We start from the raw sequence: 144,179 nt of genomic DNA, 5'->3' as shown, positions 1-144,179 counted from the left end.
CACACAAAGGATTTGCTATTCTTAATGTGAATCATTATTTTGAAGCCCTGAAATGTTTGAAAATTTTTAAATATGGGATTTATACGTTCTAGTTTGCAACTTCAAAGAAAAAGTTAATTGAGGCAATGTCATCTTCTCAAATTCCAGGGAGTAATTTAAAATAAACTGAAGGTTTTGATTTTTAAAAATCCCATAGAATAATCAGGGCTGATATGGTTGACATAGAAACTGCAACACTGATGTGGAGTATTGTCAATATAATTTTTTTATGTCATTGGCTTAAAGGCCCTCCTGTGGGTGACAAGGAAAGTGATACTAAATCTGGAAGGAAATTGGTCTGGTTTATGCTATAGTGAAATTATTATAAACAAGCCCCCATTATAATTTGAAAGGCAAATAATGTTGACCTAGAAGAAGAGGTTGAAAAACAGAATGTTATTAGTGTGTGCAAAGCATCACTGGGTGGATTTTACCAGATCTTAAAAGAAACAGATGACTTCAAAAAGAACCAAACATTTCCAAGTAGAAAATAAAAACAAAAAAAGAGGAAAATTTAGAAACCTGAAGAGTTGGAAAATCCAACTATACCTCAACACCAAATATCAAACTATAAAATGGAAAAATTTATAATTATCCACTTAGAAGTAGGGCCCAAAACAATGTTTGCACTTTTACTCATTGTAAAAACACTGTGAATAGCTAAGAGGGTGCATGGGAAATCTTTTCATTTAGACACAAGAGAGAAAAGCTATTACCTCTTGCATGAAAGCGTAACACAACAAAGTAACTGCAATTACTGTGAGAGTGGGAGAGTGAGGGTTCAAGGAATGGTGAAAGGAGAGAATACAAGCAAATATAGCAAATTTAAGAAGAATATCCATAAAAGAACAGAGTGTAGACACATGTTGCCGACTGGAATCAAATAGATAAGGAGCCAACTACATGTTTTAGAGAGTCACTCTTCCTAAAGAAGCACCAGCCTAAACTGAAAAATTGTGACTTTGGGGGCAATAAAACAATGATCAGGTCCTCAAACTTCTATAGGTAGAAAAAAAGTTCAGTTCTCATGGAGGATGTAGTCCACAATACTCAGTTCAAGTACAGAAATGGAGCATAATAAGAAAGGAAAATCTTCCTAGAAAAATGAGCTAGGACAGACCCTTCCCAGGGGCAGAGCTGAGCCTCATATGATATCACGTATATGTAGAATCTAAAAATAAAAAGACAAATGCACTTATTTGCAAAACAGAAACAGACTCACAGACATAGAAAATAAACTTATGGTTACCAGGGGGTGGGAAAGGATAAACTAGGAGTTTGAGATTTATAGATACTGACCAATGCATATAAAATAGACAAACAAGTTTATACCTTATAGCTCAGAGACCTACATTCAATATCTTGTAACAGCTTATGGTAAAAAAGAATACAAAAATGAATACATGTGTATTCATATATGACTGAAGCATTGTATTGTACACCAGAAACTGACACATTGTAAACTGACTATACCTTAATAAATAAATAAATAAATATATAAATAAAGCATTTCTCTCCCAGGTGGGAGGCCCTCACCAATGTCTGCTAAGCAGGACATCAGAATTGATATTACTATTATGTGACTCCCATTCTTCTCCTTTCTCTGTGCGTGCGATTATTGCTATTATTCTTACCCCATGTACCCATTGTAAATTGAGTGTGGTAAACAGATAACTTGTATTTTTGTTCATAATTCTCAAGAAGATCCTCAAAGGGAACTATCCAGAGGTTACCATCCATCATCTCTGATAAAAGGGATATTAACAGATTCTGACTTTTGAGCTTGATGCTATGGTAAACTGGGACTCCAAGACTGTTTTCCTTGGACAAAGCTGAGAGGGATTTCTCTTTGGAAATGAGGGTAAACTGAATATTTGGTAAATAGAAGAAGGAACTCTGGTAGTTATTAATACTACTCACAAATACTCTACCTTCCTCTTCTAAATACAGCAGGATCGGAATTACAACTGGTTAAGATTAACCTTTTACTGAGATGAATCAATTTCCATTAATGTGTACCTGGTTTCAGGATTTAAAAAAAAATGCTCATATGTAATAATGTCTTCACTAATAACGCTTCCCTCCCTGAGTCATCTTTTCGCTCTCCTTTAAATGGTGAGATATTCAGGATTCATCTGTAGCTCTAATTTCATACTACCTGCTCCCTAAGTGACCTTTTCTAATTTTATGGCTTCAGCTATCAACTGTACTTTGGATGAATATTAAATTCCAGTCTAGATTTCTCTGCTGAATTTTAAACTCAAGCATCCAATACCTAATAGACATTTCACACCTGTTATTGCCCCAAATTGAATTGATTATTTTAATCACTGCAAATATGGCTGTCTACCCAAATTTGCCCTTTCATTGATAGTCACCGAAGGTCAAAAAGCCACAGAATTCTAGATTTATTTTTCCTCTATATCTAATTGCTCACCAAGTCATACTCATGTTAACTAAGTGTCTCTAGACTGCCTCCAGTTTTCTCTGATCCCACTGGTACTTACTTCAACATCTCATGGCTGTGTCACCCACTGTAGTCTCTGACCAAAAGAACTCAAAGTATAATTTTAGACAGAAAAGGAACATCAGTGATTATAACAAAGTATAATAAATTCTGTAAGAGACATTTGCAGGAAGTAATATTGAGGAAAGACACCTGAAAGCAATCTCATTTTGGGAGAGCAGGAAACACTTCTAATAGTATCATATTATTTCCATTAATTTCTCTGATGTTTATGGTGTGAATTCTCTATGACAGGACACTCTTTTCCTTTGTATCAGGTAACTCCACTGTGCACTGGAATGTAGCCATGGACAAGAGCAGACAGCATCCCTCTTGAATTCACTGAAGAAAAATGTGGGAAATAATGGTGTAGGGGTCAATGTTATAAAAAGCATCATTCTCTAGAAGTATAATAAGACTGAATTACAAGACAATTATTGAAAACAATGCAGCATTAATTTGGAAATGTCAATGTCGGACTAGATTAAGACCTCGTATACCTTATGATACTCTCAGAAAAATAACCACCTTCTGGAGAAGGCATTGTATGGCTCGGTAACTAAATCTAGTCCTGTGTTCCCACCCTCGGAGGCAAATAAATCTTCTTAGTTCAGTTTAAGCCAGGAGTGACTTTACCTTTAGGTAACATTTTAATACCTTTAGTCAAAATGAAAATTAAAAAGTGAGATTATCCTAAAAAAATCAACTGGAATAGAAGTGAGATTTATGCTTTTCCAAGAACAAAATGGGCCTCATTAGGAGGGTTCTGAATATAAAAATAAGTAGAAAATGGTGACTATGGAAATCAAGAGAATGGAGCAATGAAATATAACATTTTATCTGTTGGATATTTTTATAGATAAAGTAATTCTTTTATTTTTATTTTTTACATTTTCCAAATTTTCCAAATGTATATACATTCTTTTATAATCAAAAATAATAAAAATACTAATAAATGTGCCAAGTACCCACTTGTGGACTTTCTGGGAAAACATGTATTGGATAAAAAAATAAATTATTTCTTATCATATTTGATATACATTAAGAAACAAATAGTTACATTATAGGAAAATATGTGTACTCATGGCCTCCAATTTTCTCTGAATTATGAGTTATTAACTGGAATAATGCCACTGGTTGTTCAATTGTTCAAGTATGGTAAGCTATTTATCATGTTTCACTGTATTTTGTTAAATTTGGAGAATTGTAACAATCAGTAGAGAAACTTGAAAAGAGAAAACAAACCAAAGAAATGCTAATACTGAATCCACATTATCTTAAAAAACATCAAGAATCCAAGAACACACTTCAAGTCTCTCTTTGTAAGTAAAATAAATAAAAAGTCTGTAATTATTTTTAAATATAATGAGTTTATACAGACACTCTTAAGTAAATAACCAACATTGATTGCCAGTTATTTTCCTTGAACAGATACTAATAAAAAACTATAAAAGTTTAAATATATAGACATTTTTAAGTCATTCATATTGTTTGTGATAATGAAACCAAGCCACTTGACTTGGCTGATTATTTGATATTTAAAATTTAACTGTATTCCACAGAGAAACGTGCAGATGGATATTCATAGCAACTTATAATTGCCAAAAGTTGAAAGCAACAAAGATGTCCTTCAATAGGTGAAAGGACAAATAAATTGTGATACATCCAAACAATGGAATATTATCTAGTACTAAAGAACAATGAGCTATCAAGCCATGAAAAGGCATGGAAGAAACTTAAATACGTATTTCTAAGTAAAAGAGGTCAATCTGCAAAGGCCACATACTCTATGACTACAACTATATGATATTCTGGAAAAGACAAAACTATGGAGTCAGTAAAAAGATCAGTGGTTGCCAGGGGTTGGGGAGGGAAGGAGGAATAGGTTTACAGATGATTTTTTTAGGGTGAAAATATTCCATATGTCATCATAATTATAGTGTCAATTTGTCAAAACCCATAGGTTGTACCATACTAAAAGTGAAATGTAATTTGAACTACAGACTTTGAGTGATTATGATATGTCAATGTAACCATTAACCAACAATATCACCAGCTGTAACAAAGGTTCCACTCTGAGGGAAGGCTATGCATGTAGCAGGGGGAGAAAGTATATGGGGTATCTCTGTACCTCACCTTCAGTTTTGCTGTGAATCTAAAACTGTTCTTAAAATGTTTGAATTAAAAAACATTTACCTGAACGAAGCACCAGTATTTTTGTCTGAAATACTTTTAATACATGTTCATGTTAATATAGGCATACCTCAGATACATTGTAGGTTTAGTTCTAGACCACCCAAATAAAGCCAATATCACAATAAAGAGATTTCCACAGATGTTTTGGTTTCCAGTGCTCATAAAAGTTAAGTTTACACTATACTGTAGTCTGTTATGTGTGCAATAATATTTCTAAAAATGTCCAAAACTTAATTTAAAAATACTTGATTGATAAAAAAAAAGGCTAACCATTATCTGAGCCTTCAGCAAGTTATAATATTTTTGCGATAGTAACATCAAAGATTACTGACCACAGATCCCTGTAACAAATAAAATAGTAATGAAAAAGTTTGGAATATTGTGAGAATTAACAAAATGTGACACAGAGACACAAAGTGAGCAAATGCTGTTGGAAAAATGGTGCCCGCAGACTTACTTATCACAGGGTTGCCACAAACCTTCAGTTTGTAAAACACATAATATCTTCATAGCACAATAAAGCAAAGGGCAATAAAATGAGGTATGTCTGCAGTAAGAATAAAATGCTCAAAAGTCTCTTAAGTCTTTAGATTTTTTTTTAAAATATTATATCTTTCTTATTTCACCTCAAGGATGAATAAAATTTGAGTCACTTCGTATAGAAGATGATTTAATATCCTAGATCTGAAAAAAAATAGGAAAATAAAACTTGAAGTGTATCTTAACCATACATGTAATGTTCGCATGAATATGAGACAATGGTGAGTTTTAAGCCATGGATTTCTCCTTGAAAGTACTGCATATATTCTGTGCATCTAAGAGAACAAAGCAAGATTCAGTAGAGTTACAGATATCAAATTCAGCATTATGTTTAAGAATGATCATTTTTGGCCCTAGGCTTGGGAAACTAGACAAAGTCTCCAAGGAACAAACTTTATTCAGCATGTGGCAAGCAGGGAGGGAATCTTTATATAACTATCTCTGTGTTTGCACACACTATGTTGTGCAGATCTCTTTCTAACAATGCGCCCCAAGATGGAAAATCAAGCAAAGAACCCCCGCCACACACACAAACATATAAAACAAAAATAAGAGGGAAAAGGGTCAAAGGATAGCAAATAATGGAATCCCTCATAATATGATAGTTCTTTATAGCCTTTGTTTTCACTTAGACCCTGGTGTCTTTTTAGTTTTCCAGATAACAAAATGAGTCCTTTAAATTCTTCTTTTGTAAAGTATAAATGTTCTGTTTCCATTGCTTCCTTTTGCCTCCGTCTCATGAGACAAACAGAAAGAGGGAAATATGAGTTTATCATCTTTGACTCTTTACTCGTTTCAAAAAGAATGTACACACACACAAAAATAATGGAAGGTAAAAATTCTTCTTATCCATCATAGCATTAAATAATGATCTCTCATTAACTTATTCCAAATATAATGTTTAATTTTATTTCATATATTTATGTAACTAATTTGTACATTTATGTTTTATATGTGATGTATATTTTTAAATAGTATAAGGGTTGGTAATAACTACCCATAGATGGAAGACTGATCACATAGGGAAGTGTGAAACCAGTATTCCTATAAGTGCACACACATACACAGAAAAGCAACTATTGGTTTATTTGAAGCTTCAGCAATGAATAGAGTAGCTGTCATTATTTATGCCTCTGCCTCCCTACCTGTATCAGGTTGATCAAAAGGGAACAGTTAGGATTTCCCTAATCTGTTGCCATGGTGTAATATCCTGGTTATTAAAGGTGAAAAATTCAGTAGTCAACATTTTGTTTCTGATTTCGTTTTTACCCTTTGTTTTTTATTTCATTGATCAGTTCTTTGACTCCGTGATTTAATCAAGTGAAAATGTAAGTCATTGCTCATATAGCTAGGATCTTAACCAAGGAAATTGGGAAACTTGTTTAAAATGCCAACAAATATTTTTAGCTGATTTTCATTGAGCTGGTAACATGAGTTGCTATGTCATTGTAACCCTTATTTTGTTGGTGGTGTTTCTTCACTTATTCCTGCAGGACCCTAAATTTCTGTCAAATCCCACACGTGATTTGTGGGATTCAACAGAGGCTTAAGTTTGCTTGTAAGGAAGTATATTTACTTCTTACCTGTTGACATAGTGCTCTCTCTGATTAAGACAGGTGCATCCTCATGGTTCTGGTTTTGTTTAGTAATTGTGGTGAAGAGGGTGAAACATTTTCTTTTCTTATGTTGTCTTCAGTTAAAGGATCATTAAAGCTATACTACCTTCTTCTCTACCATCTTAGAATTGCAATGACATCTGCTTTCTCCAATCTTGCTAATGCTCCAACTGTGGGCTGAGACAGATCTGAGTGCTAGTATACTATGTTGTATTTAGAATCACCCCCTTTTAATGAGAGTATTTCTGTTATTCTGCTAGCTTTTCTACCTTACCTCTTTCTCTTAGGAAGATTTTTCTTCTAGGAAGAGAAATGCAAAAGAATTTCTGGTTGGCTTACTCCATAAATTTTCAAGACATGAGTAGGCACTTTGGATTTGCTCTGGTGGACAAGGCTGGGATTCTCTACTACACACAGCTGAGGTGTTAGATTTCTTAAATAAAGATGATGATCATTCTTTCAAATAAATATATGACAACTTATCCCTCTTCACATATATATTTTTTCCACTGGGAAATCCAATTTCCCTCCTGGGTATAACCAGAAGTGACTGGCTTTGTCTTTTTATGTTCGCCTGTACTTAGTCTCTATATATTATCTCATGTATATTTAATTTATTTTCTCTGGTAGCATATATATAATTTATAACCATTATGAATATAATCCTAGAAAATAAAAAAAGAATTGGGGGGTATAGCTCAGTGGTAGAGTATGTCCTTAGCAAGAACAAGGTACTGGGTTCAATCCCCAGTACTGCCATTAATAAATAAACAAACCTAGTTGCCTCCCCCCCCAAATAAAAGAAAATTTAAAAAAGAATGACTAAATACCTTTTTTAATGAATTTAAATGTCACATAATAGCTCAATTTACATATAGATAATATGTTAATAACAAGTACACATATAATTAAAATATGACAATATTATTCCTTGGGATTTAAACTTCAATATATAAACATCTCTCATGATATGATTAAGTTTTACCAACAGTATGTCAGTAAATGTTTAATAATTAATTATTTTCAGGGGAAAAAAAAGCCCTATTTATAATATTTGCCAATTTCCAGGGTGTAAGTACTCCCACAAGGACTGATCTTAAGCTCCCAGAATTACGTAGTTGGGAGGAAACGTAGAAAATCAGCTCTCTCCCAGTAGCTCGTACAAGCCGTGCAAACACTATTGTTTGTTTTTTATATATCTTTCAATAAGTACTTGTAACGTTTCCTTTTCTAAGCTAATATATTTTTAATTTTGAAGTAAAATTCAGTATATTTTAAGTGCTAGTGTTACATAATAGCCTTAAAATGTCAATCACTAGGAGCCTGCAGCTGCAGATAATAAGAATTCTGTATCCTGGACATCAAAGATAAATATTTCTTTAAGTATAATAAGCAAAAATAATGGGAAAACCTCCATGAGAGCCATAATGCATATTAGAATGGAAACACATAGGTGGGGGTATTTCTTAGGAAAATTTCCTTAACATATTCAAGAACGGCCTACATAAAAATTACCTAGCTTAGAAAAGAATGCAATATTGAACTCAGTTCACTTTATGGGAGAAAAAAAATTACTCGAGATTGACTAACAACTTTAAAACTTCGTTGTTCATGAAATCCTGGCTTTGACTTTTGCAAAATATATGTATTTCAGTTTTATAATTCAAGTGCAATCTCTCAAATATTGCTATCAGAAACTCTCTAACACACGGGATAAAACAATACACTAGAAACCTTTAACTGGATAGCCTCTCACAATGTCTATTGTATTTGTAAGATGTAATTACATAGGATCAAAGAAAAACACCCCCAAAATAATGCTGGTTCATGATAATATCATAGCTTCTCAGATTTAGGCAAGGTCTTAAATCCAATGTATTAATCTATTTATTCTGTATTTAAATAAACTGAACAAAAACATTTCTAGTTTAGCACACCTTTGTTGACTGGAGACCTGCTCTATGTTTGGACAGTTCTGAATGTCATAAATGTCTCCACATATTGTCTTCATTTTTGTTATTAGATTTATTCAATCGAACAACATAAAACAATGTTAGTCTAAGTCCTTCAAATACTGACAACAGCTTAATATCAGTCTTCCCTCATCTATCTAAACCCACTTTCTTCAGTCATTAGTCACAAAATAGCATGTTGTATTATTTTAATACCCTGACTACTCTCATCTGAGTGCTTTCTAATTGTTGATATTGTTTTTAACGGTTTGTTTCTAGAATGGAAAATAATTTTCCAGATGTAGTTCTGCCCCTGGAGATAAGAACTTTTATTTATTATAGACAAACTTCTAGCAATTCTACTTAGAAACACTAATAATCTGCTAGGTGTATTTCAAGCCCTCATCAAGCAAATACACCCCCCATACACAAACACACACATACAGAAATTTATATTCACATTTTTTCTAAGACAGTATACAAACCACACTCTCTTTTCTCTTGCTATTGGGACTTTGTAATAATGAAAATGTCCATGTAATCAAACCAAGGGGATAGTGGAAGCTAGGTACAGCAAAATAGAGTGCTCTTGGAAGGAGAGTATAGTGCCGTGGTAGAATGTGTGCTTTGCATGCATGAGGTCCTGGGTTCAATTCCCAGTACCTCCATTAAGATAAATAAATAAATAAATCTGATTACACTCGCCCCCCCAAAAAAGAAAAGCGCATTCTTTCCCCTAAATGTCTTTGTTTTTTCAGTAATACTCTCTCAAATATGAATCTTCCCAGATCCCTCCCAAAGGAGGCCAAACACATTTTAAATAATTATAGCTACACTGCAAGAAAGTGAACCAATGTGTGGCTTCACCCCCTCTATTCTAGCTGGCAGTTATATCACTTGCTGCTTAGTTAGATCTATGAAACTATTTTTGAATGTCTGTCTACAATTTAGCAGAGATTGTTAAACAGACCTACATAAAATTCTGATTATCAGCGTCACAGAATACAAATATCATATTTCAAAAGGTCAGAACAAGGCCATCCTCCTCTTCCCCCCACCATTTTTTTTTTCCCTTTAGCTCTGCTCCTGAGAGGTCAGGTACATGATGTGTGATCAAAAGGGCAAGGTTCTGCTTCTCTCTCTTTCCAGCAGTTCTCCCTTGGAATTATTTCCTCTACTCTGCTATTATACTCTTGCTTTATGTATTTGTCTATTTTCTTTTCTATTTAGTTAAGAATATCTACTTTATCCATATCTATCTACAACCCTATTCAAATCAGACAGGATACCATAAAATTCCCCTTATGTGTGGGTGTTAGCATGTATAAGGAGAAATGGCTGACAAGGGTCTCCTTAATAAGGTTATGAGGGAGATAATTCAAGAAGTTTTGAAGATATTGACTGGAAAATTCCTACATTATTTTTTCTACATGAGATTTCCTGTTTAATATCGGGAAAATTTTAAGTGTGAATTTTCTGTTAGCTTAATTAAATACATGTGTGAAACCAAAATTGCAAGGGTTGCTAATTGTTGCTAAAAGACCTGGAATTTCCAATACAAATTCCAATGGGCTATTATATTATGAATCCAGGATTTCCTGACTATAAAGTGACCATACGTCATTGACCATTGCTTGTCCCTAAACGAAAGAGGTCACTGTTGAAAACTTTATCTTCCACATATTTTGGAAATATTTGCCTGCTCTTCCTGCCAGTTTTCAGCCAAAACCTCACTAAAATATTTCTATGCAATGTACCCAATAAATTAAATCATGCAAGAGGTGACAGAAGTGTTATTTCATACGTTGAAATACAAGATGAGAGTAAAGATGTAAAGATCAGGGTATATTTTTATAAGTGTTTCTGACACACTTAACGGTGCCAATTTTTTTTTTTTAGATTTAAAAAAATTTAATTCTGGATTTTTGTCCCTCTTATTCTATTGCTCTACTGCAGTCCTAATCAGCTAGTTCTCTGCGCTGACCCTGAATAGACATTCTTTGAAAACTGGCAGGTTTAAGGAGAGAGTCAAAACCTAGAATTTCAAAAAGACTTCAGAGAAATAGTATGCATCTAATCAGTGTTGAATCACATGCCTACATTTCTCCTGCCCCTTTACATCAGTATATATTTGACTTTTGATGCACTCTTTTCTTCTGTCTTCTCTACTTCCTCTTCACAGCTATCTGCCATATTGATTATAAGTGTAAGTTTCGGTCCACTTCTTTTCTACATCCTGGTGTTGACATTCCTCACTGTGACCCATGCTGAGTCTCCTACTGTGTGTATCTTCTGAGATAGGACCCTTTTCTCTCATATGTATACAACCCAGTCATCTGTTCTGATTCAAGTCAAAGGGACAATTGGGAATGACTATAGAAGGGAGGGGGAAAAGCACATCAGTGTCCTGCTTATGGTTGTGATAACACTCATGATATTTACCTTGCTAATGTTTTGACTTTGAGCTGTTTCAACATCTTTCCAAAAATTTTAGGATGCATTAAAAGCAAAAGGAGGAAGTGACATGATTAGGATGAATCTTACATGCCACCATCCCTAATTCAACTGTGAGTAATTTCATATGTAAAAACTCAACAGTAGTCATTGAAAGAATACTTAGAATTTCAGTTCAGCATTTTACTGTGTATTGATGTTTTGGGACTTTATCCATAGTTTAAAATATCTGAGTCTAAAACAGCCTTTGGCCAAAAAAAAATTAAGTGTGGAAAAACTGCACTTGTAAAAATGAGTGAATATTCTTCCTTTTTTTATTTGCAGGGGAGCCCTTGTGAAAATGTGTACTAGAGATTTACCCTCTTACATTTTTTTCCAACATGGTCTTTTAGCCATGATCTTTTATTGTGTATAACGGTAATTTTTACTAAGGTAATTCAACTGTTAGAATGTGCAATCTGGGGGCTTGCTTTTCTTTTGACAGTTTAAACAACTCCATGTAAGCAATGGAATTACCTTTACCAGCTTTTCACTAGTTTGAAACCTAAAAAAAAAAAAAAAAAAAAAAAAAAAGATTTTAAGCCATAACAGTAAAACGTGGTAAAGAAACCAATGCAGAAAGCCGAATGAGGTTTAACGTGTGCCAAAATAGAATATTCTTTGAGCCAGTGCAACTCAAACAGATCATAATAACCTGTTGGGGTTAGAAACGTTCATGCCAAAAACGGATGATTTCCCTAGAGCCAATCAAAATGATGGAAACATTGGTGCAAAATCACAGCTGAGCAGGTTTAGTCCTCTCTTCACTAGCTACAGATGGCATGTAATTTAGGGATGCCCATTTGGTGAAATTTACCAGTTCCTCTAGAGATCACACATATGGGTTTGCATTTAAAAAGCAATTGCACCACGAATAGCTTTTTAAACAACAGATGTAAGTATTGACAGTAAAAGGATGTCCAAAAAGCAAAGTATGTCCACATAAGAGAAAAAAGAGCTTATGCTATACTTTATAGCACTATAAGTGGCCTTTTAACTTAAAAAAAGAAAGAAAATAATTATGCAATCAATGCAAACAATGTTTGCCAATGCATGAATTAGATATGAGATTCTGTCTTCATACTATGTTACTTTCCGGTGTTTCACTCCTTTTTTCCACCTTTGTACATTACAACCACACTCTTAAACCCCCAAAGAACACAGAAGTACCTTAAGGAAATTTCAGATCTGTGAGTCAATCCGAACTCTGCGTCTCACAGCACTGTTTTGTGTTTGTAGTTGTTATTTGTTTATTTACAGGAAGTTCATAATGGATCTGTGAATACTCCATCATTTAAAAATTGAATGCACTTGGGTAAGCATACACAAATTGTCTTTGCAGATGTGTACACCAGTCAGTAAAGAATGTTATAAGTTGTGAGATTTCCGATTGCCGTCCTTTATTGCTTCCTTTAAAGAAGGAAATTAATTGTGTGAAATTGCCTTGCTTGTAAAGTGATACCAGATTGCAATGGCAGCATTGACCTAATCTAGCAGTAAAACAGGCAATCACATCCTCAGTGAACACTCATAGAAATATTTGATTTCAGGAGTGTGCCGGACCAAAGTTTCCCTGGAGAAAGACACATACAATTTCTATTCTTGTCTTCAAAGGCAGTTCTGTTGCGGATTTCTCCTGTAGAGTGTAAGCTCTCTTTTGTTTTTCCTGAAGGATAAGGCTTTGTACCTCATGGTACAATCCCATATGGAAGGAAACTATAATTAGAAGGTTAGGTTTGGACATCAGGCTTTTGACACTAATTGTTTCTTGATTGAATCAAATACAGTGTTACTTTTCTTTCATTCTCTGATGCAATGATGCACTGGAATACCAATAGCTATGCAAATGATGACATTAACCAGAAGATTCCATTTTTCTGGCTGCTATGACTAGCACCAGGTGAAAAATAGTGGGAGATTGGATTGCTTTTGTTTAGAGGTGCAAAGATGGGCAATTGATACTATCCCAGAAAGCAAAGGAAAATGAAATTGCTTGTACAAAGGGATGAACAGATTCAGGTTAGTACTCAAATATTTATGATACCATTAAATGAATGTAGTGAGGATGCAGAATATGGAATGCCCATAAAGTACATATTTCAATAAGAGAACCGTTGTTACCAGGCATCTTCTTCCATATTCAGCTTTATTTTCATACTGGATATTTACAAAGAAACTACAGCATTGCCCAAGCTGTATTAAACTCGTGTATTAAATTAATTCAAGTGTTTCCTTATTTCACGTAATAGACGATATTAGAAGTATAAATGCTTGTATATTTTACATATATAACCATAAATGCAGTTTATTATTGTATTCTCAGAGTATGCTAACTGCCACTGTGCAGTTAGGTGAAGAGCTCTGATTTTAGAAATTTACAACTTGAGAAAACATAGGAATCAAATAAGGCTTTTGCAAAATTATCCAGTGTTTTCATTAGATATGGAATAATTCATGGGTAATTTCCTGCCTACAGGGATGTGCATTAAAGCCAGATTTGAAGTAAGAGAGTGTCTACAGAGAGGAAGACACACTGAAAATTCTAGGCATAAGGAAACCTCCAAAGGTAAAACCTGGAAACAAGCTGCATGAGTAAGTGGGGAGGAGCATGGCAGTGGGAGTAGCGCTAATAAAGTTGGTCCATTGGGCACCATATGCTGCCAGGGAATTGGCAGAGGATTTGTAGACCTGACTTTTCCTGGACTTCTGATTACCCTGGGCTCTCTCCATTGCCTAGAAGCAGACTGTCAAAGTCAATATTTTTGGACTTTAGCCTTTAAAAGTGGCATTTCAGGTGTAGGAACAGGCTAGGAAATAAGCAGAACAAATATTAGCTACCAATCCCCTTTTCGCTACTCCCCTCCCACATACACACATATAAGACATCCCTAGGCCACATGAAAATCATTTTAAATAGAGATAGAATTAAGGAGAAAAGTAAAACAATGTAGGTAGGTCCTGTGGAGTGTCCCCGAGAAGAGATCACGTGTCCACCCACCATGAAGAAGGGGCAAACTTGGCACAGAGACTAGAGTATAAGAGAAGGCAGGTGTAGGGCAACCTGGTGGACTCTCTCTGCTCCTTGATGGGGAGCAAGAAGAGCCCTCTCTTTTATGCCTGAATGTGGCCTGAACTAGCTGACTGTGTTCTTTCAGCCGAGATGAGGAAAGTATGGGTTGTTCAGACAATCTGCACTCCCCACCCTCTCCCTGCCCCCACGACCCCTGATCACATAAATATCCCAGCACCTGGATGACTTTCTAGGGAGAAATTTGGAAGATACAGAGCTGTCATGGGTCAAATTTATCCTGAGACAACTGGTGAAGCTCTCAAGCAATTGAATTTATCCTGAATTGATAACATTAAGTTTTCCATTACCAGGTAAAATGGCTCATTACAAAAATTTACTTCAGTTAGAGAAACAAAGAGTTAGATTTCTGCACATCTGAGTGCATAAATGAAGAATTCATACTTGCCATGTAAATTCATCAATAAATAAGTATTTGGGGAAAATAACTGTAATTTCTAATTAAGATTTTCCTGTGAAGATAGAATTAGTGTATTTAAGACCATTAATGAACAATCCATGACGGTATATACATAGGTATAAAAGGGTGTGCTGGTCTACTAGTTGGGTGGCCATTTGGAAAAAAGGAGATTAGTGAAGATTGGAGAGGCCACAAATGGCTTCCTGGAAGCTCTGTAAAGGTGGCTTTACCCTGAGAGGAAGGACATTTGAGGATGGAAGAAAGACAGCAAAAGAAGGGCAGACAGACTACACTGTCACTACCATGAGAAAAAGGCCTCGTCTTCTACTAATACTCAGCCTGACATATGGTGGGCACTCAATAAATATTGAATTACTGGTTTAGTATGAGCATTATAAAATCCAAATAGAATGAGATTAGCCCAAGGTTTCCCCGTGTCTGGAGTGCTGGCATTTTGGAGCAGATGATGGCTTGCTGGGTGCAGCTGTCCTGGGCATTGTAGCATATTTAGCACCATCTCAGGCCTCTATCCCCTAGATACAAGTAGCAACTGCTCTCCCTCAAGTCATGACAAGCCAAAATGACATTGCCAAATGTCACTTGGGAGGCAAAATTGTCCCCCATTAAGAACTACTAGATTGGCCTGACTACAGCCTGACAAGGAAATGAGAAAATGAGGTCTGATAGGTGGAGTAATTGAATATATGTTATAGATACAGGTTTACATGTTTTATTGGACTGAGTCACTGCTCTGTTTCCTTAATGTAGCACCATTTGTTGAGTTCATAGTCTGTCCTGACATTGTATTAAGAGTTTATAGTAATTATTTAGCTCTGAAATAGGTATTGCTATCTTTATTTTGCAGACAATGAATTGCCAAAAGGCATGCAGTTAAGATTTGTACCTAAATCTGTCTGACTCAAAAGCCATATTCAACATCGGGCTATACTGTTCCTTTATAGTGCTGCAAGCATATGGTGCAGATTCTTAGATAATATATTTACACACATATGTAGGCATATCTATAGAGAGATAGATGAGAGATGGACAGATAGATACGTAAACATACTTGTTCATTCTTATGACATAAAACACATTGATTACTTTGCAGATGAGATTATCTGGAATGAGATGTGTGTTTCAATTATTACCTGAGCCATATTAATCTTGCTGTATTCAATTTGAGTACAGTGTTGACTAACACTTCAATTAGTTCCAGTTTGCTTGATTTCACACCCCATAAAAGTTAATGCCGGCTGCGTCAACACCGGCAAAGGGGAGATGCAGTGCTTCTTGCAAAATCTTAAGTAGTGAACACACTTTCTGTTATTGAAGATGGGTAGCTCGATAATTCTGAACTAGTCAGATTAGCTTTCTCCATCCAGGATGTAATATTAAAGGACAGAAAAATGTTAATTGAGCCTTGAAGAACCTTATTATGTTTGATATTTATCCCAGCGAAAGAAAGGATGAAATGAAGAGTCTTTCCGACCTTACTTGACAACTAATCTTAAAGTAACACAACACTCAATCTCATTTTCAAATGCAAAATGAAGACATTGTGAGAAATTTAAAAAGCCTGGAAGGGTCCTATGAACTGGGTAAGCCAGCGTTACTCCTGCAGCTGCATTAAGCAAGATGACGGCTGCCTCCAGTTATTTAAAGACATCCTTCAAGGTCCTCAGTCCTCCAAGGTCAGACAAATTTAGTCTTTTGATGTGGAATGACCACAAGACCCTATTTTTTGTGTACATGACACAATGAACATTCACATTAGAAATTATAAAAGTGATTCAGGGCATTTGCAGCTCTCCAGCTTGAGTTCAGAGGGCTCAGATATGCTATCCTTGAGTTCCTTTACTTAATTCTCAAGCTTTGTCCCTCTACAATTTTGTCCCTTCAAGCAGAGACTCTGATCAGAATCTGCCCCAAACTCCCAAAAAACTTACTGCATTTATTATTTCTCCTTGTATCTGCCTGTTAGCCTAACCTGGTTATCATGAAGCCAATTATGTACTGCCTCTCCTTCCATAGTGGTAGTAATACAGAGTGGTTAAGAGACTGACGTCCACAGTTTCACTGGGTAGATTCAACTTGTGGTTTCACCCTTACATCCTTGTGCAAGTTACAGAAACTCTGAACTCTAGTTTTATTCATTGATACAATTAAAGTAATAATAATACACAGGAATATTGCATAGAATAACTGAAAACAATGAAGCACCTATAACTGTACCTAATAAATACATAGTAAGCCTTTACTCAGCATTTGCTTTTTTATGTTATAATACTAGAGAAATAGAAGAAATAGAAATAGAAATAGAAGAAACACTAGAGAAAAGATACGTATATAGCTAAAGGGCCAGAAGGACAAAAATTTCATATTATAAGATGACTAGGCTTCAAGTATATACATCATCATGTTATTCTTTCTATTCCAACAAATATATGTGTGCAAAACCATTTTATAAACTGTAAATACTACAAAAGTTAATTCCAAAATACCAATTATTTTCAATAGCCTGGAAAGCATCAACACCCAATATTTATTTTCAAAGTACCACTTTAGTGGTATAAACATACTTCCTTCCTATTCTTCCAAATTCCTTTAAAAGATTTATTTTTTAGGGAAAGTGAATAATACGGGTATTTTGTTAAGTATTAAACTGCTTTTATTTACCAGGTTATTATCTTACTCAATTCACTGTTTTTCTTAAGTACATTTATGAAACAAAAATTACAGTTCTTTTTGTCTTTGTATGAAAGTTCTCAAAGTTACTGGTTTCTATAAAGACAAAGGAGAAGCAATTTTTTATCCATGAAATAAATACAAGAAGAGCTTTGGTAGTGTACGGGAATTTAGGTGTCAAGTTAGTAACTCCAAGTCATGACTTGCTTACATTGTTTGGCCCCCTTATTTCTCATATGCAGCTTTTTTACTGTCTGTTCTTTTTCTTCCCATTTCAAATTAAAAATTTTTGAGACACAAACATTTTTTGAAAAAGAGTATACTGAACATCTATGTGCATCAATTCAGTAATTAACATTTTCTCTTATTTCTTTAGTATCTATTAACTATCTATCTTGAATCTTTTAAAACTAAATTGCAGACATCTTAACACTTAACTCTAAATACACACAAAGTTTAGGAGGGGGGAATAGCTCAGTGGAAGAGTACCTGCCTAGCATGCACAAGGTCCTGGGTTCAATCCCCAATACTTCCACTTAAAAAATAAGTAAATAAGTAAACCTAGTTGTCTCTTTCCCTTAAGAAAAAAAAAAGCATTCTTAAATACATACCAAATCTAAAACATAATCACGTTGCATTTGATTATTGTCTCTTTGGCTTGTTTTTTACAGAACAGTCCCACTAAAAATTTTTAAGCAGAATATTGAATTTTAAACAGACCAGTTACCTTTAAATGTTCTGTATGCTGAACTTTTCTGATTGTTTCTTTAGGGCCTTACTGAATCTGCTCCTCTATCCCTGACATTTCCTGTAAAGTAAATGTTAGTTCTGAGATTTTGATTTACATTCAAATAAAACATTCTGAGTAAAAATGTATCATATATAATCTGGTTCCTTTATATCTTAGGTATCAGGAGGTACATGACCTCAGATGGTCTCACTATTACTGAGACTAAGTTCGATCACTTAGTTAAGGCTGTGACCACAAGATCTCTATTGAGAAGATTTTTTTATTCCCCTTTGCAAGCAATAAGTAATCTATGGGAGGGCATTTTTCATTATAGAAATATCCTTTAATGATTCTTGCCTGAATAATCATTCTACTGCAGATTGTAAACCATTTTTAACCAATTATATCATTTCTTCTCTATTTGTAGGTATTCTTCTGTAGATAAATGCTTTTCTATTATCCTGGGGATAAATGAAAATTACTCATTAAAGAAAAAAAGGATGCAGTGAATGCTTAATTATTTTAATATAATTACTAATTTTCATAATTTGTTATAATAGTTACACCTCAAAGGTAACCATTTTTCCTTTCTCTTTTCATCTTTACTTTTTTAAGTATCACTGTAGTCTCATGGATTTTGTTTATTCAAAATGTTATGCTAGTTACTGGAAGCCATTATTCTTCAGAGGGCCATACTGTCCTGAATTTGGCCAGTAGGAGCCACATAAGTGAGTCTAAGTGTTTTTGACACAACCTCATTTGTTTGAGTTTGACTTCCAACACAGTAAGATAATACAGTCTCACCTTTTATTTACTTCTTCCCAATCTAAAAACAGTCATTTCTTCCAGAATCTCTAATTCCTTTATTTAGTAGTGGTATTTTGAAACCAAGATCTAGGATCTAGAGGTCTCAGTGCATGCAGTATATCATTGCGTCTAGACACTTTTAATGAACAAAGCAAAGAAGTACATATATTTTTCCATATGAATTATAGACTTAATGGAGTAAATGTTAAAAATAAAATTACTGGTATTAAATTAAATTTAAATATTAACTTGGGCAGTGTTGACATTTTTATGAAGCTGAATTGTCCCATTGAAGAATATGGTATGTCTCTCATTTGTTCAAGTCTACTTTTTATTGTTTTATTATTTTTTAATTTTTTATTAAATACAGTTGCTGTATAAGTTACAGGTGGACAATACAGTGATTCACAATTTTTAAAAGTCATACTCCATTTATAGTTATTACAAAATATTGGCTATATTCCCTGTTTTGTACAATATATCCTTGTAGATTATTTTATGCCTTATAGTTTGTATCTCTCACTCCCCTACCCCAAATTGTCCCTCCTCCTTCCCTCTCCCCACTGGTAACCACTAGTTTGTTCTCTATATCTGTGAGTCTGCTTCTTTGTTATATTCACTAGTCTGTTGTATTTTTTAGATTCCATGTATAAATGATATTGTACAGTATTTGTCTTTCTCTTTCTGACTTACTTCACTTAGCATAATGCTTTCCAAGTCCATCTAGGTTGTTGCAAATGGCAAATTTTCTTTTTTTATTGTATATATACCACATCTTCTTTATCCATTTATCTGTTGATGGACACTTACGTTGCTTTCATATCTTGGCAATTAAAAATAATGCTACTTTGAATATTGAGGTTCATGTATCTTTTCAAATTACTGTCTTTGGGTTTTTGAGATATATACCAAGGAGTGGAATTGCTGGGTCATATAGTAGTTTTATTTTTAATTTTTTAAAGAAAACTCCATACTGTTTCATTTATTTATTTTTTTAGAAACCATCATATTTTTTTAAATCTGTCTCTTAAAACAAAAGAAGTAAAATCAAAAATAAACAAATGGGACCTAACTAAACTTAAAAACTTTTGCACAATAAAGGAAACTGTCAATAAAATGAAAGATAACCACTGAATGGGAGAAAATATTTGCAAATTACATAACCAATGAGGATTAATATCCAACATATATAAATAGCTCATACAACTCAACATTAAAAAACAAACATACATACAACCCAATTAAAAACTAGACAGAAGACCTGAATACACATTTTTCCAAAGAGGAAATGCAGATGGCCAACAGGGACATGAAAAGATGCTCGGCATCTCTAATCATCAGAGAAATGTAAATCAAAACCACAATGAAATAACACCTCACAACTGTCACGATGGCTATCATCAAAAAGAACACAAATAACAAATGTTGGTGAGGATGTGGGGAAAAGGGAAAACTTGTACACTGTTGGTGCAACTATAAATTGGTGCAGCTGCTGTGGAAAATAGTATGAAGATTTCTGTTCAAGTCTACTTTTATATCTGTTCCAAATTTTTCATCTTAGAGTTTTTCCCATAGAGTTTTTCTTTAAGTTTAATGCTAAGTACTTTATCCTTTTTTATTGCCTTTATAAATGAGTTCTCCCATTATATCTCCTAATTTTTTATTACATAAAAACTCATTTTAGCATCTTTATATTTACACACTTTTAAAATGATTTTATTTTGAATATTAAATGTGCTTTTATTTTTTATGTTTTTTTCCTGTTTATTATCTCTAGGTTAGGTGTTTTGTCCTCTGCAAACATAAATAATTTACCTTTTCCTTTTCAATCCTTATTTACCAAAAGGATTGTTTTCCTGATTTCATTTTACTGCACATCCAGTATAATTTTAAATATGAATGGACATACTGGAATCCTGTTTTGTTTTTGGCTTTGGTAGGAAAGCTCTCATGGTTAAACATTTTATAATATTAAGGGTCACCATCAATCATATTTGATTGACATTTTAATAATCAGGAATGGATACTACATTTTGTTGAATGTATTTTCAGTGTCTAAAAGACGATATGGTTGTTTCTCCTGTATCTATTATTACAGTAAATTATTTTAAAAGATCTACAAATATTGAAGCATCTTTGAATTTCTGAAATAAAGAACAGTTTAGTGTGACATTATTTTTATTGTATTGTTTTTCAGGATTTTCTTTAGAATTTCTTTATGTGGATATTTATGAGTAAGATTATCTATAGCCTTTTCAGGGGGACAAGTTTAGTTGCTGGTTTAAATTTGGTACTTTTCAATGCCTCAGAAAAATTTAAATAACACTGAGAAGTCTGAAGTTTTGTACAATTTAAATAGCAATGAGAAGTTTGAAGCTTTTGTACTTGCTAAATCTGCTGCTTTTTTGTTGGGGGGGAGTGTGTAGAACTTTGATAATACTGTCTACTTCTTTAATGGAAATTGATTTGTTCAAACTGCATCTATTGAGCTAAATTTAGTAAGTCAATGTGAAATTCAGAAACAACATGTTTAAACTCTTCCTACTCATCACCTAATCCTATCTCTCTCCTTATTTTTCCTGCTACAGAAAATACTCGGTCTACCCAGTTATTCAACTAAAAACCTGAAAATTAGCCTTGAATCTTTGTCCTCCATACTTTATACTTTTCTCTTTCATTCATTCAATCTATCAATCTATTGTATTTTCAAAATAGATTTCAAACCCGTCCACACTGCTCCGTCAACACCAACATTCCTCTAATCTGAGCCTTGATTATTTGTTTTTCTCTTGGATTAACTATAGTAATCTATTAAGTAATGTCCCTGTGTATATTCTCAAAGCCATACAGATCATTCACCTAATAGCATCCAAAATATTTTTATAACTTTTACTAAATTATAATTTAATAATTGTTAAGGATTTGGCCCCTGGTTACTTTTTGCTTCTTTAACTGTATCTTTTATCAATTGCCTTGTTGCTCACTAACGTTCAATCCATTGATTTATTGCCTGTTTTTTTTTTTTTTTTTTTTTTTCCTGCCAATCTTGGTCTCACTTGGAAAGAAACATTTTTGTCTTGGATTATCTTGGATTATTTTTCTTTCTTTTCCTTTTAACTATAGTACAAATGCTACCTTCTCTAAATGCTTTACTTGATCAATGTAACAATTTCACTCCCAGCATTACTCTCCATTAAAGCACCCATTTTATTATCTTCATAGCATAAATCACCATTGAAAGTCTTATCTGTTCACTTAACTATTATCTGTGCATATTAAAATGTCAGCTCCATGAAGAGAAGGTCTTGTCTCTATTGTTCACAGTTTTATCCCAAAGACCTAGATCAGTGTCTGACAATTAGTTGGCCTAAGTGAACAGACTGAATAAATGTATGATCTCCTGAATGGAGAAGTACACACAATTAGACAAGGAGTTTAAAAGCTGAAGGGAGAAAGGGCCAAAATGGAAATTTGCAAAAAAGAAAACTAGAGCACAGTAATTCCTAAAAATCTCTGCCTAAATAATATTTTAATCCTAGGCAAGTAAACACTGAGGCTATTTATGAATTATATCGTATTTTTCCCTAGGAAGTAATTTTTTTTAGTTTTAAAAAATTAAGAAAATAATACGTATTTGATTTGATTTATAGCTTTCTCTGTATCGGAGTCCAGGATGACATAAATCCTCATGGTCTTACAATCCTCAGGTAAGTAAGATGTGTTACCATTGCCTATCTACTACACATCCTGTGTCTAGTTTGGTGACCACAGAGCCACCCATGACATACTTTTCATCAAAATTCCCCTGTTGCTTTGTTTTCCTCTTGTCTTTTGTGGGTTTATATGGAGCCAGCAGAGTGGAATATTGTCTAATCAGCCTCTCCTACATTATTCATTTGCTTCCTAGTTGTTACATGTTTATTAAATTCAGTTGTTTTGAGGTTCAAGTTTATTCAGCTGATGTTTACTGAGGACCCATTATGTTCAAGGCACATTATTCTAGGTACTTGGGATAAAACAAAGAAAAAAAATGATATAAAAGAAAACAAAGCATAAATCCCCTGACCTTAAAAAAGTATGTATTCCATTAATGAGATTAGTCAACAAACATAAGTAAATCATTTATTACTTTAGGAAATTATAATTGTTAAGAGGAAAAGAAGAACAGTGTACAGGGGATATGGAATGTCGGAGGATGTAGTTGGGGGGGGTGGGTGGGATGCAATATTAAATAGAGTGATTAGAATAAGTCCCATGACAAGGTGAAAATTAGACCAAGCTTTAAATAAATGAAGGGCCTAGCCAAGCTGAGGTCCAATGTACCTGAAAACAGGGTAAGGAAATGGTAGAGTAGTGTATAAAATAGCCTTAAAGAACAAACTCATCTCATAAGCCCTTATAAGGTCTTTGTTTTGCATTTTTTCTTCTTCTCTGAATGACTTGGGCAGTCATTTGAAGATTGTGATTTCAAAGGATCACTCTGCATTTGGGTTGAGAATAATCGCCTTAAAGGGCAAAGCTAAAAGCAGGAAGACATGTGAGTAGATTATAAAGTAACTTGGGCTAGAAACAATGGTGTCTCGGACTGGGGAAGTTTAGTGGAAGCCGTAGAAAATGGAAAGTTTATGCATACTTTGAAAGAAGTACAGCAGGCTGCCTGATGGATTGAATATGGATTTGAAAGAAAAAGAAAATTAAAGGAGACTTCCATAGTTCAGGCATGAGCAACTGAAAGGATAGCGTTGACATCAATTGACATGCTGAAGGTTACAAAATGATTCTTTTGCTTTGTTTCATTTCATCTTAATTGTGAATATCAGAGTTCAGTTTTTTGCTATGTTGAGTTTGAGATATCAATTAGACATAGCAAGTGGAGCTACCAAGGAAGAAATTGGATATATGGAATTGGAATTTAGAAAGAGAGGTCTAAACTAGAGCTATAAATTTAGAAATCATTTGCACATTGATTGAAGCCATGAGACCAGAGGGATCACAAAAGAAATGCAGATGGGTAGGGAAGATAAGTGATACAAAGATTGAATTCTGGGGTGCTCCAAAATTAAGAGTTTACAAAGAAATGGGAGAGTCAGCAAACGATAATGAAGAATCAACTGCATCAGAAAGAAAAACCAAGAGAATCTTGGTATTCAAGTAAAGAAACATATCAATGAGAAAGGAGTGATCAATTTCTTAAAATGCCACTCATTTAATTGACCACTGCATTCAACAACCTAGAAGTCAGCCTTGGATTCAGCAACCTCAACAAGAGCAGCATCATGAGAATGAGAGAAGGAAACACAAGCCTAAATAGATTGGACATTAGAGAGAACAGGAGGAGAATTGGAGACAGAGTATAGAAAATTTGTTCAAGGGTTTTCATTATAAATGGGAAAATAACAAAATATGCACTAACAGGTGGGGCAGGTGGGATCAGGAGAAATGCATGTGTGTGTTTATAAATAACAATACATTTGTTTGCTAATTGCAATGCCCAACAGAAAGCCAGCTATTGATAATTCAGAAGAACAAGAATTGCCTAGAGTTCATTCCCTGAGAAGATGGAAATTGGTGCAGAAATGGAGGAACTGGATGGCTTGGGAGAAACATGGTGTCATCCACGGTGACACTGGAAGAGACAGAAGATGTGGGTGCATAGGCTACTTTCTTTTTTAATTGTTTCATTTTCTCATGAAGTTGGAAGCAGCCTTATGAGATTTGGGAATGTATGCTGATAATCAGTGAAGAATTGTTAAGGTCATTTGATTTCCTACCAGGACAATTGCCACACCAATTCATTCTATTTGTTATTCTGTCATATGTTATGTTTCTGATGGGCAGTTTTAAAAACCTTTCATTATTATCTTTGGTATGAAGTACAAACTCATAGCATTCAAGGTCTTCCAAACCTAGTACATTTTGAATATCACATTCTAGATCATTATTCCAATCATACGGATGTCCTTCTCAATATCCAAATAATGTATAAAATATCAGCTATATATGCCTTTGCGCTTAATGTTCCCTTACTCTAAAATTTTCTCCCATCTTCCTACCCATTTAATTTCATGAGGTCTAGTTTGAATAGTACAGGCATATGTTGGAGAGATTGCTGTTGGATTTCAGACCACCTCAGTAAAGTGAATATCACAATAAGCAAGTTACACAAACTTTCTGGTTTCCCAGTGCATAAAAAAGTTATGTTTATACTATACCATAGTTTATTAAGTGTGCAATAACTCATGCCTAAAAAAATATTTATACCTTAATTAAAAATATTGCTAAAAAATACTAACCATCATCTGAGCTTTAGCAAGTCTTAATATTTTTACTGCTTGAAGGCCTTCTTTGGAATATTGCAAGAATTACCAGATGTGACACTGAGACACAAAGTGAGCAAACACTATTGGAAAAATGGTGCCAATAGACTTGTCTGATGCAATATGAAAACAAACCTTCAATTTGGGAAAAAAAAAATTGCACAGTGCAATAAAGCAAAGCACAATAAAATGAGATATGCGTGTATCTTCTTCAAAGCATGAAGGTGTTCCCAGCCCTTTGGGTGGAATTCATGCAGACAAAACAACATATTGGTGAGAAAGCACGTATTTCAAAACTAGACCTTGGTTAAGACCTTGTGTGGATTAATGTGTCCAGCCTTCAGTTTTCTTATCTGTTAAAAAGGAAATAGCAATAATACCTATAAAATATTTATTTTTAAAATTAAATGGATTAAAACTTGTTAAGTTAATTGGAAAAAAGTACATGTATCTTTTCACCTTCTTTAGTACTTCCATATTAAGTTTTGTATCTAAGATCCTCTTGTATTAGTCATCTTTTTCTTTTACACAGGAACTAGCATTTTTTCCTTAAAGCCAGATAAATGTTTTACATTTTGAATTAACATGAATAATAAACGTATTTCTTAAAAATCAGCACTAACATTTAAAAAGAAGTTAATAGGAGCCAGGCGCTATGTTGTATGTGCATTATATCATAAATATTATCACTTTTATCCTCACAATAACCTAATGAAGTAAGTATAATCATACAAATGAGAAAATGCTAATCAAATAACTTATAAATTGCCCAAGTTCACCCAGATAACAAGAATTTGAAGTAGATTTGCACACAGATACCTCTGATTTCAAAGCCTGTGCTCTTAATAAGTGATCTCTAATTATACCTCTTAAATTTGAGGTAGAGACATTTTTGAATGAGAATAAAGGAAAAAAAAGTGAGCATTTTAAGACTTATTATATAATGAATTTCAAATATATTCATTCTTCTTTGCTTCTAGCCTAAGGGTTGGCCCTGGTGAAATAAATGTATATAGATATTCATGTTGTGCAATAGACATAAATAATGCAAACTCAATATTTTAAAACTCATTATATACAAGAAAAACACCATTTAGAATGTGTAGGGCAAAGAGAGAACAAGGCACCATCCAAAATTCTATCTCACAAATGAGATCTGTGGCACCCAGCCAACAATGGCAAGAGGTTGTAATTTTGATAGCATACAAATATTTGGTAGAAACCCTCACTCAACGTAACAAAATGCACTAGTTTGATATAAATATTTTTTTTCCTGAAATGTTCCCTTAGGGACGACCAAATCTGTTGTTCAAACACTGCCACCCACATCCATATGTATCCTCTTCGCTGCCAATGTTTTTTAGTTAGTTTTTGCTTTGTTTTGTTGTTTTGCTTTTAGCCACCATGTAGACCTTAAACAACCAATGGATATGCACACACATATATAGCAAGATATATGAGGCACATGTAACATAACTTAAGAAAAAGTACTTTCAATTAAAGTGTAATTGAGCAATGCTTGCCACATTCAGGACATTTGAATTTCTTGCTAGTTACCAAGGTTCATGGCAATATGAAATAAGACCTTCTAGAGGCTAGATAATTAATACAAATAACACATTTGGAAAACACACCAAATTATCACTTCCTTTTGAAGGAAATCACTTATTTTCTCAGAAAAATATATTCTTGGAATAACTCTTTCACTCTAGTTTTAGCACATTGTTTTGGCAATTTATTAAAACTTCAAGTGGGAGTCATACAGATTAATATAAATATCTTATTTTGCTTTAACACTAGGTTTCTGTTAAAACAGAGCATCTTGTTATATTCATGCATCATCATTTGGCTGTGAGGTGGCTGTAAGTCAAAAATAGTCAACACTTGTGGAACGTACAGTAACTGAGAGCACCAGTAGATTACATTTCAAGGGCTCATCAAGGTGAGAATGAGATACTTCAATGCCACTTGCTTCCTTGTTAGGAACTTTACCCAAATGGAGAAATGTAAAGATTTGTTCAGCAGGGCCTTATCTCATTGACCTTTCTTCATTTGGAAGATTATCACCTAAACATGATCTCATGTTGTAGGGGTTCCCTAGATGGCACTGATTTTTTTTTTTCATTCTATTGTGGCTAAGGGCATACAATCTTACTTCAAGTCATGAAATCAAATCCAGTTACTAAAACCGGAAAATGCGTCTTATTATGTTTCTATGGTGCAATCTGTTGCAATACACAATTAAATGCTTCCATCCTGGAGAAAAAAGAAGTATAGGAAGTAGGATAAGGAGAACAAAAATATTTGGGGCTAAAAAAAAAAATCCCATGATAAATAAAATGAGCACAATAAAATGTCCTTCCTTAATAGCTTCTCTCAGTTGGGGGCCCATATGTTCTCTATGTTATGAAGACATATCCTTGAATGTCAGAGTATTTTCTACCAGAGCTTTCAAAATATATGTTTTCATTTTTAAAATCATAAAATATTTTAGTTATTAAATTAAGACTTATCAACACAATTTATTACAGTAGGCTAAAAAGAGAAGAACAGAGACAGAATTAATGTGTAAATGAAGCATTCATTCAAAAGACCTCAGTGTATGTGTACCAATGAATGTTTTACAATAGGTCAAAAAGAGATAAGTGGTAGGAGATTTGTCATTATAAGATGCACAGGAGTTTAACAATGCCAAACTTGAAACTACCTGTAATCAGTCCCTAAACAGAACCTTTTGCCATATTCATACTTATGTTTCTAGAAGCAATTTAGTTTCAAAAAAACACAATCATTTGTCATCTTAAATTAATTGTGGTTAATTTGAGTTTTATTGGATTTATATTCCTGTTTGTATGTAATTTGTAAAATCCTTTTTTTTTCAGTTAAAAACTGTCAATGAATGAAATTCATATTTAATTTTGTATTCATTTTCATACACAATTAAGATAACAACACAAATAATTTTTAATAGCTAAGGACTGTTGGATATGTTTTCCTTTAAGGAAGTAGAGGTACTCCAAGGAAATATTGAGAATCTTCCTCTATACCATCATTGCCAAGAAATCATTCAATGGGCTGATACTTTATGACAGCAATCAATTATTTCAGTATAAAGTTTCCTATTGGTATAATTTCCTAAACAAGTCACAATCTTTTGGACATCCAGGATTTATTTGTATACACTGTTTTCATTTTCTAGAATTCCATTTCCTTTTCTGAGACAGGAGGGAAGAGGGCAGAGCACAGTCATTAAAAGAATGACATAGCCCTTGAGGACAGGACAAAAACTGGTTAGAAAAAACTAACCCAAAATGGCAAAAGATTCAACTTCCAGTAGACCTTGAGCCTCATTATATGTTCATTGTAATATATCAACATGCTAAATGACATACATACAGTTCTGAGACTGACCATAAAAGGCCAAAAAATAGGTGGAGCTCAATTCCAGAAAATCCCCCGACTTCCCCAAAATAGTTGGAATAATCCTCCCACTTGTTAGCCTATGAAATTATTCAACCATAAAAACTAACAACCCCTTACCCTGGGGCTGCCTTTCTTGCCCTCCGTCTTTGGAGTGTGTATCTCCCTGAATAAATCAGCTTTCTCTCTAATGTGACTCACTCTTGAATTTTTCCTGCAGGAAGCCAAGGACCTTCACTTGGTGGGGCACATTCCAGGGACTAGCTGGAAATCATCCTCTCATGTCCCATTTTCCTGCAACATTTCCACCAATTTCTCTGTCCCTTCATTCACTGTACTTAAACTTGACAATGACTAGGTAGTTACTTCATGTGGCAACCCTTTTGTTGAAGATATTTGAGATAATCAACTTATACCTGTCATGGACATGAAATTAATTACACTTTCCAACATGATCCTTGACTGTCCAAAACCAAACCTACCATTAAGTAAATTAGCGCTAAGCACTGACAATATTATGGTACACCACTTGCATTATTATTTAGGGTTCTTTAGAGAAACAGAACCAATAGGATTTAGATAGATAGATGATAGACAGATAGATATAGGTAGACAGACGGATTTTTAATTTTTATACCACTGCTTTGCTGATGTTCCTAACATGGGCATAGTCTACTCACTGGGAGATCCAGATTGGATGTACCATCTATACCTCAGACTGATTGTCCACATGTGGATTCATGTTTTCAAGTACCTAACTTATGAATTACATGTTAAATTTATCTATTATTTCCTGAGATCTTTGAAATAAAACAGGAATGAGAATTGATCAGGCATAGTTTACTGAGAAAAAACTAAGCCAAGATATTGAAATTAAATAAATTAAAAAAAAAAACAGCCAAAAATCTAATGCTTAATAAGAAATAGTATACGATTTTTATATATGACCCTTAGGTTGTCAAATTATTCAGGTGAGTCTATTGTGGATATTTACAAGTGTAATAACATGCAGGTCTGTTTTTGTCAGGTAAGGTGTGAAGTTCTGATTTTACTTTTGACACATCCTCTCCGCCCCTCTCCCAATGTTCAGTAACGCCTAAATGTTTTCCAATTGATGGAACTGAAAGCATTGTAAGAATTAAATACTTCTTTGAATATTGGTTTTCTTAAGCAGTCTTTTTTTTTTTTTTTTCCAAATCTTGAGGCTGGCCTTGTAGGCACATGTACATTGAGTCATTAATTTTTTTAAAGGACAATTTGACCTTAAAAGAAATTAAACGGACTACTTTCATTGAGTAGAAATATTACTAAAATATGTGCCTCTCTTAAACCTGACTTATATTTTACATTTTCAAAAAGATATTTTTATACCTGATATACTTTTGTAAAATACTATTGAAAGTGCATTGCTATATTACATTTTATATTTGGGTTAAAGAATCTTTTATTTAACATTTCATTTTTATTTAAAGTGAGTCACATATAAATTGCTCCAATATGGGCTATTTCCAAGATTTCTTCCTGTGGAACCCTAGAAGTTCAGACGTGCTAAAAATACAAGAAATTTATGATGGGAATTTTGTTCTTTCTGGATAAGATTATAAGAATAATTATACAAATGTTTTATTTTCCTATGAAAAACACAATGGAACACCTGTTAGGTTTGAGGATTTGGGGAAAATCAGAAATTAAGTTGCTTTATCTAGATTAGATATTGATTTAAAAAAATAATGCTGACTTTGCTTTTGGAAATTTAACTTAATCCTATGCCATTATTTCATATAGGCATTAAAAGCTGTTTTAATTAGCTTTGTGAGAAAAGAAAACTAAACGCTTGCAATTTTTTCCCTTGAATTCTCTCCTTTAGTATCTTTTCTCCATATTTAAAAATAATTTTATCGACTTCCAAGAAAACCCACTAAGATTTGTCCTTGGAGCTATTCTTTTTTTTTAAGAATTCAAAAATTTTAAAAAACGATTTATTTTTCTTCTTTTAAATTGTCTTTCCCCTAATTGCTTTCAGCTTCCCCCTTTTCAATTCTAAGCACGTCTTTTCAAGTTCTGCTCACAGTTGTCACCTCAGTCATTTGTGATCCCCTTGTAATTTCCAGGTGCTCAGTTTCATGGGTTGCATATGGTACACAAAGCTAAAATCACTATAATCATATGCTTAATACAGTACTTTCAATGGAACACAATTACAGATGATTTTGAGCATAATCTGAGGAAAGGTCAATTCATTTTTTAAATCAGAAATATTTCCAATGGTGGTACATATATTTCTAAAATTCCATTACAACAATATTCTTTTTTGCCTGTTGATTTGACTTTGGAAGAAAAAATCCATAGTTTGAACAACTATCTGAGTTGTTCAACAAGACTCAATTATACCATCTGCTATTGACTGATGAATTTAATAATGTAATAAAGATGCCAACCATGACAGAATTGGTTAGTTCGATATTAGGGCAAAATGCCATTTCTTCCACAAACTTGGCTAATGAAAAATATTGCCTGCAATATGATGAGATCTGTCAAGTAAATTTATGGTATGCAAAATTCATAAGCTCTGAAGTATTTTTTTGGAGTTTGGGGCAGCCTATCGTGGGCTCTCTGTGCAAGAAACAAACAAATCGAATGCAGGATGAGCTGCATTCCAAATGACTCATTAGAAATATCTCATGTTCTGTATCCATCTTTTCTCTAGAATATTCTTTTTTGGAGAGTTCTATATTTCACATTTAATTTTTATGTTCACTTGCAAGTTTCTCCTGTCCTGCAGTTCAAAAAGTCTGTTGAAGGAGAAATTAGAGGCTGTGATTCAGAATTCAGTGAGTCTAGTCCCTGCAGAAACTTGGCAGAGGATAGAGTCAGTTCTTGGGATGCCAAATTGAGTGGCCCAGGGCCAGATGCTAATTTTGAATGCATGGCACACTTCACTTTGTGTCTCGATTAAGCCATGTCGGTGAAGCCCATGCAAGCCCAGCAGCAGATTTTATGCAGCACATGTATTAGTGTTCAGTGCATCATAGATTTAATCTTGGCTGTAAACACGTAGCAGAAATCACTTATTTTACATTAATAAATTCCACTTCTTTGGAAAAACAATGAATGAGGAATTTTAATTGATCTGTTTTGTCCATCATTTCTTATTTAAAATTTAATAATATCAATCTGGTCATTTCTCAAGACGTCATATTCAAGAAGAAAGAACTCACCTTACATAAAATGTGAAAATATGATAGGAACAGCATAAGATTATTTTCTCTCTCCACTTACTTACTTCTTTAGGATACATTAGACTGGAATGTATTCATGAGTTTGGATTTGGTCATTAAGCTAATTCAGAAGTCTTCAAGAAGACTAATAAAAAAAACAAAAAATAAGGAGCAAAGAAAATGAAACGTCAGTGTGTAAGCCAGATTGAAAAGCTTTATTTGATTGTCACGATTTTCACCTGATTGGAGCCACACTGCTGTTTCATCACCTGGGCGCCTCACCAAAACGGCCTATTTCCTACATCGGAAAGCTAATGCTTTCAGTGTTTGTGAGCCTTTAGAAACATGACCTTTTCCATGGGAGTCCTTTTGGCATTGTTCTTGTTTGAAGTCATTTGTAAATGAATGAATGAATGAGTAAATAAATAAATAGAAAAATAAATACCTTTTAAAAGTAAAAAAATTAAGTTACTTAAATAGATTTTTTTTTAAATGTGGATCCCGTTACTCAGTGGAGAGGATTGATGCACTGCCTTCCTGTACTGACCTTGATCTGTGCAACTTGCTCTGTTTTCAGCCAGACTGAAAAGACGAGGATGAGTCAGATACAGCTGGCTCTGTGAGTTCCAATAAAACATAATATTCTTGTAAAACTGTCATCTGAGAGCTATAAACAGGAGTGTTCTATCTCTACTAATAATTGTTTAAAAATCAACCAATGTGTGAGAAATCCTGACCTCCTGTTCAGAGAAAAAAGTCCATTAGTTCAATGAATTGATTTTGTGCTTAATTTTTTTTTCTCTGCAGCATTTTATTTCCTTTCTGTGTTCCTTTTCAGTTTGTTTTATGACACTCTGAGTATTTAGTCACCATTGGCTACTTAACAGAGAAAGGAGAGAAAAAGGCAAGGACCGAATTAGAAACTCTTTTTGAATTGTTGGCTCTTATTCCAGCCAATCCTCTTCTGGAGTTGGAAATAATGTTGCCTTTTTTTGGAATTAAGCAGGGGAAAAAAAAAAAAGAGTTTAGTGTAAATGATATGGTTATGTTACAGCATGCTTGCATTGGCGTAAGGGAAACACAAATTGAATTTGAAGAAACTTTTGAAGCACAGTAGGAAAAAAAAATCTTGTTTTCTTCCAGCACTGGTTTGATTCTGAATGGATCCGGTCTACATGGTGGGTACCCTGGTTATATATAATGGAGATGAGATTGAGGAGGCCCGACATTTCTTAATTTAGGTATTCTACCAGCGTAATGCTAGCCACCTCCTGTTTTTATTATACCAATTTAATGCCAGCCATTTCCTGTTTTCATTAGACCATTGTGATGCCAGCCTCCTGCTGTTCTCATTAGTGCAGGACTGTGTAATGGCCGCCACCTCATGTTTTCATTATAACAGAGCTGTATGGTGCCAGCTGCCACTTGTTTAACTTTACTGAGAAGCATTTGACCATGGACTACATACTTCTACAAGCTAGTGGCAAGCAAGGTGAAGGCATCTGGGGTTCCCATAAAATCGGGGTAAGTGCTTAAATGACTTATTAGCTATTGATGTGCAAGGAATAGATGCTGGTGATGACTGGGAAACTACAATTAACTGAGTAAACCCTTGAACTGTTTTTATCTGTTTATTATTTATTATTTTTTTTATTGAGGTATAGTCAGTTTATAATGTTGTGTCATTTTCTGGTGTACAGCACAATTCTTCAGTCATACATAAATATACATATGTTCATTTTCATATTCTTTTTCACCATGAGCTACTACAAGATATTGAATATATTGAATATATAATATTCTCTGTGCTATACAGTGTAAACTTGTTAATCTATTTTATATATACCAGTCAGTATCTGCAAATCTCCAACTCCCAGTTTATCCTTTCCCACCCTCCTCTCCCCACTGACAACCACAAGTCTGTATTCTATGCCCTGAACTGTTTTGTTATTATTGTCATTTTGTTGTACTTTGTTTTTGAATACTCGGTCTGACAAAGACCTTCAACAAGAGGTCTTTGACTTTGAAGTCCTGTACTGTGGTTATGTGTGGATAGATTTACCTGACTCAGAAGAGCCCACTTGTGATAATGGATACCCTTCATTGAGAGTTTACTAGGTGTCCAAAATGCTTCTAAGCTTTTTATGTATTATCTCATCTATTACTTACAGTTACCCCAGGAGTTAGTTAAGCTTACATACATTTTACAGGTGGAGAAACAGAAGCACATGGCAGTTCCACAATGCAGGGTCTGGCAAATGTCCTCTGTAGAGGGCCAGGTAGTAAGTTTTTTTTTTTTTTTTTTTTTTTTTTACTTTGTGGGCCATAGAATTTTGTCCTAACTATTCAACTCTGCTCTTGTACTATTAAACAGCCATAGACATTATATAAATTGGTGTGGCTGGTTTCTAGTAAGTATTTGTTTACAAAATAATCTGGGGGTTGGATTTCACCCAAAGGCCATAGTTTACCCATTCGTGGTATAAGTAAGAGAGTGGTAGGTGAGAGTTACGACGTTAACTGAGGTGCTTTAGCTGCAGTTTATGACTTCTCACTATTATCTACTTCTCCTCTGCAGCTTAGTAAATGGAAATACTTCCAATTTCATTCACTTAAGAATCTTTGTTGTGCAATGATTATTGTGACCTACATTTTCTTTTCTCTAGAGAAAAATGGTATGGGATAAAATTTTCTAAAACTCCATCACTTTGTCACCCTCCAATTGCTGCATTATTAACTTTACCAAATAGGGTAATTGACAGATGTGTATAAGTTTGTTGCAATGATGAAAAGCTGGTGAGAACTGTAACCTGTCAGTGTTCGCTGGGAAACAAAGTCCCATCCATCTGTTAGGGGACTCTAAATGACTGTAATGAGTCACTTTTAAGATGGCAGCTGTCACCCTAGGATTTGAACCTTTAAACCCCCAAAGAAAATGCATGCATATATATAATGAGGCACGTGCTTCAGTGAAAAGGGAAAATACATGCCCAAGTTTCATGCTCTTGATCTCAGGAGGTCAGAAAGCAAGGCTTTGTTCCATTAGGCTGTGATCTACAGTTAGCACCCTCATCTGTCTGAGGCCAATAACAGTCAGGCAGGCAGGAGTGATGTTGAAGTTTGGTTAAGACGTGCTATGTCTAACTTGTCTTTTAAATTTCCCAAAATGAATATACCCTCACGGTGAACTTTGTATGGCTCAACGTCACCTGTGGAAATTACCTTTATTGAACTGCAAGCACTGTAAAGGCAAAGAAAAGGAGAGAAGATTGAAACAGAACGCCAGTGCACTTTGTCATGAGGAGGGAAAGCGTTTGGGTCTTTCAAGCTCTGCCCAGGCTGCTTGGTTCAGCGTTGCCATGTGGGGACGTGTGGCTGACAAGTTTCTTAAAATCACTCTTTTCTTTAACTGTTACTATTTCTCTCTTAGTTTGGGTGTTTCTTCTAAAACAGGGCAGGTGGAGTCATAACATTTGCTGTGAAACAAAATGCAAATTCTACCATGCAAATAGACCATTAGGAAGTAAATTAGCTTGAACAGTCGTGGTATTTCAGTAATTATATTGCTCTTTAATATAGAAAGATTCCAGCATAAATAAAACCCAGCAAGTTTGCACAGGTGCTGGCAGGTGACTGAGTCTCACTGGAAAGACCCCCTCCCAGGCTGGGGTTGTGATTGTCTCTTCCCCCTCTGGAGTGCTTTTCAGCATGTTCCTGGCCTGGTGGTAACACCAGTATTCACTACAGTGTCTGATAACTTTAAGTTTAATGCACTCAGTGCATATTTAGCCAAGTTCTACCAAATAAAATCTCAACTGTGGATTGGCGATGGTAACTACTATTTATATCAATTAGCCTGTCAATGTGCAGACTTTTCAACTTTGCCACTGGAGTTCCTGTCACCCTTTTAACACATTACCATTATTATTTTTAAATCAGAGTCATTTCAAGTTCAAATTCATAAAATGTGCATTGGAACCGCCCACCTGGCATCACAAATGGGTAAAACAGAGTATGTGTCAAGAGAAATAAAACTTTTAAGAACCCATTTGCACTCACCTTCCCCTCACCTCATTTCAAAAGTCAGTCTGACATTTTTTGCCATTCCTTGTATTAGTCTGAAAGAATTAAAATCAGGTAAAAAGATGCCTAGGAGATCAGTAGAGCCATTCATTCTACAGCATCCAGATGTTATTTATGGCCACCGAGTTTCTGTTTGAATGTTGCCAACGTCATGGAAGTGACAGATTCCACACACACATTAAGGACAAAGTGACTTGAGGTGGGAGGATAAGTTGATCGTATTAACTGACTTCTAGGGCAACAGTAGACCAGACCCTTGAGATGGCACCAGAGGCAGGCTCTTCCCCTAACAGCTGGCAAATTTTGTTTTACCTGCCCTTTTAGGGAATCAGCTTCTGACTGCTTCAGGAGAAGAAACAGCCATCCCAAGCAATACCTTTCTTTTTCATTCCATGGAGATTCTTCCAATATATGTGTTACCGGTACTGATTAGAGTCTGAGAAAATACTTCTAGCTGCAAGAAGACACTGGACCTGCCAAACTCCAGGGCAGAATATACCAACAGGAATTTGGAAGTAAGTCGTTATGTTAAGTGATTTAGGAGAATTTCCAGGACTCCTCTCAAAACTCAGGCGAAAAACAAGTCAATACATTTAGTATTAAATGCCCATCACCCAAAGCCCAGTGTTGCTCACTCCTCTTTTCCTAACTACATCCTTGCTATGGCAGGGTTTTTCAACCTGAACATTATCAATATTTTTGACACAATCTTTGCTGGGTGGGGGGAGTGCTGTATTGTGCATTGCAGGGTGTTTAGTAGCTACTAGATACCAGCAGCAAGCCACCTGCCCCACCTCTTGTCAACCAAAATTGCCCTTATCTCCTGCCAAATATCCCTGGAGGGGAGCAAAATTGGCCCCAGTTGGGAACCACTAATCTAAGGCCATTATGCCCTATTTCAGTGCCCAGATAATCAATAATTATAAGTGGCTCTCCAATGAGCATGGAACATTATGGAAGCACTAAGATAGTACACTGATATCAGCCTGGAGGGCCCTGGGACAGTGGGCACAGACAAAACATTTTAGAAATAGAATTATTCTGCTTAAGAGAATTCACACAGCTACCAGGAGATGCTTGGAAAATCTGGGAATGTTAATAAGCCACGTTTCCAAGGATGAAAATCTTCCATGCACTTGGTCTTCACCTTTTCCTTTGGTCTCTCTTTCTTTGCCTCCTAAAGCTTCAAACGCGATTGCAGATTTCAAAGGAAGAATTATTTCTGGGAAGTTGGAAACATACACATAAATACTCTGCTGAGGGCTCGAAGCTGAGAATCGCAAGATTCAGCAAAGTTGGCATTGCTGCTAGATGGTTGGACCCAACCCAAGAACAAGGTGCTATTAGGCAGCGTCTTATAAAGAATGGATCACCAGGCAGCAGCAAGCTGTCCTCATGTTATTTGCCTGAATTCACATTCAGCTCGGCAAGCCTTTCCCAGAGCTCTCCCAGCTACTGAGTCTAATCCAGGTGTCCTCGAGTTTCTTCTTCCTTGGAATAGATATTCGTGTGATGTTCTCATAAGTTCAGGTTCAGTACAATCCCCACCTTGACCTAACCCACCTTTCCAACCCTTTCTAACTTTCTAATCAGAAAATCTCCCGACTTTATTTAAATGTTTTTGCACACACTGCCTCTCTTTCCTTCCAGAATGCATTTCCTGTACATCTCTGCTGCCAAAATCCTGTCCCACCTTAAATGTTCGATTCAACCGCTGCCTTCTCCAAGAGGCTGTTACCAATTTCCTCCCCACATCTCATTCCTCAGCTGAAGGCACTTGCTTTCTCTCGCTCTTTTTTTTTTTTTTTTTTGGCTCACTGCAATTTGCACTTCTTTCATTGTCCCAACCTGTATTTGTGTAAATAACTTCATTTCCCAGTATATCTTAAATTCTATACAGAGACTGCATTTTGTTAATACCTGTATGCTCCACTGTAGTCAAAAACACAATACATGCTCCATAAATTAACATTGAATTGAATTGAAATGTCACATTCTCAGGAAGGAAAATCACCAGAGAAGCCACTTTTGACCCATTCATTTATTTCCTTTTCTCCTTCAGATTATGAACAGAGAGTAAATTTTCATAATTATCCAAAATGAAAGAAATGATGAAATATGTGTAAGAGTTGAATTTTAGAGGTGTTTGGGGAAGAAATGCAGATTGAGAAATCATAAGCACATCATCTCAGAAGCTGGGATCTTTTCTTATCTTCAATCCAAGCCAAACATTTCACATGATGAGCTATTAAAATGGGAATTTCTTAATATATAGGAATTAGTAATAATAGAGTAAGATGATTCAGTTTCTACCATTTTCAAACTTTCAGAGAAGTAGCTCTTGCATAAAGATTGTAACTAAGACCCTGCATCCTAACCTATTTACCACTTTGTAGACCTCTGTTATATTTTTTATGCATTTTGTCAATTTTACCACTCAGTGTAGGTTGCATCTAAAAAATAGTTTTCCTATAATTTAGCAGAAGCAGTTTGAGAATTTTCCACCTGATATAATCATTGGATGAGACATCACTACCTTCATAATAATTGATCCATAAAGATGAAGTCATATGGAAATATATATACATGAATATATTTAATGGAAAAATAAATTGATGAGAAAGGCTACAAATTATAAAATTAAGATGAGAATAAAAGACTAGTCACATGCACAACAATAGATAAATATCATAAAATGTTTAGCACTATAAAGATATATAGAAAAATCTGACTTGTAAATGGAAAGAATAAAATAAAAGTTCAAATCTCTTATGTCAAAGTAAATTATTATATTGAAGGCAGGCTTTCAACTGCAAAAGTAAGGAAGAATAGTATCAAAATATGGTTTAATGTTGCTAAAGAGGTAGTGCTGAGATATGCAACCAGTCAATAAAACACATGAATATCATATCCCATTTATTTGAATTTAAATTTCCAAAATATCAAACGGCTAATTAGTGTTAAAGGGACGTTAACATTTATTTCTGGACCTCTTGAGAATACAGTTGGTTTTCTGTAAATTGGAAAGAGAGGTATTTAAAAATGTATTAGTAAGCTAAATTCGGGTAAAATCAGAACACTTCACTTTTGATTAACCGTCCTGAAAATGACTTTGATAGCAATTGCAATCTCTCTTTTTTATCGGATCATTGAAGAAGGAAATGATATCACATTTTATCCAATGTGGATGAGGCAAGTCATAAATGAAAAATATGTGTTCTTCATCCCTTAGCCATATTGCTGCTACTCAAAACCTCTGTCTCCTTTATTTTGTGATACAGGCTTTTGAGATGATTTTACTCTCATCTCCTTTATCTGTGTATATAAAGCCATATGAATGGATGTAATATTTAAACATTCTTTCACTATTACCAGAGCTTATGTAATTATTTCTAAGAAGCCGATTAGTAACCCTATTAATTTAATATGTGTAAAATTTCATGATATAAAGGAATTAAGTAAAGCTATGTGATTTCTTCCAGGTGAGAATATACCAAATTCAGAGAAAAATGAATCTATCATATTCTTTTATAATATTTTGGAAAACACGCCATCAATATTATGAAACATTTTTAGAGACGACAGTGAAAATTTGAGGACAATCTTAAAAGAGGCTCAATTCTTGCGATGTTTCTTTTTCTTGGAGACTACAATCCCTATTCTCTGCATTTCAAATTATTTAATGTTGTTATGAACTATTAATGTAGAGACAATCTAAGTTATATGATGTGACTGTCATTTTAAAGAGGAAGGCATGTTACCAGGATAATTTAATGTTTTAGGATGATTTAAGATACTAGAGAGGCAGATATTAAATAGGGCAAGATTTCAGAATTCACAAAATGTGGAACAGAGAAAGTGGATATTGAGTTCAAGTGTGGGCTTAAGGTTTCCAAGCTAATTGCCCTTTCATAAGTTCATCTACCTCGAGCTTCAGAATCCTTAATTCTGTAATGTCCTGTAAATTTGTTAAACTCCTCTGTGAACTGGAAAATTCTCTCCAAACAGAATTTATCAATATTAATTTAGGTTCGTGTAAGCATTCTTTTAGTTGGCCTGCCTGATGATATAAGCCCTTAGAGAAATAAGCATAATTTTCACAGAAGTTGTGCTGAACACCAATATTTTAAACAAAATATAGTGATAATCTGTATACGGTGAGGAAAAAGAGGGTTCCAAACTTGTTTATGTTTGTTTTCTGACAATCTTTTAAAAATATTATGAAATAATTTGACTCAGATTGTAACTTTAGGAAACTAAATTTTTAAATATATATCACAATCAAAATTTAGTCTATTAGGATGCTATAGATCATTTATAAGTTGCTCCTTTCAAAGTGAAATGTTTCATTTGTAAGCCAAAAAACGGAAGGCCTATTTGACCTTATGAGTAATATTAGCCTGTGTGATACAAAATTTATAAAAGCACATTGAAATCTTCCCTCCCTTAATTAATGTAAGATACTCATTATCACTTAAAACAGTTTGAAAAAACTGTTATTTTTTGATAACTCTTTCTGAAATATTAAAAAGGGGGAACAATAAAAGAACATGAACCCTCTTTTATAAATACTGAACATCCCTAATGTACAATAGGTTGTTCAGTATTATTGATGTCTAACATGAACAGAAAACAATATATTTCCTTGGTGAACCATGTGCAGCCGTCTCTGAAAGCATGTAATAAAGAGGTTAAGGATGGTCCATTAACCTGATGATCTATTTCTGTGTGCTGTATTGATGCTATGGTGATGCTTAAGAATAGGTTCTCTTCCAATCCTACAAAGAATTGTTCTCTGTGTTTCTCAAATTGTATCTTTTGAGCATATCTACTTAAAAAAAACATAATTTGAGGGGCTTTACTATTTCATTGACATGGAGTAAGTCTGTGCTATAAGTTCTACTCACAAATTCCTCATTGGAGCCTGGTCAGGTAGGGTTTTTCATTTGAATGATTCCAAGCTCCCTCAAGTTGGTCAGCTGGTTCAGGTGAGTCAATTAACAGCTTGTTCAACTCTCACACTTGAAAGCAATGAATGGCATGCCAGGCATATAGTTTTGCTCTTCTTAAAGTGAAATTATTTTTATTATAAAAAGGTAATAGTAATACCAGGTTAATCACTGTGTTAGTGCCTATCACCTAGGCACAAACTACAAGTACTCTGAGGGTGAAATGTAATCGGTTTAGTTCTTTGGACCTTACAGTCCTTGTACGGCACCTGTCATCTAAGTGATGCTCAGTGAAAGAGAAACAAGTTAACAAGTAAACAAGCAAAATAATGAATAGATGGGCCAGTTAGTCTATCCTGATAAGTCTAAATCAGAAAGATCTTCTTAAATATGGAAAAGCAGTTACTCTTCTTGATATAATTTAACCTGTGAGAAGAAAAGGAAAATTAAAAGAAAACATCTACAGGGGCAAAATACTATTTTGGTTTGCAATTTAGAAGATGCCACCCATTGAGGGTGAGATGGCAGAAATACGGGATGAATGGAGTAACTGAGGGAAAAATGCAAGCAGGAAATCCAATTTATTAAGAGTAATGTGTATTAGAACTTACCTATTTGTTTTTCCCACCACACTGTGACCCAGGCACCAGCCCTTATTTACTGTTTAATCCTGGGACATAATAGCCTAGGGAACACACACAGTAGGAATTCAATAAATGTTTGTTGAATGAGTAGAAAGAGTGGCTTATATTTTTAAGATGCGACACTAAACATGTATATACTTGCAAATGCCATTTATAAATATGTGGTTTCATCAGTCATATAAGATTACGAGAGGTCTTATAAAAATGATTTTTCTAAAGCCCTTTAGGCTCTTGTACCAAATTATCATCAATTATAAATATTAAAAACCACAGGTATTGTTAGGCTATGACTCCATGGTAATTTTTTGACTATCCAAATTATCTAAGCTATCTGAAAGATGGGTAACACATTCCCATGGAGAACCTAGTGACATTATTGTTCAATACATTTTTCCCAAAGCTGATTTTACTGGCAAATAAATAACTAGCAAAAACAGTTGTGATGCTGTGGTTGCTTTCCAAAATAATTATGATCAGGGTCCCTGTGGTACGCCGTGTAGAGCACATCGCTTGTGTATTAATGAATTCAAGGGACGGCAACGCCACTATTAGTAATAGCTTTTTATTCGGAGTCCTCATTTTCCATATAGGTCACATTAAACACAGCCATTAAACAATAGCATTGAGATAAATCCATACAATGTATGCTGCTTTTTGTTGTTGTTGTCTTTGTTCACCAATTACTTGGTGCAGCTAAGAACCTTATGGAGTGATGGGGCTGATAAATGAGAATAGCCAACCTGCAAAACACTGGGGCCACGGAGAGTCAGACTTTATTCATCTCATTCAGTTACATTTCCAATCAACACATCTTGATAGCCAAAACTCTCATTTGAATGAACGCTCTGATAAATGCTGTCTGTTGTCAAAAGAATGTAATTAGACAATAATGAGTAGGCATATAGTATGCCAGACCTCAGTCTACTTGTTGACCTCAGCAACTTCTACTCCATTAGGCAATAAACAGCTTTTAACTCTGTTCTAATAAAGCACACTGCTCTATTGCTACATGACTTTTTTTTTTTTATGGTGTCATTTTTTTAAATTGAGCAGTACCTAGATCCTTTAAAGGGAAATCATGTGTTTTACAAGATCTCAGCTAATTTAGGCAAACAAAACCAGTCAATTTCCCAATCAGGGATTCAATTCATTTACGGAGTAGTGAGCCAGTCTTTGCATATTGCCTGCAGTAAAGATAAGTCTGTCAGGTTAAGACACAATATGAAAGCATTGTTTGAAATTGCATGATATGTCTCTTTAATGTTTACTTTGGTATAGGTATAACTAACACTGATTCTCACTACTTTTAACTTTGATGTAAAGATCTTTCATCATTAACATTTAATGGAAAAATAGTTTTGTTACTGATTTTTTTTTCATTCATCAATAAACAATGTTTAGAGTTCTGACTTTCTTATGAAGATTTCTATAAATTATTTTTCTGTGCTTTTAAGGACCTAAAAGACAAAGTATTATTTTTCATTTTGAATGTGTGGGATTTTTTTTTTTGAGGGGTTAGTCACTGGAGGATGTGAATTAAATAATTTTTTCACATTCTGAATGATGCTAAAACCCCTTGAAATATCACTGTTTGATCATGCATCACCCCTGAGAGCATATTGCTCCCCAAAAGGGTAATTTTGGCATCTCATGGACTTCCTTGGAAGCCAAGCACCAGAGGTCTGTGATCAAGGCAGTTGCCAGCCAGATGAATCAAAGCGAGGTTCCTTCAACTCAACTATAAAAGCTTAGAGTCCTGACTGCTAAATTACCACCAACTTGTAAATAAAAAATCACTACTAAATACAGATAATGTGTTAAACAGCTATCACTAGTAAATCACTGGTGACAGAGCCTAAAGGTAATTCCTCAAACATTGGCACAACCAATCCTTAAAATCTGATAGTGTTTTAATGTCTTCAGACACATATAATAAATTGAACAACTGGTTACTCGGCGTTAAGAACGTTTGAAAAATAAACCCTACTCTCTTTGTTGATTTCATTTACATACTGCCTTAGATTTTACTACTGGTCTATCTGTCTAGTAAGAGAGAGGCAACACTTGGTAAGACTAAATGTCAATCAGTTTTCCATCAAATTTCAGCTATCACACTAAATCAACCTGTAGTCTCCTGGCAAAAATAATAATAATAACATCATATAACAAAGACAACACATTTCAGATACATAAATTGTCCAAAATATAGAGAGTCAATTAGGTTTCTCATGTACAAGATCCCTTCTTTTCTGATTTAAACATCTACGAATAATAAAAACCGATTCAAGCTTTGGAAAGGCTGTTACTAGGAACCAAATACAGTTCTCAAGAGAATAAGGCTGATGGGAGTTGTCCACTCTTCCCTTTCAAAGCAGTTTTGCAAACGAGGTACAGTCTAAAATCTTGACGGCATTTGAGGGAAATTATTTTCAGTGGGATGTTTTGAGGTTTAAAATTACAAAACTGAATTCACCTCAATATTTGTTTTTGCTTTTGTTTTTGTTTTTAATAGAAGGGTTTTATGACATTTATGCTGTTTCTACACTGGCTCAGTGGCCAGGAATGAAGGCACAGAATTCTCCACCAGTTTGCAAATAATGCATTTTTCTGCCCCAATGCACAAACAGCCTTTATTTAAACTCAGCACCACATTTTCGAAGGTATGGGCTGGAAACTGTTTGTCATGAAGCTATAAAATGCCAAAAATTTTCAACGCTGAAGGAAAATGTCAATCAAGGCATTTTCCCATCTGCTGCTGCTTCTGCAAGTGCTAATTTGATTTTTTCCCAATTCCTGAAATTTGAGGTTTCCTAGCCTAGTATGGAAGGAAGTTTGAAACTTGCTAAATGTCACAAGAAAAGGTGCAACCAAATGCAGGAGTAGAAGGTGTATTGTTCTCAAAGGACACCAATAAAAAGAGGCAGAAGAGCATTGGAGGAAAAAAAAAAAAGGCAAACCTTTTGTTAAGACCCAGACCTCTTGAAAAACACTACACAATGCAAGTAACCAGTGCTGGTACCACACATGCATTAAAGCATTTTTTATGGTTTTGAAATATAATGGGAAACACACATCTTGAACCACTTAAGATACTTTTTGAGAACCAATCAACAGGATGATATCTACACAGGCAGAAGCTGAATGTTATTGAACAAACATGAAGAAGGTTCAAGTCTTGTTACAAATGTAATTCTTGTGATTCAGCATGACTTTAATAAAAGCTTCTACAAGAACTTGCACATAACCATGACTGACGGATGGATTTTTTGACCTTTCAGTTAGCTCCATCAGCTCACTCAAACACATTTTGAACAGATTATGTACTGCAGTACTTGGTAGACTATACATTAAACGAGAGACTTCGCTCTGAGGCACTGCTTCCAACACTCCATGGGGAAAAGGAAGCAGGAAAAAAACAAAACTCATAGAGTTCGACAGCTACCGAGGCAACACTTGCCATTTACAATATAAGCCCAAATATTTTTGCAACACAACTATATATTAATTTAATAAAATACACAATATAGCTCTTATACACTCAACAATTTGGCTCATATGCACTGAATCTGCAATAAATCAATAAAAATATGTCATTTGATGTAAACACATTGAATCTTCTTACATTTTGCACATTTAAATGGTCAGGTGATTTGTGTTATGTCTAAGACATGTTCACTTTCCTGAGCTATTTTAGTGTCCACAAATGAATGAAACATACCAATTGCGTTAATTGTCTCTGAATATCATCCCTCGATGGTCACTCTTTTTCAGAACTTTTCTAGGTCAAATTGAAAACACATCTATCACTATTTAGTCTGTTTGCTGGACACTAAAATGCTAATGAGGCATTTTAAACCTTTAAATTTTCTTCTCCTTTAATGAAGTGAATTAGTCTATGTGTGTGCAGGACAAAATGGACCATACCATTTTACATTTAACTTTTATACGACATGAGGTGTTTTTTACAAATGACCAAGTTTTAAAAAAAATTTTTTTCGACTAATGATATGGAATGTTCTTTGTGTTTATATGTGTGGCAGGTAACTTTATACAGAAATGTTCACCACAAAGATGTGTTCATGTTTGGTGTAGCTCGGACTACTGCAAGGTCTTTTCAGGACTTTCAGTAGAAGCCTGTGGTGACTGCTAGAAATCTACCACAGATCACAAATTCTGACCCTGCTTTGTATGGGGTTTATAGGTAAACAGTTAAGTCAGCATAAATCACGGAGGACAGTCTTAGAGTGATCAGAAAAAACGTCCATTCTCCCACTGCATACCTTCCTCACAGATTGTCAAAAGGTAACTCGCCTTTTCATCCTCCTTTTTCTTTTCTCTTTTCTTCTTTTTTTTTCCTCTTCTCTTTGAGCATCATTAATTCTGTCCTAATATAAGTTTGATCAAAACAAAACCATTGTTATCTCTGAAAAAGAAACAGCAGTGTAAAGAAAGTACTTGTGGGCACTTCAGATGTTCACTAAAAGCCTTAAAGCAGCATCGGTCTTTCTTCATCCCTGTAAAAACGAGTTGTCACCAGGAGGGATCATTTTTAAATCGACAGAAGAGACGAAAATGCCAATGCTTTTTTTTTTTTTTTCCTTTCACTTTCTCACAGCCACAGGGTCATTTCCCCGGCAGTCTTGCAGAAGCTTGTCGATTTCTCGCACGACTTCCTCAGCATCCACGGACTCTCTGCCCAGATCCCTGTTGGGGTGGTCGAGATGCTCCAGGACAGCGCCCATCTCGCTGGAATCCCGGCTGGCTCTCGAATGCACATCTGCGAAGACCCTCGCCATCTGCTCAGAAGCCAGGAAGGGAGGGTCTCTCGGTTGCTTGCTGGGGGACAGATACTGACTGTCAGTGGGCAAGTACTGGCCGCTCGCTTCGGCCAGAGCTCCCGGTTTCGCTTCGCAGCCATCCAGAGAGCCTTTGGTGGCGGTGCAAGGCTCGATGCCTGCCTTGGTTGGGCTGCTGGATGCGGAGGGGACCTCTTGGAGGAGAGGGCTCAGGGCACGTTTGGCTTTTAAATAAGGTTTCACATTGGCAATGAGAATCGTGTGCTCTCTCTTGTCTTTTCCAAATGTACAAAAAGTCTTTTTCCCAGTGGGATTCACAGTTTCGTAAGTCTCAGTCTCCACATTAGCTTCCACTGTGGGTACAAAGAGATTTGTGCGGTAATCTGCGTTTTCAGCCTGATTGGTTGCAGGGAACTGTGGCATCCAACACCTGTCAGAATGACCAAGCACTCGGCATTCATCTGTGCAATTAACGCACTCTTCCGGTTCTGTAACACAAAAGAGAAAACAGCAAATCCAATCATTAGGGTTGCCTTTACAGTTCTACCGAGGCTGCGATCAACTCTCACTGGGCTTGCTTGACCTCTGGTCTCTTAATTAAAAAGGAAAAGAAAACAGTAATTAAAACATTTCAGGATGGTTGCATAAACCTGCTGGTTGAGACAATGGTTTTATTTCAAGCCTATTCTCTAGGTATTAACGAATTCCCATAGCCTGGGAAGAAGTAAAAAGTGGCCATTGGAGAATCATTCTCAGCAGAATAGAACATCTCTGTAAACTAATCTCCTGGGGATATCAGTTAGGGCTTTGTTCTGTAACCCATCCTGGAAACAGGAACTTCAAAAAGGATTACCAGGATTAATTTTTCAAATCAAATAACAGGGCAAAAACTGGATAGCAAACTTCCATAGCAAGTCCTAAGCTGCTTTTTTTTTTCATGTTTTATCCCTATTTTGCTTGTAATTGTTATTTTGGTGACAGTTATGAAATAAAAGGTTTCCTTTAAAAGCCTGCTTTTCCTACTGAGAGAAGCAAATGGAATTTTCCATCAGAATGTGTTATGAATAAGCTTGTCAAAAAGTGCACACTCCTATTGTATTAGATTTGCGTATGGAACGTGTAATCAGTTTTCTTCACTGCAGTTTTTTGTTTTGGGTGTAAGTAGGTGAAAATGGATTTAGTCAACATAGTTCAGAATGAATGACAAATCATGACTTCCTGTTCTAAAGGTTAATGCTGTCTGTGAGAATTTTTGCTTCTCTTTTGTCAATAAGCAGGCAGATAATCTAAATACAGCATTATTTAATAATCACTATTTCAAAGATGCTGAATAAGAAAATCTCAAAGAAAATTCCTTCATTATGACTACAGACACATATGTCCATGACCTCAATATTTTAAACTATAACTTTTACTACATCTTTCTGGTTGTTGCTTTCATCTGCAAATGGTTGTTCTCCTTATGTTTAACCATCTTTTCTACATCAGGACCTTTTTTTTTTTTTTCAAGAGAGGATATTTACAATTTACCTCTATGTGATGGGAACAGAATTCCCTACACGTTTGGGAACCCTTGGGATTGCCATTTAATTGATGCAAGAGGATCCCTACAAATGTATAATGCCCTCTGCAAGGAAAACAGTTTACATAAAGATATTTAAAATGGAAAGCAGCAAATTTAACAGCATTGATAAATGTATAGTTTAAACAAAATCTGAGTACATATTAAAAACAGATAAATAATTCCTTATCCAAAAAGAAAAAAAACACAATGTATCTCAAAAGGTTTTAGGATAAAATAATTTTCTACGAGACTAAATTCTTTTAGAAAGGAGTCAAAATGGTGTTTTGACAGAACAAAAATACTGTGGTATTTCATAGCATGTATCATTCACATGTGAAATGTTTTTAAAAAAAGTAACTTGGTGGCTTGTTTCTATTTTAATTTTGTCATGCTTTTAAAAATATATTTACCTATGAGTGAATAAAATATGTTGTTTGCTATGTAATGCAGGCAAGAATCCTGAAATGTAGTCTCAAACCGAACTGTCTACCCACAGATCTCAAACCCTGTGTATGATTTGAAAGGTTGTTAGACAGACGGACAGAAGAATCTAGGCATATAAAATTGTCTAGAAAGTCTTCCTGTGTGGATTAAAAGTACAGCAGAAATTAAACAAACAACAGGATATCAGAAGAGTTTAATATCAAAAAAGATAAGGCTGTAAAAAAAAGGAAAATGAAATATCAGGTATCTTTTATATTACCTATTCTGCAAGGGAATCATAAATATTATGGCTCTATATCTGTGTCAGTCAGTGTTAGAAAAAAAAATACATATCATTTCATTCGACCAATTTTATCCTTCAAAAATACACCAGAAAACTTTACTATCTATTTCACTTGGTCATACTTTTGTATCTTTTAAAGCTGTGATTTTAAAAAAAAAATTCATTTACAACCCATACACCCTCTTTGAAATACGGTAACATAGGTTTATATTCCAATATTGACTGGACTCAATTTCAGCCATCTGGAGAGCCTAGCACTGAATGAATCCAATATGAGTTTAAGAAGAGAGTGAATGAGATAGAATAATGCAGATGTATGAAAGTGTAAATCGACCTTGACTTTGACACCATCAACAGAAAACGGTTGTTTGCATTTCACCACTGAAACTCTGCGGCTTTTTACGCGACTCCTTTGTGTCACATCCTAGGGAGCAAATCTGGAGTATTGATTATGACATATTATAAGCTGTTCACCTTGCGATTAGACTGTAATTTTGACAGCAGCAGGGCACAGTCAGTGGAGAAAAATCAAAGGGACACTTTTGTACAAGCAGCAGAAACTGAGCATAAAGGGAACTAAACTGCCAAGGGTCAAGTAAGAGTTTATGAGAGAGGGGAATTATGTCTGAAGTAACGTAAATAAATAGATGACTAGATAGGATAAAAAAAAGACACATAGGTAGTAAATAATGAATGACTAGCTAGACCAAAAAAAAAAAAAAAAAGACATAATGATACACGTGGAAAAAAAGAAGGAACACTAAGTAAAGGAAGAGGCAGAAGGAGCGAGGCGGGGGGAGGAGACGGGGGCCAGGGGCTTAAGGGAAGGGGGGTCGACTGGGAGGACTTCTGCCACACACACCCTCTACTATATTTTTAAAAATCGCCTCAATAAACTGTGTATAATAATGAATAATAGCGTAGAAGATTTTCTCAAGCACTAGGACTTTAAAGGTAGATAATAAAACTTCTTCCTGTACCTTAAGGAAAATGAATCTCAGAATAGATATGCTGAATTACAGACTCTGAAAACGGAAAACAACCAAGTTATATTTACAGCCACTATTTGCACAGATTAGATAGCTGTTATCAAAAAAGCAAATTTAGAGGGCCTGGAAAGAAGAAATCAAAGCAAAAATAACTGATCCAAGATTCACTTTTTCTTCTGGACTAATCTGGGGTTACAAAGAAATCAGTTACCCTCATTTTTATCCCTTCCTCAATATAACATGATTATCCCTTTCATAGAATGCACCCTTTGCCAAGAAAGATGGAATAATCCAAATGGTACACGGATGAGAGAAACTGAGAGATAAGGATGTTTACATGGCAAAGTGAAAACAATTCTGAAGTCCAGCAGCTGGAACTCTGGGCAGTTCTGTCTATACAGGAAGTTTACAGCATCTAATCTTTTAAATGCATAATTCCCTGAAGAATCATGTGACAATCAGATCAATTTAAATACTTGTTTAGTATTAAGAATCACTTTCTATACTACAATAGTCACATCTGACTATTTTACAAGGTCCCAAGGGGAGGGATCTAAACACCATCCTCTTAATTAGCTCAATTTTGCATCTTAATTTATACAATTTTTTTTCAGAAGCTATAGTTACTCAAACGACTACAAGTACTTGCAATTCAGCTGCACCATAAACCACACACACATACACACACACACATACACACACACACCCATGTGTATAGATCTTCATTTGCATATGTATATTAAAATTGAGCTTTCTCCAGGAAATAGTCGAGACAAAATTTGAAACCTCAAATGCATATCCAATGCATTCCTGAAAATTAAAAATCAGTAACTACCATAAGAGAAATACAAGTGAATAGAAAAAACACACAGGAAAAGTCCCACATTTATAACATAAAGAATAACATAAATATATGTATATAACATATATAAACATACTTATAAATATAAAACCTTCTGTATATAATTTACATATATGTATAAATCTTTTTATTTAAAATCCCCAATAAACGACATTTTCATCTTTCCCGTTGCCCTACAACTGTCAATGTGAAATCTGATTGAATCAACAACTTGATCACTTCTGTTTTTAGAATTTTATATAATTCAAATTGATTTTGACATAAAGATGTTTGAAATCTGCATATTCATATTGGCTGACAAATCTGAAAGCTCTCTCTCTTTAACCTAGACTAAGGCATTCAATTAACTTAATCTTTAAAATGTTAGGCAAGCAATCGTTTTCTGCCAAAATATACCTTCAAAGGAACTGCGACTGTGAAAGTTATATCTACGTGAGGAAAAAATGTTTAGGTAAAACATCAAATTATCTGCCTTAAAATCATTGGATTTTAGCACTCTTTCACAAACGTTACCAAAATTTAAAGTTCACAGTGTGATTTTAACCTTGTAACGTCACTATATCATGAAGCGTGCATAGCCATTTCAAGATAGTTAACAGGGTCCAACAATTACTAAGTATCAGATTTAAACACTCTTTAAACCAGCAAGGATTAACAAAGATTAAGGGGCTTCTGTCAAACACAGTTATTTTGGGAGAAGTCGGGGAAAAATCCTTGCCTGTTATGACCTGATGGTGTTCACCACAAAGGAAACGTGTCGAGAAACCAGTCCATAAAATTTCTTCCTTCAGAGTAAATCTACTTCTTTATTCTAATCTGTCTCACTCTCAGGGAGGAATTTATCACAAATCAGAAGATAAGCTTATTTTCCCTGTCTTCAAAGCACTTTACCACACCACCCAAAGAGAGAGACTAGCAACTAATTTGTTAACACTTAGGGAAATATTAGAAAACATAAAAGGATTTCTTCCCCTTAGTTTCAAACTCGCCTGCTGCCTCCAGAGCCCACATATTTGTACATCAGAAAACATGCATATAGTTTCCAGAGTAAGAGTTTCAGATGTGCATCTGATTTAATTTCTATAATCAAGAAATAAATGTCCCTGTCTTAGAAATCTGAAAACCAAAATCCAGAAATCAGAACATCAGTAAGGAAGTTCTAAAGTGCTGTAGCCATGGGGGAAGGATATTTGAGGATATTTGAGAATCTTCTGTGCCTGATGACTGTCAACAAACTGGCTTTATTTCTGCTTTGTAAGTAGCTTTAACTAGGAGGGGTACTCATCTCTCAGTGGAGTGGTTGCTATTATTTCTAACAGCATCTTAAAATTAGAGCTGTTTCTAAGTAGACAGTCCTCTAAATGGAAGTTCATTTTTTATTTGTTCTCATTTTTCTTTTTTTAAATTTCAAATTTACCTTCTTTCACCAATGTAAGCTTTCATAACGCCTAGTTAGCTGTCTGGGAAAGCAAGAGCCATGACCCAGTCTCTGTTTATGGCTGTCCACACGTGTTGTAGAGATTTACTCTACAGAATCTATAGAAGACTCCCATCATGGATGATCTACCACTAAACAGCCACAGACAGACCAGGACCTTAGACTGACAGTTTATTTGTACCAGTACCAGTTTCCTATTGAAAGATTTTAATGATGTAACAACAACTTGCTCTTACTGCCTTTTTCTTTCTTCAGCACACACATAAATAGACACACACACACACACACACACAAATTCACACATGCATTACACACTTCTCTAGGAGTACAACAAATCATAGTTAATTCAGGTATATTATAAACATCAAGGCTAAAATAGAAATCTCGTCAGAATTCAGCCCCACAAACCTCTAATAAAATGTTTCTTTCAGTAAATAGACATAATTCGCGACATCCTGTGAACTGACATTTTTCTGCCATAAAGAGTTCTCTCTTTTTTCGCAATGTTGATTATTATTCTCTTACCTCCCTTTACCATCCCATAAACCCCTTACACTTGTTATGATGATGGGGTGAGTCATTCCCTATAAATGACACCTTAACAGTCTATATTCATTTAAATTATTTCCATTTATGATTTCTCTGTCCCATTTACGAGCATAGTTAAAAATAAACCTTCGGATTTCAACCTGATGATGAAAAGGGTAAAAATTTCACTTTCAATATTATTTCTAGAGACAGTGTTAGAAAATTGTCTCAAAAATTTTTTCCCTGTGTCAGAAAAGAAAAGAAAACAAAGGAGTATCTTAATATTATAATTTTACCAACAAGCTTTTTGTTCTGCTAGTCTTCATAGGACTGCCAGGCTTAACTGTAGCACAATTTTTAACAAGCTTGGTGTACTCCTCATGCAGGGAAGAAAAGGGAAGGGTAAGGGAAAATGTGACATCAGAGAATCAATCGATTTATTTTAGCTAAAGTGATCTTTCATCGTCACCTTGTATTTCCCATGTTTCTCTCTTCTGCACAGTGATCTAGGCTGTTTTACTAATCAAGTAACTGACATACAAATACACAGATGTGGGATTTGTTTTTGCTTCTTTTTAAATTTTTTTTGGAGGGCAGGTAATTACTTTTATTTATTTATTAATGGAGGTACTGAGGATTGAACCCAGGACCTCGTGCATGCCAGGCATTCAGTCTACCACTGAGCTACACCCTTCCCCACCACCCTTTATATATATTTTTAGTTTAAGGAAGATCTTGTTACAATATGCTCATTTGCTTATTTCACAAGGATGCTGGTTCCTGTGTTGGCAGTGATATGATGATAAAACGTTGGGTACAGGATACCAGGGACTTAAATTATTTCCTAACAATTGGCCTTGAGAAATCAGAATTTAGAAACATGTCTCATATAATTAAAACACTATGAGAGAAACGTATTTTGAGGTGGTGGCACTGCCAATCTGGCTTCCCGATTTCACCTCAGTGGTGAAATGCTGTTCTATCTGCTTTTGATAGGCAGAGAGCACATTTCAAAGAGAAAGTTATTACAGTGCTATCAAATAGTCAAAGCATGGCAGCTTCGCAGTACCAATCCTCTGGCGTGCACCTGCATCGCACAATGTTTCTGGATGTCTCGCCACGGCTGCATTCAGACACCAGAAACCACTAGCCTAGATCATATTCAACGGAATCCAATTGTAGCTGGGTATTTGGAGTGCTTGGAGCATTCGCACTTGCTATTCCGTGCACCTGCACACCTTCAGGGATGGTTTCAAGTGTCCGTACCCCTTTGGACATAATAATAGGTCTACCAGAATGAATTTTTCTGGCATACATATTGACAACACAGAGATAATGCTCTGAGATGAAGAAAGGTGAAATTAAGTGGAAACACATGTTAAGGAATGAAAGCAAAAGGGTATCAGGAAATCTGATATGGAAGCACCAAAAATAGATTAGAAAAATGAGACTCTAAACCACACATTGGGAACCAACGGAACAGACAGAATTGTGCCCCGTGGCACCATGTTCTGAAATTAATGTTCAAAATGGAGCTGCTCCCCTCCCCCCATTCTGTACTGTAGACATTACCTGGGGCAGCAACAGATGTTTGGAAGTGAAGGCACACAGATAAACGGGAACATCTCTTTCTTAACAGGTACCCTGAGGAGACCTGGTACAGAAACACAATTCTATACTAAATGGAAGGAGCATTTGTTTGTTTGTTTGTGAAAAGGACTCTGACATAGCTTCTCAAGTGAAAACAATACAACTCAAATGTCCCACCAGAGTAAAGACAACTCATATTCAGTGGGAGTATTTAGATATGTGTAATTCAGCACTGAGTTTTCGGAAGACATACTCAATCCTTCACAAGGTAAGAATGAACAAAACTCCAGCTTTGTGCATTGGAATTTTTCAAGCAAAGGCATCTTCAATAGAATACTGTGGAACAGGTGCCATGTCAGGTAAAGATTTGTGGTAAATGAACCTATGTCCACCCACTTCTAAAATTCTGTAGTCTGAAAGACTGTATCTCTTTACCTGGGAAACTAGAAACTTGATTTGAAACGAGTATGGGGAAAGCATTAATGATCAATTACATTTTGAACAATGTTATATGAAAGTCAAACAACATAAATAGAAAAGTATAGACTGTAATATTGTGAAAGGCTTTGTAGAAGAGATGGTGCTTGATCTGCAATCCAAAAGATGATCAGGGTTTCAACAGGCAGTAGAGAGCAGGGAGAGGGTGATCCAGGTAAAGAGATGAGAAAGTGAAATGATTACCACACAGAAGTGTGCATTTCACAGGGAAATAAGAGACCAACTTTGTAGGTCAAAGGACATATACTGCAAAGCCCAAAACTAAAATAACAAGACACATTGGCTAGGATTTAAAAGAGATTGCTGGCTAATGGAAGCAACCTAAATGTCCATCAATGGATAGATAAAGAAAATGTTGTATATACATATACATACAATGGAATACTACTCAGCCATAAAAAGGAATTCAGTAATGTCATTGGCAGTAACATGGATGGACCTAGAGATTATTATACTAAGTGAAGTAAGTCCATCAGAGAATATCATATGATACCACTTATATGTGGAATCTAAAAAAGTGACACAAATGAACTTATTTACAAAACAGAAAGAGATTCACAGACATAGAAAATAAACGTATGGTCACTGGGGGAGGGAAGAGGAGGAGGGAGGGATAAATTGAGAGTTTGGTATTGGCAGATACAAACTATTATGTACAGAACAGATAAACAACAAGGTACTACTATATTGCACAGGGAACTATATTCAATGACTTACAGTAACCTGTAATGAAAAAGAATATGTGTGTGTGTGTGTGTGTGTCTGTATATATATATATATATAAACTGAATCATTATTCTGTATACCAGAAACTAATACAACATTGTAAATCAAATATCCTCCAATTAAAAAAAAGGTGAGGAAAAAAACAAAACACACACAAAAAGTTTTTAAATAAAGGAGATTGGAAAAGCTCTGAATATAAGACCAAATTTAGCGTGACAGGCAATAGAACACTAATACACGTATTTAAGCAGTTTATTTTACATCTCAGAGGATTCTTGAAATACTTAGGTGCTCGGTTGGAATGGTAATGAATGACATTTACGAACATAAAAAACTAGAATGGCCGCAGGGCAAGTAGTATGCAAATCAGCATTATCTCTGGAAGCAGATATCTAGAGTTTTGGCCCCAACTGGGATATCTCCAACAGAGCATAATAGGACCTGGTGTGACTCACTGGCATAGTTATTCCAACTCCAGGGTGACCCCACTATGCTCACATCTCTTCCCACTTCTCCTAAACAAAGGAAAGTCTTCATCTATATTGATTCAACTGGTATTGTATAGTAATAATATCAGTCCTGCATTTTTAATTCTGCATTAGAAAGATTTTTTTTTCTCCCCACATTCATTTTTCTCTCTCTCTCCCTACTTTCCCTAATTTGCTATTATTATTAACCAACCATAAGACTGCATATGATCACATATCAGAAAGATTAAACGATTCTTTTAGAAGGCCAAAAGACAGAAAGTCTGGAAGAAAGATCATCCTCTGAGGTATCTAGGAGAGAAGGAATAAATACTCCTAGAAGGTAAAGAAAATGGCCACAAAGAAGGCAATTGTTGACTCTCAGAAATCTTTCAAAGTTAAAGCTTTTCTAGATACCAGGAAGTAAAAATAATTAAAGAAAATTACTGAAAATGTTCTCCAAAGTGATCATTTTTATTCTGGACAAAGATAATGCCATCACTTTCCTATTGACTTATATATTCTAGCATTGCTCCCTCTTATTATGTTTTAATCTGTTTGCATCACTGAGTTCCTTATATGCCTGGAGGATTAAGATTCTGATACCACGGTGTATTCTTTCAGCCTTCAATCCCTTAAAACACACCGTGGTCACACTTCTGGATTTGAACAGAATGCTATCACTGATGTAAAGAAAAGTTACATTTAAAAGGTATCAAATACTATTGGCAATCTATAACAGGCATGACTCCTCCTTACAAATGACTCATTTCAAAACCATTCTTTAATGAGGGTGTGATGTCAGTTTTCAGAATGATCCCAGGACCTAAACAAAGTTACACACAATAGCTCTCTTTTTGTATAGGTTATTCAGTATATAAAGTAACATGAGGTCTGTCTGTTAAATACCATACTTATATAAAAATCCAAAGTTCTCTGTTTAATACTGAGGGCACCATTTTAAATAAGATAAATGAATTCTACCTGACATATATATCCACTGAAGCGTGTAGGTCAGAAAATTTTCCTCTTAGGGAAATTTTTAAACTAGTGACACCATCACTGAAATTAATATCTATACTTAAATAACCTGTTTCTATAAAATCTATATGTATAATTTTAAATTCTGTAAAACAGTGAGTATCTTGGATACACTACAACATCTGTACGTTTCCTTCTTCTCTCTTAGGTTTCCTTTTTTGTCTTTTTTTTTTTTTTTTTTTTTTTTGTCTACTGCACGGTTGTGTCAAATGTGCCAGTTTCATTCTTCTGTTTTAAAGTATCTCCCTCAGTATTTCATACTTTATCTGACAGTTACCATCAACATATGAATAAATTAATAAATCCTTCTAATTTTAGAGTCTTCAAAGGGTTAATGCAGCTTCCAAAAAAGCCTGATTTATATGCAGTGAGAAACTTATGCCCTGGCATGCAGTAGTTAGTAAAAGCTGTTTGGTTTATAAGGGCGAATTTAAGATTCTAGCAACTTAAATAATACTGTGAATTTCAGACCCAAGATTATTTAAACACACTACTATGGAGAAGATGTTTTCCTCCTGCTTTTATTGCATGTGTAAGTTAACCTCATCTCTGATAATGACACCATTTTGAATGACATGGATGAATACATCCAAAATTCTAGTCATTCTCCTCGCAAAGTGGTAATTCTATAAGGAAGGTCAATGAAAACATGCCTATTAAGCCAAACTCTTTGTAAGAAGCAAGAGAGATTGTCTAATAGTGTTTTTATCTCATGCCTGCTATCTGATTTCTTTTGGGATGTGTATCTATGTACCAGTTTAAATCTCATTGTTCACCTTGTTTCTAATACTTGTTTGTTTTCAATTGCTAGAGACAAGTTAATGGAATCTGTGCAATTTTTAGCATTACCAGGAAACGGAGCTAATTCAGGTGCAACTAATCTTTTCTTACTTATTATTTGATAATCAATGCTTGTCAATAGGATCTGGGAGTCCCAGAAGATGGATTTGTTTTTAAGATTTTAATTTTATTATATTTTTTATGACATTCTAGTCTCCAAAAGGTAATTATTAAATTCACAGAACTCTACTCTAGAGATAGATCTAAAGTTTCAATTAAGTTACCTTAAATTAGATGGACATGGTTCCAAAAGAACAGGTGGGTACCTTGTACAGATCAGTATGTTTAAAAAATATGAGTTTTTAAAGAAACAAGTAGTACAAAAGACTTTTTTTCAAGATTTAAAGCAGTGGGAAATACATATGAAACTATATTTCTCCAAAAGTAATTCCTACAAAAATTACTTACATTACAATAATTTTAAAATAAACTGAAGCAAAATATCCTCAGAGTGCATGCATGCACATACGCAAATGATAATAAATACGTATTTCACCAAAAATGCCTCTTGTGAAATGAAGTCCTTCTGAGAGAATTATTAAAATTGATAATGTCCCCAAGGTCACTTTAGGATAAAATACAGGCTATTTGAATCTAAACATTTGGGCCTTGATCTTACTAAAACAACTTCTACCACAAGTTGCTAACACTACCACTATTACTGCAACCGTTGTTATAGTTTAAAGATATATAAAGAGTAGGAAATGAGAGATCATTGACATTTTAAATAAAGTCTTTCCTTGGAATTACTTCCCTAAAACCATTCAGTTCTTATTACCTTTACTGTGCTGCAAGTTTATTGGAAGCTGGTGTTTTCTATCCTGTGTGAGTGGGTCATCCTAAGAATGAAAATTTAAGCGAAATCAATATACTCAATATCCACGTCCTAGAGTAAATCTACAGAAGTGTATCTTGTAATGGGTTTTACTGGCAATGACAAACCATTTTTCTAGTAACAGCTTTAATATTTTGTAATCATTAAAACAGTCTGAAGCAAAGAAGAAATTGGGGGAAAAGGTCGGGAAATTCACATATAGAGAGGAGATGAGGCCTTCTGATCACCCTGCTATGTAATTAAACAGAGGGTCAAAAAGCTATTGGAGAAGGGTATCTCTGAATCAGAGCAAAGAGAAAAACGTGTTTTAACAGGATATGAAATCCGACCCATACATAATACAGTATAAACATCAAACAGTGTCTACAGCGGTGTTTTAAATACTTTCTTATCTTGGAGAGCACTTTCTCAGATTTAATTGATAATCAGCATACCCAGAGCAAAGAACAGATGAAAAACAGTAAAGGGCATTCCCCATGAGTAAGAATAGCCGGGAAATAAATAAAAATATATGAGAACTTATTTTATTTTCAGACTTGTAATCTGAAACTAATCTAAAAGGAAATTCATATTTTATCACAGGGAGAATTCATTGAGAATTCATTGAGCCTTCTGATTCAGGGGTGCTATATTTGAGTTTTTCCCTTTAAAAATATAAATGCTCAGTCTTAGAGAGAAGTGATCCTTTGTGCTGTCAAAGCCATTTTTGACCGGCTGCTTAACAACTTCCCTGCTCATAATAAAAAAGGTCATTATCTGAACTACTCCATTTGTTGTTCAAAGCCCTCCGTAATCTGGCCCAAATAAATCTGTTAGACAATTCTATCACTAAAGAAAAAAAAAAATTCTAACAACTCAAATTTGTACATATTCTTTCAAGCAAATCTCTTTTGTAATCTTTATGAAAATGATAGCAGTCTTATAATTGAATTTGAAAATTCCTTGAAAGCATTGTAGGACTTAAATCAGTTGCAGAATGTAGACCCTCTTACCAGACACCTCACTGGGATTACAAAGTGTCTCCCCAAAAGAGAGAAAACTTGAATTTGAGAAAGTATCACTCTAACCTTAAATTTTTAGATGACATTTTAATATTTTAGGTTCAGATGAGTGTGTTCCTTGATCTCAAATTATTTAGTATTAAAATCCAGGGTCCATGCTGAATTAAAATGAAATGTAACTATTTGACTTGGCAAATTTCTAATAAAATATTTATTTTAATGTTTATTCATTAAATTGATAAACATATACATGATCACAAAATACCATATGAGATCGCTCATATGTGGAATCTAAAAAACAAAAACAAAAACAAACAAACAAACAAAAACAAAGCGTAAATAAAGGACAGAAATAGACTCACAGACAGGGAATACAGACTTGTGGTTACCAGGGGGGTGGAGGGTGGGAAGGGATAGACTGGGATTTCAAAATTGTAGAATAGACTACACTGTATAGCACAGGGAAATATACACAAAATGTTATGATAACTCACAGAGAAAAAAATGTGACAATGAGTGTGTATATGTCCATGAATAACTGAAAAATTGTGCTGAACACTGGAATTTGACACAACATTGTAAAATGATTATAAATCAATAAAAAATGTTAAAAAAAGACAAAAAAAACAAAAAAAAATATTTTCTAGCTAATTATTATTATAAATATGGTCATAGTGGTAAGTATTATTTTAAAATGGAAAAATGACTAAGTTAGAAGTACTTGGTGAATAGAGCTTTCCTATCTATTGGGTATGGTTGTTTTATTATTAAAAATATATATATCTGTACATAATTTTGCATAAAATTCTAAATATAAATGATGTGTTCTAAGATTAAGCATTTATTTAAAAATTACACAGTCTAACATGTAACTCATTAAATCACTTATTATCCATAAACATAAGAGCTGTATTGTATCTATAGAAACCGTGTTTTTGGGAGACAGTGATTTAAACAGAAATATAGTTATTTTGATTATTTTATCATATCCATATAAAATGAGTATATCGTATATAATAATTCTAGTATAATAATAATCAAGGAAATATACATCTATAAATAGAAAAAGATCACATTCCGTAAACTCCAATAATTGAGTTCTAAATTGAAGAATTTTTTACAGCATATATGTTAATGGAAAATATTCATAAGCTTCAGCATCTTGATACTTAAAAATATATATATGTTTAAAATAGTAAGATAACTCCAATATGTCAGCTAACTATCAACAAAGAAATGCAACTCAAAAGCAAGCACGCATATCCTACGCATGCACCCTTTGTACACAGGGTGAGAAAACACATTCCTACACCAGATGGAAATGAATGGAGGGAGCCTCTCCTAAAGGGCAAAAATCTTCAAGAACCATTTAGTGGATATTTTAAAAAAAAGGCCTCATCCTCCTAACAAGGCCTTCTGGTTTTCCTGGTGTTCCGTCACAGCTCCCAGATGGCCCTGTGTTTCCAGTGGGAAGACAGCCACGGTAAAGCGCAGGTGTGTGCACACCCGTGCACACGCACAGGATGCACAGGGCGCATACACGTGCACAGGAACAGAAAACGGTTACCAGAGTCAAAGAGAAAGATTTTTAAGAACGTTTACACGAACGGAAAATCACATTCTGAAAGCTAAAATGCCTTATGGGTATAAATGTTATCCTTGAATTTAGTTTTTATAGAACTGAAAAGCAAAACTCTTTTTTTTCCCCAACTGATTGTAATTTAATGAATGTGAATCACAACTACTTCAGGGTAACAAGAGAGTTTATATCTGAGTATGTGTGTATGTGTACACATACATGTGGTCAAACTTCCCAGCTCACCCTCCAAAATCAGGAACACATAGAACTATTTTTTGACTCTAATGTTACATATTTAAGCCCTTTGCTTGTATTTTCTCTCCAATCTCCATTCATTTCCATACAGAAAATAATGCAACCTCTTTTTTCTGGCATGAGTAAAGCTGCATAAATAAATATAACAGTGATTGCTAGATTGCTATAACATGTTATATTTTTCAAGCATATATATATATATATATATATATATATATATATATATATATATACACACACCTATATTAGGGTAATGTGTAAAGATTTTACAAAGTAATGTGTAAAGTAGCCTTTAATATATTTCTACAAAATAGCACTTATCTAATGTGAAGTGTAATTGCCTGTCCAAAAGGAAAGAGGACTGTGAGGACCCAGTTTCTCAGGTGAAACAGTTCTTCAGACTATAGCAGTGAAGGAGTTTGCTCTCCACCCACAAGTAACATCCCAGGAAAATAATCCATCCCCCCTTTCCTGTCCCAGCCCACTTTTCATTCCAGCAATTTCTTCCTTAGCATTTCTTACAGGATCTCCAAAGCGAAATTAGTATACAAGTGGTAGATTTTTTATATGAAATAATTAAACATTGAGCCACAAAAACTCACTTAATAACAAATATGGAAAAACCCAATATAAATAAATATTTAAATTCTCTTTTCAACCCTTAACATTATACAGCTTTTCCTGATATACTAACAGTACCAATGCAGATATAACAGAATAAATTACTTATTAATTGTACCATTTCCCTTTTAAAAATAAAGTCTACAAGTTCTGCATATATATAGATATCTATATCTACCATACACATAGATATCTATATTTATCACATATATAGACCTATCATATATAGATATCTATATCTATTACATATATAGATATCAATGTCTATCTATCATATATAGATCTATTTACTGTATCACATATAGGTATCTACATCTGTATTCATCTGTCTGTCAAATGTAAGTGTGTATAGTCCTATGAGTGCCATCATCTAACAAGTAAAATTCGGATCACAGAGAAGAAAGCTAGCAGATGAAGAAATTGCTCACCTGGAGGAAGCAGATCAACAGACTGAAGTCTACTTGTGATGGTGTGTAGGGTGAGGATAGCAAAGGAAAGCAAAGTCGGGAATGCTTGAAAAATAAAATATTTTTGGTTAACAAATAGAAAAACCAAGTGGGAAAAGAGGGCCAATTGAATCATGAGTCCTTCTTTATTGATTTCAAATTCTGTACTAAAATTCTTTAGATTGCTCAATCCCTAAAGATGTGTTTATCAGCAATTTCCCCAGCTACATAAGACTTCGTTTTATTGGAAGAAAATTACCTTTTTGGAATATTTCAGTTTAGATGAGAAAGAAACAATGCACATTAACTATATGAATGCCTAGGTCAAAGGTGAAACTACTCTCATCACGATGGATTCATTTAACCTAAATAAAATAAAAACTTTTCTGTAATTGTGAGTAGAAGATATAAACAAGCAGGACCAAAATTAAACTTGTAAAAGGTCTAATATCTCTAGACAGCAAGGCTTTAATAATTTTTTTTACTGCATCTTAGTGCTATTTACACAATATATATTGTCTGGAACTTGAAACAACAGACTATTTCAATTGTTCAAAATGTTTTGACTCTAGTAATGAGAAATATATATATATATATATATATATATATATATATATATATTTACTGTAACAATGTCTACCCTTTTTACACACAATATAAAAGTTTATGTAATATGAAATTAAGGAAATGCAGCATTTTTCATTTTGTTTTGCTTTTTATGAACATTTAACTTAGGTATATTATGAAAGTGTATAATTGATCAATTTCTTAAACAAACATTTTGCTTGCATTAATGTTATTGAAATGTGCAGTGAATATATGAAATCAATTGCTGTCTAAAAGTCCTGCCAAAAAAATACCTGTTGGTGAGCAAAAGTAGCTTATTTTCTAAACAGTCTCATTTTCTTATTTTCAACCTTTACTCAACGTCTGTCATTTTCCCGCCCCTGGAATGTAATTATGCAGGATTCCAATGTAAAACAGGTTGAGTAGTTAATAACAGGCAGCTCAAACATTTTTTCTGCACTGTTGCCCTGCAGATGTTTCTTTCATTTTTTTTTCTTTTTTTCCCCGGCTTCGTGTTTAATTTGTGTATGTTTCTCTCCTATTCTTAAAGTATATTCCCACAACAGATGGAAACACCTGAAAATAAGCCTGCCTCTTGTGCATGTTTAAATAATGCCTATTGTGATATTTAACACAGTAAAGAGAATATAGAATACACAGAATATTTGTTTAAGGGGAGGGAAATAATTAATCTGTAAGTCACCTTGCTACTGTATTCAATTTAGAATTCTGAAGAGACAATACAGTTCTTACCAAAGACATATGAGGCAAAGTTACAGTCTGCAACCTTCATTTATTCTTATTTTCTTACCAGACTCATTTGTCTTTTTTGTATTTGACATGATTCTCTTAAATTTTCAGTCCTCCGAGAAGCTGGACTTTTTTCTATTCACTGACCAATTTTACTATGTAAAAGGCACTTTACATTTACTTGATAATAATCCAAACTCAGCAATCAAGATCTAACATTTTTAGATATATTCAAAATATGTCATATATTTAAAATAACAGAGCCAAAGTTGCGTAAAGTATAGGACACCTTTATTCAGAAAAATGCATTTCACCTAAACTGGAGAAAAACCAGCTATAGACTGCACACTGGGTTGAATATTATTCCCCAAATATTCATATCCACTCAGAACATCAGAATGTGACCTTATATGGAAATAGGGTCCTTGCAGATTTAATTACTGAAGATGAGGTCATACTGGATTGGAGTGGGCCCCAATCCAAAATCTGTTGTCCTTACAAGAGAAGAAAGAGACACCAAGACAGTGACACTGGGAGAACACCATATGAAAACAGAAGAAAAGAGTGGAGTGTTGTGTCTAAGAGTGCTGGCAACCACAAAAGCTAGCTAGAGACAAGGATGAGTCCTCCCCTGGAGCCATCAGAGAATGTGGCCCTGCTGATACTTTGATTTTGGTCATTTAACCTCCAGAAATGGGGGAGAATAGATTTCTATTATTTTAAGCCACTTTGTTTATGGTATTTGGTTATGGCAATTTAGGAAACCAATGCTGATTTTGGTTCCAGGAAGTGAGATGCTGCTGTAACAAATACCTAAAAATGGGAAATTGACTTTAGAATTGGGTGATGGGTAGAAGATGGAAGAGTTGTGAGGTACCTGTTTTAAAAAGCCTAGATTGCCTTAAGAAAACTATTGAAAGAAATATGGACATTAAAGGTGATTCTGAGGAGAGCTCAGAAAGTAGTGAGGAAAGTTGTAGAGAGAGCTTCTATCTCTTAGAGGAGACATACATGGTTATCACATACAGAATGTAGACAGAAATATAAACAGTAAAGGTGCTTCTTGTGAGGGGTTCAGACAAAAAATGCTATTGGACACTAGAACACAATCTTTGTTAGGGGCAGGGTACCTGGCCAAATTTTTGAGTGCAAAGTAGACTTTGTAAGTAATGAACTTGGATATTTAACTGAAGAGATTTCCAAGGAAAATGTCCTGGGTTTGGCCTGGTTTCTCCTTGCTGGTTATAGTAAAATGGGAGAGGAAAGAGATTCACTGAGGAATAAACTTTTAAGCAAGAAAAAACCAACACTGGATTTAGAAAATTCTCTGCCTATCCAGATAGCATGCTCTGGAAATAAGGACATGAGTGTAGCTGGACAGTCATCTGCTATAGAGATTTGGTGGATGATTTACAAACCTAATTAACCATCTCAAGAGAAGTTCAGATTAGAGATGGGGTTATCAAGGAAGAATCTGTGGGCACCATGCTTGTCTAATGGCATGGATTCCCTCAACATCCACAGAAGACAAAGTTTTTGAGAATTTCATATTAATAGAAACACTGCCATCTTGAACAGGAAGGATCAGAGATGGAATGAAATAAAGGGACAATGACTCCAAGAATAGTCATAGATGCAGGGACCAGGAAGGGTGGGATACTGCCCAGAAGGTCAAGAAGGCTTAAAGGATAGCACATTAAGGCGCATTAAAACACAGAGGATTACATGCAGGCCTTGAAACTTAATGGAATTTGCCCAGATTAGTAACCCTTATTCGTTCCTCTTTTTTTTTTAGAATGAGAACATCTATCCTATGCCTGTTCCACCACTGTACTAGAAGCAGGTAATGTGTTTTTTAGTCTGATAGGTCTGTGGAAAGAGAGGAATGTTGCCCCAGGATATACCATACCATACCCTATTTACATGCTGAAAGTTGGGACTTTTTGAGTTGATACTTAGAAGAGACTTGGGACTTAGAGTTCATGCTAGAAAGGATGAAGACATTTGGATGATGTTGAAAGGGGACACATGGATTTTGTAAATGGGATGGATGTGAATTTGGGGGGCCAGAGGGTAGGCTGAGTTGAATTGGCATCTCCCCAAAATTCATGTCCACCTAGAAAATCAGAATGTGATTTTATTTGGAAACAGGATCTTTGCAGACATAATTACTTAAGGTGAGGTCAGTTAAGTTACTATTAGAGGGGGGTCCTAATCCAGAGACTGGCATCCCTATAGGAAGAGAAAAAAGAGGCATGGGGACAGTCTTACAAGGAGAACACCATGTGACCCTAGAGGCAGAGACGGAGTCATTGCTGGCAACCGTCAGAGCTAGGAAGAGGCAAGAAAGGGTCCTTTCCTAGAGCTGTGAAAGACATGGCCCTGCTGACAACTTGATTTTGGACTCTGGTCCCCAGAACCGAGGGAATTAATTTCTGCTGTTTTAAGCCACTCAGTTAGTAGTATTTTGTTACAGTAACCCTAGGAAATTAATGCATACTATCAAAAAAACCAAACTTGAAAATATAAAGTACCCAGAGAGCTGCTGAGAACGACCATGGGGCAAATTAAAACATGGACCCTAGAAAAGTAAAACAGGATTGATATGAGTGAATTAAAATGTTGTCTTCTATATTATGGTTTGTAAATAGACTAAACTTGTCATAAGAGAGAAGTGCCTAAGTCAGTAAAATTGATGTCCCTGTGTATGAGACTGAACTGACATCACCCAGGAAAAATGTATGTGTGTGTGTGTGTGTGTGTGTGTGTGTGTGTGTGTGTGTAATGTTGTCTCAAATCTTATCAAAAACTTTAAAATAGAATATTATCTTAAAATGTTTGCAAATTAGTAGCTCTTTGTGCTTATTTCCCAAGATTGCTGGGACTTCTTTTTTCCATGTGTATTACTTTTAGCTTTTATGTATACTAATCACATTTCGATACCATCTGCATGGAAACTTTGCTTAAAACTTCCGTGCATATTAGAGGGCTATTAAAACATGTGACTGTAAGTATGTGTACATATGTGCATGAGTATTTGAATTAACAATGAAAAAAGAAATCGTCTCTTGTAAGAAGAGGAGATGTCTCCATATTTATAAACATGGCTTCAAACGCATGCATATTTTAGTGAGAAATTTACTCTGGATAGTATGAATAGATGATTCAAATCCACAAATACTCAACATTATCTCAAGCCACCTATAAATAAAATTTTCTACTTCTTTGGAAAACGAATATATAAACATTAAAATATTCAACTTTTATATATTTATTAAAAGGCATTTGACTAACTTTTTCACTTACATAGAAAAAATAAGGCCAAAATATATTTCCTTTAAAAAATATGATTCTGAATTTCACCCAAATACACTGTATATGAACAACAGTTATATGCATTATTAGCGAAGGTATTTGTTTTTAAGTTAATTTAGCACACACGGGAACAGTGTGTTTCTTTGGGGCTCTATGTCCCAATATATTAATAATAAATATATATATATATTTTTTTTTAGTAAGGCACTGGTCTTAGTTCATTTGGGCTGCTACAACAAACTGCCACAGACTGAGTGCTTACAAACAACAGTGATGTATTTATCACATTTCTAGAAACTTAGAAAAAGTCCAAGATTAAGGGAACCTGCAGATTCAGAGTCTGGAGAGGACTTGGCTTCTGGTTCATGGAAAGCTGTTTTTCATCCTGTCTCCTCACATGGTAGAACCTGGCCTCTTATAATAGTGCTAATCCCATTCACGAGGGCCCCACCCTCATGACCTAGCACCTCCCAAAGGCCCCACCTCCAAATACCATCACACTGGGGGGGTTAGGTTTCAACATACGAATGGGGGGGTGTTGCTACTAACTTTCAGTCCACAGCAGCATTCTACTTCATGAAATACAATAAATGTGAAAGGGGAGAAGACTAAACATCATATTTCTAAAAAGAAATTGAGTAAATTTTTTTTATTGGTCTGCTGTGGAACTAACAAAGAATGAAAAAAAAAAACCCTGATACATTACATTTTATGTATATGTGTATATATATAAATATACATATATTACATAAATACATATAGATGTACATAAACATGTATATGTTAGTATTTATGTGCCCTTTTCAAGTGCAAAGCCTAAGAATCGATCCATCCAAGTTATATAATATCTCTCACAGTCACTGACTCTAAGGATGTGTTAGTGACATCAGTATTTCAAACACAATGCAAGAAAATATCTCTTATTGTTTGTGATATTGTTCACAGTAGAATCTTTCTGCCTTGTTATTTCAGTTTCTTTAAATGAAAAATCAATGCATGCTTTTCTGTAGCATAGCAAATTACCCCCTGTCACTTTGTTTCAAATAATGTCTTCTAAGTACCATGCCTACATCTTAGGTTTCAGTGGGTTCTTGGTAGGAATCTGAGTCACTGAGCCAGTCTCTACAATAGGAAACAGCTATTATATTTTTTTCCTGATATTTGGCTCTCAGTCATTACGCTGACATGGAAATATAATGCAAAATTAGTTTTTAAAAGCAGATTTATATTATCAGAACTATAATCAAAGGGAAAAAATGCTCAATACACTTCAGGTTTTCTACAAAATTTCTGCTGATTCTTGAACTGCTTTAGTGAGTAGATTTTGTAATCTGTAATGCCTACCAAAAAGTCTGGAAGGCATAGTAGCCATGTAATCATCATTATCCTTGATGATGGCTATAGTGAAAAGGGAAATCATTTAATTCATATTAATTTGATGACAAAACAAAATGGCACACTGGCAGGTACTAGCCAGGTTGGGATTAAATCTCAGGGATTACAAAGCTACACAGCTGAATTCCCCTCCAGTCTTGAAATCAGAGGACAGGTATCTAAGATTAACCTATCCAACGAAAACAGAGTAAATCTTGTCTGAAAATTCCTCTGTGAAGTTCCCTAACTCAAAAACCATAACAATGACAGTAAAAAGAAAAAGATAAGTCAGCACTCTTAAGACAGAAAGCAAATCTCACGAGTGTAAATCCATGCAATCGAAAATACTGAGTTTATATATATATATATATTCCACAATTACAAATGAGCTGTATTCTGAAAAGCTGATTCATTAGTCTCATTTTGGGAGTTCAAAATGCACTGTATTCTGTTAAAAAGTCATAGTAAAACAGATTTTTAGTTTAGCAATAGGGAACAATAAAACAAATAGGAAGAGGATGAAGGACAGCTATCTCCCTCCTTTGCAGACACAGAAGTGATTCCACGAAGATATATGAAATAGGGCTTGGTTTTACTCCAATCTCCTTTGCTCTCCCTTATCATCCCTCCACTTACAACTTTCTCTCATCCTTAAATTTATTAGATTTCCTTTATTTTCCCAATTATGAACTATCACTTTGACCAATTTAGTCCCACCATAAGTCCCCTATATCCCCAAATTACCTGTAGACTTTTTCTGACTCAAGACAACTTTCTTTCATGCCAATCTGTCCATACTTGGTATATGTTATACCTAAAAGCAATCTGATTAAATACGCAGCCCCAGGTGAAGCACTGAAGATTGTTTGGTATCACAAATAAAAATTGGGGTTCACAGGACACATCCACATGTGTACCTCATAAGCATGATACCAGTGATTTTTTTTTTTAAAAAATATTATTCTGGAGCCCCAAACAAGCATTATAATTTCTGCGATTATTATTTCCTTCTTTTATTTCTGTAATGCTTTACACTGATCTTTGGAAACTTGCCCCTTGTTTTAAAAAAAGAAAAATGGAGTTTGTTACTCTATTGTGTGTTACAAAAGAACTATGGACTGTAGAATACTGTTTAAAGATAACATATGCCAACAAATGCCTTGTATTATACGGCACTGCCATAATTCAAATTCGCTTTTATTTTGGAAATAAAAGTTCACTGTAAAAATCCAATTTCATATGACTTAACAAATCCATAATTCTCTCAAAATCTGGAAAAAAAATAATAAAGCACCTTCAGTGAACTGTTTAATGAGCTCCCTAGTCAAAAAGATCTTGTCTTTCCAAAAAATGAGAATACTTAAAAGCTAGTTGAATGTCTCAATTGTGAAATTTTAATAAAAGTAAGTTGGTGATATAAAAACAAAATCAAGGCAGAACACCACCCCAGTGCACATGTGCACCTGCACACATATGTGCACACCTACTTTTGCAGAGACAAAGAAAAGTCAGGGTCACATGAGAGCCTGCCAGTATCTCTAGCTGTGCCTGCTTCTAATGGCTGTTTCCTTTTCCCGCTTTTTTAATGCAGTCAGCAGCAGGGCTTATAGTGTGGCAAAGACAATGAGGAAGGGCTCTCCCCCTTACGTGGGTCATTTATAAAGTCAGAGATGGCCTGTCCTGCCACAGGCAGCTGCAGACATATGGCTGAGCCTGGCACCACGCAGAGAGCCCAACGGAGCCAATGAGAGAACAATCCCACCATCTTCTGGGGACTTGAAAATTTCATTCTCTAGAGCTGGAGTCTTACAAGTGTAAGTAATATTTGGCAGCTGGACTATTAAGGAAGGGCAGAACTTGAATCTGGCAAACTTCAAAGCTGGATCTGAAGACTCACTACATGTGTTCTGGGTCTTATGTCTTAACTTCCATATTCTTCCACTGCCTCATCTGTAAAATGGGAATGTCCTCATAGAGGTGTTGTGGGGATTAAATCAACAGATGCACAGCAGATGCATGCAAGCCCTTAGTTCACTTTGAAAACTAGGTTTACTAGTGAGTTATAATGCTACAGCAGTATTGGCAGGTCAGGGAGAGTACAATACAGTCTGGAACCAACCTCAGTTTAAATGCAGAACCTCTGTCATTTTGGAACTCTTTTAGCATCACAAAGCAAAACATACAGTTGCTGCTTTTGTTTTTAATCTGCTCAATATAATACTTATCACCTCATACATAAGCATATCATGAGTAACACCCATAATCTTCTGAGAGTGATATTAATTTACAGTTGCAGTGAAAAGGTCATAAATGCACACTCTCCTGTCCCTCTGGGTGACTTTTCTAATAATGGAATCAGAATTCCAGAGCTGTTGATCACGTTTCTCTATATTTCTCTAACAGAAAAGTGTGTTCAAGTTACACAACACCAAAAGTAGGCAGGATACGTGTTCGTGAAGAAAGATATTAATAGATGGAAAATGATTTAAAGTATTAGTTCTCCGTAAAACAAATATCATAGAACAGAATGCAGAATTATGGGTATTTTAAAGTTAGAACATGAGAATTGAGCACCTCTAGCAGTCATTCAATGACTCGTAATTATATACATTTCCTGTCCTCTTTCTTTAGGGATCCTTTAGTAGAAACATCTGAGAAATATCAGAAAGGTAAAGGATTTGACATGGGCCACATGCCAGTTAGAAGCAGACTAGAGGTTAGAATGAATGCCCCATGTCTACAATACAGGCCTTTTTTTCCAACCTCCACTTTTACAACTTATGTAACAAAAATCAGGCAATCAAGAGGGGAGGGTAGAGGTCAGTGGTAGAGGTCAGTGGTAGAGGTCAGTGGTAGGGCTTAGTAGCATGCATGCAGTCCTGGGTTTGATCCTCATTACCTCCATTAAAAAAATAAATAAGTAAACCTAACCACCTCTCCCCCCCAGAAAAACACATAAAAAAATGAAGCAGTTGAAAGAGATAAAGCAATACTGTGACAAGGTAATTTTAAAAAATATTTTATTTGTTATTGTATTATTTAGTTATTTTATCTTTGGGGAGGAGATAATTAGATTTCTTTTTAGAGGAGACACTAGGGATTGAACCCAGGACCTCATGCATGCTAAGCATGCGCTCTATCACTTGAGCTATGGCCTCCCCCTTGGGACAGGGTAATTTGATTAATTATGAAAAGTGATACTAGCTTTTGTCTTTGATTTTTTAAAATAAACTAAATTCCATTTTAACAATTCTTTTCCACCAGATCTTTAATGCTGGAAGAAAATAATGAGGGCAGTTTATTTTTAGTTTGGCCTTCTATTCATTATTTACTTAAAATAATTCAAAGAAACGGTGACACAAGAACAGTACATCTTATTTAACTCTTAATTGAATGCTGTGGGAAGAACTCTGTTTTCAGAACTGAACTTTACCTTGAGTCTAGTTCAGGTTTCCATGTGTATAATTGACTGGTCACGTACAGAATGATAGTTATATTAATAAATCTGTTGAAAAATTTCCAAAGGTATTTGGATAATATCAACATAACTCTAAACAAAAGAAAGCAAATGTCTACTCCCACCATCAGGCCATCTCTTAAATTATACATTTCTATCTAAGCTTCTTTCCTTGCAACCACTCTTGAGATGTATACACAATCTGTGCAGCTTGAATCTCAAAGGAGATGTAATTACCTACGATAATTTTTATTTTAGGGATGAGAGAAAGTCTAGAGATCATGCAATGAAACGTGTTTTTTTCCACACAAGAATACTGGGGTCCAGAACTTCTAGTGGCAAAACAAAAATTATTCTCCTGATCCAAAGTACAGTTCTTTACCCCCATGACATGTAATTAAGTACTTTTCTTTTTGTAGTTTTGTTGTAGTCACCTATAACAGGGTCACCACATAATGCAGTGTCCAAAAACAAGGCTATTTCTGAAAGTGACAGGGGCCACTATTACTAATTATGCCTGGACAACAGGTGTAGACAGAGATGTTTCTGAAAAAACCAGGATAAATGAAAACTCACGCAGATTGCAGAGAAAGAACCAGTTTAACACCCTTTGATTGGTTAAGAAAAGGTCCTTTAAAAAATACAATAAAACTTGCCTTTGGGATCATTTTTTTTTCTAGAAAATAATATGACTATTCTTTCCAACTAGAAAACAAATGTATGTTATTGACTGGGTTAAAAGATGTTTTGTCCACATACATAGAAAAATACAGTAGAAAAATTTTTACTGTTTTTATGAGAAACTGTTGACATCACTGTGAACAAAAATAGGGAAATGTTATGGAAATCCATTTAAAATATTAAGCTAATCAAAAACCTTTAAAAGAAAAGTTACAAAAAGTAGTAATAAAACACATCTTGTAAAAAAAATCTAATAGACAAAGCAGCTAGTAAAGAACAATGTATAAAACTAAAAGGAGGTTAAAAAGGCATTAGATCCAGAATGAAAAAATTCAAGTATGCAAAGAGACAGCGTCAATTAATTATACAAAACAAAAGGCAAAACAGAATGTGCAAATTTGATGAAGGAATTCTGGTGGGACTCAAATGAGTAATAAAAGAATGACAGACCAATCATTAAACTTAGAACATAGCTAAGAGAATAGTTTCTTAAAAATTTAGAAAATAATACTTTCACCTTTTTTTTAATTTGGAGAAGAAACAAACAGAGATATGAATTATTTCACACACACACACAAACCTTAAAAACACAAATCAATGAAACATAACTAAATATAGAAATCTAATATCTCTTTTGACATAACATCAATGCCTACGAGGGAATGCAAACATCACAATAATACAAGCCAAAACCATTCAAATGTACCATGGCCAGTAATTATCTAGGACACCAAAAGATCCCGGCAAAAGTTAATCTAATAAATCTGCCATTATCTCTAATACTTCAAATCTGTGCCTTGAGCTAAACAGTTGTCAAAATGGAGCTCTGTTTACACAGAAATGAATCAGAGTGGGGGAAAAAAGATGTCAAGGCAGTTCTATTTTTTTTTTTTTCCTTACAATTGTTGGCATGAAATGGTTAGCCAGTATATTTTAATCTGATTTTCTACACGGAGTCAAAGATCACTTTTTTTTTTTTTTCCTCAGAAATACATACTACATAATGTGAAGGTGACTGCTTATTTGAGTTCTTTAGCTCTGAAAGCCAGCTTTGGCAATGTTCAAGGCCATTCTACAAGGCAACATCTCTGATTATTTTGTCTGACCTGAAAGAATCAGCTTCAGAATAAGAGACAATACACTAATATTTTTTGAGAGGGTCATGTTATTCAATGATTTTCATAAAATAGGTAAATTTATTTCACTACACAGTGCTTGGAATGATGGAAAATACAATATGCTGTTGGTATTTCCAATAACATGAGCAGGAATAAGTATCAGAACCCTATAATCAGCCTTGGTTTCTCTGGAAGATTAAGAGAAAGCAGCATGATCTTATAAACCACTGAAGACCAAGGTTTGAACCTTGATTTTACTTCAAAACTGTGACTTTATACATGTATATGCTCTGTTGTCTCAGTTTCTGGATCAGGCCGACAAGAAAAGTGTGTTCCCATGAAGTATCTCTCCCGTCAATGGTACTTAAAGTAGGCGTATGAACAAAGAAACTTCTGTCATTAAAAACATGAACAAACAAAAAGGTCCTCTCCTCTTTCTGTATGTATCCCTCTACATATTCTTTCCATATTTATATACAGAAGTGCAATTAGTTCAGAACATTTTATAGGCTTGTGAGGCTATAGAATACACCAGGTCAAGGTAATAATCCATTTAATGAAATCCCTGTGTACACGGTTTCCCCGAAATAACCATTTTACTGCACTATCAGAGTTATGAATGTTCACTGTCATTGAATTCAGCTACTCCATTGCTATGACTAGGTTGTCCACAGAAGGAACTGGAGAATATTTGGGATACTAATGTATATTCTAACATATTTAAAAGAATGATGTAAACCCAAGGTAGAGTTATGATATATTTGATTTTATATAACAAAGGATAATTTAAATTCATTTACTGTGAAGTATCCCAGACTTGGAGTCTTGATTCCACTTTGTTTCTGACTCTTTTTCCAACTTTGTAGACTTAAAAAAGAAATCACTTTTGTTTTGAGTTATAGGATGAGGATGTCAAACATATAGACTATGTGTTTCATTTCATTATTAGTATTCTATGAACCTTAAAAAAACAGCATTCTAGAATATTTGAACTTTGACTCAACATACAGAGGATATAAAGACAACCATTATTATTTAAGCAGTATGATTTGGTAACAGGTGGTTCATAGTTCACTTTTGGTGGGAATGTATTATAATAAACCTAAATAAATAGCAAATAAAAAGATAATAGAGCTATTCATATTGAATATAAGAGACAACTGGTAAGAGGAAGGTATATAACTCAGTGGTAGAGTGCGTGCTTAGCAAGCTTGAGGTCCTGGGTTCAATCCCCAGTACCTCCATTGAAAAATAAATTGATTAATTTAAATAAAAAGACTAACTACCTCACCCCCAACACCAAAAAAAAAAAAAAGACATTTTAACATAATTTTGACTTTTTAACATAATTTTCCCTATTTTGCTATTTGGCTAGATATTTGCATTTTTTTTCTAGGTGAGTTGTGTATAGTAGATGTTAAACATATAACTAATAAATCTAAAAAGACAGACTAAAAAACTAATATCTCTTCAAGGATAAAGTATCTCAGATTTCTAGCACAAAACACCTATGCAAAAATTTGCTAAATTACTATTCTGCAACATGGTTAGTATACTTAAAGACTACTTTATTTCATGAATGAAAAAGAACTACTCTATATACCCACTACATTCTAGAAAGAGTGGAAAACCAGCCCAAATTCATAGGGCTTTTACTTAATAAAAATAAGCATGTGCAGCTCAGAGGAGAGAAAGCCAGCTGAAAATGTAAGGAAGTGCCTAAATAAATAGAAGATTGCCTCCTTTCAAAAGATGGAACCTCTCACCCCACCATAAAAAAGGCAGCAAATCATTGCTCTGAAAAAATAAAGTTTCAATAATAAATAAATAGATAAATAAATAAATGATAAAAGGCCAAAAATAAATCACATGTAAATGATTCCACTTGATACAAGTATTTCCTAATGATTTCTTCATGTCTACTTAAAAACCAAAAAATTCAAGAATTATTTGAACAAATCAAGTGGGCAATTATCAGTTTGTTGAGAGTGTCAATCAGCTGTGAATGTGGGAGGAATTGCAGTCGATGAAAACACTGCCAACCTTCATATTTGACTCCTTTCTTCTCCTAACGCAGATAAAAACTTCAGCAGTTTTATCGCCATTTAGAAGGAAAAATGTTTTTCTTTCTCATTGTGAATTTCAATTTCTAATTCCTATCTAATCTTATTGTTAATACTCAAAATGTGTAAAATCTTATACTTTGCTTGTAGAAAAGACCCACTAACTTCCTTTATCCAGTGTAAATGATAAAAATAAATGTAAATGTCACTATTAATAAATGTAATAGTCACTATAATGTCACTATTATAAATATGTAGTAGATTTTGCTGGTTACAGTTTAAGTTAGAGTGCAAATAATTACTTCTAAGGCACTTAAAAACAGTCCAATTCTTCTCTTTGTTAGTTTGTGCACAAAAAGTATATATCTGTATTTTCCTTTGTTAAAATAATGTATTTGAAGTAACACTGACATTTTCTATTGATATTCTATTTTAATATGTTTCTCTATTCAGTTTAAAGCTAAATACAATTAGTTTATATAAAATTGGGAATCTGCTTACTTGAAAATGTACAAAATAAAAAGAATTTGGCTGTCTAAAACTGAAGATTAAAATAATTTTATACAATCTGTGATTTTCTTTTTGCATTCTAGAATCAAGATACTATTTTCATAAAATCCTAACTGGTTTGGAAAACCATGGTAATAATTACAAACAAAATACAAAGATCAACCATCTATACCTATTTCTTGCTAAGAACAACTGTTACAATAATATCATATATGTATGGAATTAATCATACAGTTTACACTGTGTTTACATATATCAATATACTTAAACTTCGTCTTTAAAGAAGATGGGGCAGTTGTTATTAGTTTTGAATTTGACAAGAGGATCCTGAAATCCAGGGTTAAAGGGACAAACGGCAATAATAAACCAGAACCTAGGTTGCTCTGAGAGGAGGAGGATGATATATTTAAAGGGTTGGATACAAAGTAGTGAAGGTGGTAAACGGCAGGGACGTATTCCACTGCACTGGTCCATAATTCTTAAATTTGGCCTCATTTTCCTATCTAAAAATAACCTTACTTCAGAAGAAGATTAGTTTGAGGGGAAAAACGATAATCAGTGGATTATAATTTAAAAATGGGTTGATTTTCATCAAAATAATTGCAGTAAATATTATTTCCTCTGAAGATGCAATTCACTTTCAGAAATCAATCTTTTCCCTTCCTTTCTCTTCCTCCTTCCTTCCTTCTTTCATTTCTTCCTTCCTTCCTGCCTACTTCCCTTCCTTTCTTTTTTCTTTTGTAACCTCAATTTTATCTTGTCTGTTTTTACATAAAAGCCAGCATGTCATAACCAAGGAGTTAAGATAGAAAAGCGAAATAAGAGGTAATGATTTACAAACAAACTAAACTTGGTCATGTCTCTCTTTTAAAATAATTACTTAATTTTTTAAGATGTAAATTACCAGCATACTTGAAGCTCTTATTTTATATCAACTATTTTACAATAAACAGAAAGTAACTCAACTTTCCCTTCTTCTCCATACACTTGATTGTAATTTATTGGAAAGGAAAAACATAGTTGATTTCACTTCTTGCAGCCAGTGGGAAGCGTTCCTAAAAATTATATTCAACTGGACAATGAGACTTCCACTCACTGGAACAAAAGTGTGTTGTCCTACTTAGCAGGTGCACTGAGCTGCAATCAAGTGGTTAATAAAATACAAAGCACTAAAGTATAGCACAAAAGGCCAATATCATCAGGGAATTATAGAAACATCCTGACCCAGCTCTTTGGACACACAGGAGTTGCCATCCTGATTCAGATCCTTGATTAATATACTCTGGAATGATACATCTGGCAATGGCCTACATACAATCTCTCTGAGGACCAGAGGAAAATAGACTATTAAAATGGAACAATTTTACTACCATATACTGTGACTGTTTTTCAGTTTGCAGCAAAATAAACAAACAAAAAAAAGTTTAAGTATTTTAAAATTATCAGAAGCTGACCTCAAGAGGTGAGATTTCACTTCAGGATAGTATTTAAAAAAAGATAAAATTTACCATTATATAGCTTATTTTAGAGACTGAAACTAGTATTAAGTGTGTTTTATACAACAATAAATGAATTCACACAGATTTCATTTTGGAAGGTTAAAAATTTGCTTCTAACTTCTGAATTAGCTAACACTTCATAACATTTTTCCTAATGATGGAAGTGCACTTTTCATAGGATAAATCCCTGCATGAGAGAGGGAGACTGAACCACGAGGAAAGTCCTTCATGCTCATCAAAACCTTTCATATTCATTACTTATTGGATTCTAAGAATTATTCTCTATGGTCAGTATGCAAGGCATTGCTGACACAATTCTACAGATAAAAAGGAGGCTATTATAATTAGCAATTAGAATGTGCCCTAATAACTACTGCAGAGATAACCCCACTCCATCAGGCAGTTTTAACAACAAACACCTTTTGCTGAGAAATTGTAGCATAAGACTCACACACTGGGACTGATTTACCTACTTCCAGCATTCCCATCTTAATAACTGAGTCAACTTTAGTCACATCAAGGTAGGATTGTTTTCATTTTGCATCTAACTTGATTTGAAATATATATATATATATTTTATATACATATATAAAACTTGGCTCTGAAATACCCAAGACTTGTTATTATCAATTATCTGGACTTCCCTGATAAGCCATTCTTCACGTGGATTGTCTAAAAAAAAAAACTTCACTGAATGCTGCAAAATGATCTCTAAGATTTATGTATCTACAGTTCATAAATTGGAAGTATTTTTACAAACTACTTTGACTTTAATTGGTCCCTGAAGACATGGTTTGAATTGTTATAAAAGAATACAGGATACAAAACTGCAAAAACTTAATAGCTTTTTAGATTTTCTTCTTAAATCAGGGATTTGTAACACTGTATTTGTTTGTTTGTTTGTTTCTGACAATATGTACACCCTCCAAAGACAATACGGGATCATAAAATGTGAGAAAAGCAACATAAAAACCTTATATTAAGAACACTACTACTTGACTGTAGTAAAGAGCTGTGTAGTAATTTAACTATTCTTAAAATATTATTTCTGTATAAATGAAAATTAAAAGATAAAGAAATTACTAATGTTAAATTATTGTATCCCCCGCCATAATATTTAAAGTAATAAATCCAAGTGATTTTAAGCAATTTGATTTCATTCACTATTGCCGAATAAAATGCATAGGATTCCACCTCCACTCTGATCTACCTGTAATTCCCCTGACAATATGCTGCAACTTTAAAAAATAAAATATGAAAGAACAATGTAAAAATTTTTAGTAGATCTGAATCTTGACGTGTGTTACTTGAGAAAATATATTTTATGTCCCAATTCCTTGACATTTCTATGAAAGTAAGTGAACATATAAGTTTCCTTTTTTAAAATTGTACTTCACATAATATTGCAATCCACAATGAGTTGTCATGCTGAAAGAGAAAAATAAATGTTGATCTGCATTCCAGTGTTCACTTTTACTATTTCAAGAGCACCGGCTTCCTAGGAATTTGAAAATTGTGGAAAAATCTTAAAGTGGAAACGCTAACGACAGGCACATCCCTGGAGATGAGGCGTCAGGAACTGCAGCCTCCAATCCAAGCTGCATCGTGGATATCTTTTTTTTGGCTATGGGAAAGCTGATCAATTCCGATGTCACCATTCTTCAATTGAAGAAATCCTGAACCTCTTAAAAGTATAGCTGTTTATTCACGAGAGAAATGGGCATCAAGTAATTTGATCATCCAATAAATTCATATAAATTCAAAGACTGCATCATAGAGATCATCTTACTGCTGAATATACATGTTTATATATACACATTTTTTTAATTTGAAAATGAGATTTACTTTTATAACTTGAGCTGGAAGATTAAAGTTTTCCCCCTCTTTGAAAAAGGGTTTAAAAGAAAAGAAAGAAAACTAATAATCTAGAATAAGCGGATGTTAAAATGTAAGTTAACCTGTGTTCTTCCCCTTCCATTCTAGATTATATGAGTTCATCTCATACTGCTATTTTTAGAGATGTTCCAAACAGATATGAAATACATACAGCACTTTAGAATCCCGAAATGTAACTCTTTTATATTAAATAAAATATTTAAATTACTACAGAAGTAGTTGAACTGGTTTATGGTTTATTTCAACTTATTTTAATAAAAGGCTTTGAAAGTCTTATTTCAATGTAAATAAGATTGCCAAATATCAGCTTAGTGAACCTCAAAAGATATTACAATATTAAAAAGTAAAAGTAAACTAATACAGTTAAACTTAACTGCTGATAAACGAAGAGAGAAACTACTTAAAGCACCATTCAGTTGATGTATGGAAGCGAGAAACGCCAGCATGCTTCCTGGGCATGGCTGAGAAATGCCGGTGCTCTCATTTATTTATCCATAAAATTGCAGACCATTTAGCAATAAGCATAGAACTGTTACTCAAAGCATGAAAATGCTAAATATCAATGGCTGAATACCCGAAAATAGAGGATGAAGCAAAATGAGAAGAGAAAATTTTATCAGTTTTCATCATGACACATTATCAAGTTGAAATTATCTTCCTGAATTTTATAACCCTTTTAAGTTCCTGTTCTCATTGGCATTTATTAAACCATAAGTCACCTTAAATTGGTTTATTTGTATAAAAACTTAATAAGCTCTAGTATATATTCAAAATAGAAAGACATAGTCTGATATGCATTCAAATAAAGTTGGCCTTTAATTCAAAATAAATTCCCTTTATTAGTTGGCATACTGTTAATATGTTTATTGATTTAGGCAAAGGCAAAATACATAAGAAAATCTACTTTCACTTTGGTAGCAACTAAAATTATTCAAGACTTACCGTTTAATTTATGAATTAAATTTTAAATGATTATTTCTCATGGATTCCCTTTTAACCTACCCATCTTCACGTCTAAATAAATACACAAGGGAAATTCATAAATTTTTTTGTAAAGCTATTAAGCTTTTCATTGATGTGTACACATACTACATCTATGAGTAATGAAAACAGATTACATTCTTTTTAAAAATTAAAATGCAAATGTTGAAAATTTTAACATTAAAAAAAAATCACAGAGGAGCCAGACAGAACAATATTAAGTTTTATCTCTCACTTTTTATCTCTCCATTGAACTTATATTTTGGTTTTCCTGCACGATCACCTTTTATCCCATTATTTTAAAAAAAATCCTTATTTATTAGGCTGATGATTAATTCAGATTTGCGCTGAAAAATTTGTCCCAGTGAAAATATTAAGACTGCCCCTTTCATCCTAAAAAAATGAGCCATTTTGGATAATAAATCATATGGTCATCCCACTAAATTCTGTCACCAAATGGTTATAAACTAATGAGTGAAAGAAGTTCATTTCAAATGAACAAAAATGTTTGTTTCATTTTCAGTTTTTTTCAATTAATAGAATTTTGCTGAAATAATGAAATGTTTGCCCATAATTTCTTCGTATTTAATTTCGGGAAATGTGTTCGATTGTTGATTTGGCAAACATTAACCAAAGAATTATTAATTTATTATAATTCCAATAAGAAAGAGGAGATGGAAATAAAAAGTAAAATGCAGACATTTTTTCAGAAGCTGTAAGTTTTGACTCAAATGCATTGAACTTAAATGCTTACAGAATGATTCTGCCAAAATGTTGATGCTGCATTTAAAAAAATCACAAGGGATACTGTTTTCAAAGGTTATATAGTTATACTGTCAAATGAAGGACATACAATATAGCTAGTTAGAGTAATGCAATTAGTGCACATGCTGTGGTTAGGTTATTTTGAAAATTGTGCTTGGCACAAGGCAAATACTACAAGATTTACACATCACGCATAAGTGATACTGCCTGGATATGGGCTATAAGGATTTGTGTTATGGCTCATACATTGAATCATTTTTTGTCTACCCATGAGAATTTTGTTTTATTCGGAAGTCACATTCTTTGATCGTAGCTACATATTAAATATATTATCTCACCTACTAAAAATTCATGATTTTACTCATCTTCATCTTTTCCATTCAGTTTCAGTTGCATAATTTGATAAAACAAAGTATATTCCTTCCTTCATGAATATTATGGTAATCATTTTAGGTTTTCTAAACTGCTGTATCTAAAAATCTAAACTCCTTTATTTCGTTAAATGATCCCTTTACATTCTAATTGGATAAAAAAACGTTAAATACTATCCCCTAAACTCTATCACACTAAGCTGACACTTTAGTAATTCTTAAAACTAATTTGTGAAAACATTTTTGCCCAAATAATGCCAACAATATAATAAAAACCCAGCATGAATATGGTTAAGGTGCCAGACTAAGAATTAAAATAATTATTTTTTCATACATGATTTCTGAAACCTAATTAAATATGAAATATGAAAAACTAATTATATTTGCATATGAATATTAGGGACAATGGGCTGGGTTTGTGTGTGAAAATTTTGAGGAATCTATAGCCTATTCATTTTATTTTAAATCTTACGAAGTTTTCATTTTAATCAAGAACCTTAAAAAAATTTATATTCTTTGAAACAGTAATTTTGCTCCTAGGATCACTTCTTAGGAAAATAATCAAATATATTATTATAAAAGATATCTTCAACAGTATATTGTCTGTAAGACTAATTAGAATAGCACATTATTTATCAAAATAATTATAAAATATGTGTATGTGTGTATGACACAGTTTTCCCAAAATAGATATATGCTTCAATAAAGAATCGTTCAACCACAGTTTTGAATTTTGAGTTTGAATACTGGATTGAATCAGACTACTGCTTTTGAAGAGATGAAGGGGTCAAAGGTTTGTTCAAAAGATGCTCAGTGTTAAGGAAAATGCATGAATTATATATTTGGGATGAATGCAATTGTGATATATACATACATAAACAGGCAGATAGATATAAAGTATACAGATACATTCAAATAGCCTATCGAGAAGCAATGCAAATATGTTTACAGAGGTTATCTCCGGGCAAGTTTGATTCTAATCTATACATCCCACAAAAATTTGCTATTTTACTGTAAGAGAACCCTATTTAGATGATTATTTCAAAAAACAGATTACAAGCATCATCAGTAAGATTTTTAAACAGCAATCGTGTCCTTCACATCTTCTATGACTATGAGGTCCTAATACTGTCCATCTACCACCTTCTCTCTTCTTTATCTGACAACTCCTACCTCAAATTCACGTCCTCTGCCCAAGTCATGCTGGATTTTGTGTTTTTTATTCAATAAGCCAGACAAGCAGGAACTCACTGGTCATTCTCTGTGGTTGGAACACTTCCCCAGAGAGCTACCTGGCTGAAATCCCTCATTTCCCCCATGGCTCTACTGTCCCATTTCCTTCATATGTTGACTAGAAAGCCATATTCTCCATGAGGATTCTTTGTGCAATGTATCTGGCTTATTGTAGATACTCAGTAAAAACATGTTATGTGCATGAATCTTATTGCTCAGAAGTATTTATTAAATATCATCTACCTTATCATTAGCAGCAACAGGATTGCTGAAAATTTGGAACAGCGGAAGTGAATTCCTTCTCTAATGAATGCTTACTGATATTACCTATGAAAAATTAATCATATTTCTATATTGAGAAAATAATTGGCAGAATTCAAGTAGTGGCTGCAAAATCACTCACAATGGCAAAAACTTCTCAGTTTCTGTATATCTTTATATAACACAGCATTAGAAGGTGGTAAGGCACATTAGAGATAATCTGGTTTGGTTCTTGCATTTATAGATAAGGCATTTAAGACCTAGCAAGTTAAGGTCATAGTCAGACACAGATATGCAACTGATAAATTACTCCTGAGCCAATATAGAACTGAGTCTACTAATTCTGGATCTAACATTTATTACAATGTTATAGAAAACTTCAAGTCTTCTGTGTATTTGATAATATATTAAGGCAACTTTATATAATATATAGGATTTCTGCAAATACCAATGCATCTGCAGCTGATACTTAAGTGCCAGTATTTGTAAAAAAAAAAAAAAAAAAAAGATTTAAAGAGAAAAAACAGCCTCACATAATGTCGCTAACTTTGCTTTTTCCTGACCAAAACATTAATAAATAAAAATTGTGTTAGTATGTGTTGATTAGTATAAAAATGGGAATTTTATTAAACTTGCTGTATATAAACACAACTTTTTCCAAAGAATTTATAAATGCACTATCCAAAAGAAGAGGTCCATGACTTCTAAAGATTTCAGAGAAAATTGGGTGGGGGTGAGGTGGGGTTAAGGGAATGATTGGATTGTTTTTTTTCCAGTAGAGGAAAAATTTCCAAAGATGTCTGTACCACATTGCATTATAAGTGATCTAAACGATCGGTCTCTCTTTACACAGTTTATTCTGACCAAATACTCTCACAGGATTTCAGCCATCCGGATGACATGTGTCCCTGATGGGGGGAAAATGATCTATCATGCCCCACAATGTCCCACCCCCGGGGGAGCTCCCTCCACAGCCTTGGCCTTAGATGCAATGTTAGTGGGAATGAGAAAACAGGGCATTACAGGAGTCTGTGCTGGCCATTCTCTTGTGTGGCCAAAACTCTCATTATTCTTTTCAGGTATTCATGGTGAGATTAGTGGTCAAATGTATACATCTTTTATCCATTTTAATCATAAAATATCACAGTTTACTGAATTCAAATGAAAAACACTATACAGATCAACAATGAATGTGAGCCCCTCTTCCCCACCCAGAGAACTACTTCATAGCTATTTTTTGATGATGCAATTTTAGAAATTTTTTTAATGAAGCGCTGGCTTCTTAAATAAGAATAACCCTAAAAAGCCAATGAAGTCTATAAAATGAAATTTTAAATCCAATTGACATTGTGTTTCATTGAATAGCTATTTCTAATGTGAACACTTCAAATGGCCTACAAAAACATTCTAGAAACTTCCACTGACATCAAGGGGACTGTTTCACACAGTGGGGATGTAAGTTTCAGAGCCCTCTCTCAAGTCATTATTGGCATTTTGTGGGTCACTTTCAATTTCTTTAATTCCAACCATTTATCCTTCTTTAAAAGTTTTCGAAGTAGTTTATTTTCCACTTGTAAGATACAGAACATAAAATTATCTTCAATAATCAAAAGTAGAAACATAAGTGAGAATAAAATAAAAGTTAACTACCTAAAATTTCATTTTATCAAATTTGCTATTGTAGCAATATGCCATTCTTAGATGTCTATTATAACTATTAATTAATATTCTGAATACATATTAGAGATTACTGATTAAGTGTTATCTGGTAGCTGAAACTTTTCCAGTTTTACTCCTAATTCTTAGTTTATGCATTAAGAGGTTATGGTTCACTATGTGCTTATGAAACAACGGTAATATTTCAAATAGTAACACAATCATCATAAAAAGGTTGTGAAACAGACCACCGTGACATTCTGGGCTCAAAAATTCCAACATTGCTTGTTTATTGCTCAGGAGATTTCAAACTATTTAACCACAGGACATTGCTGGAGGAAATAATTAAACTTTCACTGAACCTTGGGAACTCAAATATATCTTCTTTTACCCCATCTAATATAACACCATCAGCAACTGTAGCTTCTAAGTCTAAAATTGTATGACTTTCCTATTCTATATCCAGTCTACTGTGCTATAGATTTCTTTTCTAAATCATCCAGACTTCGTTTCTCTGATAGGTTTCATATCCAACAAATTGCCAAATATTGTTAATTATTTATTTGTATTGTGTCAAACAGTTATCTTTCCATTTATGCTGAACACCACGTGAATTCTATCTTTATCACTTTTTACTGAAGTTACAAAGCAGACTGGTCTCCTGGAACGCACCACTCCCTTTCTACAATTTGTCCGTGTAGTTATAGCAAAAGTGTCCCCAAATGGCTTCAATGATTATGTTATGCTCTGCCCACATATTTTCAATGGCTTCCTACTGATCATTAAAAATGCTCAACTACTTAACATCTAAAGTTCTGCAAAATTTGGCATCCTCAATTTTTTTCTACCACAGTTAATACCTTTTGAAATAAACTTTAAAATTTTAGAATAGTTTTAGATTTACAGAAACACTGAGAAGACACTACAGAGAGTTCCACGTATCTCACACACAATTGGTCTATTTTTAACTAATCTTACATTCATACAGTACACTTGTCACAATGAATGAACCTATATTGATGCATTATTACTGAATTCCATTATTTATTTTCTTAAATTTTAGGATTTCTTTAGTTTTTACTTTACGTCTTTTTTCTGTTCAAGGATTCCATGCAGAATATCATTCTTCAATATTTTTATCTGTATGAAGAGGATAAAAAGTCCACCCTACAAGTTCCACAGCTGAAGATAAGACACATTTTTACCTCACCTAATTTTTAAAGTTAACTTTCACATATTCATTAATTTTCACCTGGTAGATCTAAGGTGTGTTTTTCAGACTGGTATGGTGAGCTAACAAAAAGTCAAATTAGATGTTGTTCCAAGAGATGTGAATAACAGAAACATCTACTGAGGTAAATGACAAAAGATCAGAACTAAGGCTTGTTTTGTGCATAATTTCATTTCTTAGAGCCATGTACAGTATCTGGCACAAATAAATATTGAATCATTAGTGTAAACCATATTGAGAAGATGGAAATATATGTATCACTTTGAAGCATCAGTAATGCTTTATACATCAGCATAATTATTATTTCGTAGATTTTACCTTGTCTAATATTTTAACAGATGTTGCACTTTAAGGAGCATAAACATGATGGTGGGGGAGGGTATAGTTCAAGTGGTAGAGCGTGTGCTTAGCATGCACTAGGTCCTAGGTTCAATCTCTAGTACCTCCATTAAAACAAATTAAATAAATAAACCTAGTTACCTCCCCCCACCTAAAAAAAAAAAAGCATAATATAATTATAAAGGAATACTGATAGTTCTAAGGGAACAAACTACTTTTAGTCTCCTTTAAATAAATTAGAAGAAATTATAGATAACATACTAATTACTATATATCATATCGATTTCTCTTTGAAAATGTTAATAAGGGTTTATATTATTGACTCATCTAAATTTCAGTATGTCTTTGAAACAAAGCTAAAAAGAAATCTGACTTCTTTCTAAAGTAAACTATGATGCAGATAACTTCCCCCTAGATAGAATTAATGACTGTGCTGTATGATCAAAGTGAATTGAATAGTTTATCATTATTGAATTAATATCAGAGAAAAATTGGTTACATCTGAAGAAAATGATAGCGTAACACTCAAACATGGATGGTATTAACAAATGTATCCAGAGTGTTCAAATGAACTAATGATATGAGAGCAATAAATATACTAAAATGAATGTACATATTTATATTCATAACACAATTCCAAAAGCAAATCAAGCAAAATATGTAACCTCCATTCAAAAAACATATTATTAATAACCTAAAAACATATAACTTGCATTATGGCTTTTTAAAAAAAAATTGTTTCTTTCATTCTTTTCAACATTCAAATATTTTAAAATAATGGTTAATAAACTACTGTCATGCGAACACAGAAATAATTAGGTTGTTAATGGGTTTTGAATACTCTTGTGCTAATAAATCTACATGAAAATGCATTATTATATATTGTTCATGCATTTTGTAATTTCAAGGACAAGTCTCTAGCAACCTGGTATAATTTCCAGGCACAATTACAATACATTTGAGAAGTTAATGATATTCTGGTGGATGTAGGCTAAGTGTAATTAACATTGTTTTCAAAGCTTTTGTCATTCATATTTTGAAGATAAATACAGGTGTTTACATAAACTCGTGTATGTTTTCATACATACCTGTATAGGTATAAAAGAGAATAAATTTAGTGATCAAAATATAGAAAGTCAAAGTCATATCTCATAAAAACAAATCTAGAAGGAGATGTGTTTCCTAACCTCTGGAGTTTTATGTAGCCTAGTTTTTAAAATCTCAATATTTTATAGAAGAAAAATGGGAGCAAAAACATAGCACTGCTGTCCTGGAAAATGCTGACTTCTGAAGTGCTGATTTTTTAATCTTCATAATTTTAAATATATGTTCTTCTTAAAGTATAAACTGAAGGTTATCTCACATCGTGCAGTGAAGAGGTACACTCTTCCTTCTTTTAGTAATTGTTCAGTGTATGAGTACTTTCAGATATTCCTTTTCTTAGTATTGCCTATCATCCCTTTGGCAAAGCTTTCTTTTTCACTAGTCTTGTCACCACACCTCTACCACTTTAGATGGACTTGTATAAACAGACAATTTAAAAAATCAGTACATGTATATGGTTACTAGTATCAGTATTTCACAAATAAATGGACACTACTTTCTGGGATTGAAATATAATTATTTTATTGCATATGTAGCTTCTGGGCCCAGTAATATAAAGGACTACTTCTGAGCCTTGTGGAAACTTTATCTGCCTCACCTAAGGTCCTACGTCGCATTACTCATGAGATAAGCTTTCATTTTATGGATTTGTCTCCTATGTTTCAAAGCAGCAATTTGCTTTACTATTTTCCTGAACATGTCAGTTTATCAAACTGCTCTAATTTATATATATATATATACTGTAGAGTCCAATATTAACAGACACTTAAAAGCTAACCCAGACTTATCCATCTTTTCCTCAATATTACAGTATATTTTGAGTGGCTGCAGTCATGTATTTCAAGTACAGCAGTCATATTTCAGAGAGACTGTACTCACTTTTTGCATCGTCCATTTCTCTTTTTGTCCATTCCTATTGCACCATGTACTTTCGCTGCGCATTGCTTTAGCCTGTATTTTGTAGTAGCGATTTACTTTACTATTTTCCTGATTGTACAATGCTCCTGATTGACTGTTTAGCTAATAATATTCAATAGCTCAACCATATTGTAAAGACCCAATGGAAGTTTTTAATATAGAAAAATGTGATGGCACTTTCTTACTCCCTACCAGGATGTTAAGGTCTTTATTCTCCAAATATTGTCATTCCAATGACTCCCTCTCTTTTCAACATCATTTAGACTGGTTATAATTTCTTCAGTACTTCTCATGTGGGCCATTGCCACTGTGAAATAATGAAAAGACCCATGAAATTAGAATCCGATCCCTAGGCTAAAATTCTGGCTTAGCCGCATAGAAGATCAATGACCTTAGACTGGTTGTTTCCTCTATTCAAAATGGAAACATCAATGCCTATCTTATAAAATTATTGAAAATTGTGTATGTTAAATGAGATAATTCAATTAAATGTGCATAATCCAGTTACTTGATGTCATTAAATGTTTGTTGGATCTGTTTCTAACTATAATAGAACTGGCTTCTCTAATGATTAATTCAATTTCATGTCATTTACTGGATCAAGAACCTTTAACATTCATCCAATGACTTTGAGTTACTTAAAGTCTTCTTAAATCTGTAGCTTTAAGTCTCAATAACCCTTTTTAAAAAAACTAAACATTGGGAATACATTGTAGAATAAAAGTATCTCCTTTACACATGGAGCATGCAGACTCCTGATGGAGACAGGTTAATGCAAAAAAAAAAAAAAAAGAAAAGAAAAGAAGAAGATTTCAGTACTTGAAAGCCTTTTCCTCAAGTAACAAAAGAATAAACTGAAAGACCTCCATGGCCGGTGTACAGCGAGCTAGCAGGAGCATGACAAAAGGGGAAAGTTTACAGGCCAAGGTTAAAAGTTCATTTTTTTAAATTTTATTTTAAGTACTCAGTGGAAGTCATCAAAGAGTTTTATTTGAATCTGCACCTCAAACAAGACAGCAAAGGCAGCAGGTGACCACTACCTGGGAAGGTATTGTGTTGTGATGAGTAAGTACTTCACAGATAAGTGAATTAAAGAAATAGAATTGGCTGGTGGTAACAATAGAACTTAAGGACACATTCTTAAGGAAAGAGGAAGAAACGGGAAATAAGAGGAGTTTCTTTGTTTCTGACTGGAATGACTTCATGGATGGTGGTATTACTGGGGTTAGAAAGGAGCTGGTTGGGAGGGCTTGGGAAAGTAAGAAAAAAGTGTTGGCAGTTTGGTGATGGAAAAAAATGAGATAAAAATAATTTACTCAAGTCTTTGGCTCCACTTTAATTATATAAAAACTTTGATCACATACTTGGAGAACTGTGAAATGTCTTAAGAATACATACAGACTACAGTGTATTACAAATTGTAGATTATGAATAAAGTAGAATTAAATTTATGTATATAATATTGTCTCTGAGTAGTCTGTAATAGCTTTAAAAGCAAACCAATGCTAAAGCTTAATACATACAGTATTTAAAAAACAAATTTATTTTATTACTCAAAAATAGAAGTACCATTTTATCAAACTTAAGAGACACTGAATGGAGAGCTAAGATATATATCTAGTACCACCTTGTTATATTCTGTTTTTCCGAATGATTATATATTAATAAAACAACCCTCACATATGAAGGTGACTTTTAGAAGTATATGGAAATCAAAGTATTTTCCAAATGGTATCAACATGGCAACATGGAAAGTTTGTGCCTTCTGTCCAATGACTAGTGTTGACTGCAAAATTTTTAGCAATGAAAAAAGATTATCCTGACTAAAGGCAAACAGTCCATTTAAGGAGCAAAAAGCAATAGTCTCAGTATTAGATGCTGCTGCAAAGTAAGTCAAAATAATAGTAAAAATAAAATAATGGCAAATAATCAGATGACTGTATGTGGTACTAAAGAACCCTTCAAAATTCTGTGTACTTAGGTACGAACAATCAGATTCAGCTCTACTTTCAAAAGTAGGATACCTATTTTCAATTTAGAAATACTAGTATAGCTGCCTTGTGAACTCTCTCTTTTACACATTTTCATTAAGACCGAAACAAGCAAAAGAAACTAGAGTGGAGAGAGTGCAGACATGGCACCAGATGGACAACTGCTACACTGTCAAGGGCATCAACCGTGGGCAAGTTACTTCGGTTTTTTATGCTCATATTTTTCATCTATTAAAGAGAACAGCCATCTCAGCAGCTTGCCAAGGGGACAAATTTGCTTAAAAGTGCTTGGTGCAGTGCTTAACATAGAGTAGATGTTCAATAATTTTTTTTTAATTCCTTGTAAGTATTAACTAATCTTTTGTTATCTGATTGAATAGGTCCACACAGCTTGTCATATGTTTATAATCTTTAAAGTGTTTCATAAGGATTTACATTTAAGGTAAGGGTGTCAGCTTTGCTGGAAAAAAAGTGAAAGAGAAAAATCAACTTCAATCATAATTGAAAAATACAAATAGACGGTACTTTGAACTGAAAAATCTTTCTCTTGAGTTACATTTATTACTCAGAATGATTTCATTAGAAACTCTTGGGCTCAGCAATTAAATTATATGACATTATAATATGCAAAAATTGGAAAATATTAAACATGTCCTTTTGAAACCTGATGAATGATCAGTTTTGGTCATTGGGCTCCTTTGATTTCCAACCCTCCTCTGGTATATTATGAATTGAAGCTTCTAACATAAATTTCTGCTCAGGTAATTCTATTCTAAATAAAGTTTTTAATGGCCTCTAAAATCAGATTCAAACTTCTTAGTATGGCATTTAAGGACTTTCATAATTTGACCCTAATCCATTCATTTGGTCCAATTTCTCTCTGTTATGACTCTACACACCAAAATCCAATAAAAATACCTCTACTTACTTGCCATTCTTGGATTATGCTATGACTTGCCACGTCTCCAGCATGATCTTGGACTATGCCATTATCCCAGCATCAAAAGCTCAGCTCACCTGTATCTTGTGTCCTAGTCTACTTTCAAGACTATATTAAAAGCACATCTAATTTATGGTGTAATTCCCTATTCATTCGTCAAAGAGAATTAATTTTATTTATACATAATCACAGTATTTAACGAATGGAATTACACCTAGATGGACAGAGGAATGACAGCCTCAAAAATTAAACATGTTGAAGGCAGTCATATACATGGTTAGTGATATAATTTTATTAATTAATTTATTCATATATTAATGTTAATGAGATCTACTCCTAAGCAAGGTACTTAATACAACTCCATGAGTAAGAAAAAAAAAAAGAGAAAAAAAGAAAAATATATATATATTAGATCTATTTAGTTAAGATTCAATCCACTGTCTGTTGTTTTCCAAGAGTGTAGAGTAATGCTTTAGGCACAGCATGAAGTCATTCTGCATGTATTAAAATTTTCTATAGTTTTCTTGCCATCCTTCTTTTAAATATCTTTAAAAATATTAGCTTGTCAGGGTAAAAGGTCAGATGTCTATATCAAGGATATTATGTAATAAACACTAATTAGAATTAGGAAGGAAATGACTTGGGACAGAAAAAAAAAAAACCCTCAAAATTTCATCCATCAATATGAATTTTCAAAACCTCTAAGAAAGTAAAATCCAGGGCAGACAAATCAATCTCCATGAAATATGTATTTTGCTTCAAAAATATACCCTGTATCAGAGGTGGGAGTGCATTTGTTATCTGTCTGCAAACCCTTAAAGTACTACTGAAAATGTTCTTATGACGTGATTAAACATTTAAGTGTTCTAGGATTAAACATTTAAGTGTTCTTCCCAAAGCAAATATTTATGACATTAAAATGATTACAGGGTGATAGAATATTTTTATCTATATTTGGTCTGAAGTAAGACTCCCCCAACTTCAGATTTCTATTATGACTCAATAGGAACTTATATTAAATAATTTCTCTTGTGGCAGATGATATTTTTTTCATTATGTTACTACCGGAATCATCATTAATATAATTAGTTGTCAAGAATTTAAGGAAGGAAAAGTCCCAATATGAAAGTTAAGCACACATCTACAATTTCTGGTCCATTTTGAAATCCAAAAAATTTTAGGTATGGAAGTTATTTTGTTACTCATTTGGTAGTGAAAACTGACTTAAACTCACATGGGTTATCTAGATTATTCACTTATTCCACTTAGTGTGACTATTTAGAATTTTCACTACAAAATTGTTATTGTGCTTAATTTCGAGGGCTGGCACAGATCCCAGCGGGGATGTTAAGTAATATATGTCATGTGAATTATATCGTCTTTCTAAAATCTGAAAAATTCTTCACTCTAGAAAACATCTAGATTGTAGGCCTACACATCAAAACACCAGCTTTCAAAAATCCATGTGTGCTATAAAATTGAAGATTATAAAAGGAGTTGATTTAAATATGTTAATGTATTTGGTTTGATATATTACATGTTCTTATTTCTCATTCTCTAACAATTATAAACATGAAATGATGGCCATATCTATTTTTGACAGATGTTCATTTTGCAGTAGAATATATTGGTAATTTTCTGAGCTCCTCTGGCTTTTCACCAATCTGAGTGTCATTTATATAATACAAGTGTTTATGTGATATAATGCGATTGATGAACTTTGCTTTCCACTTTATAGAGAAGCCTGGAACCACCTATTACGAGTTCCCTATAATTATCTTCTCTTTGCCTCCACATTGCTGTTCATCTTTTCAAATTTATTTCTCCTTTCTTTCCTTTACAGAAAAAGAGTTTATCTTCACTTTAAAGCATCCCCATTATGCTTGAATAACTTCTATCTAGTCGAATCCTTCAATAATTCCTTCCTAATGGATCATTAACCTCAATATACTGATACTCAGTTACCCTGAATAATGAAAACAATTTCCATCTATAATACCATGTTCCTTAGCTACTCTTCCCCTTTCTTTCTTTTATTCCATTATTTGGTAGTCTTCTTAAAATAAGAAAAATTGCTGTCTCCAATTCCTGACCATGCTTCCATGGTATATCCTTTTAATGTCTCTTCTCTTTCTTCATTACTCCGTCATAACTCCCCTCGGGGTAGTCAGGAGTGACCTGTCAGTTATCAGATTGCAAAGGCATCCCTTGAGACTTACTTTCTTGGATTTATCAAAAGAGTTCACATGTTTCTTCTTGCCGATCTTCTACTACTGTGGCACTGCGGCTGCCTACTTCCTCCCTTCCTTACTGACCATCTCTTTCTTGTTTCCACTGGCATCCCTTCTTCCTTCTGTCCATTCTCCTCTGGACACATTGTACTATGCATCAGCCTTCAGATAGCGCCAAATATTACTTCCACATCGCTTGGCTGTGTTTACGGATTTGTTTTGTAGCTTCTATCTCACAGAGTAAAAACACTGTGCCTTACTTAATTCCTAGCTCAAATCTCATCTCATGTATGACGTCTTCCTTGAATAAGTATTAGTGTTCTATCCCTCCTTTGAAACTCTCGGGCCCTTTTATTTATACCTGGTCAATAACACATTCCTGTTTACATTTTACAATATTTTCAGACTATGAGTTCTGTGAAAATGAGGTTCGTGAGCCTCAAGAGGTTTCACTTGAGAATTACATCCTCATTCGAATGTAAGCTCCATGTGAACAGGAATATTTATTCAGCTTATTACTTCATCTTGGAGAAGTGCCTGGAACCTACCAGAAACCCAACAAGTATTTGCTGAATAAATATTCAGCGTAGCACTTCAGATAATGCCATAGACTTAATAGTTATTATGCAAAAAGTTACTGAGTTACGTTAAAAATTCAAAACATATGATTCCAAATAAATGCTCCTTTTCCAAAAACAGTGAGCTCTGGAAGTTGTACATTTATGCCAGTGATGCCAGGTCACATATTTGGGACTGTCCTCAGAACTAGTTTGTGAACTGTAAAACAGAACCAGCTCAGCAGGATCATTTGGTTTTAAATAAAAGCAGCTATCCAGATTAACTTAATAAATTGATTTCATTTGTCTCTCAATTATGTTTTGGCTGGAAATGAGATCTAAAAGCCCTAGGCTGCAGTCAAATCATTCATGTAGAGGGTCTCCAGATTTTGGATTGTCACAGAACATACTGATTATGTTTCTTTGCAGAATGGACAACTATTGAGTTTTCCCCTTTTCAATTCCCTACTGCTGTGGATTCTGCAGAATTCTATCCCGGACTCTATTCTCTTCTCTCCTAAAAGTCTTTGTCATCAGTTTATTTTGATTTAAGTATGATCCTATGTCAATGACTTTCACATTTATATCTCCTGACCTCTTCTCCTAGGACCAAACTGCCATTTCCTGTTGCCTCTTCTGATACTCATCTGAAACTCTTTTGGAAAGTAAAACTTCCCAAATGTTTTCCCCATGAGGACCTCACCCTGTTTTTACTACTTTAGTAAACTGGACTCAGTTACCCAAATCACATTCCTAACACTCATTATCATATCAAGTTTTTTGCTTGTTTTTTTTTTTTTTTTCCTAGCATCCTTGAATGGTAAAGTTTCTTTATTAAATTGATTCCAATATACAAATAAGCACTGGTCATTTGAAGAAAATGCTAAAAGCTTGAAATATTTATGTGTTAATTTAATATATGCAGTATATATTACATAAAAACTTACTTAAATGCATTAAAATGCATTAAATAATTCAAGTGATATTCCATTTACTTGGACAGCAAATGATTTTTTTTTCCTTTAGAAATCCTTATATCAAAATCAATTTCAAATGAAAAGTAAGCAATTCATTATCACCATAAAAGTAGTGGCATATACTAAAAATTTTTTTTATCTTCCACTTTGTTCCATTCCTGCTACCTCTCCACTACTCTAAGCCCATTTTGTCTTGCCCTGAATTACTTGCCCAGCTCCCTAACTGGATCCCATCTCCTGAGGCATTGCCATAAGCATCATCCCTTTAAAGTGAACATTTGAACCGCTACTCCTGGACCTCCATGGGGTGCTTCTCAGTCGTCCCATCCTTGGGTTTCTCCTTACCACCCCAGCCTCTACCCGCCAGCGCTACTCTCATACACCACTACTCACGTGTGTCTAACAGCAGCTCGTCACACACGCTTCGTGTCACCTGTGTTTCTGACACTGCCCCATCATCCTCCTTCCCCCAAGTTCATTCTGCCAAGTGAGCTCAGCATTTTCTGAAGAGTCAGCTCACATGCCTTCTTCTTCAGTTATGTTTTTTGATCTCCCAAATCTGCGCTGGGTTTCCATCCTCCTGACTCCGTTAATACTGAGGATACATCCCTCACGGCACCAACCTCACAGTTTGTATGTCAAATTCTCTTCCTACAAGGTGAGCTTCCTGAGGATCCAGCCTGTGCTTTAGCTAACCCTTGTACCCTTGGCACAGCCATTTAGTAAAAGAAAAATGAAGTGATCGAATAAATGAATGAAAATCTCTCCTGGCACCATCCTTCCTCAGCATGCTAAGAAAGTATCAAGGATCCTGAGTCAGGAGAGTTTCAGGTATTATGTCCAGGTCGAAGAAATATTTACATCCTAGTGCTTGGTGACAAATAAGCCAGTAGTGTCAATGTTTAACTTCTGGAATGATACATTCCATTGATCTTTTGGAGCTTTTATGCAATGTATGTATTCAATTACATATGACAAGTGTCAGAATCAAGCTCTGAAGGATGGCAGTTGACATCTTCAGATTAATAAGGAAATGAAGTGTGATGACAAATCTGAAGTAGCTGTTCAGAGACTTTGAGATCTCTATTAATGTGTTACAGGAATGGAATAGAAGGATGGAAAGGGCTCGAGACAGATAATTATAAACTGGAACTGGTACCACATCTGCCACTAACCTAGCACTTAATCTGTCTGTTTTCTTACCTACACAATAGGAGATTCTTACCCTAATGTCTTGTAATATGGCTTTCAAAAGAACAGAGAACCTGCAATACGAAAGGACGCTATTAAAGTGAAATAACAAGAAATCGCTGAGAGAAGTTTTAAACCTAATAACATTATTTTCTTACAGTTCTTAATTAACAGATGAGTTGATAATCATTTTAGATATTTATAATTTATGGGCACATCCTACTTTCATTAAAATGCATATAATATTAGTATAGAATCTCATTTATAAAAATGAAAAAAATATTGTCATCGTACAAAAAAATTTACAAAAAGTAAAATCCTCTGGTTGTTTGGGAGTATTTGGAAGAGAGAATGATTCTAATCGTGGGAGGAGTTCTCCTGCCCCAAGTAGAAAGCAAATATGAGTTTCAAAAGTTTGGAAAATACCATCCCAATATTTCCTAATTGGAATGTTTCAGCAAAAGTCACTGCTGTGCCTACTAAAATCCAAAGAATCTCAAAATCACATTGAGTCTACAGTAAATCATGCAACACTTGTTAGAAAGGCTTTATGATGAGCAACAAATGTGAGGGTGATAAAATCTCTCTATTTTCATGATACCAGATGCTGGGTTTTAGAAGCAGATGTGCGCGCAGGAGAAAAAGAGATGTCATTGAAACTTTTAAAGTTAGGTGAACTATGGGACAGTTGCAAAGCCTGGTAAGCAAAAATAAAGTGAAGCTGATCACAGTTTGGGAAAAGTTTTTTCTAATAAAATGTAAAGCTGGATGAATTTGGCAAGTCCTAAAAGACAACACAAGAAGGTGGGAAAATTGATTTTAAGGTGCTCTTAGATAGATGCAGTCTAGTGAAAACTTAGGGGCTTGAAAAAATATGAATTCTTGGCAAATAATACAATTTCTTAAATGCCACATATGTGAATCGTAAATCTGCCTTTAAAAACCCGTAAATGATTTCTCTCTGGTATTAAATATTCAATAGTTCCTTCCTGCCCCGAATATGTGGCAGTCACTTTTCATTTCTTTCCTAAGGTGAATTTACTAATAATAAGTTTATAACAACATTTCTTTAAAAAATGATTTTTCAGAGATTGCCAGATGGCACCTGAGAGGATGGACACCATCATCAGCTACTCACTCTTGCCTTTGTAGAAGTGGATTTGCTGTTGCCTGTTAAGGGCAGGTCTGGGAAAAGACACTGTTTGATTGGAAGGTTCAGACTGCAGCAGCCATAATGCAGAATAGAAAACAGAAGAGAAGCTTGAGAATATAAAAATGCGAGTACTTGTCTATTCAGGGTCAGTTCTAGGGGAAATTGCAAAGTAGGTCAAGTTTGTGTTCAGTGGCCCAAACCTCTGTCTCAATAACCTCCTCTCAAATCTTGAATGTATGTCTCCACCCTCACAGGACAAGAGCCTGCAATTCTACTCTCCCATTTCTTTACTACTACTTTCTTAAATAGCTCCTTCACAGTAAAGTATAGGTTGTGGAAACCGTAAACTGTATCTTTTCCAGACATAATTAGAAATATGGTGAGACTGCAGTCATAAGGCAGTAAATTAGGGAGGGAGATTAGAAGAAGAGAGGCTCAGGGCCTTGCCAAACTCTGAAATCATACATCAATACTGCCGTACTTTAAACTAGCCTAATCCTGTTTTGAATATGGGGCCCACAAGCAAACTTAAAACACTGACTTAAAGAAAAAAAAAAAAGAGAGAGAGAAACAAAGAACAACAAAAAATCCTTTAGCTTTAGTTTTTGTAGTTTTCCAGAATGTCCTCTGGGAAGAGGGAAGGCAACCTTTACGAACGTAATTTAGTTTTAAAACCGGGTTCATTGGAGCAAACGTAGCTTATTTGGTCTTTCCATTATTCTCAACTTTCTATTGATTATATTTTTATTAGATTTTAATCAGGAATTCCATTGTGAAATGTTTTGAACCCAGAATGTAACTTAAGAAGTCAGATTTTCTAGCAGGAAAGGGTACAGGGGAAGCACAGAACTGAATAGAGTAAAAGAAATGATAATGAGACAGGAGGGAAGAGGGCAGGGCATAGCCGTTAAAGGAAGGACATAGCAATTGAAGACTGGATTCCTATTAGACCTTGATGCCCAAGACGGTGGGAAATTTGACTTCCAGAAGACCTTAAACTTCATTATACACTCACTGTAATATATTAGTATGGTAAATGACATACCCACAGGCACCATGACAGTTTTGAGGCTGACCATAAAAGGTCCAAAAGTGGGATTCCAGGCCCCTTCCCCAAAGTAGTTGGAATCATCCTCTCACTTGTTAACATATGAAATAATTGAGCTCATAAAAACTAACAACCCCCACCTAGTGGTCTTTCTCTTGCCTTTTGAGAAGGCCTGCTCTCTGTCTGTGGAGTGTGTATCTACTTTTACTTTAACCGCCCCGCCAATGCCTCATGGGCTCTCTGGCCTTCTGAGATGGCCTGTACTCTGTCTATGGAGCAGGTATCTCTCTGAATAAATCTATCTTCACTGTACTATGGCTCACTCTTGAATTCTTTTCTGCGTGAAGCCACGGACCCACACTTGGTAGGGCTCATCCCAGGGACTCGCCCAAAACCTGGGACACCAACATCCTCTCGTGTTCCATTTTTCCTGTGTCAAGAAGGCATTAAATAAAATAAGAAATGAGAAAGAATTTGAATGGAGCAACTCCTGAGGATCAGAAATGTCCTGGAATCCAGTCAGAGGGGAAGGAACCGTCATCTGGGCCTAACAGGGCGTTAGAGTCCGTGGCGGTGATGTTTCTATTGCAATCTCCAGCACAGGCTGTCAATATTCACCATGTCAATGCTTCCTCACTAGCTTCAGACTTCAATTCAAAGACTTGGTTTCAGTCAATTATAAAGAAATCAGAAGCCCGATTATCCTTGGAAAATTGAGAACAGTCACTGAGCTATCAATAAGAGGCTCAGAGAAATTGCCAGTCAGCACTCATAAAACCTGCACATTTATTATTTGGCAATCAGTAGAGACTCCTGAAGTTTAGGGAAAGCTTATTAAGTCTTAAAAAAAAAAAAGTTTGAACAATCAAAATACTTTACAGGGCTGCTGATGGATAGAAATTCAAAGGTACAGTGTTTCATTCTTTATAAAATGGCATGTAACTTTTTCTTTACAGAAATAATATTTTACGTATTTTATTAGTTCTTGATATAAATCATTTTTCTTATTCCAAAATATAAAATCAGTAAAATAAGATCAAATGTTATTTTGGTCAATTTTCTGTGTCATTTTCTGATAAACAATGACTTATTAGATAGACATACATAAATTTGCCTTTCTAAGTGATGTGCTAGTATGATACCATACAAATTCCAAAACATTTGGATAGTTTTACATATTCTACCTACTCACTTACCTACCTACCGACCTACCTACCTATCTATAGTATTTGAAGAAGGAAGTATAAGGAGAAATCTAATTGACAAATAGAGAGGCAGGGCACAAAACTGCAATCAAAAAGAAAGAAACTGTTGTGGGACACAACAGGGCAGCCCATTGGTGAGATGGAGACATGCAGGTTGGTAAAAGAATTTACCAGAGATAAAGTATGGGAACAAAAAAGAGTTTATTAGGGTCTGCTGTCATAGACAACAGAGGGCCACAAAGGCGAAGGGTGCCCTGTGAGCACTGAGGGCCAGTGATTGGGGTCTTTTATAAGGTTAGGTCACAAGGTGCCTGATCTGATTGGTTGTAAGTTAGGTAAGAGCTTTAGGGTCCCTGAAAGGTGGTGGGTTTATGGCTCTGATAAGGTGGGCTGAAACAAGCCAGGCTGAGCTATTGTGAGATTAGATGTTACCTAGAGCTGTTAGTTTTTTAGGGCAAACATGCCCAGTAAAGAATGTGCTTTATCTGTTAAGGGATCACAGGCAGACGTTCGAAAGCCCAGGAATGGGGGTCCATAGACACTGAAGGATGTCAGATGGCCCAACAGAAACTAAGTATGTTCTCTGAGAATTTTTTTTAATCACACTGTGAGAAACTAAAATAACCTCTATTAGAGGGTTTATTAACATAAAATCCTTAAAGCTATCTTCAGCTGTAGTGCAGTATATCACACCTTCAATTAACTACTGAATGCTTTCAAATATTTTTTCTAATATAATGGGCAACACATACCAGTGTTGCATTTTAGAATGGCTAAACTGATGGTAGTAAGAAAAAAAAAATCAGAAACAGGACAAATGGAAAAAAATCTAACAGCACAAAAGAAAAATAAAGTAATATTTGAGCTAATAAAATAAAATCTAAAAAGGCCTAAGATATTTGCAAAGGAACACCCTTATTAGCATAGAAAATTCCATTGAAAATATGAAGATTATTTTTGGAATTGACTTTCATTTCTAAGTTAAAAGAAATATTTTAAATTAGAAACAGAGCATTATTTTTCTTGAAATCTAAAGAGGGAAAGAATCCAAATAAGCTAATATGAAAAAACACAAGCTATAATATGCTACTGATTCTTTAATTGAAATCTATTAAAGCACTACTATAAACTTTCAGAATAAGAAAAAGACGGATAAACTGGTTTCTTTTTGTTTAGCTTTTGGTTTAAGAGGAAATTTACCTTTGATTTTTACGAGATTTTAAAAGGGAGCAGGACCCTGTGGGTCCGCACCTCCAACCCCTGCATCTAGTTTATAGGAAAGCTGAAGTCTCCCAGGCCTCCCTGAGTCATAGAAGAGCAGACTCAAGCAGTTGATTAGGACAAGCCTGCAAGCAGTGGGGGATGGGGAAGACCCTGACCACCTATCTCAACGATTAACTGAGATTATTCCTTCATTCCCTTTAAAACTTTCATGGCCAAACAGAATCTTTGGAGATGGTTTTTCGAGGGGGATGCTGAGTCCACCAGACTGCATGCATTCTGGTTAAAATAAACTTTCCTTTTTGTTACCAAGGCTATTGACCCCAGGATTATATCCCTGCCCCTCCCTCAAATAGAAACCAGTTACTCTTATCTAAGTCTCAGGAGACAGCTGCAGAGAAGAAACAAGAACTGGTTAGAAATCAGCCCAAGATGGTGGAGGATTTGACTTCCAGTGGACCTTGAGCCTCATTATATGCTCATTGTAATATATTAACATGCTAAATGACATGCCCACCAATGCCATGACTGTTGACGGTTGCCATGACAACCACCAGAAGCCCAGACAAGGACTGAAAAGCTTGGACAAGAACTGATTAGCTCCATCATACCTGGAAGGACATAATGGCAGAAGCCTCCTCCCATAATTCCATTTGGCTGGATCCGGGCCAGAATTGTCCCTACCGCCCATTTTGGCTGATGGCTCCCTACTCGAGCACCTCTTCCTCATGCGACTGTTTTTCTTCCCTTCTCCCTGCTCGAGCACTTTCCTTCCATTTCCCTTTCTGAGCAAAAAAAGTGGCTGTTCATTTCATCCCTCTGCCTCTGCTGCGCAAATTCTTTCACAGTCAGCAACAAGAATCCACACTTTGGTGGGCCTTCTAATTTAGGGGTCTCTCCATCTACTAACAGTTTTAAAAGGTATTAAAAATTAGGGTTCAATATGTGAAATCTGACATGAGATAATTGTTTGAATATGGTTGTCATCATCTTTCATCTGTAAAGAAAATCATTCTTTATAGGTGTGCATCAAATTAATTTGGCATTGGCTGTCATGATGCTTTCCAAATAAATTAACAGAATACATTGGCCAACACAATGGCTGATTGCTTCCTCAAACATTTAAAGTTTTTTTCCTGAGTAAACCATTCCTTGTGTGCATAGTATAAAGCCTTGGGAGACGGCAGGCCCTGAAGGCGTGCTATTTTATTTCTAATGCTGACTTCACTACTTGCAGCTGCAGAACATTGAGAAAGGTTCTTAACATCTATTAAATGTGAGAGTAACAGTACGCACCTATCTATAAATACAATGAAAACTAAATAGGATATTAAGTTTTAACTACTGAATAATTCACTCCATGCATGTAAGCCATGTTGGTGTTTTTCCCCTCCAAGCTTTGCATACATAAACTCAGGTTTTAACTTACTCATCAATGTTCATTTGGTATCTAGTCATAACAATGAATCAGAATGTGTATTGGAGCAAATTCCATCATTTGGAGACAAAGTTGTACAGAAAAGACACAAGTTTTGGTCCTATCTAGACATCAGATAAAATTCCAACCTGCCATGCACGTCCATAAATTTCCCATGAGCTCAGTTTTCTTATATGTAAGATAAAACATGATAACTACTTTAGAGTTTGCAGGTTAAATAAGCTAATGTTGAAATGAAGCTAGCACAGTTTATGATAAGTAGGAAGGACTCAATAAATTCTAGTCTTCTCCTTTGAATCTGGATAAATAGATGGGTGTAAACATAGATACATGGATAGAAGAAAGACAAAGAAAAAAAGGGAGGGAGACAAAAAGATGATCTAGAAGATGGAGAAAGAAAGACAGATTGGAGGTAGACAGATAGGGAGACAGATGACAGCTAAAAGTAAATGGGAGAGAGGTTAGAGAGAGCAAGAAAGGTCTAATAGTTACATACTATTTCTTGAAGGCAGGCTGCAAGTCAAATTTATTTTTGATGTTCCCAAAGAATCTAACTTTCCCTATATATTGAAAGCATTCAATAGATATTTGTTAAATTAATGAATTAATGAATCAAATCAATTGATCAATCAGTCAATGAAACCCTTAGTTAATCCATCAAAATCATGTTGTAAAGTAGAAGTCAATCTCTCTCTTGTATAATTCATAGCTTACCTCCTAAGTATGGCTTTTGGATTCATAACAATTTTCCCATATTTGTTAATAAAGATGTGTGGAAACTTCTTGTTTTACAGGAGACATTTCTATTGGCAGTCTCACTCACAGACTAGCAATTATTTTACGTGTAAGATTAAATAAATATATGCCAACTATATGTTCTTTGAAGAACAATAGCCACCTTTCTAAGATATCGCTTTTGATATCAAAATTGGAAAAAAAAAACTTTTTGGTATAAATTACATTTCCAGGCATAAATAAGATCATTTCCTTTTTCTCTAGGGGCCTGTCTTCATCCTCATCAAGTAAATATATTGTTCAGTCAGTGGATGGGAAGGAATTAAAGAGTTAATATGAGTATTTTTTTTTTAAATTAACAAAATTTCTCATGAAGATATGACAATAAATGCAAACTCTTTACTTACTCTATGCAGCTTTACAGACAGTAGCCAATGAATTATCTGTCAGTCACTTTATCACAGACATAAATGAGTCTGTTAGGCTAGGCATTCACATACCAAGATGCAACAGCAACCTACTACTTAAAATGTGCCTAAAATATTCAAGTTATCACACGGTCAAAACCCATCAAGACCATTTAAGTCACTTGAAGTAAACATTCAAATTTTCAGGAACTGTGAATATTAGATACGTATTCAGATAGTTTTTGTTAAAACTAATTTTTAAAACAATATCGTATTGTTATTTAGGAAATTGTTACAATATATCTGACATTTATTACTTAGTAAAAAGGACTTTTTGGGGAGGTCATCCTTAAATCCAGCATAATTATATTCAGTGCAGAAATGTTTTATATATATATATATAAATTTTTTCCTGTATTGAATGCATATAAATGTGTATGTGTGTGAGTTCAAATTTCAGCATGATTGGAGAAATTTAAAATCAGAAAGCATTCTATCTGCTGACATATATGTGATAAGACAGAATGCACTAGAGGCAATAATTTACTCTCTACAAATCATCAATCATTAAAACTTAGAAGAATAAATAAATATCACATACGTTAAATGTAGTTTATCATTAAATACACTGTAATAAAGATTAAACATATTTAAATACTATTAATATTTTGAAAACTAATATTAACCAATATAGCATGCATTTGTAATTCTGAAATTTGATTTATACAATAGTTCTTTTCATTTTTTATAACTGGAAATAAAAAAAAGCTTATTCACAATATCTAAGTCTTACACATAAGAGTAGCTCAATCCTCTTTAGCTGAATCACTGGTAAATATTCCATCGTGTTTGAAACAATAAAAATATCAAAATTAATAAAAAGGCATATCAAACTAATAAACTGAAGATAAATTTTTAGAAAAAAATCTATGTATTTATTAAGAAGTATTTCTCTTTTTTTTCTATCAGGGTAAACAAATCCATAGTTACTTGATAACCAGGAAGACTTAGATGTAAATCAAAAGAAGGAGCCAAAACCCTGGCATAGATGTTATTTGATTCTTGAAAAACTACTTTGAAGCTAAAATCTACACTAAAAAGAAAGCAACACAGCAAAGAGCTGTGAACTTTCAATTAGGTTTTCATTTCACCTAACGGTTTTGAATTTACTCATTTTAATCCAAATATGAACACATTAAGATGTGCATATCTAGCTAACATACTTCCTTGTTTTCCTTGCTAATAAAATGCAAAACTGGAAAGGTTAGAAAATGCTCACAAAGATAAGTGCAATCTAGTGACTTTGGCCAAGTTCTCATCTTAAGAAGATTACAGACGAAAATCCATGGCCTTCCTTTTTCTGTGGTTACTCAGGTACTGAATAATTCCTTTTCGTCTGAGGACAACCTCGGATTTTGCTGCTTCTTTTGCTGTTTTATCAATGGTCCACTCCAAGGTGATAAACTACAACTCTGGTACAACTAGTACTACTCTAGGTTTATACCGATCGCTTAAGCTTTATGCTTCGTAAGCATTGGAAGGCTTCACTCACCTTGTTCAAGTGGTTGGCTTTTAGTTGACGTAGTTTTCATCTTGAGTGCCTCCCTAACAGACATGTCACAGCAGGAGCCTTTGTTAGTGTCTTGGTCACTGTCAGCCTGATCACTGTCCCCGTGCCCACTGTCTCTCAGGCTGGCTCTTTCTGGGTCCTTAAACGTGGAGCTACTGAAATACATATAAAGAAAGAGAAGAGAAAGTGTTGTCTCTACGAGTCTGAATCTCAAGTGTAGTCTCTCGCAAAGCAATTTTGACACGAATGCAAATGGGGAAGCCGAGAAAGTTATTTAATAGGCCTTACCTTTGAACAAACTGCTGCCTGCTGCCCATGTAATTGGGCTCTGCGGGAAAATTGTCTGTCTGTGAAAGAGAAGGAAAAAAATACGTATAGTTGTACACTGGACAAATCTCCTGCAGAGCAACAAGATTTCCTAGTGGAAAAATGATTAATAATTCAAAAATTCCCTTAATCTTCAGATTTGTACATTTTAATTAAATTGGAAATTGCTGACATGTAATTATGTACTCAGAACAATTAAATGATTCCGGTCCACAAATTACCTGTTAAAGTAAACAATGAGCCTGTCATAACTGGCATTTTCTGTTAGTACCAGGATGGATAACACTGTCCATGTTGTTTCATTACTTAGATATTAAGATTGAATATTTGTGGGAGGAGTGGAAAAGAATGGCCTAATTTCTCCATATTAAAAGCGTGAATTATTTAATAATATTCATTTTTAGACATAATTACATCATCAGCTGGGATGCTATGCCCTCCTTGATGTAACATCATTTAAAGTCATCCACTCCTCAATTTTGCCAGTAACAACATGACACATATGGTTGGACTCATGTCTATAATACATTCTCATCTGCATCCTTGCTATGGAAATTGTACTCAAACAACACAAGGGAAAGGCGTGTTCACTTTCCAGTTATTAAAAACAAGGTAAAATGAAAATAAGAAATAAAATGGTCCTTAGAACACTGAGAGTAAAGACACTGAGAAACCAGGCTTGTTTTTGTGGTTGTTTTTACTGCTTCCAAACTGACATGGAAGTCTGCCAAAAAGAACTGAATTCTCCTTGTACCGTGGAACAGAGTCTTTTGGGAGAAAGAGAGGAGATCTTTCATAGATCTCCCTTAACTGTACATTCATACACATTACTTCTTCTTGCAGCTGACTCAGCGACAAAGGTTCTCCTGTTTTCTGCCTCACTTCATACCACACCATTGTGCTCTGAAGCCGCTATGGGTTCCTACCAGACCCTCCCGCATGCAAGTCTCAGTGACACAGGAGCGTGCAATTCATGAAGCAGAGGGTCCAAGGTAAGGCTTAATGTAGAGCAATATGTGTTTTCCTTATAAATAAGGCTAATTTAAACTAACGGAGATCCTTTTTTTTTTTTTTTTTTTTTTTTGGTCCCATGTAATAATTTAACTTACTTGCCCTTTTAAACAATTACTTGGAATAAAAAAAAAAAAAAAGACATGTTAAGTGTAGTAGCTTAAAGTACTATGTAAGTTTCACTGTCTGTTAGGAGTTGGGGGACAGAAAAAACCTTCACAAATTTCTTCATCTGTAATCTTTCTTGTTGTTTTTTCAAGTGACCTTTGTCAAAATAAATGCTAAGGTGAAAGGAAACAAGGTAGATTAATTTCTCACTCCTAATCCACTTTGACTAGTAGTTGGTGGCAGACATTTTATATTATTAGGTTTTACTAGTTTCCAGGTTTTGTGAAGCACCTGAATTTTTGTTTCCATAATAACAATTTTGGAAAAGAAAGATCAAAATGACAATTTAGGATAACTTAATCTTCCAGTAAAAGTAATAGTGGAAATCAACACCAAGGGCAAAAATGTCTGTAAAAGAATTTTGCCAATTTTAAAAACAATAATTACTTAGAAAGTGCACACTTTTACTTAAGGACATTTAGTTCATTTTTTGAATTGGTCAAAAGCATGTACTAACCCCTTATTGCTATTAATTAAAAGTTAAGCATGAGTATCCTAAAACACTTCAGGAAAACAGAATCCTGGGTACTAAGGAGAGAGTGAAATGTAAAGTGAGAATGTGAACTCTAGAAAATATAAGGGCTATTACAGTAATCCTGTGAGTTTAATGGCTTTAATTAGGTGAAACCTCATAGGATGTGGATCCTTACTCAGTTAGACACATATAAACAGACTGGGATACTGGGACAGTATCTAAAAAGTTTTGCATATTGTTAAAGTTCTAACCAATTCTAGTAAAATAAGAAATTTTAACTCAGAAATAAAAGACATTTTCCTTTTGAGTGAAGAGCTGTTTTAAATCATATGTGAGTGTGTGTGCAAGCATGTGTGTATGCATATTTGTAGGTATGAATCAGAGTGATGAACATTGGGCAATGGTAATGCTACTAAATATTGTTTTGATGAAAATGGAAAACCAAGTAGTTAGAAAAGAAGGAATTTTGGAAAGAAAAGAAAGAGAAAAAATAAAGATGGAGAAAAGCAAGGGAAAACCAGAGAAAGAGGAGGAAGAGAAAACCAAAAAGATATATGAAGGATAAGGAATGAGGTTGAAGGATGGTTAAATAAAAGGTAAAAAAAGTTGGTTTATTATTATAGAATTTGACAACATACAATTTTAGAGGTCTGCAACTTAATTAGCAGCAGAGTATCAAAAGTTTACTAATAATGTCTGTCTACATTCATCCATTAAAATAGGTAGGAATGTGAGAGATTGGGCGTGTTTATAATTACCATAGTGAAATAGCCATTTGGCCTTTAACAAACATATGACTAACTCACTCTAAAAACCACACTGCTTTTAATATAGAAAATAACATTTCATTATCCAGGCTCCAAGGGTGTCTGAAAACTCATTTAAAATAATCTGAATATAAAATAACAGTATTTACATGGAAAAATTAAAATAGACCAAAAAAAAAGAAAAAAGAAAACATGTATCACAGCATCATTGAATTTAGAAACAGAAGGGCTTTCAGATATTTTCCAACAGCGTATTCTAAAAATTGAGCTCTACCTTGCACATTTAAAATCTTAACTTTTAAATCTAGGAAGAAAGTAAAGTTTGAGGTCAGGCACTTCAAGCTTTTTAGATCTCAGTAGAGTAATTAAATATAAATATGTTTAACTCTTGAAAACTTTATCCTTTTCCATACAAACTAATCACTAGATTGTTTTTCTTTCACATTCAACTTGAACACAGCAACCTTTGACTTTTATTTTTAAAACATACAATGTGGGGGGAGGGTATAGCTCAGTGGTAGAGCACATGCTTAGATGCAGAAGGTCCTGAGTTCAATCCCCAGTACCTCCATTAAAAAAATAAATAGACAAATCTAATTACCTTCCCCCCTCCAAAAAACATACAATTTATCATAAAAAAAGTAAAAAAAAAATGATACCTGGAATTGGTGGGTAGTTACAGAAAAGGTCTGAAGTACACACATTGAAAACTTCAGGGTATGATGATCATTTTAATCTACTTCACTCAGAAATAAAAAGACAAAAGTTTTGGTGTTTTCTTAAGTGATCATTTGCTCATAACAAACATATTTGTGCTAATTTATAAAACTGTGCCCTCCTAGTGTGACTTTTTGCTGTGGTTTCTTGTTATTTTGTTTGATAAAGATAAAAATTTACATATTCCATACTTTCCTTTGTACAGCAAACATAAAAAAGTAAACAGGTAATTAAGTAAACAAACACACAAAGTAGATAAAGTCTGCATGAAACTTTTTTTTGCTTGTTTGCCTTTATACATTTCTCTACTAGGACTCAGCAAATTGTTGTAAATTTATAAATGATATTAAAAATCAGAAATTGTATCAGCAGTAATCCAATAATAAACTATTCCTAAAATATGCCATCTTCTACTAGTTGCTCATCTATTAGAACTCTAGAAAACAAATCATGATTTTCAAAACAAATGTCTCTGAGAAAAGACCAAAAGAAGGCACATACTTAAGCTGGATCATGTTGCCTGAAATCAGGAAGTTCTTATTTGTGGAAGTAGATTAACCTGATATGACTACTTGTGTGTGCCTAAAGTAGTTGAGCTGAAAATGGAGAATAAAAGGAGTCAAAATAGATTTTTTTAAACTATTAAAACAGTAAAAATAGAAATGTTTAAAATATGTCAAGCACATGACAAAATTCAACATCTAAATAGATATTAATGATAAAAGTTTTCAGCAAAATAGGAATGGAAGGAAATTTCCTCAACTGTATAAAGAGCATCTACCAAAAAAAGAGTGTAACTAACATCAGACTTGAAAGACTGAAGCTTTCATCTTAGCTTTCACCACTTCTATTCACCATTGCACTGAACATCCTAATATGCTCAATAAGGCAAGAAAAATAAATAAAGGGCATACAAATTGGAAAAGAAGGAAAAAAATTTCAGTGTTATTGTATTCACAGATAATAGCATTGTTCAAACAGAAAACAAAAAGCAATCAAGACAAACAAATACAAACAGAACTCAGAATGAATAAATAAATTAAGCAATGTTGCCATATTCAAGGTCATCACACACAAAATAATCATATTTCTATATTCAAGCAATGAACTGTTTGAAAACTGAAATATCAAATGCAAAACATGTAATAATAACCCCCTAAAAATCAAATATTTAAGCAAATAAATATTTTTAAAAAATAAGTATAGAATCTGTATGCTGAACATTACAAAAACTGATGAACTAAATCAAAGAAAGCTTAAATAAATGGAGAGGTACATCATGTTTATGGATTGAAATTTCAGGGTGGAAAAGATGTCAATGTTCATCCAAATAATCTATCCATGTAACATAATTCCATTCATATACATTGCATGATTTTCTGTAGCTGTAGACAAGAGGATTCTAAAACTCATAACAATAGGTGGATCATGCGTGAAAGGACAGAAAAGAATAAAATAAAACTTATAACAAAAAGCAAAGGAACTATAATAACCAAAATCATTTTGGAAATGAAGATTAAATTTGAAGGAATCACACTACTAAAAATGGATCATCTATCTAAATGAAAAATGTAAAACTACAGAATTTTAGAAGAAAACCCTGCAGAAAATCTGTGTGACCTGATGTTAGGCAGAATTTTTAGACATTGATACCAAAAGTATGATCCATAAGAAAAAAAGACCGAAATTAATGCAGCAATTTGTATTTACCTTAAACAAATGAAAACTATGCTCACACAGAGATTTGTGCATGAATATTTCAAGAGCTGTCTTTGCCAAAACTGGAGTCAGCCCAAATATCTTTCAACAGGTGAACAGACAGACTGTGGTACATGCGTGCAATAAAAAACTATTCAGCAATAAAAAAACTCAACTACTGATGCAACAACTTGGATGAATCTCAAAAGCATCATGTTGAGTGAAATAGTTCAGTTTCAAAATAATTACATATTGTATGATTCTGTTCATAAGACTTCTGAAAAAAGCAAAAACTATTATGACAAAAAACAGATTGGTAGATGTCAGAGACTAAGGTTGACTACAGAAGTACAGTACGAGGAAGATTTTTAGGGTAATAGAACTGTTTAGTAACCTGATTGTGGTGTCGGTTTTATGAAGGTATACATTAAAAAAAAATGCTGAGAACTCAACACCAAAAAAAAAATTCATTTTACTGTATGCTAATAAAAGGTAATTCCAAATATATATATAAGGTGATCATCTTCATCTCATATATGCTGACGATACTTCTGTCTCACAGAGAATTGTAAAACTGCAAGCTCTTTCATTAAATAGTCTCACTAAAGAATGTTTCTGAACTGTGTCTTTTAAAATTACATAGCTAACTTTCAAAACCCTACGTAGAAATCCCATATTCATTTGTACAGACTACAAATGGATTCAAGATATAAAGCTCCATTTAGCCACACTAACAAACTCAAGCAATACTTTATAAGACAGTCATCTTAACTATGAATTATTTAGCTCAATTTTCATTTTGTTCCAAAGATGTTTTTTCTTGTGTGCAGTGCCTGTTTACCCATACACTTTAAGTATAAAACAGATACTTTAAGTAAAGATTTCAGACTGCATTTATTGCAAAAAAAAAAGTAGCTTCAATGAAAGAAAATGAAGAACTGAGATCCATCCTCAGAAATGGTGAGTTTTTAAATTTAGAAAATACTTCATAAAATTTATTCTACAATTGAAAGTGAATAAAATATCATTGTAAAGACTCTAAAGACATTTAATATGAAATTATTAATATCGAAGATGTACCAAAGTGAAAGCAAAATATTCTCAGAATAACTTAACAACTTTCACGGTAAAATTGGGATAATGCTGTCTTCAATGTGTGGGTTTATATATTATATGAGATAATATGCAAAAATTTCTCAGTTCCTGTTATAACTTTAAAATTTTTTAAATCCTATAAGCAAAACTGTAATGATCATGATATAATGATAACTGGATGAAAGTCTGGTAATTGTAAAGCAGTACTTGAATTTCTAGAAAATGAGACAACTGTGGCATGAGAAAAATAAAGACCTCATCATTTTGAGTCTCATTTCTAATTATTTTCTAAGAAAAATAATCAGAATACTATTCTCCAAATGCATCCCTGCAAAAGGAAGAAAGAATCATATCGTGACCCTTAGGAAACTGGATTCTATGGTTATTTTTCACCATCATAGATCCTATTCAAGTAAATGGTGCCAGGATTCAATGAGATTAGTGCAATAACTGTGTGATAAACACATGCACAATAGCTTGGTGCTAATTTGCCAGTAATTATCTCACATTTTCCATTAAAGAGTCATGAGACAGGAAACTTCCCAAGGACAGAACAATTTTGACAAACCACACAGCTCTAGCATTTCCAGAATTATTGTTGTGGAAACACAGGAGACGGTGGTTTATAAACAGCTGGCCTTCTTAATGTTATTTTGCTTTTCTAAGTCTGTGTCTTTACCAAAGAGGAGAACTTTGGGACAGAGGCTCAGTAGGTAAATTCATTCTGCAGACACATTTTTAGCTCAAATTATAGTCAATATAAAAAATCTAGCAGTCAACAATGTAAAATTCACAATGTCTGAGATTCAATCAAGAATTACAAGGCATGCAATAAACCAGGAAAGTATAAACTACACCTAGAAGAAAATCAATCAATAAAAACAGACCCGGGCATGAAAAAGATGACAGAATAATCCAATAAAGACCTTAAAAATCTATTGGAACTCTATAGGATCAAGAAGGTAAAAGCATGACCCTGAGAGTAAATGTCTCAGATTTTGAGCCCTAAGTACCTTCTTTGCATCATCTAATCTTGGGCCTGAAGGAGAGAAATAGACAACCCAAAAGAATGAAATGAAAGCTACAATATTTGACATTAAAAATACCATCAGTAGGACTGACAACAGATCAGACAATGAGGGAGAAAGGTGCAGCATTTTGTACCAAGTTCTAGAAACATTTGCCTCAATAATTATATATGATATTAAATGGTTACTTTGTGTTTATCTGTATAAGCTTTATGTGCTTGTGTCAACATCTTGCTTATAATTTAGTGATATATTAGAGAGAAAAGACAAATGTGCCAAATACAAAAAGGATCTCCCAAAGTCTGCAATACTAATATGAAGAAAGTTTTCATTCTAGAATTATTGATCTAAAATAGGAATTATTAAAGAAAAATGAAGGTTGTATATTTGACTCGTTGAAGTCATCATTAAGAGAGAACTTCTCACAAACTAATTTTGGGTTGGATATGCTGTTAGGGTACCATTATGATATGATATGTTAAATCGTATCATTATAGCTTCAATTATACTTAGATGATTGATGTTTTCTAATCCAGGGGAATAGGGGAATGAAATTTTGAAAATTCCTTTGAATTAAGGACAGAAGATTGATTGCATATATTGATGCCATTGGGTTGAAAACAAAACAAAATAAGTTGAGATTTTCCTTTAATTCAAAGGCACTGCTTTTCACATTGATAACAAACATTCTCTTTGCAGCAGACTGAACACAAGGGAGTGTTAAGAGGGGAATAATTCACTTCAAGACTTTTCATACCGACATTGCTTCTGATAGCTTTGCCTTCAGCAGAATATATGGTGTGGTTCTTTCTACATTGCTGAAGTAGGCAAGAGCGTTTTAAGCCACCACTTACAAAGTTATCTGACAGCACCTATGGTTTTGGAATTTTTTAAGTGCATGAGGTATGGCAGTAACTGTATTTATTAGTAATTTTCAAAAAAATACAAAATAATACACAAAATAATAATTTGTGTTATGTTACTAAAAGGCATACTAAAAATGAGACATTCTTGCCACATTTAGCAAAAACTAGCATTACTTTAAATTAAAAATGGGAGGAGAGGAAGCCATATCCTGAAAGCGATTATTTTAAGTCTACTGCTCAATTAGGGTGACTTAGATGAATTTTTAAAGTGATGTGTCTGTATCTGAAAACCTCTTTCAAATGTTAACCCTTTAATAAATGACATTGCTAATTTGTGACTCTTAAAGAAAATCATCTTTGACAAGAAGAAAATTGAGAAACTCAAAAGCTAAGACAAGAGCTATTTGTTATCTGTAAAAACACACAAAATAGAGAATGCTACACATTCTCTCTATATATTTGCGGGAAACTGGAGCCCAGAGGCTACAGAGGCACCACTGAATGTTAGCTGTGCTTTCCCATTGGCGATGGAAGCACGTTATTCCTTGAGTTGATGTCTTAGGGAAAAGATCCAAACTTGTCAGTTACTAACTTCCACATCCCTAGATAATTAATCCATTCTCTTGGATGTGGCAAGTTTCTCCATCTCAACCCTTTCCAATACCCGGTCTTCCTTTTATTTGCCAGTGTTGGTAATGGTGGGGAGAGTTTGGGGTTCTTTTTTCTCTGTTTTCTTTTTTTTTTTTTTTTTGCTGACTCTTGGCCAGACAGTCTTAGAGAACTCTCCAATGCTTTCCTCCTATCATGTTCTTTTTCCATCTTTGCAGATACTACTAGATATAAAATAAACAGGAATTTTCCACTGACTAGCAGAGGGAACTATATTCAATATCTTGTAGTAACCTATAATGAAAAAGAATATGAAAATGAACAGGTGTATATATATATATATCCCATATATATATATATGACTGAAACATTATGTTTTATACCAGAAACTGACCCAACATTGTAAACTGACTATACTTCAATTAAAAAAAAAAAAAAAAAAAAAAAAAGAATGTGGAAGGACTTTTCTCAAGAGGGAGGGAATACTGGGGATATCTAAAACTCAGTTCCCTGCAATCCAGCCCTCCAAGACTAACAACTCAAAGAGTCTATGTGGCCAATAAAAATTCATTACAACTCTGAACTTCTAAAATTCTCTACATATGAAGAGAGATAGAGAAAAGGGAAGGAGACACATTGATGACACATGATCTGACTTATCATCACTCTGAATGCTGTCTTCTGTAAAATACATTTCCCTAAAAATCTAATTTTATTAATATTAAGGAGCTTGCTAATAAACAAAAGATGTTTACAAATTGAATTGTTTAGATTCAAACCAGTTTTTAGTCTAACTCACCTAGTGAATATGGACTTGCTTTGAAACTACACCTCACTGAATCTAAATGCGTGTAAATAGTGTCACTGTGTCCATTCTGTGCCTGGAGATTTGGAGTGTGCTGTCCTACGTTAGGATCTACAAAACAGTATTATTGATATTTATTATTCATTCTTCTCAAGGGCCGTAGGAGACACAATAGTGTTACTGTCTATATATTTTTTTTAAACAGAGAAACCACAGCTAACTGACTTTCATAGAGTTTCTTGTCATACATACACACAATTCATTGCAGAACAAAAGCACTTGCCAGAGACTGCCAGGACCAGTCACTCAGTGTACTGCCTCTCTGAGAAACAGAGAAAAATAATGATCCATCCCAATATATTCAGGAGTAAGTTAATGAGAAATTAATGTGAATTGCCTTGAAATGCTTTTAAAATTATTGATATACACTAAGCAAAAACAGTACAACAATCACCTCCCGATAATAAGATGGCTCTTTGAAAGAGTCTGCACTTTTACCTTTCTTTCTATACTTTCATGTTAAATTATTTTAATATGCTGAATATTATATTTAACTCCAATAACTACATTTTTCCTTTGGCCAGTAACATAAAAAGGTAATAATGGCCATTTATTATCAAATACTCTAAAGCATGCAGTAGGCTTAACTGCATGATTACTTACCCTCAGTTTAGTCATATGTATAAATTTTCAAAATAGGCACTTCTGAACACTTACCTTTTAAAGTCAAATTGAAGGTATTATACTTAGTTAATCATTGCATAAAATTCCCCAAAAACAGATAGCTAATGTAAAACGTGGACCAAACTGTATGCCTGTTATCCATTTTATCAGTTTATTTTGTCACAATACACTAAAATTAAAAACTATATGAAAACAACGATTTTGGTAAACATAATTCACCAGTCTTGCTCCTCAAAAGATTACTTAGGTAATAGATTACATTTTGCAAGTGCAAGAGAAAAATGAGCAACCAGATCAGTTTCCTGTCTGATTTTGCATCAGCCTTTCAAGTCATTAATTGAGATGCTTAGATGCTTTCCAATTCCTAACAGGAGAAAAAAAATAAAAAGAATTCAAGGTGAAGTTGAATGATTCAGCAGTTTTCTCATTTTTTTCCTTTCTCTAACTCTTGATAGGCATAGAGGATTTTTAACCCTTTATAATTATAAGAAACATTTTGGCCAATCAGATAAAAGCCAATATATTTTACAATAAATAGTATTTCAGGGGAATTTTGAGTCCCCAACCTTTTGCATGAGTTTCAAAGATAATTTACTAACTCCTTCCAAAAAATCAGAAATTCTATAAAAATTTAAATTTCCAAGAGAAAAACTTACTCACTGGAATTGAATTTCTGGTTTAAAAACAAAAGAGTAATTTTAAAGCATAATTATGGAAATTTAAGAGATAACATACATAGAATTTGAAAGACTTGTCCTCGGAAATGAGTATTACAAAGGAAAAAGCATTCTTAAATTTGAGGAAAAAATTAATTATTAATCAAATTTATGACTATTAGAGTCCTAGAATATTTTTCATCTCCCCCCTGAAATATAAGAATAAGTATCACATTTAAAATGTATGATTCAATGGAAAGAGTCTATTTCAGGTTGATGTTCATACCTGAAATTAAAATAAAGCTAAGTGTCTTTACTAACGTTAACATATTTTTAATTAAACATTAGCACAAAATGAAATGAAATATCTCTACTCTTTATCAGGCTGTCACTTAATACCTAATTCAAACATCCTCAGTTCCTGCTTTGCTTGAAGACTTTAATTCTAAAAATTTGTCTTCTCCAGTGAAGGAAGAAATTTCACCTTGAGAAGTACTTCATGAGACAATAGGCCAGCAATCTTCTCCATCTTATTTTGAAATAACAGATAATCATTTTGATTTTATTAGGAACTATTTATAGTCTACATGATGCGTTTTTTTTTAAACAAGCATTCAAATAGAAAAGAAAATTAAGAAATATCATTAATAGTAATGATTTACAAAGTTGGTTGGTGAACCCTGGCTACAGGGCCCACTATCTGTTTTTGAAAATAAAACTTTTGTAGGACTCAGCCATGCAGTATGGGTTATATGTTGTCTATGGCTGTTTTCATGATCCAATGGCAAAGTTGAGTAGTCGTGACAGAGACCTTATGGCCCACAAACACTAAAATATTTACTACTTGGCCCTTAATAAAACAAGTTGCAAGTCATATAATTAACATTTTTACTCTACTCACTCCTGTAGATAAAATAGTAATGAGGCATTTTCACATATGTGCTATGCTTAATCAGATTTAGGAAAAAACACAAGTCATTTTCATCCTCTATAAGACACAGACTTCCTCACAGAGTCTGCATTTGGAAGGTAGCTGATTGAAAAACGTTCATATTTGTTAAGTGGGTTTAGGTTTCAGGTGATTTGTAGTATGTTTATATTTGATTCCAAACAATGTAAAACTGCAAAAACAGTACCATCATGGGAAACCTGAAAACAAAATGCACTTAAATGCATGAAGTTTCCTAAATTACATTTCAAGTTCCTCTAGAGTGTACTTAGAATAAAAGTAACCCATTCTTTCCCAGAGAAAAGAACTGTCCAGTTCTTAGTCCTTTGTCTCCTGTGCTTCTTTACATATTTTATAAAGTGATGTCATCACTGTATCTCAGCCCTTCCAAATCTATTATTTCCTTTCAACCTCACCAGCTGGGGCCGTTATAATTATTTCCATTTTATGCATGGAGAAACTGAGGCCTGTGGAATTCATGAAAATTAGCTGGAAGTCCCATTATGAGTAAGCAATATGAACAAGTTTCTTTTGACTCAAAATTGTGCTCTCTTTCAAAAAAAAAAAAAAAAACCCTGCAAGTATTATATTATTCCTCTTGCTTTTGTGTGTATTGTACTCTGCTTTCTATTCTATTCTATTTATCATTGTCTATTATACAGATTATTTTCATTCTAATAATGCTTGTTAATCAACACTCCCTACAAAGTTCTAATACCAGGTCACACCTCCTTGAATGGCTTTGTTCCTGTAACTGTTCAACTCTGAATTAAACACAAATGAAAGGCCTAATGTCTACTGGACAATGTTGACTGGAATAAAAGAATCAAAGCCAGTTTCATCACACTATCACACAATCAAAGCAAATCTGAGAATCTTGGTCTGCTTCTGGACTCTTAAAAATCTGGAAGTATTTTCACTGTGTAGAACTAACTACAGAACCTCCTGACGCTACTGCTGGTTTCCCGTTTGAAAGACCCTGTCGCACTGTGATATACGTAGGTCCCTGGAGATTTTTTGATGCTTACTGCGCGGAAGCCTTAACGAATTCTCTTCCAAATTGACCTGCAATCTAGGAACTAAGCTGCATTACTACATAGGGGCAATTTTCATGCTATAAGATGTTCTCACACTCGATGGATACCTCAACAGAAATGCACGTCAAACATGATACCCCAACTGGTGTAGGAGGAAAAACCCTAAACTCTGAGTCAGATGACATTAGTTCTCTATTCCTAGCAAGCTGTGGTAACATTTCTGTGCTTCAATTTTCTCACATGAAAAGAAGTGTAAATGAAATCAGATGCTGTCATATGTCTCTGACTTCCTAGTATTCACTGCCCTACACCAGTTCTTTTGTGGAAACTTTTTTTTTTCCATTTCTACCTGGTGTGGGCTTTTCTTTCTACAAGTTCTCCCTGCCTAAAAAGCACAGTTCTTGACAAGGACTTGATAACATCTTTCCACTTTAGAGTTTTTTTCAGTAGTTTAAGAAGTTTTAGATATCTAGAAACCAATTTTTGCAAGATAGTCTACCAAAAAGTGGTCACATTTTAAAATGTCCAGTTAACATTCAAACAAAGGTGACCATTCTTGGTTTAAAGAGGTCAAAATATAAATTTACAGTAAAACAAACTGGCATTCCAGTAAAGTCAATTTTTTATAATCACAAGTAACTGAGAATAAAATTGTACTCTTGTGAATAATAAGACCAACTAAAATATTGTTTTTATAGAGAATATGCCTGCATATCAGTACATTAAAATACATCTGCTTCAGAATTTTTTGTCTTTTGTTGTTAACAATAATGATTATGTATTAATGTTCATTCAGAATTTAGAACTGTCAATATTCTTTAGAAGTAGAATCATATTTCATCTTCAATACTAGTAACAGTCCTATGAGTAGCAAATATCACTAAGCCCAGTAAGAAAACGAACAAACAACAAAAATTAAGAAATGTGCTCCGGACTGAAAAGCAAGTTTTTTTTAAATCAAGTCCTTGGCAACAGAATCTCATTGTAAAGAATCTGTCAATCAGAGAGTAACTGATTATATGAATTACAATATATCCATTAAGTGGCCCAGAATTCCACCACTGTTAAGCTAATATCAAACTACGTTATTGACACAGAAAGATATCTATGCTATATTTATATAATTTTAAGCAAAAAGCAGCTTAATAGGTTTTGCATATATCATTTTTTAAAATTGAATTGTAGTCAACTATAATATTGTACAATATCTACCACTTATTGTAAAAATCTAGTTGCATGTGTATATGTTTGTATGTCATGTATTACTCATCCCAGTGAGGACTGGTACAAACCTCTAAGTTAAACACTAATATTTCTTCAGTTAAAAAATGTTAATATTAACATTAAGTGGAATAAACAAAGATATTAAAATAGCCTTAAATCAGTTCGGGTCTCAATCCTTTGGATTTGATAATTAGAAAAGAGACTGTGAATCTGAACCAAAAAAGTTCGCAGTAGGTAACTCTAAGAACTAAATTATAAGCAATTATGACTTTTTAAATGCAACTTTCTCTATGTTCAATCCACAAGCATGTAACGAGTTCTTACTATACACCAGGCACTGTTTTAGGTATTTTTTTTAGTAGAATTTTTGCAATAAATAAGCATCTCTTTTAAAATTATGGAAAAAATATATAGTCACCTAATTTTTTTAATAAAAAATAAAAACTCAAAGTCATATAGCTTGAAAACAACTTGAAGTTATCTTAATGAAAAGACTGAATTTTTGCATATCAGGGTTTTATAATAGTTGTTGGTTTTCCTAAGAGGAAAAGCTCTTCTTCTAAGGAAACTATAGGCTTGCTAAAAATCAAAGAGGAAAGGAGTGACTGGCCCTATGGTCATATGTAGCCAATTCATCCCTGGAGGCTGATGACAAAATCCCAGTTGGATGTTAGAGTTGCTGAAATCCAAAAGGCGCTGGACCAGCAGAGTCTGGATCTTAACCACATTGGTCTAGAGGCACAGTTTTAGTGAAGCAGATCCATCTTCAAAATGTATCATGAAAAAAAATATTCAATTTCCCCAAATCTATATATTTACATCTCAATTTTCCTTGAAGAACTCTTCTTTATAGGTTACATCTAATTCTGTGTTTTTAAAAATATTACATCTCCTTTTTTTTGGTACAGTAGATACATTTTTGTATAAATACAAAACACAAAGTAGATAATTTCCCCACAGGAGATTTAAAAAGCAGAAGACTTGTTTTCTTCACTGTTAGCCTGTTTTCTTCTTCCTTCTTTTCAAAACAGGGAGTCAAGTTGTCACATATAGTTTGACAAATAGGATTTTCCTCTCTCTGAAGGAGCATGAGTTTATTCAAGCAGAGTCAAGTAGTTTATAAAAGCTATTCATTTCAGATAAAAAAGACAAAGTATAAACTTCTTCCTGGTCTAGTGTGATTTAAGGATCCTGATCTCCTTTTTCTTGAGAGGCCAGGACATCACAAATATGAAATGGTGCACCTCGTAGCTTTAGTGCATAAATAGCTCAAACTGAAAGCGTAACAATGAGCTCTCCATCTATTATCACAGAACCAATAAATAAGCATAATGAAAATCATGACACATTATTACGTTACTCTGCATTGCCTCTCTTCATTAAAAAAGAAAGGATGAGTGCATTTGAAATAATTTCACATGTCAAATGACATGTAAGGCCTTGCAAGTGAGAGGATGCTGGAAGGAATATTTGTAAAAGGTAGATGTTTGGTCCAAGGTGGCTGAGATCAAGGTTAGGGTAAGAAGTATGAGGACTCTGAGTAGTCACGACTTCACAACAAAATGGCAGAGGCAGAGTATCCACAAAATTTACATCCTTCACCCTCGCCAAGTGTCTTCTCATATTTAGAAGTCAACAAAATACTCGTTAAAAATCTTTAGAAAAGAGCTTCCCTATCAATTAGCCCTTAAACAGATTCGACTTTTTCAGTTTCCATGCTGATTTAATATCCTAGATCATATTTACAGCACTAGCTTGTGCATCAGAAAGATTTGAATCCTATTAATGGAGATAAATGGTGCCAAAATAATCAGCTTCATACTTAACAAGTTTCCAAGTATTTGGAAAAGCTGAGAAATGGGATTATAAGGTTAAGCTATGTACATCTGGCTCGTAACTATATAAATATTTCTGAAATTTGATCTCATGGGCTGAAGAAACACCTGTCTAATCACAATTCTTTTCCAAGTTACATGAACTTCAGTGAACAGAGCAGCACACAAAAGCCGACATGAAATCATGATCAATTTCCATAATGTACTCTTCGTGTTAGGCATGTAATTTTATCATACATCACCCCTCTGAGCGAAGGCATATTTTAGGAAGGTTCTTTGATATCATACTCATGTTGGTGAAAAGGGTTGGGGAGTGCCAAAAATTTTGAAATTAAGGGTAATCACCTGAAATGCTAAATACTGCTTTTTTTCTTATGTCATGGTAGATGATTTTAGTGTAACTGGATGTTGTAAACATAAATGTAGTGTAATATGGACCCAGGAATCATTAATGAGAAGCAGGAGTTTGTGAATGAAACAACAGTAAAAAGTTTACTGGTCCTTCTAGTTAATAGAAACCTTAATGAAGTGGAACAGTTGTTGCTTTAACCAGATACAGGATTAAATAACTATGCTGCCTCTTTGTCAAATATATGCCAGCCCATTAAGCCTGATTTTCTTTTTTGAAATTTTGTTCAAGAAGGCAATTGGGTTAAAAATGTACAGAATGTGGCTCTTATTCAATTAACTTCAAATGTCCAACTTGAAAACATAGACTTTGGAACTGTGATCCAAAATGGTAGCTAAAGGTCAATGAATCAAATTTCCAATCATATTTCCTGGGAGCAGATGGATGTAATAAAACCTAATGATTGAATTTTAAATGCTTTCATGCACCTTTTATCTGTTTCCCAACATGTTGACTGTACCTTAATGCTCTAACAAGATAATAGGTTTATTACAATTAACCAACTGAAATGATATCTCCATTTTCCAATTATTCATATCATATTACCTGGGGATATTGAATCAGAGCTCCTTCCTACTCCTACCTCAAGTGCCTTTCCATCAGCATCCCACACTTCCACCAAACAAAACCCAAACTATAATGTCATTAAATAACAGATGTGTCCATGGAGATTTAATTTCTCTATTTAAATGATGAGTATTTAAAATAAAGCTCAAATTCACTGAGGCTTAAATTTCAAATGAAAATTATTTTAATAAATGTGTTGACTAAGTTTTACCATACATTTCCTTTCCTTATGTTACGATCTGGCATGTTAGTCTATTTCTCTGACCTGCATAGGCATAAACATATAAAGAAGATTTATCAAGAGGTAAAAAACTAAGCATTCTATTTTCGGGAGTGGCAGATGGAGAATTCTATCTCTACTATACCTCAATAGAGCACAGTCCTGCCTGAAGAACAAAAAGAGGGAATCATGTGGAGAGGTTTATTTTATTGTTTTTATATAAAAAGAAAATCAACACTTTACTTCTTAAAATATATTCTCAAGTCTCGATGAGAGAAAATCTAAGAAGCTTTTGAGTTTTAACTAAATACACATTAAGGTTCTTGTCTACTACATGCATTTCAATAATGCTAAACATAATATTATTCAATTCAACCTATCTGAAATCTAACCCACCCCTATCTAGCTCCACTCTGTAAAATCAACTATGTGAATCTCATGTCCAAAATCACGTAGAGTCTGCTCTCCATGTCCTCAGGTTCCACATCCTCCAATTCATCCTCAGAAGGAAAATATTAAGGGAAAAATATTCCATAAATTTCCAAAAAGCAAAATTTGAATTTCCTGCACTCTGGCAACTATTTACTTAGCATTTACATTGTATTCACAACTATTTACAGAACGTTTACATTGCATTTGGTATTTTAAGTATCTAGAGGTGATTTAAAGCATATGAGAGAATGTGTGTAGGTTATATGCAAATACAGTGCATAAGGGACTTGAGCATTCTCTGATTTTGTAATCCTCTGGGGTCCTGGAACATATGCCCCACAGATACCAAGGGACAACTGTATAGTTAAATATTAATCTGGTGATAAACACTAGTATATATACCCAAATTTTAAAATATACATTTGTTATATGTAAATGTGCAACGTTCTTAAGGTGTCCCTGTAAAAATATATTTTCTCAATATCACAAAAAAAGAGAGCAGAGGGCAAAGATAAGAAAATAGTTAGAACAGGTCAGTATATAAGGCATAAATACTAATTCCCTTCCATTTGCTTCACTCAAATTGTGTTTTGATAATACTTTTCAAATATTGAAATAACTTTTTGAAATGTTTAAACAAATGATTCATGTGTTTAGATTATATGGTTTTAAGTGAAGGCTAACTAAATTCATAAAAACTGGTATATTTTGCAAAACATTCACATTTTTACCAACATTATTAGGAAGTCACATTTCCACATTTGTCAGCCTTATTCTTTTTTTTTTCAAAGCATGTATGCTGGTTCAAGAAAAAGCACATTCTGAGATATGAGTATAATTCAGACAGATTATGAAATATTGCAGGCCCAGCCTCTGATCGACTGACTGTGTCTGAGGGAATAACTATATGCCCCTGACACAGGGGCCTTTTGTAGTGACATGAATTCAAGACTCAGTCTGGCTTCCCACATGGAGAGAGCAGCACTGATGGCTGATGGGACTTCTTCCCCAAATGTTACATATTCCAGGGTGAATTTACAGATGGACTTGAACTACAGTGTTCAGATAATTGTGGAGATAAATGGCCCCATTGAGCACTTGTTATTTGTAGTCTAATCTTATATAATATTTGCACTATTAATCTTTCAGAAAGTCTTTCTTTTCTTTATGAATGGAAATTGACAATGAATCCTAAACTTCTTAGGTTCGTATTTCTATGCTCTTTTCTATTATTTTTGTCCGTCATTTTGAATCTCAGCTACACTGGCAACTGAGGATAATTAAATTTTTAATATGGTTTGAAAGCTCATTCTGTTTGAAGCCTTTATTCTACCAAGCCTCCTTATTTTTGATATGGATTTTGCAATCAACAATTAAAATTCAGATAAATAGTAATTAAGTCCTAGAATAGCTGAAAAGTAGTAAAGTATTTCAATTAGGAGCTCTTTAAATTATTTCATTATTTTTTCTTGAATTAATGATTATAGATTGAATAACTGCAGGTCGTGGATATATTTTAAATGATACTGAAATGGGCAACATACTGTTTATATGAATGCTTAGCTTGTGTTTACTCGAGATGTGCATGAAAATTCTTATCACCTTCATGAGATAGCTTCTGAAATTTTGAGAAGTTTTGTAAGTCGGGTTATTATTATTACATACATTTGATAACTGCCCATGGTAATTTTCTTTTTCCATTATCAGATGGCAAATGGTTGGGGTCAAAGTGATAAATTCATAATAAGAATTATATATCAACAAATACAAATAAATGTATTCCCCAAATTACCATTTATGGTTTATTTATAATTTCATTTCATTAAAAAATCATAGAAAAATAAGTATATTTTTTAATTTCATGACAAGTCTCCATAAATATAATTATCTTAATATTAATTAAAACATAGAAAAAAGGATCATATCAGTTTAATTTACTGGAGCTGTATGATTTTTAAAGCCTTAACATAAGACATAACTGAACTGCATAGTTTCAATACTTCATAAACCATACCAAGTAACAGAACAAAAGATGAAAGATATGCTACTAGTAGTACTATTTTTTTCTTGATATACTATGTATAAACTTTGGATTTATGTATAAATATGTATACACACACAGATTTATAAATACATTAAAAATTCTGTGAAAGCATTATGCTCATAATTGTGAAACTTGATCACCTGGTTTTTTTTTTGTTCATGAATTGCTAATATTATCTTTAGAACTATAAAGGAATTTTCATCGTAGTTATTAAAAAGATAGAAACTATAAATAAAAATTGTTATATGTGCCACCTTCAAATAAATTATTTACCAACAGATTGTTATTTCAGTATGTTCTTATGAATAATATCTTAGATTGTGACTTCAGTAACTTGTAGGCTTGAATCCAAGTTCCAGCTCATATCTGATCAGGATCATAGAACATTACAAATAATTCATATTTTTAAGTGCCCACTATGTATTAGAAACTATGCTAGGTTCTCTCAACTACAGTAACAAAGATGGATGTGGTCACTGTCTCACTATCCCCAAGCATTTTCCTATATACATGGCTTTGTGCCAAATGACTAATAAAGAATTACAACACTGACCCAGAGTTTTAAAACTGTTCAGAATTAATAACATTAATTATTTTGTATGTAGATCAATTAGACCTTTATTATGAATGGAGTTTACATACCACAACCAAAAGAAGGAATGAAAGGAAATTGATCAAGTGGTAAATCTCCTGTTAGCCATCCAGTCTCCATATTTCTATGGTGACTCTTTAAAATTCTTATGCATTGAGTAGCTTTAGGATCAAACATAGAATAAAAATACTTCCATTGACTTCTGTCGATTAGCTATTATTTTACATTTCAAAGGACTGCACTTTTCTTTCTACCTGCTAGTGAAAGTCCTGATTTCTGAACACTGACAAATGGTCCTACTACTATTTACTTCAAACTTAACCAAGCAACAGGGAAGTGTGGTGGGAAATATTGCCTACTCCTTTGCTGAGACATTACATGTCAATGTTTCACCTAAGGCAAAATTTAATGGCTGACTTGTGGGTCTTCATTTCTAGAGATTTATTATGGAAACACTGGCATAACCTTTAACCAGAGCAAACAGAGCATCTCTAATAGGCAGGCGGCACCAAACCTAAAAATGCACAAGGAACAGAAAGATCCTGGCAGAAATTAATCTGCCATTTTCACACATCTGCCCAAGGGAAGTATTGTAATTGCAAAAATTTACTCTAAGACTGCTGAGACTCATAGTAATTATGTTTCTCTCTTTCTTTTTTTTTTTTTTTTTTTATAGAAATAGCCACAGGTGGTAACAAATTGGGTTTTGAGATGGGGAATGGGGCATGCATTCTAACCCAAATTACTATGTAATTGTCTTGATTATAAAAAATTGTGGAAAGTCTATTGCTCAAAATCAGGGGGGAAAAAGGGTCTCCTTAAATGTATTCCCTGTCTTTTAGTTTCTCCTCACTTAGGCATATTGCTTCATTTGTTAGTATTGGCATATCTGATATCAGGGCCACACTGCAGAATAGGCTTTTGTCAAGAACGCCCACAAAAGCCTGTAGGTTGGATTTTTTTAAGTGGGACAGTTCTCTTATTTCCTATTTTAGCATCATCTAGGGATAAACAGTAGCTTTCCTAGAAGTTCCAGGATCTGGAATTTTAGCTAATAATTACTATCCATGCATCTGCAAACACTAAAAAGGCAAGGTTATACAATTGTCAGTCTATGTGTTATATTAAATTATTTCCTAGTTTTCACATCATACTTGCTCTCAATAATCCTGTGTCTTAATCTGTATTTGCATTAATGCATTACCACCAACATATTTTCATTGTTTCTAAAATTACAAATGCATTCCATGTGTACCATGCCAAGTAACAGTCTTGTGTAGCTTTTCTTATAAATCAGAAATTTCCAATTGAATCAACCAAGATTAAAATGAGATGAAGCATTGGTTTTAAAACAAAAAGAAAAAAGTCATTCATATTTCACAAGGTCATGCAAAGCTAAAAATAATAATAAAAATAAAGCAGTCAAGTGTCTTGCTTTGAAACTTTGTGAAAGCAAGTTTGCATGTAATCTTTAATTCTGTCTTAATGGGGGTGTTAATAATGATATACAGTTGATTTCTCTTTCATTTTGCATGACTTATAACTCCTCTTATTCACCTTCTTAATGCAATAAGTTGATTGGGCTAAACAATTTTTAAATAGAATCAAAACTGCCAAAGCAAAATAGAATTTTTTTGCCCCAAGAAGACACTGAACACAATTCACTAATATTTAGACAATACTCTGGTTTTCTTTTTTTTTGCTGACAGAACTACTGAAATCAAAGCAAATTATTTTTCAAGTTGCTCAGAAAGTTTTATGACTAATTTTCATTTAAAGATGTATCAGTAAGCAATTATCAAATTTGAACCAGAACAAATCCTATTTTGAGGCTAATTCCTGTTTTTCCAAAATATTGTTGCTAGCATTCTTTCTCAGTAAACTTTGTTAAGATTTTAAGCATATTATTTCTTGAACATTCTAAATTCTTACTGTTACCTTACCTACTGAAGTGAGGGCATCAGTAAAAGTACATTTTGGCCACTTTATACTGCAAGTTAGATAATTCTTCTCACGGTAATCATAGGTGAATTGCTTTTATAAATATCAGCTCTGGAAATGCAATTGCTTTGGTGTTGTGAGAAAAGCAAAACAGCACACATCTATCAAGTATGCAGTCCTAAAATAACCTCAGTATATCCTGGTAAAATATGCTGTGTGTAAAATAAAATGAAGAGTAAAGATATTTATATTGGGGTCTGTGAAGAGAAGAGGAATAGTATATCTTAAGGGTGAAAACTTATATTTTAAGCTTCAAAAGTGATACAAATGTTCGTACTGCAACTAAATACAAATTTAAGAAATTTTCTAAGACACTGATAGTCTTAAATTGGAATACAAAAATAAAAATGAAATTTTGACCTCATGAACATTTCTGCCTACAATAAAGTAACTGTTGCTTTTCTGCTTTAATAATAATAAAAAAAAAGCTACTGAAATTTAGGGTAAGTGTCTGTACTTCAATTTGAATTTTTATCAAATTGGAGGACATGAAAATTCTACATATAACTCAATCATTGCTTAGCAATAGTTATTAAAGATTCAGGTAAAAATACTATAAAAAGTATACTAATTAATGACTTATGCTTAAATTACGATTTTTAAAAGTTATCACCAAAAGATGCTAAAGAAAACATACCAAGGTTGTTGGAAGGAAATTAGTTACTTAAGTTACATTATAAGCTAAATGTTATTTTAAAATATATATGCTATCAAAATAGTATTAGAAACTTTGAGAATGTAAAGTCATGATCTACATTATGTATTAATATAATTTACAAACATGTATCCAGTGTTTCTTAAAAACAGTACATATCTACAAAACAATTATGAATGTGTAGCTTTGAAAAGTTGAAATAGAGTTTTAATGCTCACACTTTCATATTCCACAAAGGCTGCTTTTAGCTGATAAAGGAAGTAAACAAGAAATTGTTCTTAAAATGGTCCCTTTAATGTGTTCCACTAATTAAAAATCAGTCAAAAACATTGCAAGTCTAAAAAATAATAAATACTGCTCAGACAGGGTGTATTCCACCAAACAGAAGCTTACAAGATTCTATTTATCTTTACTTGGCCTATTTTTTACCCAACATGGACATGGTTCATGACTATTTTATCGAATAGAAACATAAAGTAAATAACTCAGGTCTTTAAGTATTTCAAAATGACTGAAATAAAATGCATTTATAATACCATCAAATTATTTGAATATATTCCATTCCCCTAATCAGACCAAAGTCTATTTATGTAGATGAGTTAACATCTAAAAGTCTCATTTATCCAACCTGTATTTATCCTTTGATCACAAAGCTTGTTAACTTAAACGGTCTTTTATTGTTACGATTCGTTTCCTCATAATTATGCTGTTTAACTGCCTTATTTTTTGAATAAATATATGCAAACGTGCCAATCATATTTAGCACAGTTATGCTAGATGCTCAATGAACTGTAAGAGTCATTTCACTACAATAAAACTCCCTGGAATAGATCCAGGGCAGAGCCTACAAATACCAGTAATCAGAATGTCACTAGGACCAGAACAGACAAATAAAAGTATGTTACATGTATATCAATAGATTCTCTCAAACACTGTCTGAAACCAATTTTACAATCACTGGAAGAACATGGTGCACACAAGTGAAAAATGCCATCCACACTGCAACAATTTTGCATCTATATTTTGCTATAGCTTTTTTTTTTTTTTTTGCTTTAACTTAAAAGTATTGAATTGATACTTCTGCAGTAGCAAGGACAGAAGAGAGCAAGCTTCTTAGTCACAGCAGGGAATGTTGATGTCATTAAGGACTACTTTATTATAGATAATTTATTTCAGAAGATCAAAGGCTAGCAATCTATCACTGTCAAAGCTAGTGGTGAAAGCTATGACTAACTGTAAGATACTGTGTGCCAATGAAGGGAATTCTTGTCAACTTCTCCTTAGGTAAAATAGGTTGACAATAGATCAGTGTAGGTCTAATGAAGATTTAAAAGTGTTTTGTACGTGGGTGGCAGAAGTCACACTAACTTCAAATTGATAGGCAAAATGATCTTCCTGCTATTCTCTAACAAATATACAGTCATTGGTTGAAGGAATTCAGTACAAAAAAAAAAAAAAGTTTCCCTAATGGCTTTACTAAAATATGGCTTTAAGATAATGCCCTGAGGGATTTATTAAACAGAAGCATCACTGAGGGGAATACATTCTGGAGCAATGACTAATATCATAATTAGCAGGTGCATTTGTAAGAATTTACCCACTATTGAATGTATTACAAGACTTCTCAGCAGAGGGGAGTTAAGTTTCACTTCCTAACTGGCATGAATCTAGTTCTAGTGGCTTCACCTTCCTCCTGTGGTTTCATCATCAAGCTCCCAGTGTACATTCTCACAATGCCTCCAGCCATCCCACCATCCTCCCGAAAGAATCCGAAATTTGGATGAGATTTTTTTCCTCTAAATCTACATAAACGCCAATGTACTGTCTACTGAAGGCCAGCTGTTTCCTAACTACTCTGCTCTGGAATGACTGGCTCTACTTTAAGGAACTTCAAAATGTTTGAAGCTTTTAGACAGTAAGGTCATCAAGTTTTAACCTACTTTCAAAGAAAAATAAAGGTTTGAGTTCACTCTTAAAAAGAGGAGAACCACCTTTAAACTAAAAAAGTAGAAAAATGGGCTAATATTTGTGCTTGAGTTATACATTATACTGAAAATATAAAGACATTTATACATGTATACCCATACTTTACTTTTGCCAGGAAGTTTTATTGTTCACATTTTCATAAATATGGGCAGAGCCAGCCTTCACTGCAGTAAATGCATGTAAACCCTTATTAATCCCAAAAAATGGTATATTCTTAATTTATATCTTTTATATTTATAAATACATGTCTACTGCATTATATCACATAAGCAGCGCTAACAGTGAAAAATTTGAAACCTGATAACGGTAGTGAAACATGACACGGTATAAATATTATATTTTTAAACAGTATCAAATATTTATCTGGAGATTTTTAAGTTTTTTTTTCTTTAAAAATATGTATATTTCTTAGTCCATTAATAGAGGTGATATCTGGGATCATTTTAAGAATAATTTATTTATTTTAACCTTATATATAAACATGCATCTATGCACCATAAAAGTAAATAATATTATTATAACATCAACTTTATTGAGAAAAGTTTCTGGAAAATATGTTTTATTTTATTTTAATTTTGGGGTCTGTCTTGATCAATATAGTTACAGGCAATAGATAGTGTTTTAGAACATGTAAATTTTTTTTCTTGACTAAAAAGTATGTTCAAGCACTTGAGATAGGAATTTTAAGGCATACTTTTCTACAATCTGATATTTTTCATGAATCGCATACAGCCTTAAATAACATGAAGATGACAAGAATAAAATTCCAAAGTCCTCTGTGCAGATTTATATATGACAATATTTATTGAAATTATAAAATTCTCATAGAACTCAATTAAATTTATATAACTCACTCAAATAACTTAAGTAAAATTAAAAATTATTGTATTCCTACATTTTTAAAAGATTGATGATTATCATCTCAGTGTAAGGATGATAAAGTATTATCCAGCTAATATTTTAGAAATGTCACTGGAAACTAAAAAGCTAATGGATAAAGAAGTTATTATATTATGAGTAGTTAAATCAAATAGTATTAAAAATGAGATTCTGAGCTTTCTAGTTCATATAGTAAAAATTATACCTTTTGTATTTTCATTTACTATAAAAGAGAAATGCACACATTTCTGTTGGAGCTGTGATTTTCATGAGTACACGCAAAACTAAGAATAAAAGTAAGAATATATTAAAAATGATGTTAATAATTTGGATTTTAAACTCCTCTCCAAAGAAATTCAAAACACCTTAATCGCTGATTATCTTTTTAAGTTTATTCCTACTTTATTTGTGCTACTTTTAATATATGGTAAAACAGAAAAATACATTTTATGATTGTGTACTCCTGTTAATCTGGAGTAAAAATACATCTTATCTTATAAGAAACTTCAAAAGGCAAATGGACAAGACAGTCCTAAAGGCCTGCAGTGAGAAAGGGATATTCCCTTCCTACTCAGTCCACAAAAACCCCTATGAATAGAGACAGATATACATCAAGTTTATGGAAACAAATGCATATAACTAATCAAAACGTACCGTTTTATAATAATATTGCAAAAAAAATTTTTTTAATTGTAAGTGAAAAAAATTGTCGGCATACTTGTGTTTGTTACTGAAATCATTAATATACTAGAGTATGAAGTTTTGAAGATTGTGGTCTTGAGAACTCATCTGAGTCCCAAGTCAAGAATCTCTTGTGTTAGAGAAGCAGGAATAAAGACAGGTAACAGTTAATGTCTCTAGTAAAGGTATACTTTTTTCCTTTTACCCTTTCATTCTAAAATACTTAATTTCCTGTCGACACTATGATACTTTAGTCCTCTATGCCTCTATCTCATTTTTACATATTTGGATTGACTGTAAGCATTTACCATCTGTTTAATTCACTTTTATTGAAGAGACCACGCAGGTATAGCAAAAGGATTTCCTCTGCCAGCATAAAGAACCTAAAGTCAACCCCAATGCGAATCTTTTAAAATTGAACTGTAAAACACTGTGTAAGAATGTATTCCTTTGAAAAATTTATTTTAGTACATCTTATTCTGCTGGCTCAGTATATTTTCTTCTATGATAGCATATTAAAATGACTTGTAGTCATGCTCAAAAAAAAAAGTCTGAAAACACAGATGTTCAAACAAAACTGGTAATTCTCCCACCAATGAGAAGTCCCCAGCTTCCTCCCTCTTCTCAGCTAGGCCTTCGTTGAAAACACCTGTTGAAAAGTTACCCTAAGATTTAACAAATGATTCTTGCCAAGCCACAATCAGCAGTTACTCGTGACAATTATTAATGATCTCTACTTGATTTTAGATTTTCATACTAACACATGAAATAATTCACATGGAAGTTGCTCCTATGAACAGTGTTTTTTTTTTTTTTATATAGATTTGTTGTAATGATCTATTTGCCTTACCTATGACAAGGTCTTTGTTCCTATTTTTCAAAATCACTTTCGTAGCTTTAAAATAAATAAAATATTCCATTATAACAATGTTGTATTATGATTCACACTATTGAGGGTACTTTCATCACTAGCCAATTGTTTAAACACTTCATAGACTGACTTGACTTGGGCTGAGAAACTTGGTGAAAACGTCTCTTCTCACAAACCATTCTTTCTACACAAGCTTACGTGATTATTCTGCATCCATTTCCAATAAAAATATTCTTATGCCCAAGAACCTAGAGATCTTAACCGTAGCATTTTAGACCCTGTGACTCATACAAAATCTTTTGAGAAATTTTAATTTGAGTTGTAACATGAGTCTTATAAATCCTAAAGTTCCTAAATTTCATATCACCACTCTCAACCAGTGTATTTCAAAACAGCTATGATATTATTTTCATTCCATCAGTAGAAATCACTGGGAACATTCTAACCAGCACAGATGCTGGAAAATCAAAATAACCTAGACCTAGTAGATTTAAGTCCAACTGCACTCTGTGGATTAAAATTCTTTCAGAAATACACATGAAATTAATAGTGTGTTTCTTCAGCAGGCTGTGTTAAATACACTTTAATAAATGCACTTGAAACAAGATTGTGGGATACCTGAACACTTTAATTTGAGCATGTCACTTCAGCACAAAGTGTTTGCAGCATACTAGTTTAAAAAAGAAAGGAAAAATGAAAGGTCACTGTAATCAATTTCCTTTGTTCTCCATAATAAGCATTGAGAAAAACCTGACACATTTAAAAGGAAATTAACCTATTAGGAATTTTAAAAGTATCCTTTATAGGACTGCAAAAACTCAATAGGAAAAATTAAATAAATAAAGAGCCTGTTTTAACATTGTGTACTGAGGATATTTCCAGGGCAGGAACAGTATGGGAAACTGAACCACTGTGAGAAAAAAAAAAAAAAATCAAGAAAAACTTCTTCTGTGTCTTTATGGCTTGAGTTAAGATTCGGGAAGAAACGGAATAGCAAGGAAGTTTGTCTCCTTTGTTTTCTCTTCAAATTCTCTCTCTCCCTTCGTGTGTGTGTGTGTGTGTGTGTGTGTGTATGTGTGTGTGTGGTTTTCTTTGGCTCAAGTTTTACTGCTAATGAGAGGAATCATCATCACCATTATCCATCCCTTGGGCAGTGATCAGCTTCAAGAATATGGTGTAAACACAGTATAGGGATGCCTGCCCGCCACCCCCCTAAAACCTCCTGAATACTTCCATCCAAGATTGTTTCTCACTAATCTGACCAGGAATCAGGTTTGCTGAGAATTCTACTGTACAGACTTCGTTTTTACTGCACTCTAAATATGAATTCAATTCATAGTACTTGAAGTAGAAGAATAAACATTAGCCCTCTGTGATATCTTTGTAACTGTCAATGGTAAAAATGTAAGAAAGATATGTAACATATGTGTATTTATCAAATGACTACCATAGATCTAGAAATGTGTATTAACATATCTTCCTCTAAAGAAATTATCATAAATACCAGTTTTACACAGATTTTCAGACAAACTACAGTTTTTTTATGGGAGGAATTTCTTGTTCAGTTTTATATAGAACTCCAAAAAAACCATGATTACTGGTGTATAGCAAACACTGTAAAAAGTGGGATATTAATACTACAACTGATACTTCAGTATTCAGTCTCCCGTCAAGTACAACAGTCTGATCTACAAGGACATAATACTATTATAGAAAATATTTTGCTAAGTTTTAGTATTTGTTATACTTATGTTAGAAATTTAGAGATTATGAACTTTTACTATTCTGTTTGAATAATAAAAACATTACTGAATCAAGAGTCATTAAAAGGAGTTTGCTCTTTCAAAGCATAAAACTCTGAACAAATTATTTTCATTTGCCCCAAACTAATCTTTCTCTCAAAATGTCACTTTTAGTTAAACTCAATTGTGCATTTCAAGTATTGCTCATTCAGAGTAATCTGTAGCAACACACATTCATAATAAGCAAGAATTAAGTTTTTCCATGACACAACTCAATAGTGGATGAAAGAAACTAGGCAGTGACTAGACAGACACTATACAGGCACCTGCTGTTGTTAAGAGTCTAGTGTCCATGCTGGGTCAGTGAGGTTTTTTTTTTTCATATGTCAATAACTTTAAATTATACTATCTAATATATATCATGTAGATATGATGAAATTACACACAGTATGAAAACTAAATGCATCCTGGAATTATTTTTGGCACAAGTGCCTTTTGTGCAAATTTGCCTCCTGTTTTCAACAGCACAGAGTGAGTCTGCCGTTCTAGTATACTCTTAATCCCTCATTGATTCCAGGAAACAATACATCAGGAAAATCACAAAACAGATTTAAACTTTTCACAGAGACTTACTAGTCATTCTCCAGGGCCTAATATTTTCTCAAACTTTTCTAAGACCTTCAGAGCATAATTCACATTTCCAAAGCTTAAGCTACACTAATGCATTACGCTGCAGTTTCAGGTGAAGAATAAATGAGATTCACATCCTTTAAAACACTTTTGAAATATAAAACTGATTTTTAGGGGTTGTGAAAACTTAGCTCCAATTGATTCAGGCTCTGGAATTCTGACTGGTTGCTATGTTGTACTTCAAGTGGTTAACTTCTTGATAGTTGAGTGAACATTTCTTTTGGCGTCAGATTGTTTTAATGAACTTAAAGTAAATTAACTAAAACAGTATTTTTTCTACACTACGAATCCTTTTTTGGGGGGAAAGAAATGCAAACCAACAAATAAAGTAAAATAAACTATGAATACTTAACATTGGTAACATTTTAAAACCTCTAAAAATAAACTTTAAAATGTAAGAAAAGTAAGACATTTACATCTTGTAGATTTTAGCCTACATGGGAAGGGTTATGTATAGAATATCTTCTACACACAGTGGCAAAAGTTAAAATCATTTTCACTTAAAAAAAATTCCCCTCTCACTGCTGCTGGCAGTGTGGAGTGCCCTGTTCCAAAGATTTCAGGACAGCTCCCAACCAGCAAGAAAGTGAAGTTCCAGTTAGGCTAAAAGTCTCCTACCTGAATTATGGACATCCGAGTGGCCGGGGTCTCGCTCGCATTAGTCCCTTGTCCGGTGAAGCTGGTGTGGCAGCCCGCGTGCCCCTGAGGGACAGTCAGGTTGTTGGAGGCCGGTTTGAGATACATCACCTCCGACCTGGGCGAGCTGAGGGGCAGGCGGGTCTGGTAGTCGAAGTACATAGGGGAGGTAGCCAGGGAGGGGCTGCTCACCACGTTCATGACGTTCATGGCGTTCCTCTCCTCCACCTCGCTCTGCACCAGCATGATATCATTTTTGTTGATCTTCTTCTTCTTGCCCTTGCCCCCGCCCAGCTGCGGGTGGCTGTACTCGGCGATGCGGCAGTTGTAAGTGCGGATCTCCTTGTTCTCGCGCTTGCACTTGACGGCGATGGTGATCATGGCCGCCAGGAGGATGATGGAGATAGTGCTCAGAGTCACGATGAGCGGCAGCGACATGTCCCAGTGGTGCTGCTCGCCGTTCACCCGGGGCACCCCCTCGGGCAGGGAGCCGCTCACCGAGCGAATGATGAGCTTGGCCACTGCGGACAGGGTGGGCTTGCCGTGGTCAGTCACCTTCACCACCAGCTCCACCACCGGCGTCACGTCCTCCCAGAAGGGGTGAAGCGTGCGAATCTCGCCGCTGGACGGATCGATTTCAAACAGGTGGTCGTCGTTACCATCTACGATCTCGTAGGTGAGGCGCCCGCTCTCGCCGAAGTCGCTGTCAAGGGCGCGCACGGTGCTCACCAGGTAGCCCAGCCCAGCGTTCCGCGGCACCTGCAGTTCAGCCGTGTCGTTCTGCAGCGTGGGCAGCACGATCACCGGAGCGTTATCATTCACGTCTAGCACAGTCACCCTAACAGTGGCGTTGCTCTCCAAGTGCGCGGGCGCGCCGGAGTCCTTAGCGAGCACCTTGAACTCAAAAGCTTTGGTCTGCTCATAGTTAAAGGAGCGCAGGGCGTAGATGGCTCCGTTGGTGGGGTTCACAGACACATAGGTGTAGATGGACACGTCGCCGATGTGCGAGGGCAGGATGGAGTAGGACACTGTGCCGTTTTGGCCCAGGTCGGGGTCCTGGGCGAGCACAGAGCCCAGGTACTCTCCTGGGATGTTGTTCTCGTGCACCTGCAGCACATAGAGTCCCTTGGTGAAACGAGGAGGGTTGTCATTCTCGTCCAAAATCTTGACGGCGAACGACTTGGTGGAGTTGAGTGGAGGAGAGCCCCCGTCCCGCGCCACAATTGTCACGTTGTACTCGTCTTGTGTCTCGCGGTCCAGCGGGCGGTCAGTCACCACGGTGTAGAAGTTGTCGTAGTTCTCCTCCAGCTTGAAGGGCACAGAACCTCCCGGCCCGCCCAGGCCGCCGCCGCCGCCCGCCCCTCCTCCGCCCAGGACCCTGCACTGCAGCTGCCCGTTTTTGCCAGAGTCTCGGTCAGTGACCCGCACCAGGGCGATGACGGTGCCGGGCGGGGCGGCCTCGCTCAGCGCCCCCTGGCGCACGGAGACGAAACCGATGGACGGCGCGTTGTCGTTGCGGTCGATGAGCTTGACAGTGACCTTGCAATGGGCCGGGATGGGGTTGGGACCCATGTCTCGGGCCTGCACGTCGATCTCCAGCATCCCATTCTCCTCATAGTCCAGGTTGCCCTTGACACGGATCAGGCCGGTCTTGGGGTCAATGGAGAAGAGCTCCCGCACGCGGTCGGGCACATAGCTGCTGAAGGAGTAGATCACTTCGCCGTTGGGACCCTCGTCGGCGTCGGTGGCGTTCAGGTCAATGACCACGGTGCCCAGCGGGGCGTTCTCGGGCAGCTCTACCAGGTAGGAGGGCGCCTCGAAGACCGGGCTGTTGTCGTTAGAGTCAATCACTTTCACGTTGATCTGCACGGTGGCGGAGCGCGGCGGCTCGCCGCCATCCAGGGCGGTCAGAACGAGCGTGTGGTGGTTCTGCTGCTCGCGGTCCAGTGCCTTCTGGATAACTAGCTCTGGGAACTTGGTGCCGTCGCCGCGGGACTTGACGTCCAGCGCGAAGAGGCCGTGGTCGTCGCGCGTAAGCAGATAGGTGCGGAGCCCGTTCTCACCCGCGTCCGGGTCGTGCGCGCTGGTGAGAGGGAAGCGGGTGCCGGGGGCCGCGTTCTCGGAGATGTCCATCTCAATCTGGTCGGAGGGGAAGGACGGAGCATTGTCGTTGATGTCCTGGATCTCCACCTTGATCATGCAGATCTCCTTGTCGTTGGCAAACACCTCGAGGGACAGCTGGCACTTGGCATTGTGGCGGCACAGGGACTCGCGGTCGATGCGCTGCTTGGTGTAGAGGAGCCCGCTGTCGGCGTCCACGTCCAGGAGGTGCGGCGCCGAGTTCTCCAGCACCCGGTAGCTACCCGACTTGCTGCGCCCGCCGCCGCCGCCGCCGCCGCCGCGCTCTGCGGGCGGAAGCCCAGGCTGCAGTCGAGCATCCTTGCCGATGTTGCCGATCACCGTGCCGGCCCCTTGCTCCTCCGGTACGGAGTAGTTCAGGTTTTTGAGCGTCAGGGCAGGGGCCCATAGGAGGAAACAGCAACAGATGGAAAGGTACATCCCAGACCGGTGGGGTGTCGGCAGAAGCAGCCGGACTGGAGGGGCGAATGGATGGGTGCGCGCCAGCTTGGGGCAGTGTTCGCGCGCGACGCGAACCTCAAGTCTGTGGGTCCTTCCTTCCTTCCGCTCCCGGGCTGCGGCACCGGGCGGTCTCTCCTTATTCCTCTCAAGTTCCCCGAACCTGTTGATCTACAGCATCCGCACTGGGCGAGAAGCAGCAGCGCAGCGGAGCCGCAGGGGCACTGAGCAAGGCGGAGGCTCCCTGCGGCTGGGGGCGAGCCCGGGGCTTTGTCTCTCCCGCCGGGACTTCGGGCGACTCAAACTTGAGCAATGAGACCAGCGATAAGAAGGAAATAGCGTCTGGGAAGGATGATAATGAGCTAAAGAATCCGTAGGTTTTCCTCGCTCCCGCTAGGGCGCTGCAAATCCACTTCTGCCTTTTGCCTCCGGAATACTCTTCACATCGGGTGGGGGAGGGAGCGGGGAGGTGTGTCTTCAGGCAGATCGGAAAGTGAAATCCTTACTTGTTTCTCGCCTCCTGTGATGAAATTGATGGGGATGAGGAACAACGAAGAGAGTCAGATATATTTTCAAGCTTCCCCGGAGCCCTGTGAAATGTCTGCTTGCTTCGCGGGCTGGACTGTTTTCAGGCAGTGTTTTGCTGCATTTAGAGATCTAATCTTGCATTGCCGGCTGAGGCAGCGGCGGCGGCGGACTGCATCTCCCAGCCAAGATTTTTTTTTTTTTTCCTCTCTCTCTCTCTCTCCCTCTTCTTTCCGAGCAGCCAAAGGGAGGGGAGGAAATGCAGCGCAAAGAACTAGTGTCCCGATTTGTAGTTTCCTCCCTCTCCCAGGCTCCTCCCTCTCTTCCTCGGAAAAGGCTTTCCCCCAAGCCAAGAAAGCCACAGTCTGATCAGCGTTTGTGGTGTGAGTCTACTGGGAGGAGAAAAATATATAGATATATCTCCGCCTCTGTTCGTAGAACACACTCTGTGATTTCTCTACGCCAAGCCAGTAGCCGCCGCTACCATCCCATTCTCTCCCCGCGAGCCAGGACTTCTCTAGCTGCAGTTTAATTCCAGTTTTCTTTTCTTCCCAGACGAAAGGAAATCAACAGGCAACTCATGGTTGGATGTGCAGATTTGAAAGGGGAGGGGGAGGCGGAATAAAAAGGAAGGGGGAGCCACCCTCCCAGTGCTCGCACACACACTCTCCCTGTCTCTCGTTAGAAGGGAAACAGTCTCTGCATTCACAGGGCTGGGCTGTCAAGTGCCTCTCTTTTCTTTCTATTCAGCATCTCCTTCCAATGGCCCTGCCTCCCAGTCCTCTTCATCTAGAAAGGAAAACCTTGGCGAGAAATAAAAGTGGTGAATATTTGAAGCGAATGAAGTGCGGGATTTTTTTTTTTTTGCTTCAATTTTTTCTATAGTAGGAGGAGTGGGCTGGATGAAAGGAACACATCAAGGTTTGGCGTGATGCATTCTGCAGTCTCGCTCATACAGTCCGGGCGACTCGCTAGGGCAGCGGGCGAGGGGCTGCGGCCTCAGCGGTCCAGCCTGGGGCGCCCACCCCGGGGAGCTGCCGCCCGGGGGATGTTAGGCACAGGTCTGTCTACACATTATTTCGAGTTCTCGAAGCGCCTCGACATACGGGAATGACACATCCAGAAATGCAGGTGTTCCGATCTGCCCGATGAGTCAGAAGCAGCGGAACGAATCGTATTCACTCTCGCCTCATGGTCCTCCCTTCACAGACATTAGTTGTGGCTTCTTTCTAACGCTTTCTCTGACTCACTCTACAGAAAGAAAAGCCAGATTCATGTTTTGGTGAAAAAGGAAAAAAAAAAAAAAAGCGAGAGAAGGGGAGGGAGGGAAGGAGGAAGGTGAAGCTGAACCCAGCAGCACTTTTACTCTACCTCTTTCTGCCGGAGTCCGAGGCTCTGGAAAACAAGGCGTCTGTTTTGCTAGGTGTGTGTATTTATTTTTTAAAACCTTTCCTTTTGGTTAGGCGTGAGGAACCCACAAATCTTTCAGAGTCTTAGGAAAAAAAGAAAAAAAATCAGGATTACAATGACTGTTCAAAGCTTAGCCCCGCGTCACAGTTCACGGTTTTCCCCAGTGTTCTCTATTCACAAAGTCCAGCACCGGCGTGCGTAGTTAATTGTGCAGTCCGTTGTGGAGGGTTTTTTTTTTTCCTCCTTTTCTGTCACGGGTGGTCTCTTTCAGTCTGGTGCCTGTCAGGATCAGCTCACAGCCTGCGAAAGACGTGCGGATTTCAAAGCAAATAAATCCATCTCCGCAAGCAAAGCTTCGGTGGAAATGAAAAGGTGAAAATTCAACAGTTGGAGTAGCGTCTCCCCAGCCGCCCTCCGCGCTGCCGCATCCGCCGGGCTCGCAGTCCCCGCTCTCTCCCCAGCGCCTCTTACTGACTGACTCTATTCACCTCACGCCGCCGCTTAAACATTGATACTGATTCCCTGCCAGCCAATCCGCGTGAGGAGCAAGGCCCTGCCCCCCTCGGCCCGCGCCCAATGGAAGGCGGAGGAGAGACTGGCGGGGGCGGAGCCCGAAGCCCCAGAGCTTCCGAGCCATTGATTAGATCAGTTAGATGGGAGACCCGTCGGGCTAGTGGAGCCCTGCGCTCCGCCTTGGCGGCGGCGCCAAGGGCCTCGCCGCAGGGTCTCCCGAGTCCTTAACTACCAGGAGAAGCGCCTCCACCGTCTTCCTCTGGAAAAGACAGAATTAAAAAAAAAAAAGTTTGACAGCAATTTATTTATTTTTTTATCCAATGTACACGGAAACTGGAATCACAGCGTGCTTGCAGAATAAGGTAGCTGCAGTCTTCCTTCGGTATACACACACACACACACACACAGACACACACACACACTCCCCGGCACCATCCAGCCACCCATACCAAGGGAAGCGCAGATCTTCCGGCTGCGCGTGGACCCGTCTCCAATGAGGTGCAGAGCGGTGTGCGTGTGTGTTTGTGTGTGCGCGCGCGAGGCGGGGGGTGTTTCTGGGGAGTGTGTTGTGCATTTCAGTGAGTGTGCGTAGACCCGAGGGTGCTAGCGTGCCGGCTTCTGCCTACGCTGCTGCAAACAGCTGCGAGCAACAACAATCAATATGTAACTTTCTCTATCCTCAGAGAAAAATCAGCTGTCCCCAGGCACCCTGGCAAGGAAAGTCACTTGATTATGAAAGTGTTTCAGAAGAAAAGCAGAAGCCCAGTGAAAGAGAGGCCGTGTCTCCCCAGAGGAAAAACGCCTCTCCCTTAAGGAGAGAGGCTTACGGTCAATTCAAGCTTTGTAGCTTGTTAAAACTCAAATCCGGCTAAATAATACTTAGGGCTTTACCCTTGTGAGACACTAGCAACTCTGCCCAAATACAAAGTAAAGTGAACATCCATATACTCACTCACAGTAGTTCTGGTGTATTGTTTACCTTGATCTTGTTGTTAAAGTTACACATGGCAGTTTGAATGTTATCTCATTAAGACTAAATAAGTCTTGATGACCACATTTGCCAAAGCCCCTATGCCTAGAAGCCGAACTAAATGTAAAGGCAGATCAGTGGGAGATCGCAGGTCAGTGGGAGATCTGTTAAAATTCATGCTTTCTAAGTAATAACACCACCACCACTACCAACACACACACACACACACACACACACACACAGAGATAGAGAGAGAGAGAGAGAGAGAGACTCATGATTCATCTACTTCTTCTACAACTGCAGTTCCTAATCTCAGAGATTCTTTCTCTCCAGTTATCACAAACATCTACAAGCAAGGACTGCTTTGCTCCTTCTCCAGCCATTCTGGGAAAGAGTTAAGAATGTGAAAAGAAAATAGAAGTATTGAAATAGAAAAGGTGAGTGTTTTAATTGCTAGAGTATTTATTGATCACAATTCATAAATACTAAAATTAAGTTGCCATTTATAAATTGTGAATGACTAACGTACGAATCTGTAACATGAAGCATTCAAGATTAAAAGAAAATCAAATCCAGATCAATTACAAGAAAGTTCTGATGACTGTTTTTGGGATAATTGCTTAAAGATTCAGGCCAAGGAGCTATTTATTTCTCAGAGGATTCAATGAGATAACCTATAATGTGAATTTGCAGTCTGATCTGGATCCAAAATTCACCAGACTAACCTTAACATACTAACTTTAACAGTTTAAAAATTCAAAGAGGAGCCAGACCATCAAATCCCAAAATGTCGTTGTATTTTCTAAATAGGTAGCTTGTCTTGCATTTGCCTTTGCTAAAGAGGGGAGTTAGAGCTTTGTAGAAGTCTGCGTTGTTTTATGGAGCACGTGCCTAACTGTACTGCCCCATGAAACCTCACCTGTACATTTCTCAGGGGTGGTCCCAGTGCATGTTTCTTGGAAGCTGAGGTTTTGAGGCTTTAAAGGCAGTAGCTAGCAAATCAAGAGTAGAGATTACAAATTCATTTATTAATCATTACCTTTTAAATATGACAAATCTGTATTTTTCTTGCATTCCATACTAATTCAAGGAAATTCATAAAATATCCTTACTTGAGGTTTACAATAATGCAAAAACAAGAGAATGAAAAATTTCCAAGAAAAGGGTATTATGCTCCATTGATTATCTTTAATTAGATGTGCTGTTACGCAAATGAGGGGAAAACACAGTGTCTAAGAAGAGACCAGTAAAATGAAACATCCTCATAGACACCAATTTGCCCACCACTCCTCCAGAGTAATTGTGTCACACCTCCCCCTAGTGCACAGAAAGAGAACTACCATGCATATGGTAAATACCATGCGGTGGGTGCCCCCCAAAGGGAGCAAAACAGAACTGCTACGTATCAGGTATCTTATTTATATATTAATTCATAGTATTGAGTCTCTATTGTTAAAGACTGATATGTACCCACAATAATTAATTTTCATCTTTCTATCCCATCTCCATTTTATTTTAATAGAAATGGAATCAATTGATACTTCCAATTGTTTGGCTTCTCTTTAACCAGACACAATTTTTAAAACTATAATCTCTCCTAATTTTTAACCATCTCATAGATTCTATTTTCCACCAGACTTTATTTTTGGTTACAATATAGTTATTGAGGAATTTCACTTTAACTAATCTTAAAATATTGAGCTCAATTTTTTAAAAAGAGATGATATAAATATTATTAAATAGATCAAAGATCCTATTAGTTTTTATACTATAGTAGGCAATGGACATAGAGATCTAGTTGAGAAATTCAAAAGACCATAGAGTTGAGCATAACTCATGATAACTACAATCTCATATTTCTCAAGAAAAGCCAGATTGATAATCATTAGTGATTACAAATGATAGTCTCAACCTTAAAGCAAAATTATATTCTTCCTTTGTTATCACATATGTATTGAACAGCCAAAGCTCTTGTGTGATTTAATCAAAATATGTATGCACATTCTTTGAGACAAAGTCCTTGGAAATATTTACATAAACATAATATTACTTAATAAGATATGATGCTAGTCTAGGTGAGTTTTTAAATAAATTGATTATGTTGGAATAGCTTCAGAGAAGTATTGAGGTCTATTTTTATAGCCTGATAAAGGCTGGTTAATACTGTTAATTAAATTCTAATTGAATATTATTATTATCAAGAAATGCTCTTAAATGCTATTTTATGATTTGTTAATTTATTTACTTATTTGTTTAATTAAACAAAATTTTTAACTTATTTAACTTTGCCTCAGAGAGACTCTTTAAATTTCATATTGACCAGCTGTAGCTGTAATCCCGAGAGTTTATGCACACAGCCATAATGGCAGTAGTTATGATCTTCCAAAACTTGCCCTGCTTGCTGTATTTCTGAGTTCAATAAAATACAATTCTTTAGAGACACTTTTGATGCTGATATTTTCAACATAGCCACTGTTTCTATGTCTGCAAAATTCTCTCTCCACTATTTCCTTCTCTATCATTTTCACCATTGTTTCACTCTCTGGTTTCATATAATTTTATTTAACAGAGAAGCTTCAAAAATAA

The 144,179-nt window shown here is 34.8% G+C and overlaps 1 protein-coding gene across 4 annotated transcripts; it reads right to left on the bottom strand.

Moving 5' to 3' along the window:
• Window positions 1–42,232: 42,232 nt before the first annotated feature.
• On the bottom strand, window positions 42,233–140,599 carry PCDH17 (protocadherin 17). 4 transcript variants are annotated; one of them, XM_074378256.1, is made up of 6 exons: window positions 140,072–140,599; window positions 135,581–139,951; window positions 105,531–105,589; window positions 105,225–105,397; window positions 62,472–62,555; window positions 42,233–46,970 (listed from the first exon to the last, which is right to left on the bottom strand). In XM_074378256.1, exons 2-6 carry the CDS (start codon window positions 138,155–138,157, stop codon window positions 46,288–46,290), a joined length of 3,576 nt encoding a protein of 1,191 aa, XP_074234357.1. In that variant the 5' UTR covers window positions 138,158–139,951; window positions 140,072–140,599; the 3' UTR covers window positions 42,233–46,287. The 4 variants fall into 4 exon arrangements, with proteins under 4 accessions (XP_074234357.1, XP_074234358.1, XP_074234359.1 ...); XM_074378257.1 differs by having other exon boundaries at window positions 135,581–138,695; XM_074378258.1 differs by having other exon boundaries at window positions 105,225–105,394; window positions 135,581–140,599.
• Between the last annotated feature and the right edge of the window lie 3,580 nt (window positions 140,600–144,179).

This window comes from Camelus bactrianus, chromosome 14 (assembly GCF_048773025.1).
Source record: "Camelus bactrianus isolate YW-2024 breed Bactrian camel chromosome 14, ASM4877302v1, whole genome shotgun sequence".
Lineage (NCBI taxonomy): Eukaryota > Metazoa > Chordata > Mammalia > Artiodactyla > Camelidae > Camelus > Camelus bactrianus.
Note: the sequence above shows the minus strand (reverse complement) of the source record. Positions and strands in the feature narration are given on the sequence as shown.

Bases quoted from the DNA above. Each gene is read 5' to 3' on its own strand.
- PCDH17 (XM_074378256.1), bottom strand. From the start codon at position 138,157: ATGTACCTTTCCATCTGTTGCTGTTTCCTCCTATGGGCCCCTGCCCTG. The intron at 105,590-135,580 runs GTAGGAGACTTT...TCTCTTTCACAG, and splicing joins CTCGGATGTCCATAATTCAG to ACAGACAATTTTCCCGCAGA. The intron at 105,398-105,530 runs GTAAGGCCTATT...TATGTATTTCAG, and splicing joins AGGCAGCAGTTTGTTCAAAG to TAGCTCCACGTTTAAGGACC.